Consider the following 104,568-nt stretch of genomic DNA (forward strand, 5'->3'; position numbering starts at 1 on the left):
TTCCTGGACATGCCATAGACACACCAGCAATCTCACATCAACACAAGCAGTGTCAATGCAACATCAGTCCATCTGAGCTCAAATGTCAAACTACTGCCCTCTTGTGGAGTCGATACACAACCTAATCTCTCTTTTCACCTCCCCCCCACTACTCCCCCACCCTGCCCTGCTGTACTCTCCCTCCTCCCTCACCCCCAAACCCTCTACCTCTTCCCTCACCCCATCCCCCCCCCCCCCCCACACACACACACATCCTCTCCAGTGTGACAGCGGTGCGTCTGCCAGACGGACTGTCCTTCGTTGTCTATGAATTCTGGGATGGAGAGGAGGAGTGGAAGAGGTGAGTTTCCTCCCGATCGACCACTCAGCAGGGGGGCAGAACGTGGGGAGGGATGGGGGGTGCTGTCTAGGGAGGGGGAGGGGGTTATTTATGTCACCAGTTCATGGAAGGGGGGTGCTTGGAGTGTGTGTGTGCATGTGTGTGTGTGTAAGAGAGCATGTGTGTGACAGTGTGTGTGTGAGAGTGTGTGTGTGAGAGTGTGTGTGTGTGTGTGTGTGTGTGTGTGTGTGTGTGTGTGTGTGTGTGTGTGTGTGTGTGTGTGTGTGTGTGTGTAGCTAATGCCTTCTCCATCTACCCCAGGCATCTCCAGTCTGGGCCCACGAAGGCATTCCAGCATGTGAAGGTGGACACACTGTGTCAGCCTGAAGCTGTGTCTACTGTAGCTGTGCCAGGTGGGTAACACACACTTCCGCTCAAACACACACATCACAACACATACACACACAAACATCACATACACACATCACATACACACACGCACAGCTGGAGCCATCAGCACAGATGAGAGCCGGTACAGATAGGTAGCAAAATGTAGAAATATGTCTAACCACCACCCTCTCCTCTGTTTTCCCCTCTCCTCTCCTCTCCTTTCTTCTCTCTATCTCCTGCAGCCGCCTGGTGCAGTCTGAACAGAGACTGATGAGGGGCGTGGCCGAAAGCCATACCCCCCCACACACCTCCCCCAACCCCTCCCCCTCATGCCTCTCACCCCCCCCTCCACCCTGCCCCCACCCCTCTGTAAGTTAATGTTTACACAGTAGCAAATGAAATATGTCGATTGCAGTGAATATTGAGCGGCAGGATTATCTCCATACATTTTCACAATGTAGCAGTCACCCTGTGTTTGAATTCACAATGGAAAAGGGATTTGTAGCAGTTGACCAAAGGTTCGATTTCCCTTGGAGCGTAACCTCGCGGTCAATCTGTGCTGGTCAAATTGCTCCATGTAGCGGTCACCTAATGGTCAAGTGGACCATGGAGCAGCTACTTTATAGTCAATCTGTATCATGTAGCGGTCATCTAATGGTCAACTTCTCCATGTAGCGGTTATCTAATGGTCAATTGCTCCATGTAGCGATTCCCTTATGGTCAACAAAAAAGAAAATTGACCTGCATGTCACCCTGTCTGATTCTGAGCCTGCTTTTTAAGAGAAAGTAACATATGTAAATGGACAGGATAGAGAGGGTAGGAGAAGAGATGTAGAAGTGAGACTTAAAGGAACTGAGTAAGATACAGTGATTGTCTGTGAGGGGAGGGGAGGGGAGGGGAGGGGAGGGGAGGGGAGGGGAGGGGAGGGGAGGGGAGGGGAGGGGAGGGGAGGGGAGGGGAGGGGAGGGGAGGGGAGGGGAGGGGAGAAAACTGGAGAAATAAATTGCGACGGGGAGATAAAACAATACGAAGTATCGACAGGTATCTCTGTGACAGGTATCTCTGTGTTCTCCATTGTGCAGCTGAATCTTGTTTTTCCCTGTCGTGTTTGACAAGTGTTTTTGTTTGAATCAGCGATGGATATTTTAGCTGTCTAGTGACATTTATTCCTATGAAGTCTGTACTTCTATGATTCTATTATGATTCTGGAGTTCAGTTTGTGTTGGTGTCTGTAGTGTTCTAGTGTGGGACCTCCTCCTATCAGTCACTCCCAGACGGTTTACATTCAGAGAGAACTCCTCCACGATCTCAGAGAGGAGGACAGGGGAGGGGCGGGGTAGAGAAGAAGGAGGTGTGGGAAATGAAGGACTGTGTTGAGGTCTGAGGTTAGGGGACAGGTTTAGGTTATGGGTGGAGGGGCAGTGCGACAGGGGAGTGGGTTCTAGTGAATGAAAACTTCCCGGAACTGCAGCTACGGTAGCTCTCTCACTTGACCTCCACACCACAATGTTCATTGCAATTAACCAAAAGAGCCTAAGTGTTCACATGTCTTGACGCAGCCAATGACAAGACTAGGTTCATGTTGTACTGACCAATGCGAATGTCCATCCACCCACTCAGCTTTCGAGATCATTGAAGATCAACCACAGCCCAGCTAAAACCCAACCACGTGGAACCCAACCACAACCTACAGTAGACAAAACACAATGCAACCCAATCGAACACATCCAACTCTTACCTAACCACATTTGAACCAGAACCTTTACCTCCCTGGACCTCAACACAACCACAATCAGACAGCCACCCTGAAAGCACAATGTAAATGGATAAATATTGTAATTCTAAAGATATATATATCATATATATATAAACATTTGAAGGCATTAGAAATGATGAAAACAGAACCTATTGACGTTTTACATGTAAAAGGTTGAATTATTTAGGAGTCACTGATCTTTGTTTACCTGTAGAGGGCGTAATCTCCCCCCTCACCCTCTCCTCTCAGATGTAGACAGACTGATAGCCTGTTGTCTTGACAAAGCCAGAACACCTCTTTCACTGACTGTTGAGTTCATTAGCAGTAATAATCCCCTCTCCTTCAGTCAGGGACAGTAATATCTACCTACCTACCTGCCCAGGTCACCCCTCACCCCCTCGCAGAAACCAGGAACGTATGGATCCTGATTGGTTTACAAGAGGGGAGACAGTTCTGAGATCTGGGCTACCCTGAGCAACACTGCGATGCAGACCCAGACAACACTGTCTGACAGACCATTAACAGGGAGAACAGAGATGAATCTAGACAGGGTGATAGGATAGAAATACCTCAACTAGACACGGCAATAGTATAGAAATACCACAATAACACAGGGTAGTAGTATAGATATACTACAACTACACAGGAAGACAGTATAGAAATATCACAACTAGACAGTATGATATTATAGAAACACTCCAACTAGACAGGACACCCACAAACAGTGATTCCAGTATTTTTCTTTCCTGAAAGAGACCTGGTGTGTGTCAGGCTGGCTCTCTGTGTTCTGCTGGGCTTGGTTCAGTGTGTGTGGGGTCTAATGTTCCTCCACCCTACCTTCAACATTCCTGGCTGTTCCCTGACTGTGCTAGCTACTGTTTTCTATCCTTCACTGAGTGCATGATCTAGCTGAATGTCCAGTAACAGGTTTGCCGTAGTCTATAGCTATGCTACTGTATGGGTTTGGTGCATTTCTTATGTTTATTTTCTAGTATTATTCCTATAAAGGAGACAAAATAAATATATAAATATACATATATAGAAAATGGCAGAATGAACCTTCACTTTTAAGGCAATGTTTATGAAATAACACTTCTGCTCACGTATGTTTCAGTAACAAGGCGTTCTCTCTCTGAGTGTTGAGACTTATTGCAGGGATGCAAGTATTCTATTTCGTCTTCAATCTTTGTTGAAGTTCTAGACCATGTAGAGTGATGCGATTCAATAAAACAAATGAGACAAACTCATGTACAGCTTTCTATGAGAATCCCCACACACTTGCATACACACCCATACCCCAACACACACAAACACAGGCATGAATCATGAATCAGCACTTACAGGAATACTGAAAGCACTTTTGCCATATTTTAATGAATGAACCTATGTTGAAAATAATAGGTCCCGGTTTCATATAAAAACATTTTGTTTATTCAGAGATACAGTGTTATGCAGAGTGGTGTCTATATACATAACAAACAAGGTTATAAGCCTGGCTTAGCGTGTGTTGCCATAGACAACCGAGATCAACGCGACACACATGCCATGTTATGCAGTTGCTAGGAGACAACACTTTACGTTAGCACCAATCATCAGTATAAAAACATCAGCATGACATAATTCACAGAAAACGCCAAATGGTATCATGATCATGTATTATGAACCTGATCTTCATCTTGGTATGGCTTGAAACAGGGAGCTTCTCCTCTCCAACAGAAAGTTCCAGCACGTTTTCACAAGGGTGGTCGCTGTGGTAACCAGTCGTTCACAGTTCACGGATGGCCCTCGTGGTAACAGGCGGTTGTCCGGGGGCGACGGATTATTATGAAAAGAAATTACAATATATATTTGGAGGATGATGCGCCGGATGTTGCCAGGTTGGTCATACGTGGTGGAGGAGCTGCATGATGGCGGTGGTGGTGCTCTGGCCGAAGATGAAGGCCCCGCAGAGCAGGGTGATGGAGCCCCAGGAGGTCAGGGCCAGGCGTGTCCACCACGACACCGGCTCCGACTGCATGGCGAAGATCAGACACAGACCTGTGGGGGCGGGCTGTCACTCAACATGTCCTACACACTCCAGCAGGTGGTGTGTGGCCGTGCTAACAGGCAGTGTCTGTGTGTGTGTGTGTCTGTGTGTGTCTGTGTGTGTGTCTGTGTGTGTGTCTGTGTGTGTGTGTGTGTGTGTGCGGTGCGAGAGGGAGTTTCTGAGCCACCTGGGAAGATGAAGATGAAGAAGGCGCTGATCCCTCCGATGACGATGATGACCTTGCTGATGTCGGGTACGAACATGGCGATCAGCATCGTCACGGTGATCCACGCCACCGTCAGGCCGTACCTGCAACGACTCTCAAACGCCTCAGTCACCACGGCGACACGCCGTCGCAGGGTTAGCAGGGGTGCCTGGATGACCGATCTGCGAGAGGGTCAAATCACACACAGACACACACACAGACACACACACACAATCTGACACTCTGACAATATACATTCTCATTGGTTGGTTCTCAGGGTTGGTGGTTTGATTCCCATTTCCTCCTGTCAGTGTGTCAAACTGTCCTTGAGCAAGAAACTCAATTAGCTTTATATTTTCTGCCTCTCTTTCATCCATTCACACACACACAAATAACACACCAATATGCTTCATCGGTGTGTGATTGTGTGTGTGAAGCGGTGAAAGAGAGGCAAAAAATATAGTCAAATGATGACCCGTAAGGTAGAAAAGCGCTATTTAAGTGCAGTCCACGTCCACATTCGAAGCACACACAAATCACACCTGGTTTGACCAGAGAGTAGAAACACTGCTCTGATTGGCTGGGAGGAGATCTGTGGGAGGAGCCAGCAGTGTGTATTACCTGACGAGCAGCACCACTATGGGGTAGATGGTGACTATGGAGATCCCAAACAGCACTCTGGCGACGAACATCAGAACATCGTTGCCTCGGTACGACATCAGAATGTCCGCCGCCACATCCTCCCCAAATGTCAAGTACCCATAAATCCCTGCAGCAGACAGAAAGTGTTACCATGGTGAACTGGAAGTGCTTCGTCACACAACAGCCAATGTTATGTGGCACGGTCTTTCAACAAAATGAGACCTATCTCCTCCTCCTTGCTTGGATGGAGGAATCCCTGATGGATGAGTTCAGAATGTGCATTTCCACACTTAATCCCATACCGTTAGTATTGGAGATCAGGGAGATCAGGAAATGCAAAAAGGAGACATTTCTAAATGGTTTCAACTAAGCCTACAGCAGACAGGAGAGATGTCTGGATGATGTTTGGATGAAGTTCTGACCAGTGAGAGAGTAGATGATGAGGCAGATAACCATGGAAACCACAGAGATAAACACCCAATGGGAGAGCTTCTTGTTCTCCATGCTGCTGTAGATGGTGATGCTAGCCTCGTGGCACTGAAAATACAGGAAATAAACAGGAAGTGACCAGGAAGAACAGAGGAAGTACACAACTGGCTTCTTCCTTACGAACCCTGAGCGTAGACTCACCTGGAAGCCAAAACAGATACTGGGAATCACACTAAACATGGAGGCCCAGGAACTGATGCTGCGTGCACACACACACACACACGCACACACACACATAAATAAGAGAAAAAGAGTCTTTTATAAAAGATATGATATGACCTTCTAGGCAACAACCGTCTTTACAAAAATACACCTGTCAGTCACTCTTAACATTTAAACCATTTAATATCTCACATTCAGAAAGAGTGCAGGAGGAGAGGAGAATACAAGAGAATAGGACAAGGGGATAGGAGGGGAGAGGACAGGAGAGGAGAGGAAAGATATCTACCCACCCACTGCTGTAACCTGACACATTCTGTGCTGGTCTGGTGTGGTACTTAATTATGATGGCAACAGTCAGGTAGGTGGCAGCCAGGGTTCCTAACACACTGGAGAGGGTGGTGGAGGAGAGGTGGAGGGGAGGAGGACGAGAGGAAGAGGAGGAGAGGTAGGTGGAGGAGGGGAGGAGGAAAGTAGGAGGGGGGGAGAAGGGGAGGAGGAGAAGAGGGTGGAGGAAGGGTGGTGGAGGAGAGGTGGAGGGGAGGAGGACGAGAGGAAGAGGAGGAGACGTAGGTGGAGGAGGGGAGGAGGAAAGTAGGAGGGGGGGAGAAGGGGAGGAGAAGAAGAGGGTGGAGGAAGGGTGGTGGAGGAGAGGTGGAGGGGAGGAGGACGAGAGGAAGAGGAGGAGACGTAGGTGGAGGAGGAGAGGAGGAAAGTAGGAGGGGGGGAGAAGGGGAGGAGGAGAAGAGGGTGGAGGAAGGGTGGGGGGCAGAAGGAGGAGGGGAGGAGGAGGAGGAGAGAAGACAGAAGTTAGGATACTTGAAGGGTTCTTGATTTGACTTTCACCACCCAATGAAACTACTAGTGTTCTCATGCACAAATCCCAATGCACCGACCTCACCCTTCCGTAGACGGAGCGAGTTAAATAGACCGTACCACAGAGCGCGGCTCGATGTGTGTGTGAGCAAGCGTGTGCGTGCGTTTCCTGACCTGATGTACTTCTGGAAGCTGATCTCTTTGGGGATGGAGAGGGGGAGGACGAGAAAGACACAGAGCAGGGTGAGGGCGAGGCGCTGGTCGGTGTACCAGAGGTGCGGCATGTCAGCCTCCGGACGTCTGGTCACCAGCTCGTACAGGGAAGCACACACTGACACACACACACACCACACAATAGGCTACGATCACTCAGATGTACTGCTGAAGGATGTCTTGGAGTGTTCATCTACTACCATGCGTGTCTGGTGTGCGGGGTGTGTGCTGTGTGTATGTTTGTGGCATGTGCAGTGTGTGCAGTGTGTGGTGTGTGGTGTGTGTGGCATGTGCAGTGTGTGCAGTGTGTATGTGTGTGGTGTGTGGTGTGTGTGGCATGTGGGGTGTGTGCAGTGTGTGTGTTTGGCGTGTGGGGTGTGCTTTGTGTGGCCTTACGTTTCTCCAGCTGGTCCTCCACGATGATCAGGAAGGCCACGGAGATGGCGAACAGGTTGAAGATGAACACCACATTACACATCTGGCCAATCGCAGGGCCGCAGACGCCCCGTACTACGCCCTGATAGGTCGTCTGGCCACTGATGGAGGAGGAGTACCCCAGGATGACCAGCCCACTGATCAGGAAGATCATGCATACCTGGGGAGGGAGGGGAGGGGGAGAGGGGTCATAGTAACAGATAGGTTTAATGAAAAACCAATGATGAAAAGCTTGTAAATCAACAGAAGGGAGATGCCTGGAGAAGGGAACGAGTGCCCACGGGACATGGCTACTCCTTAACCTGTTCTAGGAGAAAATTGTGTTTCCTGTGGATTTTCAAGACTTTAATCTAGCCAACCTGGTTTTCGTGACACTATCGGCTGGGGAGACATATCGCCCTTGACCTCAAACAATGATCACTGTCAGTTCGACCCTCCAGTAACGACTGGTCTCTTATACATGCTAATCTATTAACGCTCACACTTATTGTACAGTCGATTTTCACATGAATCCGTGTGTACACGCAATCCATGTCTATAGCACATCATCCCACAAGTGTTTTAAACACCAGACACATCATATACAAGCATTCTAGTTCACTTGACCAACGAGAGCGCCCCTCATCTCTCTCCAGGTGCTGAGTTATTTCTCAACAGACGCAATAAAGCATGACCTCAGGCTAACCGCAATTTTATCTCGTTTGAATCACAAACCATTTCCACCGCGACGGCGGCGCGGATCCCTCCTGCACGCTCGAAAGCCCAGGGGAAGTTAAGTAGACCGGCGCCCAGGGCAGACTTCAGCATGATGAAGATCGCACCCAGCGAGCTGAGCCGAGGGCTGCCCGAATCTAACGCGGGCTTTGCCAGCAGGCTGATGCTCTCTCTCGCCAACTCTTCCATGCTCTGGCGGGCACACTGGCTCCGACAAACTCTTGAAGGAACTTCTGTGGTGTTCAATAATCAATGTGACCTTACGAGGGGAGGGAGAAAGTGGCAGGAGAGAGGGGGGGGAGGTAACGTAAGCAGGGGTCGGAGAGGGGAAAGGAAGGAGGAGTTGATACCGAGTGTCTTCTAAGTTTCCAAACTAATCGTGGCCATGAACCGTGTAGCATCACTTGATTCCCGACCACCTAGGTGTAGTCAGTATCATAGACAAAGTTTAATACTCATCCGTTATTTAGTCTCATTGTTCTAATAAACTGTCACAATGTGGGTTAGTCAGGAAACGGTGGAGGTCTGGTTTTGTTGTGGAGGAGGTTTTGGTTGACTGTCACATCCAGGGATTTCAGCCGTACCGGGAGAGGGGGAGATTTGGGTACCAGGGTTGGAATGCCTTGGCTGAACGTCACCTCCAGGAATATCAAGAAGAGATGGGTGGAAGAATAGGGGGGGAGCGCGGAGCGGAATGCTTAGTCTGTCTCTCCTCGCGAGGACGAGAGGGAGGCTGGTGATTGGTTGGCGGCTGTCCTGGTGTCTGGGAACAAGGGCATGTGACAGCGTTTAGTAGGAACGATTTTTAAATCCCATCAGCGCACAGGGTTGTGTGTGTGTGAGGTATATATAGAGGCTACACCAATGAGAACACAAATAATGAATGAGTCCTCTTCTGTTCCGTTTCATCGACGGTCCGTACGCATCCGAGGACACTTTTGCTTGCGAGTCTCCTTCCGTCTCCTCAGCTCAAAATGAAAGTGCAAATTTGTGACGCCTCACGCAGGCTGGACACACAAGGCTGGACGAGATTCATCCTCTGAGCCAAGGCCATCGTGCCTGTTAGCAGAGCCCGCCTGTGGCCATGCTGCCTCGGTCTCCGGTGTGTCCCAGGGTGATTAGATCCAACAGGGCGTCACACAGAGCAGCAGTGACAGATTCACAGGCTGGCCAGCCAGGGGGAGGAAGGCAACTGGCCCATTAGCAGGGATCAGCCAGGGGGTCTTCTCACAGCCCCCCTTCCCCCCCTGCCAGTTTCTCTCACCTTCTAAAGTATTAATCCACTTCACATCACCTTCACATCCTTGGGAATGACGTCGGGAGTATTAGTCCACCTCACAACTCTGGAATGGAATTAGTCCAGCTCATAGACCAACTGGCGGCTTTCAGAAGGGGGAGGAGTGTGTGTGTGTGTGTGAGAGTGTGCGAGTGGGAGTACTCCAGGTACAACAGAACAGACTCCAGAATGAAGCTTTATTGAGGAGATAATGCAACAGCGCGGTAGATAAGTCTTTTGACCCCCCAGGTCAGCACGCCTGACCAACAATCAGCATCATCAGAATTATAAAATATAAAAACGAGAGACAAACCAAACAGCCCATGACGATGAAAAAGTGCAGATAACAACAGTTAGAATCAGTCCAAGTAACGTAATCAGATCACACACCTCAGTAAGTGTGTGTACGTGTGTACGTGAGTGTGTGTGTAGGTATGTTTGGATTTAATTTAATAAATATAAAAGTCTGGGGCTGAAATCCAGTCCAACTCTATTTGGTCAGATGAACGATGCCTTTAGAAGACCAGAGAGAAAACAGGATGAAGGAGAAGGACTGTGCGTCCATTGTTCATTATATCCTCTCCTCTAACCAACGTCTCTGCTGTCTCTCTCTCTTTCTCGCTCTCTCTCTCTGCCCAGCCGGCATGCCAGGGTCAGGGGTCACGCTCAGGGCAGGATGATCCCTCCAGACCCAACCGCCGTGGCATTCCACAATCTCCTCCCCGGAATCCTGCCGTGGCCCCGGCATATTCCAGATCCTGGGTCCTCAGGGTTCTAGAAGGATCAGACAGTGGGGCTCTTGGCGGTGCTGACAGTCAGGCTCTGCTGGAGGTACGTGGGCCGCTTGACGCGCGGTTTCCTGCGTTTGGGCTTGGACTTGGCCTTGGTCAGCTGGACCACGAAGAAGGACAGGACCACCATGGCCCCCAGGAAGGCAAACACAGGGATGGTCTGGCCCACGTCCTGGTTATAGCGGCCTGGCATGATACCTGACAGGGGTAAGAGGGGAAGGGGTCAGAGGGCAAGGGGTCAGAGGTCAGGGGAAAAAACCTCAAAGCACCAAAAAAAGGAAAAGGAAAGAAAACTATAGCTGAAAAGTGAGATATGATCTGTGTCTGCCAGGTGTTCTAGATACAGAGTTAGATGGTTATAAGAATACATAGAAATAGATAGTTAGATGGGAAGAGAGAGAGTGAGAGTTAGATGGACCAACAGACAGTTGGTCAGGACAGACGGGTGCAGTGTCGTCCTCCAGGCTGCCTACCTCCAGGGATGTCCCACGCTCCACTCTCCCCAGGAGAGAGAGGTCGAACCTGGGGCCGGTACGCTCTCATATTGGGCAGCACCACCTTGTCCAGGTCCACCGACAGCAGCTTCTGGTGCTTCCAGAGGTTACTGGGACACAAACACACATAAATAAACACACACACTTATAAAACTGTATTATCTGGATGAACCTTTTGTTAAGTAGTGTGCATTGACTGGGTAAGCTTCAAATGAATCGCCCTTTTTCGGATGGATAAAGGTGTCTGAATGTGACGGGGTGCAGACCTGGGCGCGGTCTCGTTGAGGGGCTGGGGCTTGGCCCAGGACAGGTGGGGGCAGGCAGGGAGGGGCCGGGGCTTGGGGTCCCCCAGATGGGCCTCTAACACCTTGGAGTAGCGGTACAGGTGGTTCCCTGGAGAGAGAAGGGTTAGCACACAAGTTCTACTGAGTGTTGAGAGTGTGTGTGTGTGTGTGTGTGTCTCACCCTCCAGTCTCTGGGGCAGGGGCTGCTGGGACCCGGAGGGGGAAGGGACCCTGCCCTGGGTGAGGCTGGGAGGAGTCATGCTGTAGGAGGTGAACTGAAGCAGGGAGTCCAGGAGCCAGAAACAGTCTGAAACACAACACCAGCCCATCACCTTCTGAAGGAGCTGCCAGCTCTTATTATTATCATCATATTTAATATATACAGTCTGGGGGTTTTAGGGGGGGGGGGGGGGGTCCCTACCTTTCTGCCGGTGGCTGTCGTCTATACAGTTGGAGTCTCCGTAGAGGGCGATGCGACCACCCCCCTCTGAGGGGGTCTGGTACATCCCCAGGATTGGCACGCCCTCCACCACTGCCGTCTCCTGCTTCAGAACTTCCAGGCCTGCAGGGGGTGCCAGAGAAACACAGGATTAACTATTCACACAGAGCAAATCCACCTCAAAACACACACACACACACGAGTATGAATACAATGGGAGCTATTATTAAAGACAGGAGAGAGAGAGAGACAGGGACAGACAGAAAGAAAACAATGAAGAAATTAGAAGGGAACACAGCGGCTGGTCCATCTCCATGTTAACAGTTGCCAGGTGATCTGTGGAGGAGAGGAGATGCGAGTCTCCATGGTAACCACCAGGTGTGTACCTTGGTCTTTGAGGTTTTTGGCGACTACGATGCCGTCCGCCGGGAAGCGCGCGATGCTGCAGCCCGACGCGTAGTACACTGGAGACACACACACACACACTTCCTTTGTCAGAACACACTGGAGCCACAGCTTGACTCGCTATTGTTCTCCTTCATATTTTTGTGTGTGAGTGTGCGGTGGGACAGTTCGCCCCCCCCCGACGTGTCTCACTGTCGTGGTCGGCCATGGTGAAATCTCCCTCGTACAGGCCGTCGCTGAATGCCATGCCCCAGACAGACAGCAAATCGTTCAGGGCCGGCACGTTAGCGCCCCCTGTGTCTGGCATCCACCACTGACGCGTGTTCTCATCGTAGAACTTCACCTGCTCAGAGACAAGGACCATCACTACCTTCTACTGGGAGGAGGCCGGGATGGGAGCTAAACACCACACACATCAAACGGCCCACTTGCCTTCCGCATGACGGACGTGTTGTACCAGTCGCTGAAGATGATGAGGGAGAGACCGTTCTCGATGTCTCTCCTCAGCTTGGTTATCTCCTCCGGGAAATACTCCTCCTCACTGTCTACCATCAACAAGGTGCCTGGGGCGCACACAAACACACACACAAACCAATACATATGTTATATTAAGGATAGAGGCGGTGTGAAGGAGTTTTTTGTGCGTGAGCTCTCAGAGAGAGAGACAGGATGTGATCCCACCATACTGGCTGGCGTCAAAGCAGGTGATTGGTGCTCCCAGAACCTCTATGAAGTATCCCATACTCCTCAGGTGCTGGTACATGTCCCTGAAGTTGGTGTGGATGTGGTCTCCGTTCCTGAAACACACACACATCCCTCTCAAACTCCAGGGTGACAGCAAAGAAAACAACCCAGGGAAAGGTGTAAAGATGGAGAGCGAGGTGCGTGTGTGTGTGTAGCGTGTGTGTGTGCGCGCGCGTGTAGCGTGTGTGTGTAGCGCGTGTGTGTGCAGCGGAGGGCCAGAGCCTCAGCCTCACCAGTCCAGCGGGTCGTTCTTCATGCGCAGGTTGTCTCTGGGGAAGTATCCTGGAGGGTAGCGCAGGTTGTGGTACTGGTCCCACAGGACCCTGCGGCTGCGGGGCGGCGTGGGGACGATCTTCACCTTGATGGGCAGCTTCACCGTGGAGGTCAGCTCCCCGCCCACCTTTGACTGGGAGGTCAGAGGTTACGTTAGCATAAACACTGACCAGCTACGCTAACAGTCACACTGCTGTACTGTAATACCATTATACTAGCCTTGGCAAAAAAGTATTACTTTAAAAGTAGTATTTTTACTATTTCACTACTTATACTAGCTTTGGGATTCCATCATAGGCAGACAGCTTAACGCAGTGTCCATGGTTACAACTCACATCGTTCTCAGCGGGCGACGCCACTGTAACCATCACGTGACCGTGAGCGACTCCTTCCCAAGACGCTGCTTTCTTGGCAACCGAGATAGAGACCGCCAGATAGCCCGCCCACGGCCACAGCACCGGCGAATAGGAGACGGCCACATCGATGTGGTCCCCGTTCTGGGGCAGGTAGGGCTGCCAGATTGGCTGAGAGAGTTGATTGAAAGGCAGAGAGAGAGCTTGAGGGTGGGGCCGGAGACTTATCAGTACTGCAGAATGAGGAGTGTGTGACTGTATGTGTGCATGCAAATATCAGGGTGTATGTCTGTAATATGTGTGTGTGTGTGTGTGTGTGTGTGTAGATGCATGTGAGTGTGCTTGTGTCTGTAATGTGTGTGCATGTGTGTAGATGCGTGTGTGTCTGTAATGTGTGTGTACCTTGTCTACGATCCTGCCGGTGACACCCATGCCATTGAGGATGGTGACGTTGACGATGGTGGGCATGCCTCCGTAGTAGATGGGCTGAGAGCAGTAGGGCCACATGTAGGGACACTCTGTCAGGTCTATGTAGCTGGGAGAGAGACTACACAAACACACACACAAAGTCAGTTCCACACTTGACACAGAACCATGTAAGTGTGTGTTTGTGTGTGTGTACCTGACCTGAGGTCTGGGTTGTTGAGGATCTGGTAGGCTCTGATCAGGTGTGCGTGTGTGTGTGTGTGTACCTGGCCTGAGGTCTGTAGCTGTTGAGGATCTGGTAGGCTCTGATCAGGTGTGTGTGTGTACCTGGCCTGAGGTCTGTAGTTGTTGAGGATCTGATCAGGTGTGTATGTGTGTGTACCTGGCCTGAGGTCTGTAGCTGTTGAGGACCTGGTAGGTTCTGATCAGGTGTGTATGTGTGTGTACCTGGCCTGAGGTCTGTAGCTGTTGAGGACCTGGTAGGTTCTGATCAGGTGTGTATGTGTGTGTACCTGGCCTGAGGTCTGTAGCTGTTGAGGACCTGGTAGGTTCTGATCAGGTGTGTATGTGTGTGTACCTGGCCTGAGGTCTGTAGCTGTTGAGGACCTGGTAGGCTCGGATCAGGTCCAGTTTCCCGTGGCCCTGCTCAAACATGTTGACTCCAGGCAGCCTTCGAGCCGAGGCGATCAGAGCTTGCTTCATACTGGCCGGGTTCACCAGCTCCCTGTTCTGCACCGTGCTGGAGACACAATCCCACCTTAAACACGTGTGTGTGTGTGCAGCGTGCGACTGTGTGTGCGTGACTGTGTGTGAAGGAAGAGGGAGTGGTAGCTATAAAGGAAGGGTGGTGTGATTGGAGCATCCGCTGTGACATCACTAACTGCATGAACAGCCTGTTTCAGGTCCAAAACAACTCTACACTATCAGCACCACCTCCTAGTAATAATAATAATAATCTTGTTTATTTATGCATCGTTTCTCGACCCAAAGCGCTCCAGTCGTAAGGTCACAGAACACAGGGAACACAATAAAACCAGGTCATACAATAACAGGCAAGAAGAACAAAAGTACGTGCGAAGGAAGGCGCATGTCATAAGGTCTTAAGGTCATAAAACAACAACACATGGAACACAAATGAGGTCATGCGCTCTCAGGCCCACCAAGCACCACAGACCCTCCGGTCCTGCTGCTATCTGGCTGGTGGGACTGTTCCTGGTCTGATCACAAGCCTTTCCCACACCCCTGGGGTCCCACACCAGCATCTGAACAGCTGTCACAGTCACGGTCATCATCACAGCTGTGTCACTTTAGACCACAGACCTGTTATTAAGTAGACCAAGCATCAAAGCTCTTTAAAGATGGAGTCCTGTTCGTTTCTATGGATAGAGCTCAGTGGCGGATTGAGGTCCCAAAACGGAAATGCAATACCTTTGCTTCAAGCTGAGGTGGCCAAAGATGTTCCTATAAACAAGCGTGACGCGTGTGGGAGCTGAGTGGCGCCCTCACCTGACCAGGAGGGTGACTGCGCCTGCCACCACGGGGGATGCCACGCTGGTACCCGACAGCGAGCGACAGCCCTCCTTCATGCCCGACCCCCGCACCCCCGAACCGTAGGTCACGATGTCAGGCTTCACCCGGCCGTAGCCCCCCGGCAGCTCCTGAGGAGGGAGGGAGGGAGGGAGGGAGGGAGGGAGGGAGGGAGGGAGGGAGGGAGGGAGGGAGGGAGGGAGGGAGGGAGGGAGGGAGGGAGGGAGGGAGGGAGGGAGGGAGGGAGGGAGGGAGGGAGGGAGGGAGGGAGGGAGGGAGTGAATAAGTGTTTGTGCACACGGGCAAGAAAGTAATGACACAGCGAGGACGTGTGCAGGGGTTAAAGTGAAAACAAATCCCGAGCTTGAACTTTTTTGAGGTGGGGTGGGGGGATTGGAGAGAAACCCTTTTTTGTCTTCTGCTAATTTTGTACACAGGGTGACCAGTGGCTAAGAAATTGTCATGTTCCGCAATAAATGTGCACAAACGTATTTATAAGTCGCAGACACGGTCAGTCATAGACAACAGTGTGTCAGCTGTAACAGTTGCTCCCGGCAACGTTGTTGTAAGTTTGAGTGCACAGGCAGCGGCTATATGATATGACGAGCAAGCACTTTCTTATCGCTGCTGGCATTTAATAGCTTCCTTGAGCAAAACGTGCAGAAACAAGCACCAGGCTCTCTCAGTTGCTTGCACCAACTGCCAAAAAGCTCGCCTTCTCTCCCTTCTTCTATCCACGCCCAGCGCCATTTATTTTTGAGTCCTTTATCTGTGGGTAGGACATCATCCCCAGGGTTCATGAATTTGCGCTCCATGCTGTCATCGACAACGCTAACGTGACGTATGGATCTCATTCACACTGTGCTGCCAGGACCCGCCCTGCTCTGCTTCTGATAGGCTTGTAACGTTAGTTATAAATCAATTGACTCAAAAATGTTAAACCGCATGCAAGTTCCCAGCTTTTTTTCCCCTCATGGTCGCACGCCGGACATCCGGCACGGTGCCGGAATACTTTAAGCCCTGTGTGTGTGTGTGTGTGTGTGTGTCAGGCCGTACCCAGGTCGTCATCCCTCGGGAGGAGAAGCGAGCGATGTTGTCCTCAAAGTCGATCCCGCCCACCCCGATCACGTCCATCTGGTCTGCAGGGTTGTTGAGGGTGCTGCCACACATGGAGAACACATCGGGGTTCCATTCAGAACAGAGGTGGAACCATGTGGAACCAGAGAACAGTGTCTCAGTCGTCTCCTTACCCGTACAGAGGCCCGTCGTTGCCGATGGCTGACACCATGATCACTTTGTTAGCAGTCAACTCCCACACCTGGAACACACACACACACAGGCACGCACCACAAGCACACACACACACACACACATACTCTTAGGGGTGAGGCATAAGTTTGTCTTCAAATGTGGTTGGGACAGCATTTTTATAATAACTGAGGATGTGGCCGTTCAATAGGATTTTCTTAATAAAAAGTGGGGATTTGTATGTTTGTATAATGAACCCTGGTCCTTTCCGATGACCAGAGTCACCAGTTCCTCTCAGCCATCACCTTGTCTACGAAAGGATGGTCCATGAAGTCAGGCCCACCGATACTGAGGTTCAGAACGTCTATCCTCTTCAGGATGGCGTAGTTGAACGCGTCCAGGAACCACGAGGTGTACGACACCTGGAAACACACACACACACACGAGTCAAACACACACATGGAACAGTTCTTCAAAACACACACGTTTATGTCCTGGTTTCAGAGGCTTGGTTTCTATGGTTTCCATGGCTGGGATGTGAGAGGGGGTAGAGGGGGGGTTAGATGACATCTGTACCTGGTTGTTGGTGAAGACTCTGAAGATGTGCAGCTCGGAGTCGGGGGCAAAGCCCTGACACTCTCTCATGCTGGCGATCACACCTGCCACGAAGGTACCGTGACCCAGACCTGGAAACAACCAATCACAGAGCTGCCGTCACTGAAGCGACCACGGGACTGGCCGAGTCAATCATCATGATGTACATGGAGAGTGGAGCTCCACCAATAGCGTCCATCTCACCGTCGTCCAGTGTCTTCTCATTGGTCCAGTTGGTCCTCTCCTTGACGTTTTTGAAGTGCGGGTGTTTCTCACTGAGGCCTGTGTCAAACACCGCTACCTTCACCCCCGAACCTGTATACCACACACACACACACACACACACACACACAATTATCGTCAACCCTCGACTAGTAATCCTGACAGTGTCTGAAAAGTTAATGCCAGTAGCGGCACCCCCACCAAACAGCCAATGCCCCCCCCCCTCCCTCCAAATGGACAGCAGTAATCCCCCCCACCCCCCCAGATGTATGTAAAAGATTCCCCTTGTGGTAACCCAACGCCCTCCCCTCCGCCTGGCTGTGGAGCCGATCCTGGCATCATACCGGTGTGTCCCATCTGCCAGAGCACGTCCGCCTGCAGGATCTGGGCCACGTGGCGCGGGATGGCGCGGAGCAGCCGCCGGCTGGAGTGGCGTCCCGTGGCGTGCCAGAAGCCCGAGGTCAGCGAAAGGCTGGTTCGGCGGAGGGGGCGGGACGACTGCCAGGACTGCCACTTCTGCGTCCAGCGCGTGGTGTTGCAGGGCACCGTCGGCTCGGCTGAGGTAAACAACAACATCAGCATCATCAGCATCACAGGAAGACATAAACATCAGCAATATGCTCTGTCCGCTTCAGACAGCAATGACGTCATTGGGTTGAACCCAGAGTCCAAACCTGGCAACCACACGGACCACCAGCCTGTAGGGCTTGACTTTTACAGCAGGCATGGCAGCAGTCCATGCTGCAGGAGAATCTGGTGGTGGAGCTAACGAGGGGTCTGAAGAGGCCAGGGGGAACCAGGGGAGGGGGGTTGGGAAGGCTTGGGGTGTGGGGGAGGGACACAGCACTCTTTCATCCCCAGCCAGATTCTGCAGGAGGGGTTGGAACCATCTAGCCTCTGAGTCCCCTCCCTCCCCCTCCCTTCCTTCTCCCCCTCTCCCCCCCCCCCCCTCCTTCCTTCTTCCCCTCCCTGCCTCCTCTTCCTCCCTCCCCTCCCTCCCTCCCCAGGCTGGCACACAGAGCTCTGTCTGTCATGTCCCCTCCTCCCACAACCACACTCCCTGCTGGCTGTGTGAAGCAAGAGAACTGATATCCACTATACCACACAGCACCCCCCAAAACGCCAAGCCCCACAGAGAAAACGGAGAACGTGAAAAATAAAATAGAAACTCTTCGACTAAAAATGGATTAACACAACCCGCAGGGGGATGCCACAAGGAGTTATTACACAACACGTAAAAAAAAAAAAGGGGTTTTGAAAGGCTTGTATGACAGTATCAACTACAGGGCGTCAGATGAGGAGTCAGATGGCTGAGCAGTTAGGGGCTATTAATCAGAAGGTTACCGGTTCGATTGCCGGCCGTGCAAAATGACGACGTGTCCTTGGGCAAGGCACTACACCCTACTTGCCTCGGGGGGGAATGTCCCTGTACTAACTTACTGTAAGTCGCTCTGGATAAGAGCGTCTGCTAAATGACTAAATGTAAATGTAGGGCTGCTGACCTGGCGTGTATTTGAGCGTGCGGAACACCTTCCTCTGGGGTGTGACCCTCTTGATGTAGGGGTGGTCCTCCAGGGACTGCAGGCCGCCGGGGGACGGCTGGCGGATGTGGACCACCTCAAAGTCGCTGGGGAAGTCCGACGCCGGGTTCTGCCGCGGGACGACGCGCCAGTCGAGCGCTGGCGCCCCCCGCAGGGCGCTGCTGATGTAGAGCTGCCGTGCCTTGGCAGAGAAGTAGCCGGTGAACGCCACGATGTACTCTGGGAGGAGAGAGGAAGGGGAGACGTCATCACTACTTCTCACTAGATATGTGTGCACAACACTGAACACACAAGCGAAAAACGAAAACCCTCCTCTGACTGGAACGACAGGGATTCCTGTCCACATTCCTTTGTACACTGGTTTGATGGATGGGGATAATTGAGAGAAGGTTTTGGGGATATTTAAGAGAACGTTTTTTAGTTTAACAGGTTACTTGGACCGGTCTGACGAGTTTAGCTGCTCATAATATGGCATAATAGATGAGCTGAGAGACCCTGTGACCTTAGCCTGCAGGTATAATATAATACAGCAACGTCACCTGGTTGTGGCTGGGAAACAAACACTTTCACTCTGTGTTGACACAGGGAACTTCCCTGCCTCACAATACCTCCAGCTCCACACCAAGACAAGCCGCCAGCCAGACACTTTCTCTGCCCTTCCTGGTGCTCCTCTAACTCACCATGCTCCACCACCTTGGTGGAGAATTCCAGTTTAACCGTCAGATGAGAGCAGTTGGATTGAAGGGCTGCTTCAGGTTCAGGGTCAAAGTTGAAGACTTGACCCCCCGTATCCATGCCGACAGCGGGTAGGATGCCAGTCAGCAGAGCCAACAGCAGCAGCAGCCTAACAGGCCGCAGCCTCACAGCCATCGTATCCTCTGTGTGTCCCTGAGGGCCCACGGCAGGCCTAAACACAACACGGCCAGGCGGGAGGGGGGGGTGCTCTCCACAACAGGGACAGCTTGGTTCGAGCTCTGGTAGAGCGAGGGGGCAAGCAGGTCAGGTCCGGAGCTGGGAAATGTAGTTCATTTCTTTCTACGTTTCCTCTCCATGTTTGTAGTCCAGCGTGTCAGTCAGTCATGTAGCCAGACGGATGGGGTGGCCTGCATGATGACGCCAGATGCAGTGTGGAGAAGGAGGCCGGTCAGCGAAGGAGTTGTTGCTGTCAGGTTCCAGTTCGCCTGCAGAAAGAAGGTTGAGTCAATATTAAAATCCATGGGACACAACAGATTAAGCAACTGTACCCTTCTCATTTCAACAAACAACACAGTCCCATTGTGGAAGAGAACAGTGTGTACAGTAGGGAGGAGTAGCAACTCTGTCCAAAACTTCCCCACCAGAGGTCTGGAGTAACGCCAAACCGATTTCCCCCTCAGCTACAAAGGCCAGGCTGGGAAAGAGAGCTCAGGGTAAAAGTACAAACTACCACATCCCTCCATGCTGTTGCCAAGACCCACTATAACCTCTCCACCCACACCAGGACATCCTAAAACACTAGGATCTAACTGACTGGTCTGTGTACAAGTCAGGGTCCGTCTCCATACGTATTGGTCTGTTTTTTTGCTTTATTGACCATCCCTTCTGACTGCATACTTATCTGACCTTTTGTCTTGTCCAAAGTTGTAAAGACCAGTGACCACTTGTGTCAACATGTCGCTGAGACGGCAAAGTAACGTCTACCCTTCGGCAAAGTCTAGATGAGGTGACAAAGATAGCACAATAAATATGTAGCTGGCTAGATATTTTTGGTAGCACTATTTGGCTAGCGTTAGCTAAAACCCCTTCTAGCTATACTACCTGTATCATTACTCACTAGCACGGAAGCTGTTAATGATTGGAAAGCTATAGATTTGCATAACATATTTCGCTTCTTAGCTATAGAGCTAAATGAAATTTGAGAAGTTCTGCACCTAGCAAGCGTTGTCTCTACTTTACAAGCTAACCACATGGACAACTACACATTTTACAACCGTTGTTCCTGGCCAGCCATAAAAGTATCTGGGACTGTGTACATCACAGTGAACCGCTAGCTAGTATGTGACTATCCCGTTTATATTGATAACGATGTCGTTATCTTAATAAATGTAACGGTGTCTGATTTGTAACGTTGTAATAAACGACGACGTTGCTAGCTAAGCAACTTGTGTCTCGCTAGTTAACGTTAGCTAGAAGGCTAGCACAGCTATCACCAGATATTGTTTAACATTATCATTAACATTATATTATTTACACCAACGCTAGCTTACAGGCTAACGTAACTTGTTAAAAACAAATTACTGTATAACGCCAGATTTGTTAGCTACTAGCTAACAGCGGTGTCATAAACACAACACAGCTGCACAGACGACAGACTAGTTCCATGTCTGTAATAGTTGGTTGGTGGTAATAGCTAAAATTACTCACCTAGCGAGCCAAAACATGACCGATTTCACACCAGTCCACTTTCCATATTCCCGTGTTTCAGTGTTAAACTGATTCTTTTGGATATTAGTTTCTTAGAGAGACTGATAACTTTCTTGCTATGGCGTTAGACAACAAAAGCCTGGTTATAGCTAGCTAGCGTCTTAAGGAGTTTCATTGCACGGTTGCCAGGCTTGAACATACTATGCATCCAACAAAGTCAGTGGACACGTTTCATGTCTACTTCTATATGAAAATTGTCAATGTATGGCTACCAGTTGATCACTACTCCAGTCATTACCCAATTTCTTCTTATAATAATTCGTTTTCATTCAGACATTTGCGATAAAAGCTAACGGTGCGTTTTCCCTCAACCTGGCAACCCCACGAAGTTACGCGAAACCAGATGCGTAGCAGGTCTACGCTGGTCATGGCTGCATTCTTTTCACTGTGGACGAACATCTGGTGAGACATTACTTCTCACACTACAGGTCTCTTGCCTCATTTATGGACATTAGAAACCCTACAAATTATCAAATTATTGTAATTTTTTCATCGCACCCATATTCAAAAGTAGTTTTAGACAGCGAGCTAGGCATAACTTCATGAATTCTCGGGCCACAGTCTAGTAACTCGAAAAGGTAGTAACTTGAAAAGGTACCGTTTTATTGTCACACCTTGCACAAAAACGACTGAACCAATTCATTTAAAAATAGTTAAAGTATAGAAAACAATGTGTTATCATTCAGACACACAAATACACAATTTAAAATACACTGAAAAACAACTGTAATCAGAAGTGTTGAATTGGCTACTTCATCTAAGGCCATCATTTATACAAACCCTATAGATATAAAAGGAAACACTTTTACAAGGTGTTTACATTCTTCAAAGTTGCTTACAAATACTATTTGGTTATTCACCATCCTCTTGGCACACACTAAAACACTTCACCATCAGACGTTGTTGTATGACTGACTCGACAAACATTTAGGTCAAGTACTTGCTTACTTTATGGAAAGTCATTGATGACAAACCAGAGAAATTAGTCCCCAGCACTCCATAGAAGAGATCCATCACTGAGACGAATATATCTTGATGGCAGGCTGGTTTCTTGTGGCTTCACCATGGCTGACACCACGGTCTAGGTTCTCTTCTGTGTCCTTGCGTGGCCGGTACTCTGGCCTGGAGCCTCACCAGGTCGTCACAACTGACAGAGAGGGATAAAACATTCTAGGGTAGGGGCCATGAAGAACATACAGTAGTAGAGTCTGGATAGAAGAACGTTGTAGAACTGAGAGAACATTCAGGGTGACAGGAGGGGACCTTGGAGAGAGGGTGAGGTCAGCAGATGCAGATCTGTTGATTCCAGTATCTTAAAAGTTCACAATAATCCACCTGAGTAGATGACATCACAGGTCCATACTGAGGGCCCTAGCAACCAACTCTGACCAGGGCTTCTGATTGGCTTAGAACATTAAACGACAGTCATAAAAAAAGATATTAAAAGAAATGTTCAAATCAAACATGGACATAATGACGTCATCCGGACACAATGCTACAGACAGACATGTACACACACTTTAGAACTCTTCTACGTGTGGATCTCTGGTAGAAGTGCTGTGTTCTGAAAATGAAACGGTCACATGATGCCCAAGGGGCTAGACATAACTAATCGTTTTAGATTAAGTGCACTAAGGTACCACCATTCTGACAGGAAAACAGTCAATTTTCGTACCTGTGGTTCTAGACCAGGGGTGGACAACCCTGGTCCTCGAGAGTCGCTGTCCTGCGTGTTTTAGATGTTTCCCTGCTCCAGCACACCTGATTCAAATGAATGGTCATTACCCGGCTTCCACAGAGCTTGATATCAACCCATTCATTTGAAACAGGTGTGCTGGAGCAGGGTAACATCTAAAACACGCAGGACAGCGGCTCTCCAGGACCAGGGTTGTCCACCCCGGTTCTAGACCAACCTACTGTGTATTTTACTGGTTTGCTTTCTTCCACCGAATATCTGCATCGTTTCTGGTCAGTGGCTGCACTGACAAGTACCAGAAGTATGTGAACTAATGGTACAAACTTTGTACCATTTGTAATTTACACACTGGTGTTTGTGTTATCAAGACCCCCAAAAACATCAACATCCCTCATAAACAGATCACAGAAAAAGTAATTTTCAGATTGCTGGCAGCGAGTCAATCACGACAAGAGACAGGGTTATACAAGGGTTATATCATCTAATAAATAATAGTCGTTTGGCCTTTGTTGACATCGTGTGGTAGCAGAGTATTCTGGTGAGCCTGCCCTCTGGAGGCAGGCTGGAAGATCCACAGTCAACGTTCTCAGAGTTGTAACAGCCAGAGGAATTTCACAGCAAGATCATCAGGAATGAAAAGGCAGAGAACAAGATTCTCACCCATCTTCCTAAAACTTCATCACCCAGAATTCTGTTCAACAGATCCGTTTGGATGGACAGCTTCAAGTGACCATGGTAACGGAGACAACAGTCAATATAGTAATGTCGACAATAATAAATAAATACGAAGAGCACTCAAGTAGAGGAGAGAAGAGGGTGGGGGGGGGACAGTTAGACAGGAGGAGGTAGAGGAATGGAAAGGACAGGAAGATGATGTTTACGATGAATATGTTCTATACTGATTACTGCCTCGTTGGCTCTGTGGTCTAAGACGGATGGACGTGTGGACGGAGGGACAGTAACTGGACTAGGTGGTCCTCTGGTTCAGGCCTGTGTGGGTTAAGTGCCAGCCTGCAGACCAGCCAGGCCTGGCTCAGCCATTGTACTGCTGCTGGTAGCGGCGGTTGAGTTCCCGGAGCTCCTTCTCGCGGGCCCGCCGGGCCTTGTTGGATTTGGTGGAGCGGCTGGAGCGGGTGGATTGGGCCGACTTGGTGCTGTGGCAGCGCGAGGACGCCCTCTTCAGGAGGTTCTGGGAGATGGAGCGCTGCAGGTTTTTCATGGAGGACGAGGCGGCCATGCTGACCACCCAAGGGTGCTTCAGCGCCTGGCCGGCCGTCAGACGCTCACTGGGGTCCACCGTCAACACCCGCTCGATGAAGTCCTTGGCCAGGTTGGACACGCTGGGCCAGGGCTGGGGAGTGGGAGAGCAGGTGATTGGAGGGTTAAGGCAGTGGTCCTCAGGGACCCCCTCTCCAACATGTTTTAGATGTTTTCCTGTTCCAACACACCTGATTTAAATAAATGGGTCATTATCTAAGCTCAGCAGAAGCTCGGTGACGACCATTCATTATGGAATCAGGTGTGCTGGAGCACGGAAACATCTATAACATGCAGGACAATGGACCAGGGTTGGGAACCACTGGGTTAAGGGACAGACACAGTTGTTGATACTTGAAACCACATTGCATCGATCCTTTGAATTGGGTGATGTGGATCGGATCTGCAACTCGTGGAACACACACAGGGGGGCAGCAGGGAGCAGATACTAACCTCCACCCCGAGCATGATTCACTCCCTCCATCCTCCCCTGATTCCTCTTTACCCCACAACAGGTAAATCTCTGTTACACTCCAAACATACATGACACCTTTACATGATGGATCTACGGTTGGATAATACTCAGCATCCCCCAAGCCAGGGCGGTTGAGAACATGATTAGATTCTAGGCTGAAGCAGTAAATCTAGACTGCAGTTATGACAACCACACACACACACACTCTCACTCTCTCACTCTCTCCCAGTCCGTCCAGGGAATGAAGCTCCTCAATAAAGACTGCTTAAAACTTACAGTTTACAAGACTGGCTAGACCTGTAGGCTATCTGTGAAGACAGTGCTTGGGGGTAGGGGAGTGTGTGGATGGGGTGGTAGGAGTGAAGGGTAGTTTGGGGGTAGGGGTGTGTGTGGATGGGGTGGGTAGGAGTGAAGGGTAGTTTCGGGAGGGTTTGGGTTAGTCTTACCTCTCCAGAGAAACTGTATTTGCCTTTGAGGATCTGTCGGTAGAGCCTCATGCGGTTGTCGTCCTCGAAGGGCATGGTCCCGCTGAGCAGGATGTAGGAGATCACTCCCAGTGCCCACATGTCCACAGCGTTGGTATAGGGTTTCCTCACCAGGATCTCAGGGGCAATGTACTCAGGCGTGCCACACGTGGTCTTCATCAGACACTCGTCGCCCTTCTTCCTGGTGGAGGCCAGGCCAAAGTCGGTGATCATGATCTTGCTGTCGGCCCCCGGGTGGTAGTACAGTAGGTTCTCAGGCTTCAGGTCGCGGTGGGTGATGCCCAGGGTGTGGAGGTACTTGACCCCGTCCAGCACCATCTGCAGGACGCGCGTGGCGTCGCGCTCCGTGAAGGAACCACGGGCGATGATGCGGTCGAACAGCTCTCCACCGGTGGCCAGCTCCATCACCATGTAGACGCGGTCGGCCGTCTCGAACACCTCCATCAGCTGGATGATGTTGGTGTGGCGCACGCGGCGAAGCACGCAAAGCTCTGACTCGCACACCTCGCGGCCCTCGCGGTAGCGCGTCTCGATCAGCTTGATGGCGTACGGCTGCCTGGTGCTCTTGTGCTCCACCCTCACCACCCGGCTGAAGCTGCCACGGCCAATCAGAGCCTTGATGTCGTACTTGGCCGTGACCCGGGGGTCAAACTTGGCTCGGTACCTGGCGACCTTGTTCCGACGGGGGTCTGCCCCTGATTCAGATTGGTCCTTGGCCGCGGGGGTCTGGGACAATGGAAAGGCAGCCTGGGCATGGTGCTGGGGGGAGGGGGAGGAGCCCATCTTACTGGCAGAGGCGGTTCGGGTGCCGTCGCCCCTGATGAAGTGCTTGTAGATGTCAGTGTGGGTCTGGGTCTGGGCCGGGTCGGCCTGCTTCACCAGGTCCAGCTGAACATTCCCTGGTGGTTCAGGGAGGACCTTGCTTGTCCGGCAACCCATCACCTCACCTGTACATCCTCACCTCCCACCTTTCCTCCTCCCCTCACCTCACTTCTACTCCCAACACCTCCTCTCACCTCTCCTCCTCACACCTCCCCTCTCTTACCAACACCTCCTCTCCTCCCAACTCCTTACTCCTGTTCAGCCGAAGAGCGCCAACCACACAGCAGTTCTCACAGCCTGGGTCAGTGGGACACAGCAGTCCCAAACTAGAGCTCCCAGGACAGACACCCAGCCTTGTACTGAAGCAGGTGGTAGACTGGCTGGGTCAAAAACTCTGGAAAAAATTGGAAAAGTATGTTTAAGCGTGCCTCCGTGTCTTTTTCAACTTTGTTGACAGCGTTTATATTTAGGTACTTATGTTCCATTATTCTATTATTATGGAAATATGTCCTGTAAATGTCAAACTGATAGAACGTTGGCCTAGCCGAAGCCGATCGATAATCTTCAATGTATTCCAAGTTTAGGCTAACTGTTCACTGGCAATTATGTTGCAGCAACAGTGCAATAGACACAATCATCAGTTTTTGGTAACTTTTTTGTCGGCCATGATTGTAGCAAGCTGCTGGCTACATTCTTCTGTGATATGAACAAAAACGGTGAGCTGTAAATAGTAACGAAGGGTAGTTCAGCAAATAGATAGCTGCCCTTATTTATTAACTTTGTTAACTTTTAATTAATGTATTCAGTTTGAACACCACCGTTTGTTCCAAGCCATTCCATGACATGTTGTTTTTTCTCTAAAAGGACATTTGACCCTGTCACCCTAACTGCGCTGATTACCATGGGACAAAGCACAGTTCAAGTAAAAACCCTCCGTATCCTGGCGTCAAACGAACCCGAATCTCATGTATTCTTACCTTCTCTTCAAGTTCGCGAGGTAATCGGCAAGATAACTGGTTACAAACGACGGCGGGGGGAACAAGGCAGGACTCCGCGGCTTGCCAACGACAGCCTCCTCCTCACCCCACTCTCAGCTGTTCTCTCCATTTTCTGGTTCGGACTTTACAAACTTAAATCAAGTTGGCAAAATAACACTTATCTACCCCGCCAGTGTCGGATAACATCTTGGACCAATTACTATAGTCTGTCTTTTCATTTAGAGCCTGTAAAATGAACAAAACCGTAGTAAGAAAAGATAAGTAATCCACCCGTCGCTCCCCTCTCTGAACGGTGTTTTTGAGCAGGACCACCTTTTTTCCCTGCAAACTTCTTTTGTCGGAACGACCTCCTCGGCTTGTCGACCCCACACACGCCTCACCAGCACGTCGTGAGATCACTTCCTGGATACAAAAAAAGTTCCTTACCAACGCAATGAATTCCCCAAAAATGTGCGTCGAAAAAAATCATAATTAAAGTTTACACACTGGATTGCAAGATCTTTTTGCTCCAAAAGTAACGTCAATCTTCACATGAAAACTAGGCCACAACTAAATAAGCACAGGTAAAAAGTTACAAAGTACTTTTTTTATAAGCCTTCTATTTAGTCGTGATCTATGCACGTTGCGGATAGACGACTTCGGCCTACTACATTGACGGGACAACACTTGCAGAACGCAGACATTGCGATGCTCCTGGAACTACCGCAGGGTGGCGCTATTTGCTAGATGTAGCCTCTTCAAATTATGCGAATTCATATGCAGCATTTGGTATTAAAACACTGCAGATACAATCTGAACTTGAAAAGTGATGTAAAGTGAAAGGAACACGAATACTGGCTCTTAGTGTATTCCCTGAAATGTTCTTGGTGTCTTGGGTCTTAGTGTTGGTCCATTAGAAATCTATGACGCATGCTCAGTCACTGCTACTGTCTGCGCCTGAAGTACAATGGTATGAATGGTGTTTGAGACATCTTTACTGTCCCATTTTCACAACTCTTCCTTTCAGCTACAGACACAAAAAGAGACAATATAAAAGTGTACAGAATGAGGAATGACAGAGGGCTGAAGAGAAGAGAAGGGGAACAGAGAACAGAGAGAGACATATAGATAAAAAAAAGAGTGAAAGATTGAGAAAGAGAGGGTTGAGTGGCTTGTCTGTTCCTCTCTGCAGAGGTCCTGGCAAACGACAGTATAGCTTTGGTCTGATGTTCACGATTGACTAGTCCTGTCTTAATGATTCAAATCCTCTACACAATCTCTTCACAAGTATTGACACTGTGTTCTTTTCTCTCCACTCCATTCCACTCCCCCTCCCCCCCCCCATCTGTCTCCCTCTCCCCTCTCTGAAAGGTCAATATCATCCGTTAAATCTAGATATGCTGACTGCTGCATTATTTATCAACATGGAGAGAGAAACTGCCTATTAAAAGCTCAACTGACTTGTCGCTGTCTCCATTATTCTCCTGATAATGGGCTGTCCTCTGAGTGTGTGTGTTGGCGGAACATGGGCTCAAGGGACAGTAGGGTTGGAATGCTATCCTCTGTCAGATCCTCTCTGCTCATTGTGGCATGTTACCATTTCAGCTCTCATCCTTTACTCTGTAACTGGCTGGAAAGTTTTAGCTGCCAGATGCTATGTCCTGATTGGCTGCTGGCCTATCTGACCTGTATTGAAATGTTCTGAACAGACGGACATACTGGCAGACAGACAGACAGACAGACAGGAATGCATGCAGACGGACAGGCAGAAAGGCAGACAGGCAGACAGGAAGACAGGAAGACAGACCAACAGACAGACAGACAGGCAGGCTAATACAAGACAATATGAAAAAGTACAATGCCCAACCCTGCATAGCCCTTTAATTTCACCCTATTCGACACAAAAACGGACATTCCTCCCCACGTCTCTGTGTATGTCTCTACCTTCGCCTGACTCTTTCCTTCCATCTCTCCTTTCCCTCATCAGTCTCTCTCTTCCTCCCTCATTTTTAATGATGGAGTTCAGATCAGGGGCTCTGTGAAGCAGACATGAGCACATCCCTCCAGAGGCCCAGGAACACTTGAGATCCCTCTTACTGGAAGCTTCTCATTCAGCAAGAACACAGAGCCTCTCACAGCACACATGATGTCCCTGAGATGGATGAAATGCCAGTATTGGGGAACGATCACGTGTACCTAACCGAGGACATCAGTTCAGGAGAACATCACGACACACACACACACACAAACACACACACACACACAGTCGTATTTATAGACTCTAGCCACTACAGGTTAACCTCGACATGATGTACCTTCGTTAAACATGTACGAATGATAGTAATTCACTGTCACTTTGAATCCTCTTGAGTGATGGTGTGAAGTGTGACAGGCCATGCATATACATGCATATGTATGTGTAGGTACTATGTTCACATCTTTAACTTGCTTATATCATACAAAGCGCACTCCAGCTAGTCAGACACAAGGCTGCTAGTGTGCAGCTGGATGAACTCAGTGGTAATTGGTGGAGGTTTGTAAAAGGGCAAACCGAAAGGGACAGAAGAAAAGAAAACAACTATTACTGTAGAAACTGCTACAGAACATTATTTTATCATTCACTGCTTTCCACAATTACAGACATGTAAACTAGTCACGGAAAGGTTTGACAGGTAGAGAGGTCAACAGAGATTGCTCACAGAGGAAATCTGTGGAAGAGCGTGAAATGCGTGACTGGATATCCTCGTCATCCCTCCTCCACACACGCGTGCGCGCGCGCGCACACACAAACACGGACACACACACGCAGACATACCTCCCCCTCGCTCTCTGGGCAGCATGGATAATTCATCAGTGTTTGTGGAGAGCGGCTGTGGCGTCCCACTCCTGCCTGTGCTAATTTCCACAGGGACTCCCAGGGACCACTCTGCCTCAGAGGGGAATTAGAACACAGCCACAGAGAGGAATTAATCACAGTCTTACACTGGTGGCACCTACACACACACACGCACGCATGCACACACACACACACTCACTGACTTCTTCCCCTAGATCAGAGCAGTGCAGTAAGTGTAGGTTTTGGTGATCAGCCGTTTATACTGTTCATAAAAGTTCTCCTTCAGCCCTCGTCTTTTGGTGCCGGGATAGAGGGGGGGGGGGGGGAAATGTACAAACGTATATATTTACGCACAAAAACATACATATACTGACACAGATGCTGAGTGTGCAGAGCTACCCTTGTAATTCCCAGTTGACGTGGAGATCCAGATGGGGTGTGTGTTGACATGAGTGTGTGTATGTGTGCGTATGTGTGTGCGTCTTCAGGGCTCAGGCAAGCTGCAGGGTTATGATATTGATCTAGAACTGAGTGGCCCCCTGTGGACATACTGGAGGAAACAGAATGTCAGGAGCACGTCTCTGCTGAATTACTCACACCCCGTGTGTGTGTGTCGGATACTATGGAGTATGATTTCAGTGGTCATCACAATGAAGGTTGACAGTGACACCATCATTTCATTGAGATCCTTCAAAGTCCTTTCCCCCAACATAGTAACAGTCTGGCAATGTCTGTTGTAGGGGAATTCTATTGACCTGAAACCATTATACAAAGGTCAAAATATTCGCTGAAACATCCATGTGTGTACATGATGTGTGTGTGGATGTATGTGTGTGTTTAAATATGTATGTTTGGGGTGTGTGTATGTATGTGTGGGTTTAAAAATGTGTGTTTGGGGTGTTTATGTATGTATGTGTGTATTTAAATAAGTGTGTTTGGGGTGTGTGTGTATGCATGTGTTTAAATATGTGTGTTTGGGGTGTGTGTCAGAAAGATCATCTTCTCATCTCATCGCCAGTACCTACTGCTATCTGCTTGTCTGTCAAGGTCAGTCAGACTCTACTGCAGCTATTACTTAAACCATCTGCCCCCCAGGCAGTCTAGCACCACCCCAATCTCAACCACAACCTCCCATATCTTGCTATCTACTCTTGTGTTAAAACCCCTTCCTTCCCCTCTCTTTCTCTCCATCCTTTCTCTCTGCCACCTCCAACCATCCTATCTCTCCTCACCACTCATCCGCCGGCCTGTCTGTCTCCCCCCTTCCATCACTCCATCATCTCCATCGCCATGGTTCATCCCTCCTTTTATGTCCCATCTCACGCTCCATCTCTCCCTCTTTCCCCTCCATCTTACCCTCCCTTTCTCCCTCCATCTCTCCCTCCTCCTTTCTTCTGTTCTCAGCAGCAGAAGTGATCTCTCAGTGTTCTGAGTGAGTCAAATCTCCATTCTGCCTCCAGTTCTCCAGGACATCAGAGGAGTGGGAGAGCTGCAGAACTCCCCCAGAAGGAAACCTCCTGCCACCCTCCTCAGACGCTAGTAGAACCTTTGACTTCTACTGGGCTGCATCCTGCTGTGAGGCCTGGGGTGAGTGGTGAGCTCAGGATGGTTTACTTTAGCTCAGTGGAGTGTGTTTTGTGTGTGTGTGTGAGAGAGGCTCTTCCTGCAGCTCCACCCTTATCTCATCTCCTACTCGTCATCAACCCCCTAAAGATCCACTCCTACCATCTCCTACCCATTATCACCCTCTTCCTACAGATCCACTCCCATCCCACTCAAGGGCGGTTTTAGGCACGGGCGGACCGGGCAGTCGCCCGGGGCGGCGTTTTTTAATGTCACGTGGGGGGCGCACGAGCATAAAATAAATTAATAAAAATCTCTGCGCTGCGAAGCGGTTTTCTGTTTTCTATCATTTCACTGTGTGGGGAATAATAAAAAAAATTGGTATAGGCTAACTCTTACGTTTGTTAGCCTTTTTGCTATGATGCTTGCTATGCAACAACAATATTTCGGTTTTAACTCAACAAACACGAGATAACATTTCACCATAACAGTGTGCTTTGCAACAAAACTGTTACAAGTTCAGTTATTATTTTCATTATTTAGGTTAGGCCCTGTAATTAGCCAACGGAATTTTCAAATCTGTAGGTAGTTTCAAAGACGAACATTTGCTATTTGCTACAACTATATTTCGTGACAAAGTATAGTTTAACGTCATAACTAAAAGTGTTCCTCCCCAAAAGTTATATTAATATAGCATGTAATAACAGACATTTAGCGTGTAAGGGCATGTTTATGTAACCCTCCTATTATTTTTGGTGTCAATTTGACCCCAGGCTGTTTTAGCTGTATAGAACATAATCGGTCTTACCACAACAGCCTTTTGATTTCAATGGCGCAAAGGGCGTGTCGCCCTGGGTTTAATTCAATGTAGAACCACCACTGATCCCACTCTGAGATCAGACAGGACATGTAGCACCACAGACAGATGAAACTCGTCCATTATTAAGCACCAGTTTATTGGTTTTCTATAAACGTAGCAAACCCACCAAAGAAGCTCCTACATACAGGTTAAATATTATATCAGGTTAAGGGTACATTACTGTCAACTTTGGAACGGTTCCACGGTGGAACATCACGTTCCTGGATCATCCATCCCCGCTTTCATCTCAGTTCTCTGAGGTTCTGCTGTGTTTGATGGTCAGCCTGGAGAACATTATGGACCTCAGCTTCAAAGGCAGGAATACACACTCCTCTTATCTCTTTCCATCACACGTACACACATAGGCTTCTACCCCACTCTTTAATTTGTTAAGATAAAGAAAGCAGAGTTCCACATGCCTACACAACATCCACCTATCCACGCACAGAACACCATCGGAATTGCTCGAGGAGTAACATTAAACATAAAGTATCTGCCTTGTGTGAGGACTGAAGATGTTTCAGAGAGAGAGAGAGAAGAGGGAGGGGGACGAAAGAGAGGGGGGTGGGGGTTGACAGAGAGGGAGAAAGAGAGGGGGGGAGTGAGAGAGAAACAGAGAGAGACGGAAAGGGAGAGAGAGACAGAGAGATGCAGAGAAAGACACAGAGAGAGGGAGAGACAGAGAGTGGGGAAGACAGAGGGAGAGAGAGGGAAAGCAAAAGAGAGAGGGAGGGAGAGAGAGGGGGGTAGACCGAGAGAGAATACTCTTCCCAGGTGCTAGACTTGATTATTAAAATAACTAAATAGAATTGATCACGTTAAATCTACTTTATTTTACATAATAAGCATCTTTTAGTATTCAGGTACCAATCGATGCCTGTATTGGTCATGAATAAGCCATTCTGAATAATGATCAATTAAACACACCACAACGGATCAGTGAAGCAAAGCTAAGCAGAGGCAGAAGGATTGGCTCTCCCAACAGTGGCAGCATTGTCAAGCTTGCAAAAATGCTAAACAAACATTCAAAGAAATGTAGCTGCTTTACATCAGTATGAAATATGTTGCTATGTACATAAATATTCATATGACCGTAGGACAGTATCTTGCAGTCTCCTGTAGCTTTGTGTTGTTCCTAACGTCAGTACCTGAAACAGAGGTACTGAGGTAAGGCAGAGTCTTGGAGTGAAGTTCTGGAGTTTTGGGGTTCTCTGGAGTTCCAGGTTCCTCTGTTTTGTGTTAGAGGTCTATGATCTCATTAATATTCTTCTCCCAACTCATGGCTCCGACTCAAACTCCCCCCCCCCCCCCTCTCTCTCTCTATCTCTCAAACACACTTACACACACGCTATCCCACACACAAACACACAGATGCACCCGCGCACACACACACACATAGGGCGAGAGGCATACGGAATGAGATAGTCTCTCAAAGACAAAGAGAGGAACAGGGAGAGTGTATGTGTTATGTACAGTACATAAAAATATGGGAGAGAGCGTTGTGGTTGGTACCGTACATAAAAAAAGATAGGTTCCTAGCAGACTTCAAAGCTGCTGCTCTAAACATGCGGCTGAAACATGCAGCTCCTGGTCGGTACAGTACTGTACAGCGACATTTATTAAAACAAGTGAGCGGAAAGTCAATAGAGTGTCATTAGAACGTTTGATCGTACATGTCAGGTTCCCCTGGGTCTGAGCGTGGTTATATCCATGGTACCAGCAGCATCACAAAGAGCCAGGGCAGCAGGTAAAAGACATGGCCAGACGTGTGGGCGTGGGCTCTGAGAGACTCCTGATTGGCGTCTTCTCCGTTGGGCGGGGCTTGAGCATTGACTTGTGGTTGGTTGCGGTTGGAGCACATGTCATAGAGGTTTCCGGAGAACTGCATCTTCTTGGACTCCTGGCGGAGCGACTCCCAGACGGACGCCGCCTCCTCGGGGCATCCCGCCATCGCCAGGTTGGCACAGTCGTGGAACTCATCCCAAGACCTGCAGGGGGCAGCAAAGGGCAGGAGGGGGTAGGATGGACAACGTACAGGGAGAAGAGAGAGAACAGAGGGGGAATGTTAGGAGACGGGAGGTTAGCGAGCAAATCTGCCTCAGTCCTGACTACTGTGGAGAAGGAAAGAGGGGTGAGGAAAGGAGAGTAAATTAGAAGATTAACGGAGGAGAGGAGGCGGCGAGGGGGAGAGGAGGATAAGAGAGGAGGAGAGGAGAGAAGGGCTGAGTGGGCAGAGTGTGTCTGGACCTGGGCCAGATTTTAAACACTCACCCTGACACATCTGCTAGGGGGCCGGGGGCCTGCAGGGGGGGTGCAGCTGTTTACCTGTTTACCTCAGACCCTTAGGACTGAATCAGTATATGTGTGTGTGTGCATGTGTGTGTGTGCATGTGGAGGATAGAGTTGCCAGCTGTAAAACAAAGTGAAAGCTAAATGCAACTCAGTAAAGTCCTTGGAGAGACAAAGCCAACAGGAGGGGAGGAGAAGAGAAGAGGAGAGGAGGGGAGAGGAGGGTAGCGGTGGAGGAGAGAGGAGGGGAGAGGTGGAGGGGAGAGGAGAGGAGGGGAGAGGAGGGTAGGGGAGAGGTGGAGGGGAGAGGAGGGGAGAGGTGGAGGGGAGAGGTGGAGGGGAGGGGAGAGGAGGGGAGGGGTGGAGGGGAGAGGAGGGGAGGGGTGGAGGGGAGAGGAGAGGAGAGGAGGGGAGAGGTGGAGGGGAGAGGAGGGGAGAGTAGAGAAAGCCGCTGGTGCAGCCTTGGCCTACATGCACAGCTACTGCTATTCAGGAGGGACATCACTGTCCCTGATACATTCTAGGAAGAGGGACAGACGTGTGTGTGTGTCAGTGTGCGGTGTGTGTGTGTCAGTGTGCGGTGTGTGGGTGTGTGTCAGTGTGCGGTGTGTGTGTCAGTGTGCGGTGTGTGTGTCAGTGTGCGGTGTGTGTCAGTGTGCGGTGTGTGTCAGTGTGTGTGTGTCAGTGTGTGGTGTGTGTGTGTCAGTGTGTGGTGTGTGTGTCAGTGTGCGGTTTGTGTCAGTGTGCGGTGGAAGTGTAAGTAAAAGTTGGATGAGGTGCAGGGTTAATAACACCTGGAGGAATATGAGAGAGACAAGGAGAGTACTGTAGATCAGGAAAGTCTCTCTACTCCTGGCTTCTCTCTCCAGCCTCACTTGTCTCTCTCTTTCTACCTGTGTCACACACACAGACACTCTCACACACGTACACACACACGCACGTACACACACACACACACACACACACACACACACTCCCTTGAGCCTAATTGGACATACTAAGCTGCAGACGAGTTGAGCAGCTCGACTGATAATCATGTTACGTCAGTGGTTACTAGTGGTTACTCAAAAAGAATAAACGAAAGAAAGAAAAGAAAGATAATGGAAACGCTCCCATAATCACCAGCGGGAGAGGATGTGACATCACAACGAGACAAACGACCGAGGGACGTATAAATAGGAGAGAGGAGATGGATAGAAAGATGGATAGAGGGGCACATTAATAGAGAGGGCTTCTACATCTTTAATTAACATCCCCTCCGCAGTCAGAACACGATGAGGGGGGCGAGCAGGCAAGCCAAGGTGAGCTGATTGAGGAGAAAAGGCTGAAGTCCAGATGCTTGGCTGGACAGCGTGTGAGTGCATGGGGGGGCGGGGGGAGGCAGTGCTGACCGGCAGATGGAGTGGATCTCGTGAGCGTCGTGGTCTTTGTGCGTGCTCTCTGACAGGCTGTCCCCCAGGGTCATCAGGCACTGGGCGAAGCCCTTGTAGATGGAGCCACACTTCCTGGAGGAGAACGTTGCACTGGGGAGAGGAAACACTGCACACACACACACACGCACGTGCATACACACACACACGCACGTGCACACACACACACACACACACATGGACACACACACACACACCATACGCAGTATCGGTAAGTACCAGTTCCATCTCCCCCCCTCCCCCCCATCCCCAACCTATAGTAGACTAGTTGTCACAAGCATCCCTCATCTCTGGAGTACCAGGTGAAGCACCTCTGTGGCCTGGTGAAGCAGAACCAGTTAAGGTAAATAAGTACATCATTACTAGTTGAGGTAAATCATGTAAATTGGGTCAGACAGTGAATCACCATAACGCTTCCGGACTCTAGGGAGCGGCTGGTTAATATTTAATGGGACAGACTCATCGGCTGCCCGCCTACCGATCTCAGAACGCGTTCAACAGCAGGCTTCAGTTAGACTCAGGATTATTGGTTTCACTCATCTCTATCAAGCTTTAATGAAGACCTAGAGCGAGAGAGGTGGAGAGGGAACAGTGGAGAGAGAGAGAGAGAGAGAGAGAGAGAGACAAAGAGAGAAGGGTGGAGATAGGAGAGGATGGAAGGACAGGGAGAGAAGGATGTTACTGTAAAAAAAGAGAGAAATTAAACTTATAAAAGGACAAGTTGGATGAAAGGCAAAAGGAGGAGAGGATGGAGAGGAAGATACACGGATGAAGGGATGAAACCGAGTTCAAGAGAGGAGGCTTTTAATTCATCTTTAGTTGTTTTTAGTATAGAAAAAGTTCAACAGAGAGAAAACACAACTCGGAGCTGAGCGGGGCCAGAGCAGGCTGGCTGGTAATTTGGGGTTCAACCTCCATGGAGGGAATACTGAGAGCGCCTCAGGGAGACTCTGGACTGTGGCTTTCAACTCTGAGCCTGCTGCCCTGTCTGAAGACAAGCAGAGCCAAGCCTGTAGACAAGCCAGGATAAATACACGCGTGCACACCCACACACAGAGACACAAACACACACACACACAGACACAAACACACACACAAACAGACAGACACACAGAGACACAAACACACACAGATACAAACACAGACACACAGAGACACCAACAAACATACACACAAACACACGCAGACACAAACAAACACACACACACACACACACAGAGACACAAACACACATAGGAATAGAAAGCTGGAGGAAATGGCCACACCCTGAAACACCTGCAGGCTAGGAGTAGATGAACACTTTGGGTTGATGTTCAGAACTTAGTTGTTGATTACAGGAGAGGAGAAAGGAGAGGAGAGGAGAAGAGAAGAAAAAGAAGAAAAGAGAGGGGAGGAGAAGAGAGGAGAAGAGAGGAGAGAAGAGAGGAGAAGAGAGAAGAGAGGAGAAGAGAGGAGAGAGGAGAAGAGAAGAGAGGAGAGAAGAGAAGAGAGGAGAAAAGAGAGGAGAGGAGAGAAGAGAGGAGAAGAGAGGAGAGAAGAGAGGAGAGGAGAGAAGAGAGAAGAGAGGAGAGAAGAGAGGAGAGAAGAGAGAAGAGAGGAGAGAAGAGAGGAGAAGAGAGAAGAGAGGAGAGAAGAGAGGAGAGAAGAGAGGAGAGGAGAGAAGAGAGAGGAGAAAAGAGAAAAGAGGAGAAGAGGAGTGGAGGAAAAGACGTGAAGTGAAGACAACAGGACAAGCCAGCACAGGACAGGACAGAACAGGACAGAACAGGACAGGACAGAACACGAGGTGGGAGAAAGAGAGCAGAGAACCGGAGCAGGACACCAGAGAGGAGGGAGTCGAGCAGCAGGAGAAGCGAGACGAACCACACGGGAGAGGAGAGACCAGAGCAGGTATCACGTATCCTCGGTCCTGGGGAGGCACAGAACAGCACAGTGTGTTCTGTTCTTCTGCGGTTCCCCTTCAGAAATACCAGAGAGCCTTCCATCATACCTTCCAAAACAGCTGATGAGGACAATTATGATGACCGGCGCGATGAGGGTAACTGTAATAAGACGACTGGCCAAAATGTTCGACACACAAACACACACACACACTCACACATGCAGATGTATTCCAGTGTGTGTTTATTTTTCTGTGTGTGTGTGTGTCCGTGTCCAGGAGTGCTGAGCCATCAGAAAGGCTGCTGATGTTTGCTGGCTCGCTGCTCCTCATGCCCCTGAGGAAACATGCCACGGCAAATCACACACACTCCTCTTCAGGTGTCAAACACTACACACACACACACACACTCCTCTTCAGGTGTCAAACCCTCCTCAAGACTCTGTATACACACACTCACACAGAGAGATACACACAATCATCTTTTCTAGTGTCAGTCTCTCCAAACACACAGGCTCTTCCGCTGTCTCACACCACCTGCTGTTTACTCTAGAACTCTCTTCAGTGGGCTGCACAACCTGCTCTCTGTGCTCTCTTTACCGAGCGCTGACAGGAGCTCTGAGATCCCCCACACACTCTGCTCCACAGTGTGTGTGTGTGTGTGTGGGAGAGAGAGACATAGATGTATAGAGAGAGAGAAATAAATAGATACATAAGGAAAAGAGGTACAGAGGTAGCGAGAGATAAACAAATGTAGAGGGGGGGAGAGGGAGAGAGAGGGAGCAAGAAAGAGAGAGGGAGAGACAGCTAGAGAGAGAGAGAGAGAGAGCTAGAGAGAGAGAGAGAGAGAGAGAGGGAGGGAGAGCTAGAGACAGAAACCAGGGGGCAGAGATGGTCTAAGTGGACGGATGTCGGGGGACCAGAGGTACGGTACCATGGTAACTTTTACTATAGTAACTCCAGCAAGCTGCATGCCATTGTCAGGGCGACATGGCAGTTAATGAAGGGCCTGGAGGCAGCATTGCGTGAGAGAGACATGGTCCCCACGGCAACCCTCCATGATGCAGGCATTGAGAGAGGAAGGGAGAGGGGAGAGAGAGACAGTTTTCATGGAACTGGAGGAAAACAACACCTCATAATTACCTGCAGACCTTTTACACGTGACTGATACTAACTTCTCTGATGTTACGTTTTCCCATTTACACCCTCTCACCTCGACCCCCCACCCCCCCACACGGCCGACTCCCCGCACCGGCCCTTTTCATCAAACCGTCTTCCTCATCCTCAAACCCATCCAAAAGACCACAGCGGACGAGGGTGGTGGAGAGAGAAAGAGAGAGAGCGATAGAGAAGGTTCTATAAGAAAGTGAAAACTTGTCTGTTTCCTCAATACTTCTTCTCTCGCTGCTCCTTCTTTCACTCTCACGTCTCTCCTCCCTTCTTCCAGTCTCTCCTTGTCTCCCCCTCCTGTCTCTACGGGTCCTCACTATCCTCCGGTCTCTCCTTGTCTTTGTTCAGACCTGCAGCACAGAACCATGTTATTTTCTCTCAGAGAACATCTGAAGTGCTTCAAGGTCTCTGATGAAGGCAGAGCAGTTATACATATCTGCTTCCCTATTCCATCTTCAGAAGGAATTCAAGCTACTTCACAAACATGCCCGTTTGTGAACACACTAACACACACACACACACACACACTATCGAACAAACATCACACACACACACACTCCCAGGGGAGCATTTCTGTCTATGGAGATTCAGAGAGGAAAGAGTGCAAACCTCTCAACCCCAATGCTTTCACACACACACACACAAACACGCACACACACACAGCAGTAACAGCAGCATGTGCAGATGCTTGATCACAGCAGGAGGATAACCATTTCTTACCACACACACTGACACACACACACTGACACACACACGCTGGCACACACACGCTGGCACACACACGCTGGCACACACACTCATATTCAACCGCTCCGCTGGTCGAAATGTTGCACATACATTTCGACCAGCGGAGAGGGTGCGTGTCTCTGACTGCAGACACAAGCTGCCGTGAGAGCAATCAATCCAGCGGTATTCATAGAGGGCAATGTGATCTAGGAGGAATCCGTCATCTGTGTGTCTTCCTCACTTTGCTCGCTCACTTGGTGCAGTAAATAGAGAGCTCTGGGTCTGCTCCAGCTTCTAACTCTCAGAGAAGTAGATCTGAGAGTTAAACATCCTTTTATGTGTTATCAGAGCTGCGATGTTTAATGAAAGTTGTTTTCATAGCAGGCACGTGTGTGGATGTGGGTGCTGTGTGTGTGTGCAGTGTAGGTGTGTGTGTGTGTAGGTGTGTGCCCACTGCAGTTGGTTTGACATAAATTGATCAAATTGGGATTCCGAGCTGCTAATGACTAGGCCTCACTTCCTCTGACCGGTCGCCTAGGTTACAGAAGAGCAGATACTAAAAGGATGAAAAGTTTAAAAAGTCTGAACTTGTTTCTTGTAGATCATCTTTCTCTCTTGCTCTCATCCTCCACCAGCTATTCCTCCTCTCTCTCTCCTGCTCCACCAGTCACTCCTCATACCTCTCTCCTCATACTCCTTCAGTTATCATCCCTCTGTCCTGCTCCACCAGTCACTCCTCATCCCTCTCTCCTGCTCCACCAGTTATCATCCCTCTGTCCTGCTCCACCAGTCACTCCTCATCCCTCTCTCCTGCTCCACCAGATATCATCCCTCTGTCCTGCTCCACCAGTCACTCCTCATCCCTCTCTCCTGCTCCACCAGTTATCATCCCTCTGTCCTGCTCCACCAGTCACTCCTCATCCCTCTCTCCTGCTCCACCAGTTATCATCCCTCTGTCCTGCTCCACCAGTCACTCCTCATCCCTCTCTCCTGCTCCACCAGATATCATCCCTCTGTCCTGCTCCACCAGTCACTCCTCATCCCTCTCTCCTGCTCCACCAATGATCATCCCTCTGTCCTGCTCCACCAGTCACTCCTCATCCCTCTCTCCTGCTCCACCAGTTATCATCCCTCTGTCCTGCTCCACCAGTCACTCCTCATCCCTCTCTCCTGCTCCACCAATTATCATCCCTCTGTCCTGCTACATTCCTCCAACAGCTGCTCCCCCCAGGCTGCGAGGTGGGAGAAAAGGGTCTGGGGGAGCCCAGTCCAGACGCATACATGTGTGTGTGTGTGTTAACGTGAGGGTTGTGTCAAGGGAGGAGTGTGTGTGTGTGTTTTAACGTGAGGGTTGTGTCAAGGGAGGAGTGTGTGTGTGTGTTAACGTGAGGGTTGTGTCAAGGGAGGAGTGTGTGTGTGTGTTTTAACGTGAGGGTTGTGTCAAGGGAGGAGTGTGTGTGTGTGTTAACGTGAGGGTTGTGTCAAGGGAGGAGTGTGTGTGTGTGTGTGTGTTAACGTGAGGGTTGTGTCAAGGGAGGAGTGTGTGTGTGTTAACGTGAGGGTTGTGTCAAGGGAGGAGTGTGTGTGTGTGTTAACGTGAGGGTTGTGTCAAGGGAGGAGTGTGTGTGTGTGTGTGTTAACGTGAGGGTTGTGTCAAGGGAGGAGTGTGTGTGTGTGTGTTAACGTGAGAGTTGTGTCAAGGGAGGAGCAATGTTCTGAAGGAGAATGACTGATGGAGTTATTTGAAGAAGAATAGGGGAAGGAGGAGAGAAGAGAGGGGGCCTCTATCTCTCAGGTATCAGGCAGGATCATCTGTCAGGCACAGCAAAAGAGAGTTGAGGTAAAGTGAGGGGTATGTGTGTGTGTGACAGAGTGTGTGTGATGATTGTTCTCTATGATTTCCCTGGCTGCAACTACTCACACAACCCACCGCAGTACAGCCCACCCTCCTGACGACACACACACACACCCACTCATCCCAATGGAACACAGGAGTGATTAAAAACATCTTTAATACGATCTGTAGTCATTGGGGATGAGTGTGTGTGTGTGTTTGTGTGCATGTGACATGAGAAAGCTATGGCGGTCCCAGACACAAAGCCATCCCACTGATGCCACTCAAGAAGCTAAGAAGCTAATCGTTCTGACAGGAAGCTTTTAACGCTCACTTCCTGTTCCATTCAGCAGCTCATCTAGTCAACATTCTCCTGGAAAGAACCTGACAACAAATGCAAAAACACACTCACGCACACCCACTCTCACACACGCGCGCGCACACACACACACAACCTATCCAGGCCTTTTCTTCCAACTCTTCCCTTTCTACTTTTCTTCTGCACCTCCTACGGTCTAATTGGCTAGTTTGATCTTCGGTCTGTCTCAGTTCCACAGTGTTTCTCTCATTCAGCGCAACAACATGCAAATGGATTCCTCTAAAAATAATGACTGCAGCTCCTACCCAGATTACACAAGATGGTGATCAGGGGGTTAGTTACTAATGGGAGGATTATGTAAAACCCAGCAGGGGAATAGTAACTAGTACCTGCTAGGTTGGTGTCAGGGAGTTGACTGATGTGTATGTGTGTGTTGCCCTGAAGGGAGAATTCAGTCATCTGTCGAAGCAGATAACTACTGTCAATCAACCTTAGTCAGCTTGACACTCGGTGAAGTGCTTGATCAGACATCGGTCACAAGAGTGATGTGGATAGATGCCAGGATCCCACATGGCCGCCGATGGACACCAGACGTGCATTATTCAACTGAGAGGCTGGCGAACACAGCCACAATGGAGCCCCATAAAAGATTCAATACCAACAAAAAAAAATGTTTACCGAGCTGCTGTTATGTAAAGCTTTAATCCAGGGCTCACCAGTGGAGGACGAGGGGAGATAGTGAGTGAGGTGTGGGCATCAGGGGAGTGGCTTTAAACATCTGACTTCCTGTGTTCTTCCCCCTCTCCTCTCCAGGGCCAGGCTAAATGTGGAGTGTCCAATTGATCTCCCCCAGGACTCGGGTGAAGACAGAGCAGCAACATCATTGAAGCAGACACATAGCCCTGACCCCGCCACCCTTTTAATGAGCTTTTATTGACTCCAACACCTGCACTTTCTCTTACCACTTATCACAGTTAGATCGGATAGACTTTACACTCTTAACCAATTTCTGCAAGATAGAACGGAATCCACGCCCTTAACTGATCCCTGTTAAAAAAATAAAATTTAAAAAATACAAGGGTATCCACACTCTCAACCAATCCCTGTTAGCTGGGGTGGAATCCACACTTACCCAATTACAAAGACAAGACTTCCTAAATCCCAGTCCTGTTATGGCTGCTGCCTTCACTGTCCTTCCTCCCTCCATCTCCCCGTGCCTCTCTCTCTAACCTGTAGGTCTGTGAAGCAGCGCACCATGACCCACAGGCTTGATCTTCTCCTTCCTTTGATTCTTTCAAATCATTTCTTTCAAAAAATGCATCCGGTGGAGACTCCTGGCGATACGTGAGCTCCTTTCGACACCAGCTACCGCATTCCTCCTGGACCCTCTCTCTTCCCCACGTCTCTCTCCCCCCCTCTTCTACCTGCCCTCAGCCACGTTCATAAACGACCACATTCACAGCTCTCTCTTTTCCTTACCAGAACAACAACATGGAAGCCATCCTCTGCTATGTGACCTTGGACACTTCCAAAACCCTTAGCACTCTTCCTCCCACACACACACACACACACACACACACACACACACACACACACACACGTCAGCATATAGACACGTGTGAGTATGCATACTCACACACACACGTCAGCATATAGACGTGTGAATATGCATACACATACTCATACATACACACTTACACACACACACAGTGTTATTAGAAGTCATCAGTGTTAGAGGACAGTAGTTCTTGTGAATGGTCATGAATATTCATACTCAGTCTTGTCTGGGGGTGGTGAGTTGAAGGCAGTCACGCTCCAAAGCTGCTCCATTCCCCTTCATTTGTTTAGGGGCCCCTTCTTTCACATAGCCTCAGACACTGTGCAGAGGGGTCTGTGGGACCTGCATGGTGTCTCTAATCAAGCAGTTCTCAGGTGTGGAAATCAGATTACTTCCCCCACCTCGTCTTTCTCCTCCTGCCTTTTCATTGCCTCCCCCGATAGTCTCTCTCATAGCCTCCCCCATAGCCTCACACCTCATCCACCTCTGCCTGCCCCATAGCCTCTCTCATAGCCTCCCCCATAGCCTCACACCTCATCTACCTCTGCCTGCCCCATAGCCTCTCTCATAGCCTCCCCCATAGCCTCACACCTCATCTACCTCTGCCTCCCCCATAGCCTCTCTCATAGCCTCCCCCATAGCCTCACACCTCATCTACCTCTGCCTCCCCCATAGCCTCTCTCATAGCTTACCCCATAGCCTCACACCTAATCTACCTCTGCCTCCCCCATAGCCTCTCTCATAGCCTCACACCTCATCTACCTCTGCCTCCCCCATAGCCTCTCTCATAGCCTCAAGCCTCAGCTCCCCCTCCCTCCCCAATAGCCTCTCTCATAGCCTCCCCCATAGCCTCACACCTAATCTACCTCTGCCTGCCCCATAGCCTCTCTCATAGCCTCTCCCATAGCCTCACACCTAATCTACCTCTGCCTCCCCCATAGCCTCTCTCATAGCCTCCCCCATAGCCTCACACCTCATCTACCTCTGCCTCCCCCATAGCCTCTCTCATAGCCTCACACCTCATCTACCTCTGCCTCCCCCATAGCCTCCCCCATAGCCTCTCTCATAGCCTCAAGCCTCAGCTCCCCCTGCCTCCCCAATAGCCTCTCTCATAGCCTCCCCCATAGCCTCACACCTCAGCTCCCCCTGCCTCCCCAATAGCCTTCACAGTTTCTACATAGCCTCTCCTGCTGCCTCCCCCTTCCTACCTTCTGGACCGTTAATAAGTGTAAAGTCTTGAGCCTGTGAAGTAGCAGATTAACAGGCAAACAGGACCAGAATACCTTCCCCAGCAGAGCTGTTCCACACTGGCTGCCTCAGATAATTGGGAGGTGTTGAAGGAGGCTAGATGATGTGACTGTGAGCAGGCAGCTTATCCTTGGAGGGTGGTGGAGGATGGAGGTGGAGGATGTGGGGGGTGGTGTTGGTGGTGGGGGTCTGGACAGGGGAAGCAATCCCCCCTAAGAGCCTAACCCTGCTTTAATGAGGACAAAAATGTCTTGAACTGTTGTACAGTATGTAGATTCACAGTTAAAGCCCACTGTCAGGTCAGACCTGAGAAATAGTCTTTATACAGAGAAGGCTGCCCTAACTCACTGTGTGTAGTAGTAGTGTAGCAGTTTTGTAATGAGAAATGGGCTGAATGCCGTGGTGTCCAGTGTGTCTCTGCATCAGATCCGTGAGGTTACAGACCATTGCACATCGTTTTCTGATTCTCACTTGCGTCACGCTGCCCAGTATTTTAAGAACCTCTTTGTTTCCATCTGTTTCATGAGTTTGTTTCATTTTGAAAAGGAGCAGCTGTGTCTGGGACTGGGATGCTCAGCTGGGACCAAAACTGACCCGAGCTGCGCTGGCTCCGAGGGCACCGCATCCACACATCACGCCGCAACCCGGGCGACCCTCCAGAGGCTCCGCTGGGGGACAGATGTGGTTCATTCATGATTTATTTTCATCGGCATGTTTACCTCTTAACGTCCCGTGGGGAAGGCACTTACATCAGCACCAAAAACCGCAGAGAACTGAGGGTGGAGGGGAGAGGAGGGAGTCGAGCAGTAGTCATTTTAAATAACTTAAGGGCATTCACGTGCGTAATGGCAGCGTATTATGCCTCACATATAGATTTCCCAAAACAAATATTTATTTGAGCGTAAAAACGGACAGTAGCGCATGTGGACCCCCGAAGACTGTGAAAAGAAGTTTACTATAGGGACCACCTCCGTTTAATCACTCGGATCAGAGACTACATCCTCTACTATTCACTACATCACTGCCAGTAAATATTAAGAGATACAACAGCGATGCTTCCGTTCGCTCTTTCCAGAAAATCCACATACACTCAGCAGGAAAACATCGAACAAATAACGTTGACAAATGCTTGTGTAGTACCTTACATACAAGAGTTTTAACTGAAATTTAAAAAAAAACTCTGATTTTTTGCTACACGTCGGAGGCAGTCAGTTATTGTGTCTACTATTATTGCAGTAGGGAGTAAGGACATGCTGGTACTTACTTAGCAGAAAAGCAACAGGCAACAGAAGACATGCGTAATTCACGAAGGAAGTCATCCTGAGCGCGAGCCTTTTCCAGTGTAGCCAGAGAACCGGGTATCCAGATATCCGAATCCGTTTGCTGAGTAAGCTACCGTTCAGCTTGAGCTACCTGCTCCGCTCAGCAGTCCGACGGAAGGTAGGTGAGATAGTCCTTACCACGCTCACGAGGGGGATGAACGCTGTACTCCAGTGTGAGTGCGTGTGTGCGCTTACGCAGTGGGCGCGAGGAGGGAGGGTGGACAGGACACGTGTATTGCACGGACTACGCTACGATCAGATGTGGGCTGATGTGTAGCCTACTGAAGGCAACAGCGCGGTTGGCTTTCATGTTGACAAGCGGTCATCGTCTTATGTTTGGTGCACGCCCACGTGCGTAATTAAGTGCACGCGGGTTCTTCCTTCAGCGGTGTAGACACACGGAGCCCGCTGGCCACGAGAGAATGGACATAAAACATTCAGTCATGTCCTCATCACACGTTTATAAAACAAGCCACACACAGACACGTGCTGAATTGAACAAGTCTTTTTTTTTATTTATTATTCCAAAAACGGTTAGGGTAAAAGAAATTGTGTAAAATGTACAACATAACAATCCAAGCACAGGGAAAAAAACACCGTATCAGTAAAACACGAAACAGAAGCTCAATCTTTCAGAACTAGAAGAAAACAGGTTATGCTGTGTAACTGTATAGCGTATCTGCAAGCTACCCATGGTCTGTGGTTGTTTGATTCAACCCGGAAAAATGAAATTAGTAAAAAGATGAAAAAATAAACTCAACTAGAGAAACAGGAGAATTCCACCAGCCTATAATCTGGCCCTGTTGAATCCAGCTACAACCACCAGTCGTACGGCCCCAGAAGTTGCCCGTTTGAGAAAAACAAGGATTTGAATTTTTCCCACACACGTCCTCCCAGACCCATCTACGGCCTTCCCTCTGGAGCGCTAAGCCCTGATAATCTACTCACCCCCATGGTCTCTCCCATTCACTTCAGTTAACCTAAACAAGATGATGGTCCATCAGTGTGGTATGGGTAACCTTAAGAGATATTGGTCCACCTCATTCTGAACAACCTCTGTTCCTCATGCAGGAATGCCAGAGCTCAGCCAAGGTATCAACAAACAGCAGCTCCATGCTGATCAATAATCGACCCCCTCCACGCTCCCCAGCTGTGACGCCGAACAGAGATCGGCTCTCGGCTAATCAGGTCTGATCTACTGAAGGGCTCCAGTAGATCCATAAACGATTTTAGACGAACATCCATGTGGCCTGCAGCTAAGCATGGGAGTGCATTTCAGACCAGCTCCTCCGATCAGTCTACTCCGATCCAGTCATGGTTCCAAACCTGAAGCCACTTTAACCAACTCCATGTGCCATCTAAGATCTTCTTCACTTAGTCAAACACACGCTGCCAACCACGAAATAAAAAGAACATGAAGACGAGTCGCTTATTCTGGCACAGACAGAACCTCTGTTCCTAACCAACATCTGACGGTGCTACTCCTCCACCAGACAACCTGGAAGACGACAAACCAACCAACAACCTTTCAGAAGAACAATAAGGCACTGACTCCAACCTCTGGGCTAGATGGGACCTACAAGCCTCATCAATTGAACCATGAACTAACCTTCCTGCCAACCAGCCCCACCTATGTTCCTCTGGCCTGTAGCTGGGCCCTGGGATGAGAACATTCCTCAGGAGATCCGGCGGTGAAGGCTGGAGTCCGTACAGAGACCAACAGCATGCCAATCAGACTCCCAACACAGATGCACATGTATGAACTGAAGTATTCCTGTGCTGTAGTGTCAATACCTGGACAGATGCAAGGAAAGCTGCCAGGGGAAAATAACTGAAGGAACTTATCAGGTTAACTGCCCTTTACCGCCCCCTAACAACCGGGAGAGGATCTGCATGGGGACTAAGGTGACCTGATCATCATCATCAGTAACAGGAATCAGTTTGTTTATTAGAAGCTTTTCTACTACTTCATCAAAAAAGTTTTCAAACAAGAATACAAGATCGTAGAAACAAAAGCTATATATATGCTTAGATATATATATATATATATATATATATATATGGATGAGTGTGTGTAAGAAGGAGACGTTCCTGAAGGGGCGAGCTAGCTGAATCACAGACAGCCATCTTGTTTTCTGGCGCTTTCTAATAGCCCCACGGTTGCCATGGCGAAGCTCGATAACCAGTCGGAGACCTCCTTGGCGACCAGAACAAAACGGCAAGAGACTACGAAAAAAATAAAAATAAAGTCCAGGCTGAACCAGATGCTCCCCAACGCAAAACAAAACGCCCTTCAGGCTACGTTGTCCATGAAGGGTCAAAACTGCCGTCCACTTCCCCCCAAAAACTCAGACGGTTGTAAATGCAGGGTCCCGCTGGGTGGAGCTGGTGGGGGTGGGCGAGAGAGAGAGAGGAGTGACGCCGACGACATCATCATCCCACGCCCAAAGTCAGAGAGGAAGAAGCTTAGTGGTTGACGAGGCCCTGAAGCATCATCATGAGGCGCCGGGCACGCTTGCCCAGGGCGCTGTGGGGGTCCTGCTGCAGGAACTGGAACAGCTTCTGGCGGACCTGGGAGAGGACGGTGCTCATGTGGTCCCTGGTGACGGGGTCTCCGTGGTCCAGGTTCATCACCGCATCCTCCAGGTAGCTAGGAGATGGAGACGGACAGACGGTTAAACACATGAACAGATGGAGAACACCCATTTACAAGTACTCCAATCACCCTGCCCAGATGGAGCCTAGGTCTCGAAAGTCCTGTTACGCATTTGTTCGACATCTGGGGACGTGTTTCTAGGGCACCTCTAACATCCAGCGTCACGCACCCACTCCCAACCCAGGTATCGCCCTGGCGACCAGCGCAGTGGAGCCCAGCATGCTCTGTCCAGTTCTCTTCCTCTGGGGCCAAAAAACAAGCTCTTCAGCTGAACTGGACAACAGCCAATCATCTCCTCAGCTCACCTGGCCAGCGGCCAATCACTAATAGCCATCCTATTGCATGGATCTCCTCTCTTAACATCCCCTTATCATATCCATCCATCCTGCCCTCTTTACCCACTCTTTCTCTTTTTACTTCTATTTCAGCCCCCATCCTCTCCAGTTCTCCCCTATCCTCCCCCTCAGCCCTATCAGGTCTCCCCCGCCACAAAGCAGCTATGCCCTTTCCAGACAGAGAGGGGGGGTTTGGCCCAAACAGAGTAGCTGCTAAATCAATATGAGTGCGGATCCTCATAAGCACCCCTGCAAAGAGATACTTCGTGAGACTCGTTCAAAACGCAGTCCTGGGCCTTTTACTAAACCGCCAACGCCCCCCCCAACCTCTCCCCTGCTAGCTGTGTGGTCTCTGCTGCAGGCGTTGGCCCCAGATCCCAGCAGATGGGCCGGAGCGGCAGCTGTTCGGCGGTCAGCAGCAGAGAGAGAGAGAGGTAGCTGGGCTGGAGCGCCGGGGCTCATGGCAGGAAAGAAAGAAAAAACGGACGAGGACATTCTCACGCTATTCACATCTCTTGCTTCCTTCCCCCCCCCCCCCCCCCCAGCACCATGTGGACAGCCAGGGCATCACAGCTGCTTGACAAACTGCCCAACACAGTTTAGTGTGACGCTGGGGACAATGAAACCACACAGGTCGGTGGTGATGGAGGCTGTGGTGATGGAGGCTGTGGTGATGGAGGCTGTGGTGATGGAGGCTGTGGTGACGTCTGCGACCAGGAGGGCCAGAGATGGGCGGGCTACCAGAGGTCGTGTTAATCAAAGATTTCTCCTTCATTAAAATCTGAAGGCTGGCCGTCATCTTGACAGATTAGGACACAGAGGGTGATTTACAGTATCAAAGTCATTCACACTCAGCGTCTAGCTGTCTTTAGCTGAGCCATCATGCTGGGAGGCTATATTCCTACATAGCTGCTATGACATTTTGCTGTTCTGAGCTTAACACCAAGTTTGAGTCTATGTAGACCAGCAGGAACGTTCAATTCTGTTCATTTCTTTTAATGTGTTCATATTTTAATTCTATTTTTTTTTTTTTACTTTGTTTAATTGCATTGGTCATAATTGCCTGTTTAGGCACGATGGCTGCAGTGTTTTTAGTGGCCTCTGCTGTCACTGTGGGAAATATAAATCTTTGTGGCGCTGACTTAAGTGGCAATATGGCTGGGGTCTCTGTTCTCTCCATGTTCTAATAAATGCATCTACAAGCTTGTTCTGTATATTCATGAGTAATACATCAATGAAAATTAAATGCTATTAAATGTCTTACAAAAAGAAAAGAAAAAAGATAGATCCTTTCAATCACAATGACGGACAAGAAGTAAGTGTATGTGTACCTACGTATGTGTGTATTCCAGGGTGTGTGTGTGTGCAGGTGTGTACCTGATCTTGAGCTCTGTGCGGGTTGCCAGGTTGGAGGACAGCTGCTGTATCAGGGACAGAAGGACCGGCTGGATGAGGGGACAAGGTTCCTGGCCGAACACCTGCTGGCTGTCGATGGTCTCACACACGTACAGGACCAGGTTCAGGTCTGTGGCTGACAGGGCCTGGGGGGGGGGGGGGGGGGTCACCGCACATGAACCAGTCAGTGTGTGTGAGAAAGAGGTGAGGGTGTATGTAGGTGTTATTGAGGACAGTGTGTGTGTGTGTGTGAGGTATTAAGGTGTGTGTGTATGCGCGCGCACGCATCTGTGAGAGGTATTGAGGAGAGGGTGTTTATGTATGACAAGTGGAGGCAAGGGTGTGTGTGTGTGTGTGGTATTAAGGTGTGTGTGTGGTATTAAGGTGTGTGTGTGTGGTATTAAGGTGTGTGAGAGGTATTAAGGTGTGTGTGGTATTAAGGTGTGTGTGTGTGAGGTATTAAGGTGTGTGAGAGGTATTAAGGTGTGTGAGAGGTATTAAGGTGTGTGTGTGTGGTATTAAGGTGTGTGAGAGGTATTAAGGTGTGTGAGAGGTATTAAGGTGTGTGAGAGGTATTAAGGTGTGTGAGAGGTATTAAGGTGTGTGAGAGGTATTAAGGTGTGTGAGAGGTATTAAGGTGTGTGAGAGGTATTAAGGTGTGTGAGAGGTATTAAGGTGTGTGAGAGGTATTAAGGTGTGTGAGAGGTATTAAGGTGTGTGTGAGGTATTAAGGTGTGTGTGTGAGGTATTAAGGTGTGTGAGAGGTATTAAGGTATGTGTGGTATTAAGGTGTGTGTGTGTGTGAGGTATTAAGGTGTGTGAGGCATTAAGGTGGGTGTTATATTAAGGTGTGTGTGTGTGAGGTATTAAGGTGTGTGAGGCATTAAGGTGGGTGTTATATTAAGGTGTGTGTGTGTGTGAGGTATTAAGGTGTGTGTGTGTGTGTGTACCTGCTGGAAGGCCTGGTTGAGCTGGCCCTGCTGCAGCAGCTGGAGGACAGCAGCCTGCTGGGTCTGGAAGTCCAGGTGAGCAGAGGGAACTGGTGTCCCTGCAGCAGACCTCATGGCCTGCATGATGGACGAGGTGACCACGGCCTGCTGCTCCTTCATGGCCTGGCCCACCTCCCCCTTCACGATGCGCTGCACCTGGGTCAGGATGGACTCCTGTAAGCTGGGGAGGAGAAGCAGGAGAACGAGATGGAGGAAAGAAAAGAAGAATCCGATGAACTAACCTCATGAACACAAACAACAAAACTCAACTGAACAGGACAAAGCAGAGATGTTTCACTCCAGGTAATGCAGGACAGTAGAAAGCGCTCTGTGTGGACTGCGCTCCACATGACTGACTGGTGTTATTGTGTTATTGTTGGGGTAACAAGCTCACTGTAGACAGCCTGAGGGAAAGCGATGGGCTGGTGGTTTCACTAACCGCAGATTACATCTTTAATGAGCAGCGAAATCAGAAGGACATTAGTCATTTGCTTTTAGACAGAAGCCTTTGTTTTTCTCTCTGAATCCCTACTCTAAAACAGATCTATCTGTTTAGGGCATCCGATATTAACTGAAGGGTTCCATAGAATTCATGTCGGATATTAAGCTCTGGATTAGACTTAGTTTCTGCACCACCCCTAGACACACACACACGCTGCACTCAGGGATTCTCTTCTAGGAACCCCTGATCGTTGTGATTGACCCCCCCACATAACACACACACAGGCCGTACTTTCCCACGCTCATGTGCAGCTGATGCTGGACTTCAGAGCGCACGTTAGCCGTCACTGTATTGGCCAGCTGGTCTGTCGACTTCTGGAAGGCATCGAGCATCTGCTGCAGCTGACCAATCAGAGGGTCCCGTGCATCCTGCTCCCGCAACTTCTTGTTTTTAACGTGGTTCTCCAGCTGCTGGATGTCTGTAGAACAGCACGCGTGCACACCCACACACACACAGGGGTCAGTAAGACACACACCTGTGTCAGTAGGACAAACACACCCTTCCTGGATGCCAAACATCCCCTGTTCAGGCATCTTACATTCATGCGTTCCCTGTTTGAAGCTGTCGTTGATCTGCTGGAACATGGACTGGCAGCCCTTCTCAAACACAGGAAGTACAATGCTCTGGAAAGCATCCTTATAGGCCGCCTGGATGGGGCCCTGCATGGCTTCTGCTGCTGCCCGACCAATCGCATCTGTTGTGTTCTGGAAAGGAGGAGGATACTTCACGTGACTGTGTTACATGATCAGGTAAGTATTCAAAGCCCCGTGTGTGTGTATACATTCTTAGGTGTGAATGTGTGTGCGTATATACGTGTGTGTGTGTGTTTATATGCCATCATTCGGCTGGCCCACCTTAGACTTGACCACCTTGCTAACGTTGTCCTTGAGTGCTCCCTCCACAGCGGTCAGCTTGGCAGCTATGGTGCTACTGAGCTGCCCGGTCACCGGCTCCAGACTCTTAGAGATGGCTGCAGGAGCAGAGCAGAGGTGGAGGGGAGGGGGAAAGGGAGATAAGGGAGAAAGGGGTTGACGAAGAGAAGGAGTGAGGGTTGGTAGAGAAGGGAAAGATCATAAAAAGAGAGTAAATCACCACATCTGATACATTAGACAGCATGCACGCTAACATGCTAAAGGCGAGCCAGACAGGAAGCAGTCGTACTCTGAGGGACGGTCTTCCTCATCTCGTCACGGATGGTCTTGTCCAGGCGGGAGGAGAGGGAGGAGGAGAGGGAGGAGAAGGAGGAGGACAGGGAGAGGGCTAGCTGCTGAGACAGCTGCTCCTCAAGCTGCTGGTTACGGCTCTGGTTCTCTAACACCACACGCTCCAGCCTTCGCTCTGGGGTCAAAGGTTAAGGGTCACACAGAGAGCGGTTGGGTCAGGGTATAGCTAGGAGCAGGTGTGTCAGCTCGTCAACCCTGTTCCTGGAGAGCCACCAGTTTTTACTCCAACCACACTTATTTCATCTGATCAACCACTAGTCACCTGATCAACCAGCTAATCATGAGAAACAGGTGTGCTAAATGAGTAGTAGATGGAGTGCGAGTGTGTTAGCTGTTAGCACGGCTAGCAGGTGAGGATACGCTGGTGCTCCTGCTGGCTGGCCAGGGCGTGGTCCACGTGGGAGGCGACGCTGTTCTCCATGTGACCCGACAGCCTCTGCAGCTCCAGGCGCAGCTCAGCTAGCTCCCTCTGCTGGCCGCGCAGCAGCAACAGCAGCTCCTCCTGCAGCTCCCCACCCAGCACCTGAGGGAGGAGGGGGGAGGGAGACACACGTTAGTACCAGATGAGCATAGCTATCTCCATGAGGGCTGTGGGGTAGATGCGCACACACACACACACACGCATCCCTACCTGATGGTGGTCCATTTGTCTGGACTGGCACACCTCCCTGAAGACAGAAGACAAGTCACCACACGACCAACAACGAGACCACTTCCTGTTTCCCTGACCCTCAACGCCACCCACATGACCCCCCCCCCAGAGCTCCTCCCCCTGACCCTCCACCCACCCCTCGTCCTTCTTGTTCTTCCTCTTCAGCTTGGGTGAGCTGCGAGGGGAAGTCTTCCAGTCCTTCACAGGAAGTCTGTGAGATGAGCGAGCGCCACAGTTCCCCGAGGACGACGCCAGGCTGGCCACCTCGTCGTCATGGTCACTGGGACACACACAGATCAGTGTTTGTGTCTTGAATCGAATGGTGGACTGTTTGTATTTGAGTGCGCGTCTCTGAGTGTGTGATACGTATGACAATGTGGTTGTGTGTGTGAGACAACTGGTAAGAGTGTGTTTCTGTGTGGTTGTAAGAGTATGCATCTGTGTGTGTGTGGTTGTAAGAGTATGTGTGTGTGTGGTTGTAAGAGAGTATGTGTGTGTGTGTGTGTGTGTGTGTAAGAGAGTATGTGTGAGTGTGTGTGGTTGTAAGAGCGTGTGTGTGTGTGTGTGTGTGGTACCTCTGCTCTGCGCTGGCGTCCTGGCTGTCGTTCTGTGTGAGCTGGTAGGAGCGCCGGTGGTACGGAGATGACACATGCCTGTCCTTCAGATCTTCCCTGGAGCTACAGGAACACACACAGTCAGCATGGACACCGTGTGTGTGTGTGTGTGTGTGTGTGAGACGTCCTGCTGTAGGTAAGTGTACGTCTCTGCATCTCTCTAAGGCTGTGAACAAGCGTGTTCAAACTTTTAAGGAGGTGCATGTGTGAGTCTTTCAAAAGGAGAGAGAGACAGAGAGAGAGAGAAAAAAGAGAAAGAAACGTAGAGACTCACCAGTCTCCCAAGCCGTTGTCTCTCAGACTGTTCCGCGTCTCCCTGGTGATGTCGGGGGCGGCCGGCCAGGGGGCGTGGCTTCCATTCCCATCCCCCACCCCGGCCCCACCCCCGGCCGCTCCGCCCTCCTGCGACAGGGCGTTCTCCAGCAGGGAAGGGGTGTGGCTCAGCCTTGGCTCCACCTCCCCGGCCCCGCCCAGCTCCGGGGGCAGCAGGGCGTGGTCGGAAGGGGCGCGGCCCCGCGGGGAGGAGGACAGCAGGTGCAGGGCGGAGGCCGCCGAGGCCATGCTATCGGCCATGCTGTGGAGGCTGGGCAGGGCCTCGGGCGTGCCCGCAGCCAGGGAGCGCTGCAGCGTCTGGGACGCGATCTCGGGGATGTCCTGGGACAGGGCGGTGGAGGCAGAGGAGATGACGTCCGGGGAGCGGGCACGGGTGGGGGAGGCCTGCGGGGGCAGGGGGGGGGAGGCCAGGCCCTGGGGGGGGTCCAGGGACAGAGAGGCGATGGGGGGGGTCACAGACTGGGGGGGGGGGACAAGAGGGGAGACGAGTTAGACTGAAACCTGGTGGCGTGTGTGTGTGTGTGTGTGTGTGTGTGTGTGTGGTGCGTACACATGTACATACGTGCAGGTTGTCCAGGCCAGACAGCAGCAGGGAGCAGCTGGCTCTGGGACTGCTAGTTGAAGCACTGAGGGTCAGACTGCTGCTACTGCTGCTGCTCTCCACACACACCTTGTTACTGCCAGGACTCTGGGTCAGGTCCTCCACAACCCTGCACACGCACCAACACTAGTTATCCACGTCAGCAGAAACAGTCACAGTAGATGAGTCATCACAGCAAAGATTCAAGAATCAGGATGCAGCCGAAAACAACAAAATCCACATTCAAAAGGTAAATAGAAACATCCAGTAAAAGAGTCCTTCTAAAGCGCCAAGCACCTTCCCTGCAGACAGGCCTGAGTCCTGTAAGGGGCTGGAGGTGTGTGTGTGTCCTACCTGGCAGGGGTGTCAGAGTTGCTGCTCATCCCCGTGACGATAGTCAGACTGCTGGCACTGCTGCCTGGCGACGCTGGCACCTGGAGACAAACAAAGCAACCAATCAACCAACCACATCACGTTTTTGTAACTTTATAACTGCTACGTGGCTGTTGGCTTGCCTTGTCTTAAGAGTGGCATTGCGCAGAATGACCTGTGTTACAATGTGAATTTGACAAACAAATCTCTTTCGGTGTGACTTGACAAACGGGTGAGAGACCGGGTGGGGTGAGGATGAACGAGAGACAGGTGGGAGGGTGTACCGAGGCGCTGGGGGTCATGAAGGCGTCGGGGGTCATCAGTTTGGGCATCGCTCCGCTGGCCCCGCCTCCTGGCGACAGGAAGTCCACAGGAGCAGGAAGTGAGGAGATCTTCCGCAGGTCGCTATGGGAACCTCCCGAGTCTCTGTCGGAGCTCATGGCCTCCACACTCAGGTCTGTCAGGGGGTCGGAGAAACCTGGGACACACAGGAGGGTTAACACGCACACACACAACATATGATGGAACTTAAGAGAGAAATAAATAAAGAATTCCAACACACACACAAGGTTACCTCACACACACATGAACCAAACACACAGGACCGAGACAGACACTCACCAAACGCGTCCTGGGAGTCTGAGTGAGGCAGGAAGTGTGTGGAGCCAGAGCCCAGGTTGGGCTGGAACCAGATCTGAACATCCTGCAGAGACCTGAAGACACCACAACATCAGACCTGTCCCCCTGACACCAACACCTCACTACCCCCCAGCACTACCACAACACAGGAAAAACACACCCATATAGGATGGGTATATATAACATTATAGATGTAGTTATGTATAGTATATAATGTGTATAACATTTCAAGACTACAAAGAAAGCACCCTTATAACCGTTAGCATCCAGGAAGTCCTTGTTGCTAGCTGCGGAAACTCACTTGGTGTGGACACAGTAGAGCTTGATCTGGATTCCTGATTTAGACTCCAGGGGTCCCTGGGTGCCCTCTGGAGCAGAACACACACACACACACACACACGGTAAAGGACATGAATCGTCATTGACGACATTGTATTGTACTTTACATGATCACAACATGCATATCGGTCAGCTCAACTTTAAATTGTAAAAATGATATGGACCATGCACTTATACAGTTTGGGGGGGGTGGGGGGTTAGGAAGGAGTTTGGGGATGGTGGTGAACAGTACGGAGGGTAGGGTGGGGTACCTGTGGTCATGCTCTCGCTCTCCTCCACGGGGGGCAGCACCTCGGTGTGCCGCAGGCGGGAGTGAGACACTTCCTGGACCCCGAAGCTCAGGACAGGGTGGGTGAGCAGGAACTCCGACACGGCCGTGAAGCTGGCTCTGCCTCGCTCCTGGTCCTGGAGCAGCTCCATCACGTACAGCACCTGGGACCAGCAGACAGGGTTACACAGTTACAGCACCTGGGACCAGCACACAGGGTTAACACAGTTACAGCACCTGGGACCAGCACACAGGGTTAACACAGTTACAGCACCTGGGACCAGCAGACAGGGTTACACAGTTACAGCACCTGGGACCAGCAGACAGGGTTACACAGTTACAGCACCTGGGACCAGCACACAGGGTTAACACAGTTACAGCACCTGGGACCAGCAGACAGGGTTACACAGTTACAGCACCTGGGACCAGCACACAGGGTTAACACAGTTACAGCACCTGGGACCAGCAGACAGGGTTAACACAGTTACAGCACCTGGGACCAGCACACGGGGTTAACACAGTTACAGCACCTGGGACCAGCAGACAGGGTTAACAGTTACAGCACCTGGGACCAGCACACAGGGTTACACAGTTACAGCACCTGGGACCAGCACACAGGGTTAACACAGTTACAGCACACGGGGTTAACACAGTTACAGCACCTGGGACCAGCACACAGGGTTAACACAGTTACAGCACCTGGGACCAGCACACAGGGTTAACACAGTTACAGCACCTGGGACCAGCACACAGGGTTACACAGTTACAGCACCTGGGACCAGCACACGGGGTTAACACAGTTACAGCACCTGGGACCAGCACACGGGGTTAACACAGTTACAGCACCTGGGACCAGCACACGGGGTTAACACAGTTACAGCACCTGGGACCAGCAGACAGGGTTACACAGTTACAGCACCTGGGACCAGCAGACAGGGTTACACAGTTACAGCACCTGGGACCAGCACACGGGGTTAACACAGTTACAGCACCTGGGACCAGCACACGGGGTTAACACAGTTACAGCACCTGGGACCAGCAGACAGGGTTAACACAGTTACAGCACCTGGGACCAGCACACGGGGTTACACAGTTACAGCACCTGGGACCAGCACACAGGGTTACACAGTTACAGCACCTGGGACCAGCACACAGGGTTAACACAGTTACAGCACCTGGGACCAGCACACAGGGTTACACAGTTACAGCACCTGGGTTAACTCCATCACACAAAGCACAACACTGGCTGTACAACACTGCTCAATCAAGGAGCCCCGGTAGCTCCATGCAGACCAAGGCCTTATCGCAGCGAGCTGGGAATCGAATCCGGTCTTGGTTCTTTGCTGCACGTCTTCCCCCGTCTCTACCTGCCTGCCTTTCCTGTCACACTTCACTTATAATCTGTCTAACAAAGCATGGAAAATACCCTCAAATCTCTCTTTAAAGCTAAACTGCTTAATCCGTCAATCAAGTTTAAACCACACCACGAGATCCAAGACTTGTAAACAAGTCCAGCCAGACAGAGAAGGTTCCATCAGGTTGGGGCGAGAGGTTTTTAGTAGACGGCAGGCCTCACCTTCCTCTGAACGTCAGTCAGGATGAGGCACTCTGCCGACAGGTCCAGACTAGCCTTCAGGCTGGGCCGCACCGAGGAGTTGAACGGGTCAGGGGAGAACCTGGAACACAGAAGAGTTCAAACTTCAAAAGGGGCTGGAGTTCCTACAGTGGAAGAGTCCTGTATAAGGTTCCAGAAAAAAAAAAGATTGACCGGAGTTCTTGAATATAACTTTTTGGACTAGTTCTGTCAAAAACCAACAATAAAAAGGGTTCTACAGGAGAGTTCTAGAACAGAGACCTGATGGTCTGCAGACAGGTCCAGGACACGGTGCACCACATCTTCAGCTCCTGGTTCTGCTCTGCTCCCGTGATCAGGAAGCGCCAGAACGGCACACTGCAGGACAGAAGAAGAGGGGAGAATGACAGCAGTCCTGCCTGACACCACAGCGAAGCCTCGTGAGGGACAGCAGTCCTGCCTGACACCACAGCGAAGCCTCGTGAGGGACAGCAGTCCTGCCTGACACCACAGCGAAGCCTCGTGAGGGACAGCAGTCCTGCCTGACACCACAGCGAAGCCTCGTGAGGGACAGCAGTCCTGCCTGACACCACAGCGAAGCCTCGTGAGGGACAGCAGTCCTGCCTGACACCACAGCGAAGCCTCGTGAGGGACAGCAGTCCTGCCTGACACCACAGCGAAGCCTCGTGAGGGACAGCAGTCCTGCCTGACACCACAGCGAAGCCTCGTGAGGGACAGCAGTCCTGCCTGACACCACAGCGAAGCCTCGTGAGGGACAGCAGTCCTGCCTGACACCACAGCGAAGCCTCGCGAGGGACAGCAGTCCTGCCTGACACCACAGCAAAGCCTCGTGAGGGACAGCAGTCCTGCCTGACACCACAGCGAAGCCTCGTGAGGGACAGCAGTCCTGCCTGACACCACAGCGAAGCCTCGTGAGGGACAGCAGTCCTGCCTGACACCACAGCGAAGCCTCGTGAGGGACAGCAGCAGCGCTGCTCTGGGAGGACGTACTCTGGGTCCTGCTTCTTGTGGTTGTCGCAGAAGAGCAGGCAGGAGAGGGGGTTCCCTCCGTGGGGCTGCCACTCATGCAGACACCTGGAGGAGCAGGAACAGGCCGATAAACACACACTCTACAGGGACGGAGGAGGATTCTTTGAGAGACAGAGGAGAAGGAGGGAGATTAAAAGTCTTGTTACATTGACCTGGGCTGATCCTGTCCCTCGATGTAGATCTGCCAGAACTTGACGTATCCGTCGTGGCTGGCAGTGGCCAGGACCGTCCCGTCCGGAGACAGGGCTCCTTCGCTGATTCGCTGAGAGAGAAACACACACACGAGCCAATCAACATCCGGCAGCATCTTGACGGGGTTTAGAAAAACGGGAGAGACCCCACGGCGGCCCTTACGTCCGTGTGTCCTTTGATGGTGATGAGGCCATCCTTCAGGTCAGCAGCATCCACGGGCCAGCTGCTGGTATTACTGCGGAGCACATCCAGATCCCACACCTCCGCCTGCGGAGGTGTGGGAGGGAGAGAGAGGAGAAAGAGAAAGGAAAAGGGAGAGAGCGAGGGAGGGAGAAAGAGAGGGGGAGAAAGAGCACAAGAGAGTGAGTGAGAGAGGGAGGGAGAGAGAACGACAGGTGATTAGAGAAAGTAACACAAGGAGAGATGATAGAGGTAAAAGGTGTGTCCTACCATGTAATGGTGCAGGTGTGTGTGTGTGTGTGTGTGTGTACCCTGTCCTGGTGCAGCAGTGCCAGGGTCTGGCTGCTGTCCTCGGGGCTGTCATCCTGCTCTTCCTGGATGTAGGGACACCAGATCAGACGCCTGGTGGAGTTCAAGGGCGTGTCCTCTGGCCGGCGGATGTAGACCACTACCTGGTCTCTGGGGAGGCACAGTTAAGGGCCTAACAGCATAGGAAACATCCGAGGGACACACACACACACACACACACACACAAACACAGACAAGCATACACACAGACAGGCAGACACACACAAATAGACACACACACAGAGAGGATACAGTATTTTGTTGTTGTGGCAGGTGAGCTGCCAGACGAACAGGTTGCCAGCCTCGTCCACACAGCCCAGCAGGGCTGAGTCCAGGTGAGCAAAGGCCAGGTCAGTGACCGCCCCGGTGAAGCCCTTCAGCAGGGAGCGCTCAGCAGAGCCCAGGCTCAACACCCGGATCATGGCCTGGTTGTTGGCTCCTGACACAGAGGACACGCAGATTCAACACTCGGCAAGGACAGGGTCAGGTGTATTTACACTATATTCATCTTTATATACAAAGCAAGGTCCAATTTTACAGGCATGGATTTAACCTAGTCTTAGACAAAGAACTTTGTCAATGGAGATCTTTGTGGAATTTCTATTTATGACTAGGCTTAATCCATGTCTGGGAAATTGGGCCTTAGTGTATATATATATGCAGATAGGGTTAAGGGTCAAGGGCTAACCCAAACCCTGAAACCCTTTAGTATCTTTTTTCTTCACACTTCTAGAGCACATGGTTTACTTGTTTGTAAGGACATGGGGGGAAATCAAGTGTTTATACAGAGATCTCACACGTAAAACAACACACACCAAGTAAAGCCTGCCCTGCTCTGGTATGTGGTTCCATCACTGGCTGATGTAGACACCATTCCTGCCCGGTGATATCATTGCCTGTACTGACTCCAACAACAACAACACTGCTATGCCTCTCTGCACTGCCTCTGCCTCTCTGACCTGCCTCTGCACCGCCTCTGCCTTTTCCCTCTCCTAGATGTTGTTGTTGTCCCAGACATCGTACTATCATCCTCCTGTTAATGCCACTCTAGCAGCGTGAGGCTGAGCCTGATGCCTTGGGGCACTGCGTCATAGACATTGACATGACAGACTCAAGTTAACTAATGTGCATTATCCCTTCTTAGATTCAAAAATTCTTTATAAACAGTGGAACCCATGGATATAGAGGGATAGATGGTGCATTTCGACGTGTGGCTGGGTCCACCATATTGGAGCAATCCAGATCTGCTAGTACACAATATGAGGTGTGTACTAAGAGATGCAGGCTTCTGTATGGAAATCTACTGTAACTCACTTAGCTGTGAACAGACTCAAGAAATTTGGTTTGGTGTAATTGTCAGAAATTGAAAATGATATTGGTAACCAGTAACTTAATTTTGATTTCAATAATTAACCAAGTTACTCGAGTTAAATCTCTTGCATTTATGACTAACTAGATTCCATAAAATGCAGTTAGATTTGATAGAGAAGCCTGCATCACTCAATACACCCTTCCTAGTGATTGCGATGTTCCAACATGGCTGACACGCAAACGCACAGCGGCGACATACAACAGCAGCCAATGAGATGTCTCTGTCTGATAGAGGAACCACATGATCAATCAGTACACTCACCTCTAATGGCGTATGCCAGGAAGGAATTGGACACGGCAATCAGGTTGCCATAGTAATACTTGTGTTCCCAGTCGTACTTGGCAACAGGCTGGATCTTCACCTGAGGGAACGGAGAAGACCATCAGAGACTAAAACACAAAGTAGGAAACATCAGCTTACCACACACACTGTCTGACTATGTGGAAAGTGTTTTTAAGTGTGTGTGTGTGTGTGTATATCGGTGGGTGGTTGAGGGGGGTAAGAGTTACCTTGTTGCTGCCGCGGGCTTTGCTGTCAATACTGGAGTCTCTACTGGCCACAATCTCCACATTGTTGGACGTGATGGCAATGCAGGTGGAGCCATCATCTCCAGACAAGCAGCTGGGGGGCACAACAGACAACACAATGGCCGCTTCAGGGTTCTGGTGTCTAGTCCCACTACGCTCTACCTTCAATTAAACAAGCACTTTGTATCCTGGTAGCGTGGGTGCGCGCTTAGTTCGAGATAGTTTTATGAAGAAAAAAAAACACAAAAAAAACAAAGTGGCAACAAACTTGGCTGATGTTTTACTGGCGGACACTCACATTATCTGGGCTTCTTGGGCGATTTCTGCAGGCCCAGCCTTCTCCGCCATGGCTGAGCGCTCTCCCGCTCCAAGGAGATCGGCTCCCAGAAGACCGTTCAGTTCACCATTGAACGATGTTTTCCTTTGGTTGTCACTGGATGACGAATCTGGTTGGTAAAAGACGGTTAGGAGAAAAGTTTGTAGAAACGGCGCCTTTAATTACACGGAACACGGAAAGGAAACGTTGGATAGACTGGTCCCCCGACTAAACGAAACAAAAAGGATAAGCACTACGACGAAGTTTCCTTGATGTTGTTCAGGTGGCATTTGCTCATGCTACATTTACGTGAACCAGCCAGGCAAACAATTTGCGCTGACAATCAATTAGCGACCAAGCTACCATCACTTACTAGTAATAAATAGCTAACTTGGTTGGCTCACCAATTTTCTATTGTCGTTATTTAACTAAACAGGGGAGAGGCCGAGTGTATTAGTTAGCTGGATTTAACTGAACAATGGCGACAATTAACTTTTTTTCTACTCAGCCACGAATATCTTTAATATCTGTATTTGTAGTCGGGAAAATTCGCACAAGCGGATCTGAGACGAAAGTTAAGACGTGTTAAGTATGTTACAACATTCTAGCGAAAATTGAGCCTGTAAAATCATTGCGCAGTTTTCTGCTACTAGCGACCCAGCCAGGCTAATAACGCCAGAGACTTGCTCGCTGAAACAAGCAATGTTAAACAATGCAGCTAGCTAAACGAATCTTTAATTGACCAATTCCTGGGTGTAACGTGAGCATGCACATTGCTTGATAACCCGGCCGAAAATGTGAGGGAAGTTTAGGTAGCCGGCCACTGCAACGCTGTATCCCAGACTAGCTTGTTAGCTAGCTAGTCTGTTCATGCGGCCTAATGCACCTCACTTGTCTCCTTTCATTCCCGGTGAACTTACCGGCGCTGTTCCCGGGTCGGTCCAGTTTTAAGATATCCCGAAGGTGCTGGGTGGCACCCTCAATATCTATATTAGAATTGGAAGCCATGTGTCAGGGAAAGGGGGAACTGGGATTTGAGAGGGCAGCAAAAATGTTCTTTTTATAATTTTATGTCAGTGCTTGCTTCGTTTGCCTCCAAGCTAGTGGCAAACCGTCTAAACTTCCGCTGTGCGTGTTCACGCATTGCCGTCCCCAACGTCAAACGGAAACAGAAAGTTGTCAACAGTTCCTACTGAACTTTGACTCCATCCTAAACCTGTCGATGTACTGTACTATTAAAAATGAAACATATACTCATTAAAAGATGAATAAAATATCCTTAACAAGCCTTACATTGAAAATAAATGATTTGATTATACTACATAACGAATTATCTTACAAAGGAACGGAAACAAAGTTTACAACATTCCTACTTTTCAAGAATAGTAAGGAAACAGACGTTGTCATGCATACATTTTACTAGACTGACCAGATCCTCGAGCAGATATCTTAATCATGAAATGAACAGTTTAATCAAATATAAATGTTAGAAAATACTCCCATTCTTTCAGAGCATGTAAACAAATGACAGGAGGCCAAGGTGCTCATGAATTACTTGATAAGAGGCTGATCTCTACAATCAGTCTTGCTTTACATATTACTTTGATGAAGAGAACAGGTGGTAGTTTGGTGTAGAAAGGAAAGGCAAAGAGACAGGCAGATACAGGGAGACAGAGGAAACAGGAGTTGACATCTTCATTAAGAAAATGTGAAGGTTTTATTGTGTATGGCGGCCGTTGTAACGATAGATAACTGTGAGCAGACAGGGTAACAGTGTCATCATCCTCATACGGTTCTCCAGGGAGCACCCAGACTTGACCATGAATAGAAACCAAACCTTCAATGAGAGCAGAGATGCAGTAAAATACACTAAGGCAAACTGATAAAAACACACAAGGGGTTAATAATAGAACACAACTATAGAAGAGTCTGAAAGTGAACTAAAAACAGTCAAGTTATTAAGTTAACAGCAGAGTCCAGTAGACTGGTAGGCGCCGGTAAGCTGCTGAAGTCGGTGTCCTGGTCCGGTGTGCACAGAGAAGCTCCCAGCATCATGCAGGTCAGCAGAGGCAGAAAGACTGGTCAGCCAGCTCTCAGCAAAGGAGCACGTATTGTTTCTGTTGGTAAGGCCGGTTCCAGCCCGCGTAGGATTCTGGGATTGGAGTCTAGTATCCGGTGTTGTTCTGTCAAGACGGGTGCAGACGAGGTAGAGGGGGGGCTGGAGGTCTGCTCCACCCCTGCCCCGCCCTCCCAAGTCCTCCTGCCCACCTGCGGGGGTGGGGCTTATCCAAAGTTGTGCAGAGCCAGCCTGAACATATCATTGGTGCATACCCACGCATCGTTAATGTTCTTCAGGATAAAACACTGGTGGAATCCTATGACAGGGTCATCGTCTGCCTGGATATCATACATACAACATACACACACAAATACAGACATTTGTATTTAATATTTATTCCACAGTAGTAGAACAAGTAGTTTGAAGGTCGGTACATCTGTATCAATGGCTGGTATAGTGTAGGGGAACTGTTTGGGTTTTAATGAGCTTTCTAGGCCATGTTTCAATCGTGTCTCAAATTAAAAATTTGAATAAATAAAACTCCAGGGTCTGTCTGGGATAATCCCCACCCTTGTATTAAGGAGTACTTGTGTCATTGTTTGAAAGACACCGTTTATTCCATTCCAGGCACACCATCCATACATGTTTGACCTTGGGGGAGCACTGTTAACTTAAGGCTTTTAACATCATCACTGGCAAGTATAACAATTCCAGCTAATAGCAATTCGTTATTGTTATTTAGATATGTGAAACAAGAAACTTGAGGGTAGGCCACTGTAATGTTGGGGTTTTCAGCATGAAAAACCACTCTGAGCAAATTAGCTAGCCAATTGGCTATCAAACATTATCTCTACACAGCTAGGCTATTTTATTACAGGGTCAAATTAATGTAACCCCCTTAGGAAAATAATGTTATAGTCATGGTGCTTGTATAAAATAAGAGTAGTTTACATACCTTTAGCTGTCCTACAACCATACTCAGGATACAGCTGTCTGGGGTGGGCTGGTGGTCCTGGGCTGTTATACTATGGGCAATTTTTGTAAAGGGGAGAGTCTGGGGATAAAAAATAAACACACAAATCATAAGGACATTACATAGATCAAGTACTTATAACCAGACCACCTCTGTGTCTTTTAGTCATCAATTGAAGATGAAGACCTGTAGAAAACCCTCCCCTTGACCGAGGAAGACTGTTTGAGTTTACAGTGTAATAACTGACCGCAGTGGGCAAAAACAAACTGGCCCAGTTTGAGACAACAGCTCAGTGCTGTTGTCCTCGATTATGCATGTGGTTGCCACGGTGTGTAAACAATCTAATACACCAGATCAAATCATAACTCACTGAGAGCTTCTCGACAATTGCTGCTTTTCCCTGGAATTGCTGTCCCTCCCATGTAAGGCATGACGCATCAATCTGGCGGGAGAGAGAGGGTGTTAGGAGACACTGAGGAGGGAGGTTAGTGTAGAGCAGGGGGTCCCCAAACGATGGCCTGCGGGCCGAAGAGGGCCCGCCCACACATCTGGACCGGCCCTCTGAACAATGCCAGAGACATATTTTGAAAATTTAATTTTAAATAGGCCTATATGTTTTAATCATATCATATCTGTATTTGATAATGAAGGTTGGCTTTTAAACTTAAATTTCCCTTAGTTATTAACTAATAACATTTCCCTTAGTTATTAACTATAATTATTAACATAAACAAATTATTTGTTAGATTCACACACCAACAGAATGGTACATTCAACATAACATTCCATCCTGATCAAGCAGGTGCACGCAAGCCAGCAAAAAAATCTGCCCATGTAATTTTCTGTTACAGACCGACTCGGCCCGACATTAAAGAAAGGACAAATTATCTGGCCCTCGCAGAAAAAGAGTATTGATAGACAACAAAGGGTGGATATGCAAAGAAACCCAAGACAAGACCAGTGACAGTACAGGTGGTTCTTCTTGTTCAGTGCTCAGTTACGTGTGTATGTGAGCTGTGAGTCATATCTGGTTGTTCATTTTAAAGAATGAACTGAGCTGCCAAGAACCAGCGGACATACAAACAATGCATGTCATGCCACGAGCTCAGTCAGGAATGTTTGGAGTCTGGATGACAACCAGCATTATTACAGAACTTCGAATACACATATTGCACTTAGTAGGCTTGAAAAATCCAATTTGAATTAAATATGTCTAAAAACAATTAAACATATACAGCAAATGAATTCAGAACACATAGTGAAGTATGACTGGAGAGTGTAGGTAGGAGGAGGACAGGAACAGGAAGCAGCAAAGTAGTGCTACTGTAGCTACTGTTGGATAGAAGTTCTACACCAACAGTAATTGAGACACACAGAGCATACATCTGAGAATGACAGATGCTGTTGATACAATGACAGACACATAACACGCTCTATACTTACATATATTGCTCCAAGCTGGGTCCTGTCCGTGTCGAACAGCTGGTAGTAGTGCTGCACAAAGCTAGACCCTATCTGCTCCCAGATTGGCTTGTCCCCCATCCTGAATCTCCCAGCGACTCTCACTATGGACAGACAGACGTACAGAAAAGAGACATATACAATCCAGCAGGACAGAAGATGGACAGTCACACAAAGACACAGGCAAAAGTTGAAACACAGATAAGACAGGTCAGTTGAAACCAGAGATGCCTCGAGGATACTGATCATTCAAAGTTTGCTATTAAACTAATGTTGCTAGCATGTAGCAACGCCTCTTTTGAGTGGCAAACGGACAGTGACAGAGTGAGTCATGTGGCTCCAACTTTCGGCAAGGCAAGCACATTCAAATGTTGGCAGATACAACTAGCCCGACCCTAGCCGAACAGAAACCCCACCTGTCTGACTACCATGCTGACTACCATTGGTCTATTCAAAGTCTATTCAAAGCCAGCCAGCCAGGGCTAGGCTAATGTAATGTTTAGGGTTCACATGTTATTTTAGCAGCTGATTTGCCATCGTCAGCTAGCCAAGTGCTAACCTAACGTTAATAGGCGGCAGCAACGCTATTAAATGTCTAAATAGCAAGCAGTTACAAAATAAAATGCTACTTGATATGAGGTTTAAAACATTTCTCGTGACAACCAAAATAATTCGTTGGCACGTGCTTTTCTGACTGAGTACTAAAAATACTCTACTCAAATATTATTGCCTGCCTGTTCCTTTAGACGGGGCCCGCTTCCAGACAGCATAGGCGTGTCCTAGCACTTTTAGCCGGGCCACCACATTTGAAAAAGGTTTAACGCACAAGTCTGTTTAAATGTAACACGTAGATACAGTTACTTGACGACTAAAATCCCCTCATTCAACAAACCATTAAATGCTTTAAAGAAACTTACCGCGGATCTAAACCTTTCCCTGGTGCCAGTTATGGCGATTACTCCAGTTCACCAGCGTCTGTGTGGAAGTACGCATGTCTAAAACGGTAATCTGCCCCGTTGGTTTGTTGGAATTGTAGTCATCACGTCCAGTTTTGACCAGAGACACTCGCTGTCTTTTTTTCTTGATTAATAAAACCTAATCAGAAAACTGATTTTACATTAGCTGTATTTGCCCACAACCGATATTTTGACAAGTGGCATTGATGTCACCACACTTCTATAGACAATTGGATCCAAGTTTAATAGTCTACCCATGAGACCAGGGGCGTAGTTTTGTTTTAGAATGTAGATGAGACAGCGTTTAAAAAAAAAAAAAGCTTACGTATAACAGCGGATTGCAGCTAATTTTCTTAATAAAAAGTGATGGGGACAAAGTTTTCTAAAAGTTACTGGGACATATCTCACTCATGTGTAACGGGAACTACGCCCCTGCATGAGAAACCTGAGGATCATTCTCAAAACACAATTTGAAAGATACAAGCGATGCACGATTTTAATGTTAAAGTAAGGCTTTATAATGACAGGAAATTACAGCAAAAACATACAACTGGATCCCAGACTGCTACACATGCTGTGCGAAGACTACAAAGAAGATGCACTATGCCAGCTTGTCTACAGCTACTGTCTTAGACTGCCGTGTTTTGATCAGTGAGGTGCATGTTTGTGTGTGTGTTTGTGTGTGTAAAGCCCAATGTGGAGATATCAGTCCTGTGGTGTCTGAACACCAGCCCTGGTGACGTTAGCCACCAAGAGGCGCTGAAGAAGCTGCTCTGTTTCAACTGGCACTGTCTGCTTGTCTAGCTGCTCAGGGGTACACTGGAAAGCCATGGTCAGGTTCCAGTCTAGAGTAGTTGAGTCCAGAGAGGGGTCAATGCTTCTGAAGGCTGACCTGAGGTCTGCCACAGTCAGCTCCCTGGCAATAACAAACACGAATGACATCACTGCATTCATTAGCATTTAGAAATTAACATTGAAGGCTCTTTGTGTGACAACAAGTGATTGTCGTGTGTGTGAATACATACTCTCTGCCCCCTAACTGTGCTTTCAGCTGGCTGATGTACTGCTGTTTCTCTCTTTCTGACTGCCTCCTCACCAGAGTCAGGAAGTCCCTGTGCTTCCCTTCAGAGTCCTGGAGGAGAAACAACACAGCAGCTTTCACACTGTGGACACCAGAGGTCATTTATGTAACCCAACATGGAGCTGTGAGGTTCTTGAGATGTAGAGGTCAGAGGTTGGGTATGTAGAAAAGCCATAATACAAGTGTGTTTTGTAGGAGATTCAGAGAACAGGTTGGGGCAGTGGGGAATCTCACGTACATACTAGTATCTCAGCTTTTTTGTGTTGGAGGGACGGGTATTTGGGTTTGATCAGGTATGTTTCGTAGCTGTCCCTTGCCATGTCACAAGAATTTCACTTTACAGAATGACCTTGTGTTAGATACTGTGTCCATGATAACGCATCGCTGTGGCTCTGGGTGGTGTATAGACCTCCATTAAGAGCCTCTGGTAGTTGATGATGCCAATGCTGCTGCTGTCCTGTTCCTGCTGGGCGACAGACAACATCTCCTCTACATCCTGGTCTGTCTTCAGGGGAAAGGCCGTCCTCAGGGCCTCCCTGGAACACAGCACAGAGCTCTCAGTACAGAGTAGCTGCCTACTATAGCAGAGCACACAACATGCTACAGCTACGCAACATCGTTGTTACGCATCCAGTGTTTCCCCTAGGTTTACAGCTTTGGGGGGGCGACCATGTAGAAACAGAAATGACACGCCGTCGTGTAAATAAGATAAATAACATAAGGCCATTTAGTTTGTTTAATAAAAGAGCAAGCTATAGACCTGTTTTATAGGAAAGGTAACCTTAAATGACTTATTTAGTGATCGGGCGCTATATATATTTAAAAAAAAATCATTATTAACTTGACCTCCCAGGGGGGGGTGCCCCCCTAATATAATGGTAGGGGAAACACTGGCATCGATCGCATAACGCTGCAGTGAGGGAACATGTCACCTTGATTGGTGAGGAGTATTTTGCTGGCGTTGTGTTGTGTCTTATAGATAATGTTTACCTGAACTCCTGGAGGGTTAGTGACCCGCTCCCGGAAGTGTCAGTCTTAATCAGCACCTTCAACAAGTTAGACAGCAGATGTGTCTGCCCATGATATACACTCTCATCCACCTGGTAACACAGAAATCACCCATGGCACATTAAACCAAACAACTATCAAATAACATGCAACATGATATTGTGATTATTCTGGCATGACTCGAAGTGTCTCTCACCTTCCCCGTTAGAATAAGGTGGAACAGGTTGATGACATCATCGTTGGAGTGCTGGTGGAAGGATTCCATCAGACTGTAGGCCCAATCTCCTGCTTGCTCCCTGTGCTGTCTCTCCAGGTGCCTGTGCAGAAACTCACCCAGGTCACTGCTCTTGTCACTCTGCGCGCACACACACACACACACACAGAATAGGAAACTGTAGCTCAGCTGGAAAAATGCATGACAGCGGTAGCGAGGCCAACTAGTGTAACAAGTTTTAAGAGGACGTGATAATTCACCTTCTCATCCTCAGTCACCTTCTCCTTCCACGCCTCCCTGATGACTCTGTGAACGTCAGCCTTCTGCAGGTGCAGGTTCTTCAGATTGCCTTCGTAGCGTAGGTACACCGGCACTTCAGCACCCCCACCCTGAACACAACCACACACACACACACAGTGAATCCAGAAGACCCATTTTGGCACTTTATTTGAATTCACTAATATTCACCATCCATAGGGATTCAAAACAGACATTTGAAACCTATCTCTGACACAAATGATCCGTCTCCTTCTCACAGCCAAGCTGCCTCTTGCAGTTTGAACAGAGAAACCCTTTGTCAGCTGCTTGGCTTTTATATTAGATAGGATTCCTATCCATAAGAACGATACTGGGTGTACAATACAATACGTATCACGATTCTGGGTGCACAATACAATACTTATCACGATACTGGGTGTACAATACAATACTTATCACGATATTTTGAACAACATTTTAAATTAAACTGAAATTCACTTAACAGATTTATTTCCCAAAAAAATTCAATAATTTTCTTTGTTGTACATACAATTTAGTTAACTCAGTTCAAGTTATTTCTATGAATGCACGCATGACGCACGTGCAGAGTAGGTCGCGTGCTGGTAGCTCAACCAATAGGATCAAACGGACGTATAACTCTACGTTACATATTGTAAACATTTTGTATTGCGATATATTGTTCCAAGATATATTGTTACACCCCTAATAAGAACTGTATGTACCAACACTAGAATTGAAATGTATCCAAAAAGTGTGTCTAACTGTATGAAGGGACTGAGGGTGGAGCAAGTTTTACCAGTCCAGTGAAGAATTCTTTCTGCTCTGATGTGGTTCCCAGTAGTTGCTCTAGAAGGATCTCTAGCCTCCTCTGACTTGATTGGTTGTGACTCAGCTCTGCCCAGCGCTCAGCCCCTCCAACCGCCTCTACACACAATAAGCACAAGATGAACTTCAGGCTGTTGCATTTCACAAGTAGATGCAGTAATAATCCCTCAGCAAACACCAAATCATGGGCAGTGGTGGCAAGGGGTTGTGTGTGTGTGTGCTTTGTGTGTGTGTGCATGTGTGTGTGTGTGCATGTGTGTCACCTGCACACTTGTTCCAGTGCGGCCTGGGAGTTGAGCTCTTTCTGAAACGGTCCAGCTCGTTCTGCAAGCCGTCTCTATCCGAGGTCATCTGCCTGTGCAGCTCCAGCAGGGTGTCGTACTCATGACGCATCTGCTCGTAGTCTGCTTGCAAAGTCTCTATCTGGACAGCAAAACAAACCCACCATCAGCGCTTTACACGGCCTAGCAGGACACAGAACAGTGCTGGTCAGTACTTAAAGTAGGACTGCCGTGTGTGTCAATACACTTGTCAATACAAGTGTAGGCCGAGCCCTGAGTTTGTAGAATCAATTGCTTGAAATATTAACCCTGAAACCCAGCGTCAATTACTTAACCTTCCACAAACTCTTCATCCACATGTCTTTTAAGTAAACATGAACCGTTATAAACGTACTTATTTACATCAGTCTGAAACAGGTGTAGGCTGAAGCTCATGCTTATAATGCCTACCCTTTATGAAAACATCTCATATCTTAACAATAAATAGAAATCATTATTGTCTTACATCATTATGTTGACAATCAGATCTGAACAGAATACAAAAAAACATTAATATTTCCTATGCAATAGAGTTGCACAGTCCAAATACAACAAAAACAGCTTGTTCATCTATCACTCTTTTGTTTATATTAATTGTTTCATATAATTTCATTGCATTATTTTTAAATAGTTTCTTTAACTTACTAAAGGTCCCACATATTTTTAGTTCCGCATGACAGCTGTTCCATAAATTTACACCTTTAACGGAAATACAATGGTATTTAGCATTGATCCTCACTTATCAACATGCATACCATCGTCTTGGTAACATGAACTACATCTCTGTGTATCCTTGTTCATCCATATGAAATGTCTTTTAATTTCAGATTTACGAAAGAACTCTTTCATTTCGATTCATTCATAATATTCACACCGGGTTACAAACATGTACTGTGTTTACCACATTGTGTATGAGTGTTTGTATATGAGTACTTTTATCAGGCTCTCATGGTGTGTGTGCTCCAGCGACTCCCAGTCTCTCCGAGGGACCACGTCTCCGTACTCTGCATGCAAACGGTTGAGCTCCACCTGTGCTCTGGTCAGGTCCTCTCTACACACCCTTAGACACAGCTCCACCTGCACAGGGTCCTTACTCTCCAACTCTGGCACAGGGAAAGACAAGGGTCACAGCTGATGTGATACACATGACTCTTGTTCAAATGCATTTCTCACATTTAAGTACACATAAAGCATCTCATCAGGCCTATTTTGACAAACCAGACCACAGTTTAACCATGCTATCTTTAAAACACTGTAGATTGACATGAATTCATGTCAATATTCATTGAATTTAATATGAAGTGGATTGAAAATATATAATTTGTTACCACTTTGCTGCTCCTCATCTGCCTCCTCCTCCCCTCCACAGCTCGTGCTGCTGAGGTTGGTGATGAGCAGCTTCCGGGCATCTCTCTCCTCACGGTACATCAGGTACTGGGCTGCCAGTTCATCCTGAAGACTGCTCACCTGGAGCAGGAGAGCACAAGCAAGAGCGTTATCTAAAACCAGGGGCATTCTGGAGTATGGAGCGGAACAGAAGATCTGGTCGTGTTCGTACCTCTGCCTGCATGGCACAATGCTTCTCCTTCATGTTCTCCATGACCTTCTGCAGGCGGAGACGTTCCTGTTTCAGAGCTCTGATCTCTGACCTCTCCTCCTCCCTCAGACCCGTAATCCTCCTCTCACACTCCTCGGACACCATCACCAGCCTGGCTCGCAGCGGCTGCAGCTCACGCACCTGGTCCCGCAGGTACGCTGCATTGTAGTCAAGCACACAATCTGTTATACTGGTACCATGCAAGTAAACACAGCATGTCATTACAAGTGATTCATTTATAGGAAGTTAACTCGCTATATCTGCCGTATGTTAGCTCTATGCCTGAAGTGTGTCTCCAAGTACAAATACTGTATACAGCACAGCAATGTGACCCACCTAATGTAACCTCGTATTCATTCTTAATGGCAGAGAGAAGAGGCTTGTATGTTTTGAAGTCCTCAATGAAGCAGTCAAAGACCTCTCGGTAGGCCTATTTGAAATAGGCACAGAGGCGTTTAGGTTGCAAGATAACAGGTGCACAGGTTTGTATGAGGGTTGGTGTGTGGTGCACATGGGACCTGTAGTTTTCGCTCCTGTAATTGGGGTGCCTGAGGGTCAATGGCCTGCAGCTCCCTCCTCAAGTAGCCCTCTAGCTGCTGGAGAAACTTTGGCTTTGCCACCTGTCCACCAAACTCATCACCACATCTACAGGTGCAGAACAGGACTCAAGTTATTATATTTTAAAAGCATATTTAAAGATATTTCCCTATTCGTAATCTACATTGAGGTAAACGATATATTATCAAATTGTATTTGTATCGTCCTTTTTAGAAGCCGTATCACAGAGGGCTTCACATACGCCCATTACAACTGCACACAAACCAACGTAAACCCTCAAGGATATCTGTATGACTATTGATTACATGCATGATTAAACAGTACATGGCTTATACAGGTCCAGTCCAAGCACAAGTGACTGAACCAGACAGACTGTAGTTAGATGGTGCAGACAGATTAGTGTTATGATGCATTCATTCAGGTCAGGTTGGTGGAGTCTGTTGAAGGTTCTGTTAGGGGTAGACAAACTAGTGGTTTACCCGTGGTTCCTGATCTTGGCCCCTGCCCCATGGGTCCGCCCACTCTGCACCAACTGGGAGGAGATGTGGGCGGGCCAGGTGGATAAGTAACTCGATGTCCAGTTCACCTTTCAGGTACAGTACACACACACAAACACACACACATATTGATTCTGTTTCAAAGCACATACTGTACAAAAGGCTTGGCGAGCTGGATAACTGACATATCATAAGTATATTTGTTGAGCCAGATAAACAAGGTAGCCTGCCAGCTAGCAGTAGTATTACTCTGGTAATAGATGCTGTGCGTTTGGCTGCACCTCTTTCCTCCGCTGTCAGACGTGTTTTACACTGGCTAGAGCCGTTGTCCCGCTGATACTTTGACGATTGTCTGAAAAAGAGATGAAAACGTAATCTTAACCCATCCCTCTTACTCTTTGGGTAGTAGTTAGTCTAATGCTGGCAATGCTACAAGCATTGCTGGCTGGTGCATTACAGTACTGTAACAAAGTGTAATCCACTTGCCTTCCTGGCACTGATATAGGTGGAAATCTCGTTTCTTTCTGTGTCGACATCTGAAAATGTTGGTTTCAACACTAAATTAATTAATCGTAATTATATCTCATAACTTTATGTATTTATTGGCTAGCTAGTTGGCTAGCAGGTCGCTTTCAGTGGCTTGACTTCGTGCGTCAACTGTGTTATGTTTACACAAGGTTGTCATGGACACGAAGGACCCTAGAAAGGACCCACATAGTAGCCCATGGTACTCCGGATCAATTATTAAAACTGTAAAGGCGAACAAAACCTTTTAGATGTGGAAATATTGTATTTTTTCACATGGACCGCAATGCAATCAGGTATGTTTTGCAGAATGACTTACGGTTTACGGATCTACACATTTCTCATTCTTGTCACCCATGATTTTTTTGGATTACAATATATAAAAATTGTTTGTTTCAGGGTTGTAGTGCTTTATGCACATGGCCTAATGCAACTAAATAACAAACACAAATATTACATATGCTGCATGTCTTTAAGGTTGTCAAGTTATTTCTAAACTGACAACGTTGGGAGCTCTTGAGAAATGTCCACCAAAATGTACAGTAAATTAAAAACCCTCTAAAACTACATGTCCTAGCTTCCTCTTCATAGAGAATAACACACGAACTAGCGATAGGTGGTTGAGGGCCCTGTAGTTGATTCGTGAAAACTCGCTAGTGGACGGTTTTGGCATTAAACTACACTACCCACACTTCATGTTGACTACAGTAGCGACAGGACGCTGGTTATCCGGGGATATCACACCACTGCTGTTTCTCTCAGCCCATCTCACTCTCACCCAGTATCAACGGACTGACAAGGCATAGAAAACAAACCATAAGAAGACATCTCACACCGACAATGGCAGAGCTTGGAGCGGGGAGCCTGCTGTTAGGGGATCCTGCTTTTAACTACCAGGAGCACGAACTGAACGAACGATTAAAACGACTCTATCCGGCCGTGAACGAGGAAGAGACCCCGCTACCCCGATCTTGGAGCCCCAAGGATAAATACAGTTACATCGGGCTTTCACAGAACAATCTGCGGGTCCATTACAAAGGTACTAGTAGCTACTTCTACACAAATGGCAACAAGTACATCATTTGGAACGTTGTCACGGGGTCTTGCTCAAATATGTCATGTACTTTGAGGGTCACAAGCGTCGTAGATATCTGACTGTATGCGATTAGCTATGTGTGTGCAATCTCCCAGATCTAGTTTGAGCTGCCTCTACGTCCCTCTTGCTTTGTTTCACAAGAGGAAAGAGAAATGCCCAAATGGTTGAACTCGAGATCTAACGTTAATCATGACAGTATTGAAGCACATTCGTTTCTCAAGCTAACCTTCAACATCACGGCTTTGTTGTTTGCAGATATATTTAACAACCATATTCTCCCTCTTACATAAGACGTATCGACATGTTACGATTTATGTGCAACGTTTTCCATACTTTATTGGTGGCTACCACAGCTTCAATAAAACGACGCATTGCCACTGGTCAGCATTGGTTATGGTTGCCAGTTAGCTATGTAGCAATGTTTCTAGCTAAGTGACAAGCAACTATCCGGTGAGGAACTGCAAGCCTTCATTTGGCTAACGTTAGCCACCTAGCCACTAGCTAGTAAGTTACGCTAGCTCTGCAAAAGTAGATTGTCACTGATACCTAGCTTATGTTTTGAAAACAGGTCAATGGTTTAGCCAGCTAGATGGATGCAGTTATAGATGTCTTCTATCAATATAGCTAGCTCTACAAACAAACATAACCTAGTTTTATTTTTATGTTGAGGCTGACACAAAACATGACATGTTAATTTGCGAAACATCACTTGACCTGTTAATTGATGTTTGTTTACGTGATATGAAATGGTACTAAAACCATTTTGTACGAGGGTTCAGTGAACACATTCTGGATGTTGGTTCTAGAATGGGTGAATAATTTTTCACGCGGACTGACGGCTAAGCTCGCGAATATTAGATGGATTCCACTGAGATCTTTATGTACTCAATAGCACAGCTCCCTGTCTGCCATGTCTAGCTTACCTCCCCAGCTACAGCTACTGCGAGGGAGGAGGCCGCGGCCCGCTGGCAGTTTAGCAAAATTACATACAAATCAGTTGGTGTCTCGTTTACACTGAGATTGACATGGCTGTATAATAACGGATTATAGAAATGCAATCCTACTTAAAGGGCGCAATGTGTTTGATAATTAGCTGTCACATACGATATCCCATATTTGATAGGCGTGTTGTCAGCTATCAGAAAGCCTGCGTTCAGTGTATGTAGTGGCTGTGTGTCTTCCACCAGCGGACCATGTCCTGCAGCCCTGTGTGAACTAGCATTGCCATACAAAGCACTGTCTGACATGGATCCCTCAGTGACGTATACCAGTATTATTTTTACAGAGTATTCCTATATACTTATAGACTATCGATTTGTAGGCTAGTTTGTTTTTGAAGCATTCTGGTTGACATCAGGTAAAAAAATTGGCTGTGCTGGAGCTTAAGTCCAAGGTAGTCAGGGTTACACTAATATCTTGATACAAAACTAACAACACCTTGTTTCAAAGGCTTCTGAATAAGTGGGTGGTATATTGTGTTTGTGGGGTTAGCAGTTTAGCTGTGATTGTATCTGTGGGGTGTGGACACATTTTCCATGTTCAGGCCCTGTGTCTATAATTCAGTGGCATATATGCCAATGTCTCTACCAGGCTGAAGGAATGTGCTGTTAAAAAATCTATATATATTGAGATATTTTTTTAAATAATCGTGTAGCCCAAGAGTGCATATGTAGGTGAAAAAAGCCTGTTTCTGTCAGTGGAGCGTTGTTGTAAGAGAGAAGGTGATAGGTGGTAACTGCTTTGTATGCTGTTCTGTTCAGCCAGTAGCTGTTGTCTCTCAGACAGATGACCTGTGACCCCATCATAGGGAGGCTTGCTGGAATGAACCTTGCCTCAGTGGGTCAATGTTGTGCTCTCTTAATCAATTTCTCTAATCTCACAGGCTGTAGTTACAGGGAGCAGGGTAGTTTTACAGGTGTGTGTGTGTGTGTGGGGGGGGGGGGGGGGGGATTAGGGAGGCATCAGGGAGCAATGTTTTGACTTAAGAGTTGGGTTAGGGTTGCTATTGGGTAGGTTTAGCAGTGAAGGATTGATCAATGGATTGAATGATTGATCAAATTAAAATAAAAGGATTAGAGTTCGACTACGGTTTGGTAAAAACAAAAACAAAAGGGTTGGGAAGCAGTAGTTAGAACAATTCAAATTAACCGTGTTATGAATTCTGCTCCTGTGAGTGAGAACGGGATTGAGTGAGCCAGAGCTTATGTCTCTCTTGAGAGCTGTTGTGAAGCCTGTGTTGTGAGTGTGTGTATTAATAGCTGTAAGTGTGTATGCATACGCTACTCCATTTCACATGACTATTTGTCTATGTGCTGTATTCCTGTTAGCTGTGTGTGTGCGTGTGTCAATGTGTAAGGTGGGCTAGTCCTGATGGTTGTGTGTCTGGTCATGGAGTGCCCGTTGAGGTTTTGGTTACAGACAGACAGAGGGGCTCTATAAATAGCAGTGGAGTGCAGCAGTAGAGGCATCCCAGGCCTAATCAGAGCTGGTGATACTACACACTGCTGGTCCTAATGAGGGCACCAGCACTGCACTGGCTGCTCTCTGGATTTAGCTAGGGTGATCATGAACATGACTGTATTGCTAACTTCCACAGAGGTACTGCGTGGGGGTGCGTGCGTGTGCTCATGCTTTGGGACAGTGTTCAGTGTGTGGTAGTGTACGTCACATAAACTTGCCCTGTCACACTGCCCTAGCCCCGAGGTGTCCTGTTAGCAACCAACTAGAAGGGTTAGGGTTACGCACGCACACACACACGTACTCACACACACACACGTGGGGTTGGCTGAACGGTGCATGTGGCAGCAGGAGTGAGAGGACAGTTATGACCTCACTACTTTGACCGTGATGTTGGTTTAGGCGAGTTGACCTCTACAACCTTGTTTACTCACCGACACTGGGTGACTGATCTCCACTGGAGTGGTGGAGAAGATGTGGATCTCAGAACATAACCGGGAGTGTCGGCATGTTCTACAGCAGATATAGGGAGTTGGATTGTGTTCTAGGACAGAACTCTGGGGTGATACTTGGTGTTCTAGGTCAGAAGTCTGGTGTAGAAGTGTGTTCTAGGAGAGAACTCTGGGATAGTGTTGAATATTGTATAACGGAACTCTAGACTGGGAACATGTTCTATGACATAACTTTGGGTTGGTAATGTTCTAGAACAGAACTTTGAATAGGTAACATGTTCTACATGTTCTAGAATAGAACTCTGGGGTGGCGGCATGCGTAGTAGAAAGTTGCCTGTGTGTTCTGGAACATGTGGGATGAAGGCAGTGAACGCGGCACGTGTACCTCAGGTACGAAGCGTTCTGTCTGCGTGTCCTCTTATCACCACGTCCCAGCCCTCCCTCATTGCTGCCATGTGCTCCTCTCGTAGGTCACGGGAAGAACCACAAAGATGCGGCTTCCGTCAGAGCCACCCACCCCATCCCGGCCGCCTGTGGCATCTACTACTTCGAGGTGAAAATCGTCAGCAAGGGACGCGATGGGTGAGTTTACTTTGGCCCCCCGCGCACTCCCAGTTAGCCCCTGTAGGCTGGAATAGTTACCCAGTTGTTGATATGGTGTGATGGCGTTGTGATGTTGATAATCATGTTGATGTTGTTGTGCAGGTACATGGGGATCGGTCTGTCTGCCCAGGGGGTCAACATGAACAGACTGCCTGGTGAGTAGAAGAGGACTAGGAGGCTGGCTTGGTGGCCTGGCTGTCAGTGTGCTGCTGCGACTGAGATCAGGACATGCCCAGACTTGTTACCGATCCATTTGTAGTGAGGGGAGAGGAGATAGATTCTGTGAAGCTTCATAGAACATGCTACGACTCCTCAACGACACTCTCTAGAGTCTCTAGTCTTTTTCAGGTTCATGAATAGAAACGAGGGGCTGGGATTGGCTAGGGGGGGCTTCAGACCGCGTCACGTGACGCAGCAGAAAGCAGATTTACACAGGGCTGATGTCGCTCTGGGGTTGTCGTGGCAACCCTCCCATTGTGGCCTTGTGGCCTACCTGAGCTAGGAGACTGTGGACTCATCCAGCCAATTCTACACACACCCTCACTGTCTCTCTGCATATCTCTTTGTCAGTATGTCTGTGACACAAAAGTTAGAGAATGAAGTGGAAACGTGTGCATGTGTGTGGGAATTGACTTGCGCACATTGTTACAAAATATATTATTTTGCAACATTCGAGTACATGGTGAAAAGATTACACTTGATTGCATTACAGTGTTGTGTATGCCTGTGTGTGTTTTGGGGTATATGATTGTGTGTGTGTGTGTGTGTGTGTGTGAGAGTGCAGGCTGACCTCAGTGTGTCTGATCCCATGGTGGAGGCCTGCCATGTCATCTGCCTGTAGGAGCAGTGAGCGGGGCTTTAGAGGCGATATCCCCTGTCAGCAGATTAATCGAATACTGCCAGTTCACACACGACCCATTTCCCCTCGCTCTCCCTCTTGTCGTCAGCCTCCTCACGCTGGCCTGTCTGGCTGACCGCGCGCTGATATGTAGAATGGCTCAAGCTCTGTCCCTACAAGACCCGTTCTGTTTATAACACCGTCCTCTCCAGCCCTGGCTGGGAGTGTCGTACCTTCTGTCCCTCCAGCAGTCTGTCTTAACCACACACACACGCAATAACTCCGAGTATTTATGCTGCACTGGTTGACTATGACTCACCAGGGTCATCCAGTCAAGTTCAACTCCCCCTGCTGGTCACCCAGAGTACTACACAGCGGGGGGATAGCAGAGACGGTAGATTATTCCATTTTAGCCCACAGAATGTGTGTGTTCTCTCTCCCCTAAATCACAAACCTTTGTATGTGTGTTTGCTTCCAAGGTTGGGACAAACATTCGTACGGTTACCACGGCGACGACGGGCACTCCTTCTGCTCCTCAGGGACGGGCCAACCGTACGGGCCCACTTTCACCACGGGCGACGTGATTGGCTGCTGCGTGAACCTGATCAACAACACCTGCTTCTACACCAAGAACGGCATCAGCCTGGGTCAGTTCTGCTGCCACCCATGGGCCGGTAGCACCGCAGTGGGAACAGACACAATCTAGAATAGCATCAACGATCTAGAATAGCATCAACGATCTAGAATAGTATCAATAACATTCTGATGGCTGCCTCACTGCTCTGGAATCTGGATCTCATCTGTCTGTGTGTGTGTCTGTCTGTCCTGCAGGTGTTGCCTTCACAGACCTGCCAGTGAGTATTTCGTATGGTGTGTTGTTTCAAGCCCTGGGAATACATTGAATTTGAACACATACATTGATGTGAATGTCAGTCCCTGGTTTGAGGATCAAACATAAAAGAACGTGGAGCCTTTTGTTGGAAAGTGCAGAGATGGAGGCTATTAGGAAGTCATTTTAACAATAATGTTTGATAAATATATAATAATCTGTATATATATTAATAATCCATATTTAATAAGATACTTGTAGTGACCTAGTAACATCATGACCTGTGTCACCATCCCCCCGCCCCCAGCCCAACCTGTACCCAACGGTGGGCCTGCAGACCCCGGGGGAGATTGTGGACGCTAACTTCGGCCAGCAGCCGTTTGTCTTCGACATCGAGGACTACATGTCTGAGTGGCGGGCCAAGATCCACGGCATGATCGCCCGCTTCCCCATCGGAGAGAGGCTGGGGGAGTGGCAGGCCGTGCTGCAGAAGTGAGAACACACAAACACTGATATGCGCACACAGGCACATTCACACACATTCACTTGTACACACACACGAGTTGCTGGCATACTAACCTGTACCCTGTACTCTTCCCCAGCATGGTGTCCAGTTACCTGGTGCATCATGGGTACTGTGCCACGGCAACAGCCTTCGCCAGGGCAACAGAGACGTTGATTCAAGAGGATCAAACCTCCATAAAGAACAGGCAGAGTAAGAAACCACTACGGCTGTGCACACGACATACTGCATACTATACACTACACACTGCCACACTGTCAGGGGAAATCTGAAGAACAGTTTTGTGTCTAAACGTTCGGTGTCTGTCCAACAGGAATACAGAAGCTGGTGTTGGCAGGAAGAGTAGGAGAGGCCATAGAGGCCACCCAGCAGCTGTACCCTGGCCTGCTAGAACACAACCCAAACCTACTCTTCATGTTGAAGTAAGTCTGACACCAGCCTGACGCAAACACATCCCGCAACGCACCCTCACCCTGCTCGGCCCCTCTGCCCGGCTGCCCGCTCGGCCCCTCTGCCCAGCTGCCTGCACAGACCAGGAGATTAGAGGCTGCCCTCAGATGATAAGAAGCCGACTCCTCGCTTGCGTAGAGTTAGGGGCGCGGAGAGTGGCGCAGACACTTGGGTGTGTTGTAGAGAAACAGCTAAGCTAACAGCTAAGCTAAAACAATGACCCAGGCAGCGCAGAGCAGGTTTAACACCTGATTGTGTGTGAGCACTAGGGGTGGAACGGTACATGTATTCGTATTGAACCAGAACGGTACGGGCGTCTCGTGGAACTATAGTGGAAATATATCTAACATGCTAACGCATATACCCATCTGGATAAGAGCGTGTGTTAAATGACAAAAAATATCCAACGCCATCACCCAGGTGTGCCAATCACTGGAACGAGACAAAAAAAACTGTCCAACTTCTACTCCCTACAGTGCTTAACCAGCCTTTAGATACAAATAGGGCCAAAAACTGGAGGAACCTGGTTTGTTTTGCCTTTCCCTCCATTGTACCGAACTCATACCGAACCGTGATGTCTGAACCGCGGTATGAACCAAACCGGGACTTCAGTGTACCGTTCCACCCCTAGTGAGCACCTTAGAGAACCGTCCTCATCCTCATCTTCCCCCTCCTGCTCCTCCTTTTCCTCCTCTTCCCCGTCCTCCAACTCTTATCTCTCCTCCCCCTCCCCCCTTCTGCTCCTCCCTCTCCTCCTCCTCTCCCCTCTCCTCCACCTGTTTCTTCCTCCTCCTCTCTCCCTTCCTCCACCTGTTTCTTCCTCCTCCTCTCTCCCCTCCACCTGTTTCTTCCCCCACCTGTTTCCTCTGCTCCTCCCCCTCCTCCTAGTCTTCAGTAGTGACAGTGTTCTGCTGAGAGGACTATAGAGGAGGTGATGGAGGAGTTGGTTGCAGAATGAAGCAGACCCAGTCAGTCCAGAGATCCTGACAGAGCTGACACAGGGTCACTCCCCCTAGCTGCTGAGGTGGAGCTCTGGGATGGATTAGTCCTGCCTGGGGCTGTGTGCAGCTAGTCCTGCCTGGGTCTGGGTGCAGCTGTGGAGAGAGCAGATTAGTGAGCTGCTGTTCATGTCTGACAGTCCTTCAAACCACACCTGCAATCTCACACTCTCCAGAACCTGTCAGATCAGTCCCTGAGGTCTGGGCCTTTTTAAGTTTCGATGTTCTGACACAAGTTTTGTGACACAGAAAAACAACCGCTGGCCTTTTCTTCCTGTCCTGGAAAATCGAGTTCTAGTCCTGTTATTCCAGTGGTGACTGCTGAAGATGTGCCTGTAGCTACTGACTGACTGACTCAGCTGTTGTGTTTCAAGCATGTCAGGACTTTGACGGCCTGTTTCTCTGTCACGGGGCTAGTGTCTGCTGACAGCCTGTTTCTCTGTTGACGGCCTGTTTTTCTGTTGACGGCCTGTTTTTCTGTTGACGGCCTGTTTCTCTGTTGACGGCCTGTTTCTCTGTTGACGGCCTGTTTCTCTGACCATCCACCACTCTCCCGTGCCTGCGCTGACCACTTCCTGTTCCTCCCAGGTGTCGTCAGTTTGCGCTGACCACTTCCTGTTCCTCCCAGGTGTCGTCAGTTTGAGCTGACCACTTCCTGTTCCTCCCAGGTGTCGTCAGTTTGTGGAGATGGTGAACGGTACGGACAGCGAGGTGCGCTGTTTCAGTCTGCGCTCGCCCAAGTCCCAGGACAGCTACCCCGTATCCCCCAGCCTCAGCCCCCGCCACGGGGCCACCAACCCTCACCTGCACACTGGAGGTACGCACACACGCGCGCACACACACACACACACACCTACACACACACACACACGCAAACACAAGGAAGCACATGCATTAATACATACAGGAACTCGGATATCATTTACCAGCCATCTACACACTCAGTCATGTGGACAGGAGAGTGGATGTAGCCGGGTGTGTATGCAGAGTGTGTCCTCTCTAACCCCCTCCCCCCTGCCCCCTGCCCTCCCCCAGGAACAGACAGCCCCACCTGCAGTAACGGAGTGACCCCGCCCAACAAGAACAAGAGTCACAGCAAGTACCCTGGAGTAAGCTCCGCCTCTTCCTCCTCAAGCTCCTCCCCTTCCTCCGTCAACTACTCTGAATCTAACTCCTCCGACTCGACCAAGTCTCAGCCTCACAGCACCAACAGCAACCAGGAGACCAGGTGTGTGTGTGTGTGTGTGACTGCCCATATGATTGTGTGACTGTGTGTTAAAAAATGAAAGTATGTGTGTACTTATGAGCTGTGTCTGTGTTGTGACGTCTGTGGTGTGTGTGTGCGTCCCGTGAAGTGACAGTGAGATGGAGATGGAGGCGGAGCCCTACACTAACGGCGTGACTGACAGCTCGTCCAGGGTGATGAACGGAACCTACAAACACCAGGAGCTGCTGCAGCCTGACGACAGCCTGGGCAACGGGCTGGCAGGTACACACACTCACACACACACACACATGCACTCACACACACATGCACTCACACACACATGCACTCACACATGCACTCACACATGCACTCACACACACATGCACTCTCGCATATACTCACATACATACAGGTGATGTTCTCTAACGTGTGTGTGTGTCTGTGTGTGTGTGTATGCGTGCATTTCCAGAGGAGGGCTGTGGCAGCAGACAGCTGTGTGGGGGGAACCAGGCTGCCACAGAGAGGATGATCCAGTTTGGCCGCGAGCTGCAGGGTCTCAACGAGCAGCTCTGCAGAGAGTACGGCAAGAACGCCACACACAAGAAGATGTTACAGGTAGGAGGGAGGGGAGGGAGGGGAGGGAGGGGAGGGGAGAGGGGGGTGGAGAGGGGGGGTCTCTCTGAGTCCCAGTTGATTTGTGACTTGCCTTCTGTGAGGGGAGACTGAACATCACTGTTTCCCTCCCAGGATGCGTTCAGTCTCCTGGCGTACTCGGACCCCTGGAACTGTCCAGTGGGCCAGCAGCTAGACCCCATGCAGAGAGAAGCCATCTGCTCTGCGCTCAACAGCGCCATCCTGGGTATGGCCCTGCACACACACCATAAACATGTTCAGCCTCAGCACGACACACGCCTGGTACTGAAACGCAAGCATTAAGCCCAGTACTGACTTGAATAGTAACACTGACAGATGATTAAACATCCCTTAATCTCACACATTTTAGGGATGCTCCTAACCAATGTATCTGTGTGTGTGTGTGTGTGTGTATGTGTGGGGGTCTGGTCCGGTCCTGACCTGACAGAGTCCCAGAACCTGCCCAGGCAGCCCCCCCTGATGCTGGCTCTGGGCCAGGCCACAGAGTGTGTCCAGCTCATGGCCCGCGTCCGCTCTGGATCCTGCTCCTTTGCCAGAGTAGACAACTTTTTGCACTAACCCTGGTCCAGGTGGGTACACACACACACGCACACCTATATACACATTGACACACACACCTTGCCAGTTCTAGCATATCATGTTTGTTCCCTCTACGCAGGTTGATGTTGCAGATTGCTGAGAAGAGGACTTATTGGTAGTGACCATGGCAACGGAAGAGAGCATGCGTGTGATTGGTGCGTCTGACCCGGAGGGGGCGGAGCAGCGTGTAGAACAGGAGAAGAAAGTTTCTTTTTAATTTAGTATTATCAAAACAATGTGTGACACTATTTAAAGATAATTAATTATTATTATGTTTATCTAGTCGTTTTTTCTAGATTTTATTTTATTTTTGTCTTTTTTTATTATTTTTTCTCCTCGAGTAAGTAGTTTGTTGTGCTCATCTTGGACCGAAGTAAGATCTGTTTCCGTTTCCAGTTCTTTATGGACTTAGAATCCCGACTCAGTGTTCTGCACCGTGACATCATATCACACACATCACCATGCAAAGCACTCTGGTCCCTCCCTCTCAGAGCTCAGGAGCCACCGAGGTCAGAGGCCATCTCAGAGGGGGCGGAGCCAGCAGCAGGCTGACCCCAGTGACCACTGGTCATGTATCAATTTGGGAACACACACACACAGAGAGCGCTAGCTGGGGTAGAAGTCCAGCCTGATGTGGCTCAGGGGCGAGGTAGATAGAACAGGGACATCATGTTATCCTAGAATACTAACATGTGGCAGCCCACACTGAGCTGGGGCGGAAGTAAACACAGAAGTCAGACCTTCCTGGGGCTGAGTTGCTAGTTTGATCGCAGAATACCTCTCCTCTCACCCCATGTCGTTCTACTGAATAAAGAAGTGAATTCCTTTTGCCAAAAACAAACAAAACACTCAACTATACCTACAACTTCTGTACAACTGTTCAGTGAACCTCGTTTTTTGTCGATCAGTCACCTCTGCCGTAGAAGCAGCACCAAACCAGACCTCATATCATCAGCACATGCTGCCTCTGCTCCCCTCACTTCTGTTCAGTGTCATACCTCCTGGTGTTATCACTGCTGTCAGGTGTTTTTTTACTGCGTTTTTAACATTTTTAACCCTCCATTTCACACACAGACACTCGCCCACACTTAGTATATTTTGTTTTGTATGTATCATAGCTCCCCACCTCTCTCGTGATCTCTATGGTCAGTGTCGTCTAGATGCGGGGAGTGTTTCTGACCCCAGTATTCTTCCCAGCAGTAGGGGGCGCTACACTGTGGTGAATGTTAGTTTAGATGACCTAGTTGTGATGATGATGATGCTGCTTCACGCTTGCTGCTGGCAGCCTAGAGATTGAGCCTGACGGCCGTGCAGGTAGATCAGGACACCTGAAGACTGACTACCCTGGACCCTGTTGAGGCTGAAGAGCAGAGATTGGGGTTGTGGGTGTGGGGGTTGTGGAGGTGGTTGGGGGGTCCACCCTCCCTTCTGGCCGTCCTGTACAGCTCTGTGTTAAAAGCAAGACAGGATCAAAACGTACTAGATTTCCTCCTCTGGCTGTCAAGGCCACCGGAAGAAACCCTGGTGTAGCCACCCCCAAATGTATATTTCCATTTTAAGAGAATTTCTGCTATAGTAAAGTTTTATTAACAATTCTATACTAAGTGTTTGTGTGTGTGTGTGTGTGTGTGTGTGTGTCGGACCGTAGAGATCTGCCAAGCTTCTCCTGGGAATCTGCTGCAACACACACACCTTTGCAGCTGCTCTTTTAGACAACTTCTGTTACACACACACTTGTGGGGAGACACGGAAACACACCTTTAGAAACACTGGCACCCATGCACACCTGTAGTAACACACACACACACACACACACAGAGACAGTTCTTCGTACGAGTACACCGTCTCTCTCAGCTCTCTTCTGTCTTGGCCTGTCTGAAGACTGTCAACCCTGCTCCCCTACCACCCAGTAGCCACTGCTCTGGGCTCACGCTGGGAACGCCGGATAGCTTTCCTGGTCCGCAGCCTTCCGTCAGGGGTCGGGTGGGAGGTCGGAGGCGTGTTGACGGTGTTTCCTCAGGGTCCGGGTCAGCACCAGCGCTGAAGCCTCCGCTGAAGGATTTAGGACTAATAGACAACAAGCTGTGCACAATTGACTTCTTTATATACGGTTTTAAGTTCATATTTTGAGTTTAGCAATTGTGAAATGAGTTACCCTCTACTTAGCATGAAACTTTAAAAACCTTTAAAACAATGTAAAAAAAAAAAAAAATTATTATAAAACATACCTATGTACTGGAAACATGCTAAAAAGAAATATTGTATTCTGTTTAATTTTGACAGAATTATTTTTATTAAAATACACATCCATAAGCATATGTTTTGTCTCTTGTTATTTTTTGTGAAATGTACTAAACCTTTTTCTTCTTTTTTTTGCAATCAGGAAGTAGCAGGAGTGTTTCAGCCGGAAGGGGAAGAGGAGGGAGGGAGGGTTAGAGGTGGGAGGGAAGGTGAAAGGAGTAGAGGAAGGGAGGGAGGAGGAAGGTTCACCATCCTGAGGAGTAGATGATGCAGAATCCCCATGGGACCGGGAGGAGAGAGGGAAGAGAGGTTCATAAAGAGAGAGAATAACAACTGATGAAGGGAGAGGTTCTTGAAGGGAGAGAGAGGTCCATGAAGGGAGAGAGGTTCATGAAGGGAGAGAGGTTCATGAAGGGAGAGAGCTTCATGAAGGGAGAGAGAGGTTCATGAAGGGAGAGAGAAGTTCATGAAAGGAGAGGTTCATGAAGGGAGAGAGAGGTTCATGAAGGGAGAGAGAGGTTCATGAAGGGAGAGAGAGGTTTATGTAGGGAGAATGTGGAGAGGACGGGGGGAGAGGTGGGCTGGCGAGGTCGAGGTTGATATACTGGTACAGATCTCGGACAGTCCTCCTCAGCTCTGGGACGTCTAAAGCAGGAAAGACCACGGCACAAAAGAGGTCAATACAGTCCTACTGAACTACAGCTACCATGAGGCCATGCAGACTGGGGATGACGTAGCCTGAGACAGACACAAAGGTGTGTGTGTGTGTTGGTATTGTATCTCTGGTGCTTACATGGGATGTCTTCAGGAGCCTGTGGGTGTGAATGGTCTGTCTTCTGTCTCTTCGCCAGCTGTCCTCTGTTAGAGGGAGAGATGGACAAATCTGAACACCTCCTCTTCTTCCTAATCCCCATCTGATTGGCCTGTGTTTGGTCTCCACTCTGATTGGCTGGCTGGCAGTGGAACTGTGGGTGTAGCAGCACTAGTGTGTCCTTCCTGGACCTCCTTCTCAACAACAAATAACAACTAACAACATCGGACATTTAAAACACGTGGGTACAGGTGACTGAAAGCAAGAACAGGTAAAGCCGAATAAAGAAGAATCAGTTCATTTCATAATATATGAATAGGCTACATGGATGGATGGATTTGATGCAGTTGACCACTTGAAAATTGTCTGTAAAATAACGATGTTATGTTGTCACCTGGAGATCTTCTTGAAACCCTGTGAGTACAGGAATGTGGAGAGTGAGAGCAGTTCCTTCTGCCCACCGAAGACGGACAACTCCTCTCGCTGGGACTTTAACTCCTCCTGATACAGCTGCAGGTGCACCGCCACATATTTTCCATTTCCAATCCACTAGGAAAGACAGAATAGGGAGAAATTATCTTTATGGCTCACTGACAGCTGGGGCTGACCCCAAGGGTTGTAGGCTAATGCTTTCCGATTAATCTAATTTATCTGGATTAAAATTATATAGGCTAATGGGTGTAGCCTACAAGAGTGGCCTCTTGTGTCTAGGGAGTCAGATGGCTGAGCGGTTACTGAATCGGCCTATTAATCAGAAGGTTGCCGGTTCGATTCCGGCCGTGAAAAAATGACGTTGTGTGCTTGGACAAGGCACTTCACCCTACTTCCCTCAGGTGGAATGTCTCTGTACTTACTGTAAATCGCTCTTGACAATAGCGTCTGCTAAATGTCTGTGAGTGAGCCATCATATAGCTTAATCAGTAAAGATGAAATTATTCTAATTTAACGGCTTATTAAGTGAATAAGACGTTAGACTCGCTGTCTAAACAGTTTCTAGCCTCTTTATCTAGCTATCCTTGACGTTTTACTTCCCCGTGTCGGAATTAGTCTGCTTAAATAGGCGCAATATAAATCTGGCTAATTTTCAGCATTATAGCTCTATATATATTAATTTTTTAACTTCACATTTCAGCAGTGAGATTGACCTGTACATTGAATCTAATTTTAATATTGATTGTCGGCCAAAGCCTGTGAAATTGACAAGTACAGCGGTTCAATGACACGTAGCTCTAGCTAGATGTCCCATCGACACCAGGCAACGCCAACTTAACGGTTAACACTTGCTAGTTAGGTTACTGTAGTAGGCCTAGCCTACTGCAGTAACAGAGATGTGAGATTTTAGTTTGTCTCATTCTGCTTCCTTTCACCTCAAACGTTTTGATATCAGGCTTATCCAAGATCTTCGCAAACCTTTCAAAAAACTCTGGAGGAGCAGATTCCGTTATCTGACTTTCAGATGACATGGAGTTTAATTAGGGAGAATGAAGGGGTATCCTGATTGATTGTTTAGCAGTGGTCAGTTATAGGTTAAATTGGCTATTCAATTTTAATAGGTTGCCATGGAAATCTAGGGGCGTGCAACATATCCAAATTGTATCAGGCCCGTCTATACTTTTCTAGCAAAACATCTTCATCTGCATTTTCGTTCATCATTAAATATTTCGCTCGTACTTGACCAGGAGATGGCAGCATTGCAGCGACTACAACTGTGCGATGAAATGAGAGATAAAGACTGGACAAGAAAACTGCTCTCTCAGGGTGATTAAATCACAACAATGACCTTTTCCATAATATTTTATTCTCATAATATGTCTTCTTATATAATCAGTATATCTATATATGACATTCACAGTATAGTACAGCCAGGCCCGTCAGATTCCTACATATTCCCTGTCAAACAGGAAGCTCTCGTTAACAAATAAAAGTACAAGAATAAGAAAATATTCTCCATATTTTACACATTTATAAAATGTTCTTTTACAAAACTCTCCCCTGTGATTAAAAATCCCTTGTTTATATTCTTTAATCACTTATATATACATATAGTTACATACTGGACCAGACACAGCAGTCTTCAGTGGTGGTGTGTGTGTGTGCACAGACAGTGGTCTATAAGCAGATGATACATCATTGGCATTTGGGAACTCAGGTGATTCGAGGGCAGAACTCTGTTTTTGTCCATGTGCAGAGCGTTAAACATACATGAACATCACTTTTATCTTCTAACGATGGTTTCTCTCTCCCATGGAAAAAGTTGATCAGCTCTCAGCTCAGCGAACCATCTGCTACTTCAGAAGATACTGGAACCTCAGCTCTTCCCTAATTGGGAGCCAGATCTGACCACCATCCCAAAAGAGTCATTCCACAGAGAATGATTGACTCTGCTGTGCTACAGATGATCGAGGGATCCTCTACTGTCTGTGTCTCTGACCAGCGGGAGGTGATGCCTCTCAGGCCAGCTACCTCCCCTGGCAGGGAGAGGTGAGTTACGACAGCTGTTATTGCAGCTGGATTCAGACAAGAATACATCCTGACCTGCAACAACCATGAAAACACCATATTATATAAATTAGCTCTGGTGTGGTGGGTTATTTGATCCAGTGGGGGCGTGATTCTCTGTTTCTACACATATACACACACACATACCAAAAGACCCACTCCCTCTTTCCCTCTCTCACACACACTCACACACACACACACACACACACACACACACACACACACACACACACATAATCTACAGAAAGAGAGACATCAACACCGGGAGAACGAACAAAAATCCCCTTGGTAGTTTTAGTGTATCAACCACACACACACGCACACACAGCCTCAGGTTTACATTTATAGACAGGAGTGGTCTGTGTGAACAGGGTCCCAGTGTGCATTGCTCTAGGCTTTCCAAACATGAGAGGAATTTCCTTATTCTTACCCAGAATCCCCAGCAGTAATAAGTGTGCATGTAAACAGCTGAGTCTGGCAGAGGTCACGACCCCTGAGCTGGAGCTGTAGGTCTGTCCTCTATTGTGTGTTTGTATATTTCCGCTCAGCAGAGATTAGGTTGGTGGGAGACTTGGTGGAGAAGGAAGGAGCAGGGGATGAGAACTGGAGGAAAGGAGGGGTTGAGAAGAGGAGGAGGGGAGGAGGGACTGTGAGTTATCGGTCGACAAGACCAGACTGCTAGTGAGGACAGTGTGGGGTGTCAGAGGATAAGACTGGGACTACAGCCACCAACACCACACAATGTGAAAGCTCTGTGAAGCAACCAGTCTGATAATGCTGTGATTTCTTATTGTTCTCCGGGCCATAGTAGGTGTCACACCCCAAAGAAAATATTACATAAATATCAGGAGGTCAAAGGCCAATTCATGGACCAATGGGCACTCATAGTGGTCAGTCAGTCAGTGACATCATAGTGTGCAGTAAATCGACCTGTCTTCTAAGATATGCTTTAAAGTTAAAAGACACGTAAAAATAGACAGCAGAAGCTCTCAGATCAGGTGACTAGAGAGACCCAGGTCATGTGACTCAGGCGATCTAGGTCGAGGATTAGATGGAGTCAGGTGATTCAGGTCATGTGATCTAGGCATGGACAAGTTGAGTGCATAGGAAGACCCAAGGCACTTCCTGTGTGGTGACAGCCACTTCCTGGAATCAAGAATGCCCTGTGTGTTTTGTTGTCATGTTGTTGATGTTCCAGTGTGTGATGTGTACGTCAGTCAGGTCATGATGCCTGGTGGTGTTTCAGACAGCTGCTGCTGGGTTGGTTGGTTGATTAGTTGTACTGGTGCCAGGCATCACCGAGGATGACATCATAACTGTCTCTCTCCTCAACAAGGAGAGAGAGACGTACTAACAATCAGGTCACCAGAGCATCGCCTGTGTCCATCCTTGGGGGGAAAACCAGAGTGTTCCAGCGTGTTTTAGTTCCTACCAGGGTGTTTGTGGGTTTCAGGGCATTCCAAAGTGTGTGTGTTACAAGGTGATAATGTTGCCGTCCTCTCTCATGCTCTCTTGACTGCTACTGGTTCTCACCGGGCTGGGGGCGGGGCTTCCGTTCTGGGTGGGCGTGGTCAGCGAGCTGAGCGAGGCCTTGCTGTCCGACAGCGACACGCTACTGGGCAGGGACACGCTCTGGGGGAGTGGCCCGTGCCCTGGGGACGAGGCCGACGGGAAGTCGCCGTGGCTACCATTGCCGTTGGACACGAGGTGTGGCATGTAGGAAGGCAGGCCGTCGCTCTCGATGATGAGGTCGCCGTCTTCGTCGCTGTCGCCCTCGGCGACGCTGTTGCTGTTGCTATAGTGACTGTGGCTGACGCTCTGGGAGGAGGGGCTGGGGGCGGAGTCACGGGAGACGAAGGAGCCCGCGGAGCCGGTGGAGCTGTTGGCCGCAGACGCCTTGCTCCCACGATGCACCACGTTGTTCCTCTGATTGGCCGGTTTGACGGTGACGATGAGGTTGTGGCTGTTGGCCACCATCATGTCCGTCACCTGGTCCAGGGATTTCCCGCTGACGTCAATGCCGTTGACCTCCAGGATCTCGTCGTTGACCCCCAGCAGCCCCGTGCTCTCCGCCAGCCCGCCCCTCACCAGCCGGGAGATGAACACGCCCGGAACCTTCTCCACGCCCTGCTGCGTCACGCGCACGCTCACCCCGTCTCGGATGTAGAAGCCCAGGGGCTTGTGGGAGCCGTGCTTGTGCAGACGCACACGCCGGTGGGTCTCCGGCAGGATGTCCACGTCGATGATGGAGGAAATCTGCCGGAAGTCCTGGGGAAGACCAATCAGGAGCCCCGGTTTGGCTTTCTGCTGAGCTGGGCGGAGCCCCGCCAGGCCCTTTCTCCTCCGCTGGAGAGAGTTGGTGGCAAAGACCACTGGCTCATCCACATCTACGCACACACACAGAAAAAAACAGAGAACACAGTTTAGCTTATTTAGTTTGAAATTTGTATGTATTACCCACACTGCGTTGTTGTTATATATAATGAGTTCACTCAGTCTGGGGAAAAATCCTAAAAATAACAGTCGTGTACAATTCAGTGTGGGTTCTACCGTTTATTATATCTATACTGTATCAACATCGCTGTTCTACAATGCTGTCAGACTTGAATCTTCAGCCCTCAAGCCCTCCCCTCCCTCCAGCCCACACACACCCAGGCCAGTCTGAGAGCAGAGATAACAGGGCCCTGGAGCAGAGACAGTCAGACAGGGAGGTCAGATGGAGGGACAGAGAGAAGAACAGAATGTTGCAGACTGGATAACAGAGATGGAGGACAGCTGACATACTGAGGATTCCACCTCCCACAGTCTCCCGGTCAAAGATCAAGAGAGATGATTGGGTTTTAATCCAGGACAAATGAATCAACCTTTCCATAAAATCAGGTTAAAGCCACACTTCCTTGTTTGAGGGGAACTGAGACCATCTCGTCCGAGCATTTCTGACTGCTTTAGATCCATACATGCTTTAGAACCCCTAATTCAGCCACCCACCTTTAGGGAAAGCTCCGAATCGGAAGTCAGAATCAGAAACCGGTTTATTGCCAAGTGGGTTTTGAAAGACCCAGTAATCAGATTTGGTCTGATGGCGCGTAACAATAAACATATAATGTGAGGACCAAAACAGGCAGAGTGCAAAAGTGCAGAATCCAGATCTCCTGTACAGTACCAAACTAGCAGAGAGGAATGGAACAGGGCTGCAGGGGAGGTTAGTAAAGGCCTGGATGTCGTTATGGAGAGAACTGCATGCTGGGAGAATGAAAGCAGAAGTCATCAACACCCCAGAAAGATGAGGACAGATTCCTCCCAAGATAGCTTGTTTACTGTTTCCACTTCTGTCTCTAAAGGGAAATACACTCGAGCTGAATATTCCGGTATGTGAATGTGTATTATGTGAGTATAGTATACGTGTGAGTTTCAGCCTGTGCGTGAGTGTGTGTGTGTGTGTGTGTGTACAGACAAGAGCTCTAGTCTGTTTTCCCCCTGTCCTCCCATTAGTGTAGTCCCCCACAGAGAGGGGAGTTCTGTGTTATTAAGCAGTGAAGAAGAAGGAGGAGGAGGAGGAGCGTGTCTGGTCTGGCAGACTCCAGGAAGAGGAGGAGGAAGAGAAGGAGGATAACAGCTAGTCTGGTCTGGTAGACTCCAGAGGGAAGAGGAGATGGAGGAGGACTGTAAGGAGGGCAGGGGCTGCAGACAGGGCTGCCCTGCTACTAGACACATACTTACATTTACATTACATTTAGCCATTCAGCAGACGCTCTTATCCAGAGCGACTTACAGTAAGTACAGGGACATTCTCCCCGAGGCAAGTAGGGTGAAGTGCCTTGCCCAAGGACACGTCATTTGTCACGGCCGGGAATCGAACCAACAACCTTCTGATTAATAGCCCGACTCCCTAACCGCTCAGCCACCTGACTCCCCTACTGTAGCCTTGATGGAGCTTCTGACACCATGTTTGGGTAGACCTCCACCATCATTCTCCTCACATATACAGTAGACGCTGTCCTACAATATCCTGGTACAGCCCTGCATAATTGTTCAGTCAGCATGTCATGTGATCCTTGCGCAACCTTTAGGAGGATAATATAGTGTTCAAAAAATAAACCTCTTTATTTTTCTCTATTATCCATTTCACTTTCTTTCTCAGCAGATGCTCTGAGCTATATCGACCAACAGGTCTGAGATCAGCTTTGATGGTGAGACATCAAACACTAATGCACAGGCCGGCTGGCCACCTCCCTAGGGAGCACTGTGTTGGTGTGTGCAGAGAGAGAGAGACAGAGAGAGAGAAAGAGAGAGAACATGTGTGTGTGAGCAAGTGTGTGTGTGTGAGATAGTGAGAGAGATAGAGAGAGAGAGGGTGTATGTGTGTGAGAGAGAGAGAGTGTGTGTGTGTGTGTGTGTGTGTGTGAGAGAGAGAGAGAGAGAGTGTGTGTGTGTGAGAGAAAGAGAAAGTGTGTGTATGTCAGTGTGTGTGGAGAGGTAGGCTGACTCAGCTGACAGAGGAACAACAATAAGAGCTGGTTGTCTGCAGCCTGCAGGCATAGACACTGCTGATCCCCTCAAACCTCCCTCTCTGATCCCGCATGCAAACACACACACACACAAATACGTACTAGCACAAATGTGTATACACACACAGAGACATACACGTGCACACACACACACAGGCTGACTTTTGCGTCAGACCTTTCACTAACAAAGTCACTATTAAGAAAAGAGAGATGTTACTGTTAGTGAATTCTAACCAACCATTAGTCTGCCTCCTGTGCTAGTATGCTACAGACTTTCGCTCTCTCGCTCCCCCCCTCTCTATCTCTTTCTTGCTCTCTCTCCCTCTTCCGCTCTCTCTCCACCCCATCTCTCCCTCTCTTTTTCTTTCCTGCTCTGTGTCTCTGTCTATCTCTCTGTCTATCTCTCTGTCTATCTCTCTGTCTATCTCTCTGTCTATCTCTCTGTCTATCTCTCTGTCTCTCACACACACAACTACATGCTTGAATCAAGCCAATGAAAAGGTGAAAAGGGCATTTAGCTGCCCCCCCCAGCACCTCTCCCCCAGCGACAGGGCCTAGTGTTGGAGGAGATGGTGTTATTGCAGAACAGGAGAGATTGTTGATAGGAAAACTGGGCTCCACATGGATGTTATTACAGTACGAGATGGTTTGGGTTACTCTAGACACACACACTTTCTAAACACGCACACACACACACACCTATAACCGTGAGTTTACTCTTCATCTTGCTATATTATTGCAGCCAGGAACTCATTACTGAATGGAACCATTCATCCCAGTGGTTATTGCTGTAGAACAGCAGTAAATGCTTTGCTGGTTGGCTTGCTGGCTGGCTGGCTGGTAGGCTGGCTGGCTGGTTGGCTGGTTGGCTGGCTGACAATGACTGACTGGTTGAGTGGTCACACACCCAGAACTACCTCCACACACACACACACACACTCAGGAGGAGTGGCCTCACCCTGGGTTCCATCTGGAGACTGAGGCCGTGCCATATGGTCACCATGGCAACCCCCACGCCCCGCGGTTTCATCCCATGTAAACAGACTCCACACCGCCTAACCGCTCCTGCAGACACACACGCTATACCTACACCCTCACCTCTAACTTCCCAGCCACCAAACAAGCTGGAAGGCAGCACTGGCATGAGCACACAGAGACAGTCACACAATGAGTGAGCACACAGCAGGTGCAAGGCAGGCTAGTGGAGGCTGAACAGGTACACTGACTAGTAGGTCATGTCTCACACACACACACAGACACCGGTTGTGTCTAACGGGATGTGTGTGGGATTAGCTGGCGGACTGTGTCCATCTTTAATCCCCCCTTTAATCTCATCTCAGGATTATTTCAGGCGTGAGCACACACACACACACACACACACACACACACACTAATGACTGGAATACAATAGACGGTTGTTATTAGTGCTCTGTTTTCTATAAAACTCTTCATCACATCTGTGTCTGTCTGCACGCCATCCTAACCCTCTTCTACAGTTCCGTCCCGTCTCCCCCGACACACACACACACACACACACCCCTACACACACCAGCTACACATCCTCACCACCAGACTGGCCTGGGCTACTGGGCAGAGATCTGCTACCTCTGTGTGCTGCCTTCAACTGCTCTGGCCCGACCTCCACTACCCAGTAGACTGATGTACTAGAGTGACATCTAGCAGCTTAGCGCTTCTAGCACAGTGGAACAGAAACATGGTGACAGGCTGGACGCTAACCCAAGGATGGCGTATTGGCACAGTTAGCGTCGTTAGAGCATGGGAACTTCCTCTCATCCCTTATTAGCTTGCCCATGTGGGGGAGGGGGTCCAAATGCCTTTCTCACATCTTTTCTTTTTTTTTCTCCTTTGTCACTGATTGTTCTGTCTCTGTCCTGTCAACACCGAGCCTGGGTGTGTTACTGGGTACCGTGTGGACCAATCAGGTAAGACTGAGATGACCCAACGGCTTTGATTAGCTGAGGTCAGTCTTATCACCGTAGTGCACCAGTCTGACGTCTCCATCAGCTGGTAGCTGACAGCAGGGGGTCTGGAGGCCCTTGTCGCTACATTTAATTTACGATCCTATATTGGCTTATGGACAGCCGACAGTACAAGACCCGATTTAACACGCATAAATGACTAAATGAATGAAATGACACGCACTCTCTCTCCCTCTCCGTCTGTGTGTCTCTCTGTCTCTCTCTCTCTCTGTCTGTCTGTCTCTGTCTGTCTCTCTTTCTGTCTGTGTCTGTCTCTCTCTGTCTCATTTTCTCTCTCACACACACACAATCTATCTCACCCCTCCTCCCTCCCTCCCTCCTCCCTCCCCCTCTCCTCCACACCTCTGGCATCTCTTCTATGTTTAGGAGCGGGTTAGATTAGGCCCACCTGGAGGGATCTGGATGAGAGTCACATTCCCTCACAGGCAGTGACAAAGAGTCTGGTGCTGCCCAAACACATCCACCTGCTCAACACATGTTCCCTCTCCCCATGTCGGTCTGTCTCTCCCTCTCTCTCAATCTCCCACTCTCAATCTCCCTCTCTGACTATGTCTCTCGCACTCTCCCACATTCTCTCCATGTCTCTCTCCCTCTCTCTCCCTCCTCTTTCCTCCTGTCTATTACCCTTCCCTCTCTTTCTCCTTTACTACCAACAAAAATCTGTCTCTCCGCGTCCCTCTCTTCTCCCAACTTCATCTCTCCTCTCTTTATCTCTCCTGCTTGTGAATAATGTATCCCCTGTAGAGCAGTGATGTTGGCAACCAATCGGTGAGGCTCCCGTCAGCCAATCAAAACTCGCAGGGACAAAGACAGAGATAGCACGTCTTAAACGTAGACTCTGCTCATGTAACACACACTGTGCTTGACACATGACTGCATAAATACAAATACACCATACACAAAGACATGTGAACACAAACAATGGCATGTACCCACACACACACACACACATAGGCAGAGTGTGTCCCTGGGGTGTGTGTAGAGCAGGAGCAGCTGTGTCAGGCTCAGTTGAGTGCACGCTGCAGGGGGAGCAGGAGGGAATATCTGCTAAAAACAACCGACGCATGGCCCATAGCAGCCAACAAACCACTCACACACACACACACTTAAACACACACGCACATGTGTGTTTAAGGAGGACCGCTTGCTGGAGGACATGTTTCAGGAAGCTTGTGTCTATAGGCCCTCTCGAGAGGTTAAGCAAAATGAAAACCCTTCCTTCCCTCTTTCTCTCCTCCGGATCTTCTCCCCCCCTTCCTTTCCTTATGTATCTAAATCCCCCCTCTCTCCTCTGCCCCCCCCCTCTCCTCTGCCCCTCCTCCCCCTCCTCAGCCAGTGTAATGTGAGTTAGCGTGCCATGCTCCAGCATGAACAGCACACCAGCCTCATGGTGAAATAACTCCTCCTGATTGAGACAGATTTAGAAACAACAGGTTCTCTCCAGCTCCCTCCCTGATGTCTCAGCCCCACACAGACCTCCCTCCTGGGCAGCATCTCACCTCAGGCTGGGCTGGGGCTTGAGGGAGCTGGGGGGCTGGTGGCGCTAGTGGCACTGGGGGGCTGGATCCAGGGTGGAGCTTATGGGGCACACGTGGAGTGGCTGGTGGAGAGTGTGTGTGTCTAGCAGTGTGTGTGTGAAGTATCTCATGTGTGGTGTGCCTCATTAGTCACCAGTGGGAAAGTGAATTGCCTCTAAGAGAGATGAGCTCATGCTAAAAGCCTCATCCATTTGATCCACAGCACTCACTGGCATTACTAGTGCCCACTAGGGTGTGTGTGTGTGTGTATGCCTTCATTATTAGGGCCCACTAGGGTGTGTGTGTGTGTGTGTGTGTGTGTGTGTGTGTGTGTGTGTGTGTGTGTGTGTGTGCCTTCAGTATTAGGGCCCACTAGGGTGTGTGTGTGTGTGTGTGTGTGTGTGTGTGTGTGTGTGTGTGCCTTCAGTATTAGGGCCCACCAGGGTATGTGTGTGTGTGTGTGTGTTCGTATGCCTGCAAAATGAAGGCCCAAAGGTGTGTGTGTGTGTGTTCACCATCCAGACCCCGCCAGTGCAGCCAGCACAGAGCGGGGTCCTCCTCCAGTAGAGCCCCGCTCTGGGCACGCCGGTCCACATGCTCGCGGGGGATCAGTCACACACACACCACTGCTGAGACATCTTATTTTGTCAGTGACATGTTGTGAAGTGACTTGCTACCACTGCACTCACGCGTACACACAGCAGGTGAGAGAACCACGTGGTGAGAGAGAGAAAGAGAGAGAGAGAGAGAGAGAGAGAGAGAGAGAGAGAGAGAGAGAGAGAGCAAGCAAGAGAAAAGTCTGACTGCAGAAGGATATTCTGACTGAGATATAAACCAGATCCTCTCCTCCTCATCTCCTATTCTCTCCTCTAACCTCCTCTCCACCCACTAATCTGAGATTGAATGAAAATAAGAGTATGTTGAAGACTCTATAAAGTTCCAGGGTAATTTCTATGAATAATAAAAAGCTGTAATCACCCAGCACCAGACTCTGCATAGTTACGGCTGTCATGACGATAAGACCCGAGTAGAGAGGAGAGGTTCAGCTTCCCAAGTTAGGGACACACACACACACACACTTCCAGGGTGACTGAAAAGAGCTGAGCTAAGACCCTGAACCAGAGCTAATCTGAGTTCTTATTTTGTCCCTGAAAGGAAAGCAGTATTTAGCTAATAACATTAATAAGATGACCGTGTCAGGAGAGTTTCTCAACACTGCTGCCCGCTCAGTCTGGGCTGATCCACAACAACAGCCACCATTCTTCTCATTAGCATTATTACGCAAACCAACAATGCTACGCAACTCTACCGGAACACAAAACAACAACCCAGCATAACAACGACACAGCGAGCCAGGAGAGGAGCGCAGTCAGACAGGGGAGGGGAGGCTGGATGCTTCAGCCAGGGTATTGGAATGCAACCCTGCAGCAGAACTGTTGTGGATCAGAACCATGCTGAAAAGATGGAGTGGTTGGGAGAAAGATAAAGCGACTGATATTGAACAGGGCCGAGAGTGACCGAAATATACAGACGGTGCCAAGAGGAGGGTTATTGATAGACACAGTTATTGATAAGTCCAAGAAGAGGAGCCCTGATCCTTTCATTCTCTCGCTCTGCCCATTCCCCTCTCTCTCCCTCCATCTCCCTCTCTTTCCCCCTCTCGGTCTCTCTCTCCCTCCATCTCCCCATCTCCCCCTCTCTCTCTCTCTCTCTCCCCATCTCTCTAAATCCATCTCTCTGCATTCCTCAGGTTGGCTTGGTGCCAGATGACTGTACCCTCCCAAGCTGTCCAGGCTTGTAACAATGAACAGCACCCAGGCATACAGGGAAACACACACACACACAATCACAATACAACTCCTTCATCACCAGCTCTCCAGTCACTCCACTGTCGGAGCACACACTCGTGGAACACTAAATAACAGCCAGTCATACTGCTGTCAACAACTTCACAAAAGGGATTGTTGAGACATTGTGTTCCCTGCCAGGACCCGAGGGCCAGCCAGGTGGGAACCTGTAGAGAGAGACAGAGCTAATCCAGTCTGTCCTCACACAGGTGCTGAACCCCAGTTAACGACACACACACAGCAGAACTACAGAGACTCCAACGGAACTACAAACATAGAGATTCTAGAAGGAGTCGAAGCTCTCCGGTTAGAGAACTCCTTCTCCATTCCCTTTTCCTCCCTCCCTCCTTTCATCCCCATCCCCAATTTCCCTCTCCTCCCTTCCCCCCTCCTCCCTCTACCCTTCTTCCCTCTCCCCCCTCTCCTCCTCTCCTCCCTTCCCCCCTCTTCCCTCTCCGTTTCCTCTCCCCTCTCTCTACCTTTTCTCCCCCTTCTCTTCCATCTCCCTCTCCCTCCATCCTCCCTCTCTCACCTCTCTTCTGGATGATGATTCGGAGCAGCGGATTGGCTGAGGACAGGGCCTTAAGGAAGTTGTCATCGTTGTTGATGGGCAGGAGGTCTCCTTGCACGTCGGCGTATCCCAGCAGCACCTCCACACCGGGGATGCGGTGTACCGTCTGCAGCAGCCTGTAGAACTCCTGGAACCCTCCGGAACCTGACCTCTTCAGGGCGAAACGCCTGTACTCCGCCTCGAACTGCCACACACGAGGACACAAGAACACAACACGGGAGTTAAAAATTGGGCTTACATTAATGGCTGAGTAGAAATGGTTTATCGATGGAAGCTAGTGACACTACAGCAGAGTTGATGCTAGAGAGTCAATGCAGTGGTCTGCCATGTAACCCAGCTAAATCACCACTTCACTCTTTCTGTGGGGTCGGTCATAGCTCAGTGGTTAGAGCACTGGAGGTTCAAATGGCCCCCTGACCGTTGCTTTGGATACATGGGTCTGATGAATGAAAACGTGATTTCTCTCTCTGCACTTCCTCCAATGCTCTTTTTAGTTTCTCTGTTTTCAACCACAAATGTTAAAACTTCCTCAAGCACACACTGGCTTCCTCAACCAGGCCGACAGACACCATGCAGATAGCAGCACCGGGCAGGAGGAGAAGATACATAAATAGAGAAAGAGAGAGAGAGAAAGAGAGAGAGTGATGGTGAGGGGGAAGAGAGGGAGAGAGAGAGAAAGAAAGAGAGGTACACATTGTCCTACTTAGCACTTTCCCACTTCCATTTCTGACCTGACACATAAGACTGGTTAAGAATGCTACCGTTCTGGAAAGCTGACATTTCTACAGCAGCAGAACTAGAAAAAAATGAGTGTGAATGTGACATATGAACTCCTGGGTGTAGCTGAGCTATGTAACATAAGTATTTGGTAATTGGTGGTTATGATGGAGAGGAGGTCGGTGGTCCAGGAAGAGGCTACCAGGAGATCTATAGGAGCCTGCCCAACAGATCCCAGGCCCTGTGTGAGTGACCAGTCAGGAAAGGGTAGAATCAGACAGTGAGACTCTGCAGGATTTCATTTCATCACTAATGCAGTTATTCTTACGCACCCTAATGGTACAGCTTACCCACACACCTAAACCTCACACACTGTGGAACAGACTGGTGCAGGCATGAGAGGACGTATAGGGGAGAGAAAGGCTGGAGAGAGGCAGAAGAGAGCGAGGCAGGAGAGATAGAGGCAGGAAAGAGAGGCAGGAAAGATAAGCAGCAGAGAGAGAGAGAGAGAGAGAGAGAGAGAGAGAGAGAGAGAGAGAGAGAGAGAGAGAGAGAGAGAGAGAGAGAGAGAGAGAGAGAGAGGGGGGGGGGGGAAACAAATGAGTGGTAACGAAACAAACAGGTCAGGAAATACTCTTGGGAGAGGGAGACAGGGATAGACACGTAGAGGGAAGAGAGGTATATGGGACAGGGTCAGAAGAACCGGTTCTTCTCTATCAGCATCCATTACTATAATGCCCTTTCAGTTCTCCTCTGAAAACAAGCTTCTTTCTAGTGCTGTAATTCATTTACCTTTCATTCCTGAAGTAATATTTGTGAACGGTGGAGTCGGGTTCTAAAATAAACCCACCAAATACAGTGAACTCAGTCAAGTGAGGGATGGACAGTTGCAGTATCTGAATGTGAACTTCCCTTGGATGAAGTATGAGAAACAGGGAGCAGGAAACACTAGGTTTGTTTACAAACTTCCTGATGGTTTTACAGAGGGGTCTGATGACTGTGTACACCCCGACCTGTCCGTATTCATCATACAATCATCTGAATAGAAAGTAATGACAGCCTAATTATTTTTAGTATAATTATTAGAAAGGGTGACAGAGAGTTGTATTTTTACAATGAATCCATTCAAGGAAGTTTGTCCCTGTTCCTGACCACATACAGATGAGTGATCACTTATGAGTCCGTCGGTGTCCAGGACAGTACTCCTCCCTGCCCTCCCTCACAACCATGTCTCCTCGATGACTAATCAGCGAGGCCAGATAGGCTAATTAGCTGTTTTCATCCCGACTTCGCTCCGTTGCTGCACCGGAGGCTTGCGCTAGAACACCTCACAGAGGATAACAACAGCCGCGGACACAGCGCTCACAGCAAACCCGAGCATAGAACAGACCGAGTAAGCTGTCATCCGCTAAAAACACGGTGGAAGATAAGACAGACGCTCTAAGCTCGCGCCCAAACCGGAGAGACGTACTGACAATAATGTTATGGACGTATACCAGCTAATGTCCCCTGGTCGGAAGGGATTTGTACCCCATATATAATCCGAGCGAGCGAGTCGAGATGAGAAGCAGAGCTCTGCAGACAAATCCCATTAGAAGCTACGACAGGAAGGTTTGATAGATAGCCCTGGATAGATCGAGGGTGTCATCCATGCACGCGCCTGATGTAGTAAGCTCCTAGTCAATACCCCCGCTGTCCGGTTCCTCGGTACGCATTGCCAATAACAAGCTATTCACATAATTTGCTTGTCGTGTGCTGTCTTACCTTGCTCTTGACCTCCACCAAATTTTCCGTGTGTTTCAGCGGAGTCCTCTGGTTTCTTGACATGTTTGCGCGATGTGTTCCCGCGGATAGAACCATCCACGGGCTTTCCTAGAAACAGGATAGAACGGTACGTTTGTCACTCCTTCGTCAGCGCGTAGGCTCGCCTCAACATGGGGCCTGTGGCAGGTTTTCACGGCAGGTAGACTACAGCCTCCGAAGGGTCCGTCCGGTACAGTAGTAGCCTATCGGTCTATGTGGGAAAACGTTCCTTCAGAGCTACGCTGCCGCTACCGTTGCCTCAATAACAATGACGTCAGATGGGCATGCCGCTTGTAGGCGGGGGTGGGGTCACTTGCTGTGTCCTTTAGATGTTTCGTTTCTGTTGATACCCTAAACAGGTGGGACCAATTCCTAAAAAGAAAGATTTTAATCGTAACAAAAGAATGGGGTAGGCGTACTGATGTGACTGTGAGTCAGTGACGGTACTCTTTAAACTTCAGTCGTCCGATGATTAAGATTATTTCCGACAAAAGTGATTCATGGACTGTAATGAAAACTTCAGCAGGGGTCATGTTTACTTTCGATACTTCCCAGGGAGAAATAACTTAC

At 49.0% G+C, this 104,568-nt stretch overlaps 10 protein-coding genes across 11 annotated transcripts in view; 2 read left to right on the forward strand and 8 right to left on the reverse strand.

Moving 5' to 3' along the window:
• necab2 (N-terminal EF-hand calcium binding protein 2) overlaps positions 1-1,381 on the forward strand; it is a 23,702-nt gene extending 22,321 nt beyond the window's left edge. The window contains exons 7-9 of the mRNA XM_067235122.1: positions 263-340; positions 641-732; positions 952-1,381. Coding sequence (XP_067091223.1) covers positions 263-340; positions 641-732; positions 952-980 — 199 coding nt within the window. The 3' untranslated portion in view covers positions 981-1,381. The remainder of the gene's footprint in view (positions 1-262; positions 341-640; positions 733-951) is intronic.
• Positions 1,382-4,348: 2,967 nt separating this feature from the next.
• On the reverse strand, positions 4,349-8,354 carry slc38a8a (solute carrier family 38 member 8a). The gene is made up of 9 exons (XM_067235575.1): positions 8,166-8,354; positions 7,413-7,611; positions 6,978-7,134; positions 6,281-6,376; positions 5,970-6,027; positions 5,762-5,876; positions 5,319-5,466; positions 4,680-4,879; positions 4,349-4,503 (listed from the first exon to the last, which is right to left on the reverse strand). The coding sequence occupies exons 1-9, from the start codon at positions 8,352-8,354 to the stop codon at positions 4,349-4,351; spliced, it is 1,317 nt and encodes a 438-aa protein (XP_067091676.1).
• A 1,270-nt stretch (positions 8,355-9,624) lies between these two features.
• On the reverse strand, positions 9,625-21,318 carry mbtps1 (membrane-bound transcription factor peptidase, site 1). The gene is made up of 23 exons (XM_067235569.1): positions 21,186-21,318; positions 19,463-19,963; positions 18,744-19,001; positions 17,586-17,798; positions 17,224-17,334; positions 17,002-17,111; positions 16,731-16,847; positions 16,428-16,495; positions 16,234-16,336; positions 15,157-15,308; positions 14,228-14,389; positions 13,627-13,771; positions 13,207-13,395; positions 12,832-13,004; positions 12,536-12,651; positions 12,287-12,417; positions 12,047-12,197; positions 11,836-11,913; positions 11,432-11,572; positions 11,192-11,317; positions 10,993-11,119; positions 10,706-10,836; positions 9,625-10,430 (listed from the first exon to the last, which is right to left on the reverse strand). The coding sequence occupies exons 2-23, from the start codon at positions 19,650-19,652 to the stop codon at positions 10,225-10,227; spliced, it is 3,198 nt and encodes a 1,065-aa protein (XP_067091670.1). The 5' UTR covers positions 19,653-19,963; positions 21,186-21,318; the 3' UTR covers positions 9,625-10,224.
• A 1,726-nt stretch (positions 21,319-23,044) lies between these two features.
• On the reverse strand, positions 23,045-26,126 carry pskh1 (protein serine kinase H1). The gene is made up of 2 exons (XM_067235574.1): positions 25,120-26,126; positions 23,045-24,292 (listed from the first exon to the last, which is right to left on the reverse strand). Exons 1-2 carry the CDS (start codon positions 26,095-26,097, stop codon positions 23,975-23,977), a joined length of 1,296 nt encoding a protein of 431 aa, XP_067091675.1. The 5' UTR covers positions 26,098-26,126; the 3' UTR covers positions 23,045-23,974.
• Positions 26,127-33,917: 7,791 nt separating this feature from the next.
• Positions 33,918-45,987, reverse strand: nrn1la (neuritin 1-like a). The gene is made up of 3 exons (XM_067235579.1): positions 45,933-45,987; positions 35,896-36,043; positions 33,918-34,203 (listed from the first exon to the last, which is right to left on the reverse strand). The coding sequence occupies exons 1-3, from the start codon at positions 45,985-45,987 to the stop codon at positions 33,918-33,920; spliced, it is 489 nt and encodes a 162-aa protein (XP_067091680.1).
• A 493-nt stretch (positions 45,988-46,480) lies between these two features.
• Positions 46,481-63,524, reverse strand: edc4 (enhancer of mRNA decapping 4). Of its 2 annotated transcripts, none has more exons than XM_067235563.1 (29): positions 63,366-63,524; positions 62,428-62,575; positions 62,112-62,223; positions 61,864-61,963; positions 60,483-60,669; positions 60,194-60,341; positions 59,865-59,969; positions 59,663-59,772; positions 59,472-59,555; positions 58,743-58,838; positions 58,464-58,563; positions 56,871-57,051; positions 56,582-56,648; positions 56,263-56,354; positions 55,926-56,119; positions 55,624-55,703; positions 55,252-55,399; positions 54,631-55,148; positions 54,318-54,419; positions 53,879-54,022; positions 53,722-53,758; positions 53,451-53,613; positions 53,029-53,205; positions 52,722-52,837; positions 52,406-52,571; positions 52,099-52,285; positions 51,327-51,546; positions 50,359-50,522; positions 46,481-48,640 (listed from the first exon to the last, which is right to left on the reverse strand). In XM_067235563.1, the coding sequence occupies exons 1-29, from the start codon at positions 63,451-63,453 to the stop codon at positions 48,457-48,459; spliced, it is 4,218 nt and encodes a 1,405-aa protein (XP_067091664.1). In that variant the 5' UTR covers positions 63,454-63,524; the 3' UTR covers positions 46,481-48,456. The 2 variants fall into 2 exon arrangements, with proteins under 2 accessions (XP_067091664.1, XP_067091663.1); XM_067235562.1 differs by having other exon boundaries at positions 59,657-59,772.
• A 607-nt stretch (positions 63,525-64,131) lies between these two features.
• Positions 64,132-67,916, reverse strand: nutf2 (nuclear transport factor 2). The gene is made up of 5 exons (XM_067235580.1): positions 67,856-67,916; positions 66,921-67,042; positions 65,848-65,919; positions 65,460-65,558; positions 64,132-64,842 (listed from the first exon to the last, which is right to left on the reverse strand). The coding sequence occupies exons 2-5, from the start codon at positions 67,017-67,019 to the stop codon at positions 64,729-64,731; spliced, it is 384 nt and encodes a 127-aa protein (XP_067091681.1). The 5' UTR covers positions 67,020-67,042; positions 67,856-67,916; the 3' UTR covers positions 64,132-64,728.
• A 495-nt stretch (positions 67,917-68,411) lies between these two features.
• tsnaxip1 (translin-associated factor X interacting protein 1) lies at positions 68,412-75,156 on the reverse strand. Its single transcript, XM_067235123.1, has 16 exons — positions 75,125-75,156; positions 74,523-74,625; positions 74,256-74,362; positions 73,737-73,863; positions 73,555-73,648; positions 73,180-73,376; positions 72,950-73,088; positions 72,555-72,724; positions 71,565-71,724; positions 71,273-71,400; positions 70,458-70,586; positions 70,180-70,338; positions 69,966-70,075; positions 69,385-69,511; positions 68,920-69,026; positions 68,412-68,810 (listed from the first exon to the last, which is right to left on the reverse strand). Exons 1-16 carry the CDS (start codon positions 75,154-75,156, stop codon positions 68,600-68,602), a joined length of 2,100 nt encoding a protein of 699 aa, XP_067091224.1. The 3' UTR covers positions 68,412-68,599.
• A 392-nt stretch (positions 75,157-75,548) lies between these two features.
• On the forward strand, positions 75,549-87,800 carry ranbp10 (RAN binding protein 10). The gene is made up of 15 exons (XM_067235573.1): positions 75,549-75,837; positions 79,274-79,385; positions 79,509-79,561; positions 80,724-80,891; positions 81,076-81,098; positions 81,381-81,565; positions 81,676-81,788; positions 81,910-82,018; positions 83,713-83,861; positions 84,080-84,272; positions 84,400-84,533; positions 84,721-84,866; positions 84,999-85,110; positions 85,333-85,474; positions 85,564-87,800. Exons 1-14 carry the CDS (start codon positions 75,639-75,641, stop codon positions 85,461-85,463), a joined length of 1,827 nt encoding a protein of 608 aa, XP_067091674.1. The 5' UTR covers positions 75,549-75,638; the 3' UTR covers positions 85,464-85,474; positions 85,564-87,800.
• Positions 87,801-90,320: 2,520 nt separating this feature from the next.
• pard6a (par-6 family cell polarity regulator alpha) lies at positions 90,321-104,242 on the reverse strand. The gene is made up of 3 exons (XM_067235577.1): positions 103,960-104,242; positions 101,440-101,662; positions 90,321-93,422 (listed from the first exon to the last, which is right to left on the reverse strand). Exons 1-3 carry the CDS (start codon positions 104,053-104,055, stop codon positions 92,509-92,511), a joined length of 1,233 nt encoding a protein of 410 aa, XP_067091678.1. The 5' UTR covers positions 104,056-104,242; the 3' UTR covers positions 90,321-92,508.
• Positions 104,243-104,568: the final 326 nt, after the last annotated feature.

The sequence above is a fragment of the Osmerus mordax genome, chromosome 4 (genome assembly GCF_038355195.1).
Source record: "Osmerus mordax isolate fOsmMor3 chromosome 4, fOsmMor3.pri, whole genome shotgun sequence".
NCBI classification, from domain to species: Eukaryota; Metazoa; Chordata; class Actinopteri; order Osmeriformes; family Osmeridae; genus Osmerus; species Osmerus mordax.

Excerpts from the sequence above, each read along its gene's own strand:
- mbtps1 (XM_067235569.1), bottom strand. The coding sequence starts at position 19,652 with ATGGCTGTGAGGCTGCGGCCTGTTAGGCTGCTGCTGCTGTTGGCTCTG. Across the intron at positions 14,390-15,156 it reads GCAGTCACCCTCCTGGTCAG|CACGGTGCAGAACAGGGAGC; the intron begins GTGAGGGCGCCA and ends TTGTGTCTCCAG. Across the intron at positions 10,431-10,705 it reads AGCGTGGGACATCCCTGGAG|GTATCATGCCAGGCCGCTAT; the intron begins GTAGGCAGCCTG and ends TACCCCTGTCAG.
- edc4 (XM_067235562.1), bottom strand. The coding sequence starts at position 63,453 with ATGGCTTCCAATTCTAATATAGATATTGAGGGTGCCACCCAGCACCTT. Across the intron at positions 59,556-59,656 it reads CAGGATCAGCCCAGGTCAAT|GTGTCTGCATGAGTGGCAGC; the intron begins GTAACAAGACTT and ends CTGCTCCTCCAG. Across the intron at positions 58,839-59,471 it reads CACAAGAAGCAGGACCCAGA|TGTGCCGTTCTGGCGCTTCC; the intron begins GTACGTCCTCCC and ends TCTGTCCTGCAG.
- ranbp10 (XM_067235573.1), top strand. The coding sequence starts at position 75,639 with ATGGCAGAGCTTGGAGCGGGGAGCCTGCTGTTAGGGGATCCTGCTTTT. Across the intron at positions 81,566-81,675 it reads TGGCAGGCCGTGCTGCAGAA|CATGGTGTCCAGTTACCTGG; the intron begins GTGAGAACACAC and ends ACTCTTCCCCAG. Across the intron at positions 85,111-85,332 it reads GCTCAACAGCGCCATCCTGG|AGTCCCAGAACCTGCCCAGG; the intron begins GTATGGCCCTGC and ends CTGACCTGACAG.
- pard6a (XM_067235577.1), bottom strand. The coding sequence starts at position 104,055 with ATGGTTCTATCCGCGGGAACACATCGCGCAAACATGTCAAGAAACCAG. Across the intron at positions 101,663-103,959 it reads TGGTGGAGGTCAAGAGCAAG|TTCGAGGCGGAGTACAGGCG; the intron begins GTAAGACAGCAC and ends CGTGTGTGGCAG. Across the intron at positions 93,423-101,439 it reads AATCATCATCCAGAAGAGAG|ATGTGGATGAGCCAGTGGTC; the intron begins GTGAGAGAGGGA and ends GTGTGTGCGTAG.
- slc38a8a (XM_067235575.1), bottom strand. The coding sequence starts at position 8,354 with ATGGAAGAGTTGGCGAGAGAGAGCATCAGCCTGCTGGCAAAGCCCGCG. Across the intron at positions 7,135-7,412 it reads GGAGGACCAGCTGGAGAAAC|TGTGTGCTTCCCTGTACGAG; the intron begins GTAAGGCCACAC and ends TGTGTGTGTCAG. Across the intron at positions 5,877-5,969 it reads GTATCTGTTTTGGCTTCCAG|TGCCACGAGGCTAGCATCAC; the intron begins GTGAGTCTACGC and ends CTGTATTTTCAG.
- pskh1 (XM_067235574.1), bottom strand. The coding sequence starts at position 26,097 with ATGGGTTGCCGGACAAGCAAGGTCCTCCCTGAACCACCAGGGAATGTT. Across the intron at positions 24,293-25,119 it reads AATACAGTTTCTCTGGAGAG|CCCTGGCCCAGCGTGTCCAA; the intron begins GTAAGACTAACC and ends CCCACTCCCCAG.
- nutf2 (XM_067235580.1), bottom strand. The coding sequence starts at position 67,019 with ATGGGGGACAAGCCAATCTGGGAGCAGATAGGGTCTAGCTTTGTGCAG. Across the intron at positions 65,920-66,920 it reads CCCAGCTTGGAGCAATATAT|ATTGATGCGTCATGCCTTAC; the intron begins GTAAGTATAGAG and ends CTCTCCCGCCAG. Across the intron at positions 65,559-65,847 it reads CAATTGTCGAGAAGCTCTCA|ACTCTCCCCTTTACAAAAAT; the intron begins GTGAGTTATGAT and ends TTTTATCCCCAG.
- tsnaxip1 (XM_067235123.1), bottom strand. The coding sequence starts at position 75,156 with ATGGGTGACAAGAATGAGAAATGTGTAGATCC. Across the intron at positions 70,587-71,272 it reads AAGAATTCTTCACTGGACTG|GGTGGGGGTGCTGAAGTGCC; the intron begins GTAAAACTTGCT and ends GGTTGTGTTCAG. Across the intron at positions 68,811-68,919 it reads GCACAGTTAGGGGGCAGAGA|GGAGCTGACTGTGGCAGACC; the intron begins GTATGTATTCAC and ends TGTTATTGCCAG.
- nrn1la (XM_067235579.1), bottom strand. The coding sequence starts at position 45,987 with ATGACTTCCTTCGTGAATTACGCATGTCTTCTGTTGCCTGTTGCTTTT. Across the intron at positions 36,044-45,932 it reads GCCTGTTGCTTTTCTGCTAA|TGTTTCCTCTCCCCAGTGCA; the intron begins GTAAGTACCAGC and ends GTGTGTGTGCAG. Across the intron at positions 34,204-35,895 it reads GAGATCCACTCCATCTGCCG|GTCTTGGGATGAGTTCCACG; the intron begins GTCAGCACTGCC and ends TGCCCCCTGCAG.